Source organism: Falco punctatus (genome assembly GCF_963210335.1).
Source record: "Falco punctatus genome assembly, chromosome: Z".
Taxonomy (NCBI): domain Eukaryota; kingdom Metazoa; phylum Chordata; class Aves; order Falconiformes; family Falconidae; genus Falco; species Falco punctatus.
Window position 1 is genome coordinate 16,026,743 of NC_137586.1, and position 144,179 is coordinate 16,170,921.

The 144,179-nt window shown below is 40.1% G+C and overlaps 3 protein-coding genes across 3 annotated transcripts; 2 read left to right on the plus strand and 1 right to left on the minus strand.

The window, feature by feature from the left end:
• Nucleotides 1–9,655: 9,655 nt before the first annotated feature.
• Nucleotides 9,656–96,336, minus strand: OXCT1 (3-oxoacid CoA-transferase 1). The gene is made up of 17 exons (XM_080372194.1): nucleotides 95,496–96,336; nucleotides 92,537–92,645; nucleotides 91,057–91,147; nucleotides 78,759–78,894; nucleotides 76,099–76,248; nucleotides 74,039–74,145; nucleotides 69,629–69,689; nucleotides 50,092–50,199; nucleotides 47,326–47,437; nucleotides 46,749–46,843; nucleotides 46,023–46,071; nucleotides 44,410–44,482; nucleotides 43,563–43,638; nucleotides 26,179–26,268; nucleotides 22,157–22,237; nucleotides 20,123–20,224; nucleotides 9,656–13,378 (listed from the first exon to the last, which is right to left on the minus strand). Exons 1-17 carry the CDS (start codon nucleotides 95,586–95,588, stop codon nucleotides 13,343–13,345), a joined length of 1,569 nt encoding a protein of 522 aa, XP_080228320.1. The 5' UTR covers nucleotides 95,589–96,336; the 3' UTR covers nucleotides 9,656–13,342.
• A 12,769-nt stretch (nucleotides 96,337–109,105) lies between these two features.
• On the plus strand, nucleotides 109,106–113,162 carry RIMOC1 (RAB7A interacting MON1-CCZ1 complex subunit 1). Its single transcript, XM_080372195.1, has 6 exons — nucleotides 109,106–109,430; nucleotides 109,961–110,061; nucleotides 110,465–110,611; nucleotides 110,996–111,127; nucleotides 111,322–111,436; nucleotides 112,732–113,162. Exons 1-6 carry the CDS (start codon nucleotides 109,292–109,294, stop codon nucleotides 113,019–113,021), a joined length of 924 nt encoding a protein of 307 aa, XP_080228321.1. The 5' UTR covers nucleotides 109,106–109,291; the 3' UTR covers nucleotides 113,022–113,162.
• Nucleotides 113,163–113,276: 114 nt separating this feature from the next.
• FBXO4 (F-box protein 4) lies at nucleotides 113,277–121,221 on the plus strand. The gene is made up of 7 exons (XM_080372203.1): nucleotides 113,277–113,464; nucleotides 113,578–113,813; nucleotides 115,468–115,688; nucleotides 116,636–116,708; nucleotides 117,208–117,386; nucleotides 118,288–118,463; nucleotides 119,523–121,221. Exons 1-7 carry the CDS (start codon nucleotides 113,288–113,290, stop codon nucleotides 119,610–119,612), a joined length of 1,152 nt encoding a protein of 383 aa, XP_080228329.1. The 5' UTR covers nucleotides 113,277–113,287; the 3' UTR covers nucleotides 119,613–121,221.
• The last annotated feature ends 22,958 nt before the right edge of the window (nucleotides 121,222–144,179 follow it).

The window sequence follows — 144,179 nt, forward strand, 5'->3', positions numbered from 1 at the left end:
TCACTGCCCAAAATTAGGTGGTACAGCTTCAGCAGAGCTGAAGGCTTTTGGCTTTGATAAGTGTGTGTGTGTGTGGGGGGGGGGGGGGGGGGGGGCGAAATCAGGAATTTTTTACATTTCCTGTTGAGAGGTGTCTCGGTTTGCCAGACCAGAGCACTTCCCTCTTGTGTTATCTTGTGGTGGAGGAGGTCCCTTCTCTGCAAGAAATCCCGCTTTTCATGCTGGTCTTCCCTCTGGCCCTGCAATGCTCTATTGCAGCATGGTAAGACCCAAGAATTAGTCACGTAATATCCTCATCCTCTTCCAGGGTTACTTGAGGACTTCCATCATGAGCAGCCTGGGAAATTGTCTTGAACAACACTATCCTCTAAGTCCCTTTTGCCATAAGCATCAGATAAATGAGCCTGTTGTAGGGACATGGGTGAAAGCTGCACCATCCCTCATGGCTGCTCTCTTGGAGCAAGTTTACTCTTATCAAAAGAATGGCTGCATTGGAATAAACTGTTACTATGTCAGATTTACTGTCCCTGGGAGAGTTATTGTATAATTTATTATGGAAAGAGCATTTAATAGGGAGAATATACAGATGGTCAAACCTACTTTACACTCATTAACAGCTGAAGCTGCTCCAGAGAAGGGCAATGAAGCTGGTGAAGGGTCCAGAGCACAAGTCTTCTGAGGGCTGGTGGAGGGAACTGGGGGTGTTTAGCCTGGAGGCTGAAGGGAGACCTTATGTCTTGGTTTCAGCTGGGATAGTCAGTTTTCTTCTTGGTGCAGTGCTGTATTTTGGATTTGGTGGGAGAACGATAACACACTGATGTCTTTAGCTGTTGCTGGGTGATGTTTGCACTAAATCAAGGACTTTTCAGTTCCCTGGGTCCTGCCAGCCAGAGGGCTGGAGGGGCACGGGAAATTGGGAGGGACACAGCCAGGACAGGCGACCCAAAGTAGCCAAAGAGGTATTCCATACCATATGACGTCAGGCTTGGTATATTAACTGGGGGAAGGAGGAAGGTGGGAACATCTGGCATTATGGCATTTGTCTTCCCAAGTAACTGTTACATGTGACATAAAACCGTTACGGCTTCTCTGGGAATGGCCAAACACCTGCCTGCCCACGGAAGCTGTGAATGAATTCCTTGCTTTGCTTTGCTTGTGGGCGCAGCTTTTGCTTTACCTATTAAATTGTTCTTATCCCAACCCTCAAATTTTACACTCCTTTCCGATTTTCCTCCCCGAACCTCTGGGTGAGGGGCAGTGAGCGAGCGGCTGCGTGGTGCCGGGTTGCCGGCTGGGGTTAAACCATGACACCTAATCACTCTCTGTAACTACCTGACAGGAGGTTGTAGTGAGGTGGGGATCGGTCTCTTCTCCCAAGTAACAAGAGACAGGACAAGAAGAAATGGCCCCAAGCTGCACCAGGGGAGGTTTAGACTGGGTATTATGAAAAATTTCTTCAAAGGGTTGTCAAGCACTGGAACTGGCTGCCCAGGGAAATGGCTGAGTCACCATCCCTGGTGGTATTTTAAAAACATGCAGATGTAGGGCTTAGAGACATGGCTTAGTGGTGGACTTGGTAGCATTAGGTTAACGGTCGGGCTCGATGATCTTAAGTGTCTTTTCCAGCCCAAATGATTTATGATTCTAGGATTGTATGAAGCAAAGTTCAAGTGACAGGATGAACTTTCAATGATGCTGTCAGATGGGAGGTAAAAAAATTAGGTTTTCTGGTAACAGGAGAACTATTACTACCGGCCAAAATTTCCTTTGAAACAAGTTTCACAAGACTTTTTCCAGCCACAAGTATGGGCAATGAACAAACTGTTCTCCTGGCCTTGCACATACGTGAACCACTCCTCTCCAAAACTTTACCTGAATTTTAAAATGAGCTGGTTCTCCTGGATATTCTCACACATTTCTTTGTTTTTTAATGTATCAAGATTCTCTGGGGACAATTCCAGAGTCTGATTAAAAGCCAGAGCCCCGACCAAGTGTATACAGAGCATCTTCAGCACAAGTCTGGGGCCCCAGCAGGTCCCTGCCTGAAGGCTCAGCTACCCTAAGGGCAGCAGTGGCCTCAGGCTCACATCAGTGTCTCTGGCCCTGGCATCACACACATTCCCCATTTTGTAATCAGAAATAACTACTTCCACCTGTCCAAAAATAATCCGTGGGAAGTAATCCGCATCTCCACTACTGAAACCAGATCTTGCCCTGCCAGCACTTCACATGCTCTACTAGTGCTAGAATTGGCCAAAATCCTAATTGGCATTCTTTATACTCTTTGGTTATCTAAAAAGCTCTGAGACTCTGAAAGTTGAGCATTTGCCTGCTGCCTCACTGTTCCATCATTTTAAGTGGCTTCAGCAGCAAACTACAGCATTTTCAGGAACTATGGCTCATAATATGATATGCAGTCCCTTTTCCAGGACTGGTAACAAGACATTGACCTGGCCAAAGAGATTTTAAATTATCTTTAAACTGCATCATTTCTAGCCCCATGCCACTTAATATCACTGTAACATGTTTGACCATCATCTTCTCCCTCTTTATCTTGCACTTACACAGGTGCATGCATGCCAAGGATCCTGAGACTGTCTTGTTAGCATCTGTGAAAGAAAAGGTAAAAATATAATATCTCTCGTTCCAACAAAAAAAAAATTGAATTTCTCTTTTTTCCCCACACAGGAAAACGGTGAAAAACAAATACTGTGTTTTTACATGACTGAGAGGGAAGGAAAACTGGGGGAGGGGGGGAAATGGCATGGGAGAGCAACTCTGCCTGTGCTTTCTGGAGATGGTTCTCAGCTGCAGGGATTTTTTATATATTTTTTTTTATGTACCAGGGTTAGCAAATAACTCTGCAATCTTACTTTGAACCACTCAAATAGAAGTAAAAGCCCTCTGCTTTGAATAATACCTCTGCCACAGCTCCGTTTCATGCTCAAAGACATCCATTATTTTGTGATGCCATAAAAATAGCAATGGCAGCAAAAAGGCTGGTTCCCTGCCACCAAGACCCAGCCAGCGGCAGTGACAAAAACCTTGGGGCCCACACCACCCCAGCAAACCAGGCTTTGGAGAGGAATTAATACTCATTTTAGACCACCAATTTAATTCATCTAAGAGGCCATAGCAGATTTCATTCTCTGTGGTCCTGGGCTTTTGTGGCAGAAACCAGCTAAGAACTGATTTTTTCTTATGTCATTTCAGCCCATTTGGATATTACCCCTCTGTGGGTGAGGATATGCTGAGTGCACCATTTCCAGCCGTCTTTGCAGCCCCCCCATTGCTCACCGGGGTGATTGCACAGTGCCTGGGAACAGGGCACCAACCTCCTATTCCTGCCATAATACAGGTAACCGCATTCCCCAGCGGAGATGACGATGCTGACCTATTCAGCAAACCCAGTTACCTTTTTTTCATTTTCCACATTAAAGGTTCAATATAACTAGCGAGACTCAAGCTGTATCCAGTTTTATTGTTGAAAGCTTCACTGCAAATAGGGGTGGTGCAATTAGAGCTTGTTTCCTTCATCTGGCCCCCAGTTATTATGCAGATGAATGGCTGTTGCTGGCTTTGATTTGCCCAAGTCCTCTTAAACTGCAAAGCACTGTGTGAATGTATGAAGTTTTGAATGCTAAGCGGCAAGAAAGTTACGGGAAAGCCCTTCTTCTGCGCTCTTTCTTTACTAGATTTTTACAGAACTTCTCAAATTAAATATAGTTGTTAGATTGCATTATTATTAGATTATTTCTAGCTTTTAGTACAACCTGTCCCAGTACTTGAAAGCCATAGGCTTAAAACATTTACTGTGACTCAATGGTGAGATACAACACCTGGGAGCAGCAGTACTGGGATCCTTAGGCCACAATCTCACTGAATTGATACATATTTAGTAGTTAATGCTCAAATAGCTAAAACTGCACTGTGTAGTTTGTGGTAGTGGTAGTAAAACCACTGCCACACATGACTGCCCCAGCTGGAGCATCACGCTGTGCATAGGGTTCTCTTGTACTAAGAACTGGTCTCCCTTTGGGGTAAAACTGTCAACTACTGCCAAAACTTGTCATGCTATAAGAACTGTACTGCATATGACAGCTTTCAGATGTGCCCCATCCAAGCCAGGGTTCAGTACTCAGCATCTCATGGAAAAGATGAAAAATCTCTGCAAAATAGGCTGAAGCACCTTTTCACACAGCTGTGCACAGCGCTGATCAGACTTTGAGATGGGTATTAACAGCATGGGGCAACTGTGACACCAGTAGTGGCATTGCACAGCGTGTCCCAGCTCTCCCAACCCACTGTCAATTGCTCCGCCTTAAGGACCACTGTATGTCCTGCACACACTGCAAACAAATGCCCCGGCAGCTGGCAGGTCCTGTCTGGCCACGCTCTGCTGGAGCCAAAAAGCCCTCTCAGGTCAGGACACCTGTCGCCTGCCTTCCTCTGGCCTTTGCCTCGACACCCATGCTCCTAGAGGTCCACAAGCACGCACTTAAAACTGATCAGATTTGAAGGTATGCTTGAAGTAAACATGTGCTTGCAGACATCACCCAAAAGAGGATCCCACCCAAACCGACAGCCAGGAGCAGTGACCTGTGGTGGGTGGGTCACTGCCCCAGGGCCAGCAGTGCCGCGGCGGTGCAACGTCTGGGGCTGTTTGCCTGCGTGCTCCCCATCTGCTGCACCCAGCTTATGTTCGCTGCTCCCTGGTCTCTCTGCCCCTTTCAGCTCCACCATGAAAATAACCTGCCACACAATTAAAATCCCCATAGAAACCAGCTCTCAGGCTGATGCATTCTCAGCGGGATTGTTTTGCAAAGGGTCAGAGCTGGTTTGGTAGAGACATACAGCAGCGGTGATTTGGATAATTACCAACTATGGCCTCTCCCACTTCTGAAGTGAAGCTATCAGTGATTGTTACACTTTCTTGGTTTACTCTGTGATGATATATATATATATATATATAATACCTCTAGGTTTTTGTCCTTGCTAACATGCAGAGGTTTTTTTCACATTGGATGAGTTTTGCAGCTCCACACCCAAACTCATCTGTGATGTTTTCTTTTTAACTATTGCCCCAGACAATGACTTTCCTGCATGACTGAGGAAAAGTACTTTGGAAATTAAAAATGGGACTTTGCGAGGTGCTAGTTTATTTTATATTGGTCTGCAGCCTCTTCTCACTGCAGCAGTTAACGCGTCCTAAAAATGCTGAATTGCTCTTAATGAGAACATAGATATGCTGTTGCAGACTAATTTCACCATCCTTCAGTTTTATAGCTAGCAGATTTATGCCATTGACGTTTTTTTCTTTTCTTGCCTTTTTTTCCCCAGACAGTAGGTTGCCTGAAGAAAAGAAGAACCTGAAAATGTCAGTATTAATTGATACAGAGGAGAGAATCAGCAAATACCAGCCTGTAAGCCTGAAGAAGAAAGAATTATCAGCAACAGGATGAGAAGCATATCTTCATGGAACCAAGAGCTTCAGTAGCGGTTCTGCCACACAGGACAGTGACGTGTTTTTGTGCCGAGCCCTGCCATTTGGTCCGAAGAGCTCCTGAGCTATCCTCAGCCAGGGCAGACAGGTGTGTTGGTACAGACCTGCCCCCCACTGCTCTGCAAGCACCGCCCATATGACAAGCATCTAACACCTGAGAAGAGCCACATAGCCACATCCAAGCTTGATGTCTTCCTCCTTGCCCCAGAAGCATGCTCAGGGCTTAGGCTAGCCACCCCCTGGACCTTCAGTAAGGTGTGTCCACTCCACAGGAGGGCATAAATTTCATTTATCAAACACAGGCATCCATGTGATCTCCAAGTTGAGATGAAATGAAAAACAAAGAGAAGAACACACCACACCAAGTATCTTTTTTTTTTTTTTTCCTGGCAGGAGGTGCACGAGTAGTGGTGCATTAGAAACAGGCCAGCACACCCAATGTGCTGATGCTCAGCGGTAGCTCTCTAACGCCGCTCCCCAGCACCATCTCTGCCTGTGCCCTCAGTCACAGCCACATTTTGGCTGAGAGCAGCCAGAGCAAGCAATGCCCTCCAGCAGCCATCCAGCCGAGCACAGAACACCAGCTCTGCTCTTCTGGTCTCAGTTCTCCCACTGTCATCGCTTGGCAGACACACGGGGACACACTGCTACACTTCTGCCTGCTTCCCTTCACCCCAGAATGTGCCCAGACAAGCAGGAAAACTGAAATTTGAGCAGTCTTCCTTGGGCAAAGGGAGCTGCTCTTGGGTGCTAGAAGGAGGAAAGCACAAGTGATGGGTTTTATTGGAGCAAATGCAAGATGGAACTAGACCGAAATGAATGGCAAGCCAGAGTGCCTGATTATAGCTTTAAAGATTGTATTTTTAGGGATATGCATTGGACAAGACAGCTTTGCCTATTTAGCCATACACAGCTCTCTTTATTCTCAAACAGATCTAAGATAAAAATGTTAATTGCTCATAGAGCCAGATTTTCCAAAGGGGAATCACTGTTTCGCAGGATATAGGCATCAGATCCAGTTTATAGTCTACTCACTCACCGCCTAAACAGATGAGACTGAATTTGTCCTAGAATTAATGTATACTTTCTGTAGGTGATACCAATGTGCTTCTTCTGTGGCTTTTTTTTTTTTTTTTTTTTTTTTTTTTATGTAGGGTGACATGTAAGTTTGCTTTTCACGTTGCTTTTGGTCAGTTTATGCAGACTAATTCTTCTCTTGGCTGCAGGTTTTGTGCTACTTGTAACACGTTTCCCTGCATTTACAAAACATTTCAATTCCCTTTTCTACCTACGTATTACGTACTTTCCAGCTGAGAGAACAAAAAGCTATGTTCAGGAACTTACCCAAAAAATAAAAGCAATTTGCATAGTGCTGTAAAATCAATGGTTTAGGTTAGGTCGCTTTAGAGGTCTCCTGGACCGCAGCAGGATGCACTTCCAAGAGAACTTGATTAATTTGGGCAATCTAATCTTAAAAGGGAAAATCCCCCTCTGTACCCTTCTAAGGTGGCAGAGCACCACACTGCTTGACCTACCAGTTCCACAGGTGCCTTCACGTTTTTGCTCTGCACTTGCCCTGAAAAACACTGGGCTTAATGCAGGTAAGTGCCTACATGCAGGGAAAGAGAAAGGAGAGGAAGAGCGTTGCTTACAGTTTAAAGCCTGTATTAATAACATAAAAACCATTCTTCAAAAGAGAATTCAGGCCTTGCCGCTGCTGCGTGAATGACTCACGTGCTAGGTGTTCCCTGCTCCTTCTTCTCTATTCATAGCCTCAAAGCCCTTGCAGTCCTTTCTGCAAAGGAAGCCAGTTCCCCCCCGATCCTTGCTCTTACCCAGCTCACCCTGCAGTGTGCCAGGTTAGGAGCTTTCCTGGGATAAGCAACATGTGCTTTGAATCTTGCTGGACAGAGTCAGGAACGGAACCTTCACAAACGCTCCTCTTGCTGAATTAATACAGGGAAAGAAGCATCGCCACCATTTTTTTCAAATGAGCTGGGGCTGTGCCAGTCCTTCGTTGAAAAGTGCACAAACCTACACACTTGGTGAGACCCTGCAGCAGGTCAGGTGGATGGACACAATCTTGAGAATCTCACACAGGCACGGGTTTTTGAGACAAATGTGATGATTTCCACAGCACCAAAGGCAGCACTGCCAGTGCCTGAAAGCATTGCAGCAGCTCACTCTAAGCATCTGTCACAGCTTTATACAAACTTAACAGTTTTCCGCTGGATTGCAAGCTCAGGGGACAGCTTTAAGACCATGGAAATAGACGTTCTAGTTTTAGACTCTACTGGTCCCACAAATAATTAAGTAATGTTCTACTTGTTTTTGCAAGCCATTACATTAAAAAATATGACAAATAAAATCTAAGTACCACAGGAGGCAGATGGAGAACTCATTTTCCATGCTTTTTCTTTTTCTAAACAAATAAGTACATAAATATGTGAACCAGGCACAGCAAGTTTTCACAACACAAACACAATAAGCTACTTCCACCCTTGCTGGAGCCTCAAAATCTGATGTTACATAAATACATTCAGTAAAGGAATTTCCCCCCACCCCCAAGGTGTCCCCTGAAGCTGTTCCGTTAAAAACTGCACACGTGCTGCGGTGTCGATACGTCCAGAGCTAAGACACCTGGTCTGTAGCAGCAGATGGATATGGGCAGAAGAGGGGCTCAGAATACTGCAGTGCATCACAGAAACGATGGGATATTGTAAAATCAGTGTCGTGGTATAACCCCAGCCAGTAGCTAAGCCCCACACAGCCACTTGTTTGCCCCCCCTGCATTGGGATGGGGGAGAAAATCAGAAGCATAAAAGTGAGAGAACTCGTGGGTTGAAATAAAAACAGGTTAATAGGTAAAGCAAAAACTGCTCACACAAGCAGAGCAAAACAAGGAACTCATTCACTGCTTCCCATCGGCAGGCCGGTGTTCAGCCACCCCCGGGAAAGCGGGGCTCCGTCATGCCTAACGGTTACTTGGGAGGACGAGCGCCATTACTCTGAATGTCCCCCTTTTCCTTCTTCTCCCCCCAGCTTTATACGCTGGCCCTGACATCGTGCGGTCTGGAATACCCCCGTGGTCAGCTGGGGGCAGCTGTCGGGGCTGTGCCCCCTCCCAACCCCCTGTGCCCCCCCAGCCCCTCGCTGGTGGGGTGGGGTGAGAGGCAGAACAGGCCTTGGCTGGGTGTGAGCGCTGCGCAGCTGTAATGCAGACAGCCCCGCCTTACCAGCGCTGGTTCCAGCACAAATCCAAAACACAGCCCCATACCAGCTACCTACTATGAAGAAAATTAACTCTGTCCCAGCCAAAACCAGCACAATAGCCAACAACAGAAGATATACGAGATATGACAAAACTGCTGATATGCCTGTAACCAACTTTCTCCTGTTGTCAGAGGGAATCTTTACCTTCTACCATTGTATAAGTAAATTTTAGAGTTGCAAGACTGGTGTATTAGCTCAGTGATTTTGGCACTTACCTTGTACTCCCCTTCACAGGGGTGACAGAATGTTGGATTTTGACCAGGCATATAATTTACTGAAGTTTCGTTTCAGAGAAAATCATCAAGGTTTTTTTCCTGAGCCTAAACATTTTTCTGCACATTTATCAACCTGCTTTCCAAGGACACTGAAGATAAAATGATACTGTGACATATTTACTCATGACCTTATGGCATGGATGGAAGGATGACCCCAGTATCTACAGACAAGCATTTTCATCACTTTGCAATCATCTACTTGATCATTCACCAGGTGGTTAATGCAATTTGTTTTCATGTGTCATCTAGTACTATTTTCAGAATGCAGCCACACACTAACATGAATGATTAACATCTTAAATGCTGTAATTTCAAAAACAGTCTTAATCAAAAGGTAAAAACCAAGTAATTATGAAAATGAATGTGATAATTATGTTTGTGATTGACCCAACAGAGACATCAGTAAGAGAACATGGAGAATCCAGCTGTTAGCTGAGTTTTGAGCTTCATTATTTCCGTTTATCAAACCCCTCCACCTTCAGCCAAGACCTTGAGGTTTTTGCTTGTGCTGAGGTCTGACATGCTGGTGCAGACACAAGCTAATCTTTTACTGCTCCTAATGGCAGGACAGAACACCATGAAAAATGACAACAATAGAGGAAGCTCGAGATTTTTAATCTTTACTTTATTGATTCTTTTGCCAATACATAGAAGAACTTTGATGTTTAGTTTGCAGAGTTTACAGTACAACTACATATTCTATAATATTTCTTTTTTTTTTTTTGCTTTTTTTTCAGGGAAAAAAATCAATAAAATTGAAGTGCAGTAAGTCCAATGTGGTAATATAGTAGAATCATCACCTTCTTCAGGACAAAGGGTATCAACTGTCCTTGTCTTGTGAAGTGCTGTCAGCAGGCGGTGTCTCAATAAACCTTCATGCATACCATCACCCACCACAGAGGAACAAGAAGCTCTCACCCCTGTAACACGACCCTAGCAAATACTGCTTAGACTAAACTTTATCTATGAAAATACTTACGAGTGCTTTAATTTCTAATCTTACTTTACAAATCAATTAGAAAATGGAGCCACTGCTTTTAGCAATTAGCTTGTGCGGATACATGATGTCTTCATAACAATGCCAGTATTCTACTGCAATATATTGTTCAAAAGATAGAAAAATTCAAGTGTGACATACAGATATTTGCACCACTGTTTTTTTATGGAGACCGCTTGTTCTCCTTTCATCCCCAGTTTTCATCCCCAGCTTTCATCCCCAGCTTTCATCCCCAGTTTTCAGCACCATATTGGCTTTTGCTCTCTTGCATTAACACTGATACAAATAAGAGAAGACACAGAACTCAAATATCCAGCATATATGGCAGTCTTCAAGTACTCTTCCACACTCTTGATCAAGTCTGATCTCCAAGCTGAAGATAAAAGACAACCTGTTGCATGGACCTTAGCTGATTATTCCTCACAACATCCCCGTGAGGTATGAAGGAAAACATCCTCATTTTCCAGCAACAGGAGACAAGGCAGAAGCACAGATGAATTTTTTCAAGGCAGGAAGTGGAGAAATGGAAAAGCTGAAACTCAGGAGTTCGTGGCTCCTAATTCTTTGCTTCAGAAACCAAGGTGCGGAACTCCCAGACATCAGGTCATTAGTCTTTTCATAGCCATACATTAATAACAATGATGGTTTCTGTGCGTATGCCAGCAAAGCATAGTTCTATGGCAGAAGCAGCACACACCTGATCGCATGCACCCTCAGACGCTCCTCCAGTACTTTATATATGCCAATAAATGTTTGCTGTAATTAACTAATCAGTCCTACAATTAATGTACTATAGGTAATTGCAACAGGTCAACATTTCATTTATAGATTTCTTTAAGACTTCCACAGCTATTTAAAGATTTTTTTTTTCCTCTGGATAAGTTAATAGCAACTCCCTTTCCCTACTAAATAATAGTACTTATACTTCTTTAGAACCAGCATCCATTTTGGGTACTGTTTACAAGAGCTCTGAGTAGTGATGAGCAAGATACTTTCAGGGATCACATCCATGCTCTCAAACATGCTCCAAAACAAAAAGTTTCATACTGAGTGAAAATAGAGTCAGTTTTTGCTATACAGAGACTTTTAATCTGCAAAACCTCTGCGAGCAGAACTTCAGTCCACCTCTACAGCAGTAGAAATAGCCAAACTTTAACTAACTTGTTTGGAATGAGTGAATAACACAGGGAATACACCTAAACAGAGACAATAGGTTAAAACTAAAGCTTGATAAAATCTAACTTGTGCTAAACCTGTGCTAATATTCTGGACCACTCTGAGCAATGTTGTTTCAAGCCTTGCATGCAAATTACCTACCAACCACTCACGTCTGTATGTTTAATCAGGAAATTAGCACTGGTCTTTGTACAACACACTTTCTTCCCATGGGCTCAGCTTCAGGTCTTGCCTACACATTCAGGCTATACAACACCTTACCACCCATTAGCACCCATAAGTTCAAGTCATAAAACTTAGTATTGTGGGAGTACTTTTGTACCTGCATAAAGGTGCTTACAAAGGCATTTTGTTTATTCCTTTGTGGGAATAAGGATAACCTACTTGGTATTGAAAAGAGATTATCAAAGAATTGTTTAGAGTAAGTGCAACTAAACAAAATAAATCTCTCTAATAAAAACAGTTTTACTGCTATCAAGTCCATGGGTGGATCAAGACCAATTTTATAACTGTCCCATGAAAAGAGAAGCATTTCTTACTTTAGCATGGAAAAATGCAGTACAAAGGCTAGTACAGGAGCTAAATATTGTGGGATTTTCCTATCTGTTTCCCTAGAAATGTGTTACAGTGCTTCCACAACACACACTGACAATGACAGCCAATACCTCATCCACCTAGTACTAGAATGCCCTTCTACACCATATCCCAACACTGCTTATCACACACGATAGGCATATAATTATATATTTATTTGTGCGTATACAGTTTACATGTTTTTCAGTCACTTAATCTGCTCCTGTCCTGATATCAAACGTTATGTCAGGAACTATTTTAACTGAAGTGTTTTACATGTTACTATTTATATGAATGACAGAAACCATTACACTTTAAATGCAGATTTCCAGTCAGTTCATGCTCTGTATAATAAAGACCTACTGTGCTGATTTGGTATGTGAGATCCAATGCTGTCATATTACCCCCTTGCAAAATTAACAGTCATTTTGTAATTAATAACAGGGAAAGGAAGATCTTTCTCAAACAGCAGAACCAGTATGAAAGAATAAATTTTCATTTTGATTGTCTCATGGCATTCATTCTAGTTATCATGAGTTTGGCTTAGTTTTTGCCAATGCCTTGATTGGCAAGTCATGCAAACTTACTGCTTCCAGCTTTAATGAGCTGCGTTCCATTCAGAAGAAACTTCAAAGTGCCCACAACATTCTCTTCCCCTGTTTTCCTGTGTAACACTGGAAGGACAGACCTGACTCCAGGAACAATCTTAATTTGCCTTTGAGTGAGGGCTGGGGAGAAGGATTCTACCTGGAGAATAAGAGTGGTTCACATGGGACAATGTGTAGCCACCAGTTGTCTGCATGGGGATGGAGACTTTTCGATTTCCCTCCTTCATACTAGTCCCATTCTAGTTTGTAGGATTTAAATATAAGGGATCAGAGTTGGACATTGGGAGGTGTAGGCTTCTTAATGCCAGCTGACACACACCATGGAAATAGTAGATAGATACATTCAGGGCTAAGGACCCAGTTATTTCCACTGGTATATACAGTTCTGTCACAGACTCATTAAAAAGTTCAGGAAAAGGCAAGTAAGTCCATATTCCTGATGTCTCTCTACAACTCCAGAAAAAAACAGCCTCCACACCTTTACAGAAGAATGGACATGATAAGTGCTATAGTTCCAGAGCAATGGAGTGACTGGTAAGTTTAATGACATCACAAAAAGCAGAGGAAATCATAAGTTTTGCATGATCATTGTCTGATTCTCTGTAAAAAATGTAGTATTTGGCAGAGACAATACAAGGCATTTTTTTTACAATATTCATTAACATTTTAGTATAACATTATTCAAAATTTAGGGAATAAATTCACCTTTTCAATTTCAATTGGTAATGTAATGAAGTTAAAATACAACTTAGGCTGATAGTTAAACTCAGGCTGTGACTATCTTGAAACTACTTAAAGAGCCCTTACAAAAAAAAAAAAAAAAAGAAAAAAAAAGAAACAAGTAGTAAAATTGCAAACCAGACATTGATTTCTCTTCACTGAGCTCCCATTTGGAAACAAGCCTTCCGGCAAATTAAGCCCAGTCTGTATTTCACGTTTAAATCTGCCTCATTGGTATTAGTTTTGGCGAAACCTAGCAAAAAGGAGGGAAAAAGCACAACAGTTAGCATAGTGATATGGCAGCACAACCCACCTTTCATTTCCACCTCTATCAGCCATGTGCCACTGAAGACTAGAGACACTGTCTTTATTTAAGTTGACATATCTGAAGTATTTCAGAGATAAATTCTCCCGTAACTACATTTTCTGATGCAAGAATACAAGATATCCATGGCTCTAGTATCCAGCCTCTAAACTTCATTTATTTTGAACTGGGTTACTGATTTAGGAATGCAGATTAAACTTGGACAGCCGAACCTCTATTTGCCCCTGCTAACTGCATAGTCTTCTCAGATGGCTTCCAATGCCAGCAGAAACAAGAGCTGAACTCATGTGAAGCAGTTCCTCAATTATACAGCATACAGTAAGGCACATGAACATAGCTCAAAAATTTGCCGTGGCTTAGTTAATGCACTGGCCTGTAGATGGTCACAGCTTGTGTACAGCGGGCCTGCACTTGCTGTGAACAGCAACAGGAGAGAGAGCTGCACATGGGCAACAGCCTCAGCCACCACCTTCTAATCCACTTGCATACATGCATCAATACACCAAAGCAACAAAACAGTTTATATTCAATACATGATTGAATGGCCACTGCAGCATCAAAACAACCATGCCAAGGAATCTTAGACTGATTATTCCCCTTATTTGCTCAACAGCCAAGGTCATTCTGCATTTCCTCCCCACCCACCAGGAAATAGGATGCTGTCCGTCAATGCTAGGTCTGTGGAGAAGTAATCAATTGAGTTTTAGAACACACACATTAGTAGAAGATAAACAATCAAATGTATACACATACAATACACACACTGTACCTATAGTATATGTATACATGGGTTTGTTTGATGATGATATAGGTAAAATCAGAAGTATTGCATTATTTTTTTAGAATTTGCCTTCTTCCATTCACATTCATTTGATTTGTTTCATGATGATAGTTCAATACTTATAATTTTATCTTTTTTTAAAAAACAAACCTACCTTTTTCCATTCACATTCATGCGAGGATAAACTTATATATTCTATTGTTTTAATACCATAGTCATAAAAATGAATTAGTGATATTATAAAATATCCAGCAGACCAAAAGTAAAACACAGTAAGCCTAAATAGGAAACCAGATGAGGGAAGAAGGCATAAATGGGAACAATACAGAGAAGACTTAGAAGAGTAGCAATGGTTAACATTTGATTAAACCCCGGCTGCAGGTCTACACAAATACCTGGAGGAAAAGCTCCCCACAGAAGATCCAAGCCTCTTTAAATGTCTCCTGTTCCTAGCCCTATATAAATAGGTGCCCCAGGATGAAGATCAAAAGTAACTCATGTGATCTCACTTGTTCAGGCAGTTCCACAGATAATCTGGCTCCTAATTAATGTGTCCAACTGAAACATGACGTACTGCATTGAAACACCACATACTGCATTCCTTCTGCCTCCTTATCCCTTCTTTTTCACTTAACAGTACCGAGCAAGCTAACTTATGAAAAAGTGATAGAAAAGGGTCTTTCCAAGCATTAAAGCCTCTTTCTCCAGAAATACAGGGCTGTATTTCCTGGACCAGTTAGATTTCCACATTACCCTTCCTCCAGCCACCATATATCATACAACCTTATGAGAACAGCCAACAAGGAAAGCTTAGCTCATGAAGAATGTGTTTACTGTATCAAATGCTAACGAAAGGTTTTCAGTGGATGGAAACTGTTCATTGATTTTTCAAAGTTGTGTGTGAACTAGGATAATAAATAGATGTAATAGGTACAAGTGTAGAGGAGCTGGAGAAACTCCTTTAGTGCACCAGCATTCCTGGGCTAGCTCCAGAAATGTTTCAACATTTCTGACTCCAACTGCCTGTGTGCCTCACTTAATTTGGGCCCATATCTGCCTCACCCAGACATGGTTCCATTGAATTAAGGGAAAAAGCTGGAGGATGAAGATAGCACCATTAAAATCTGTATGCTGCTAATGCCAAAGCGATTATTGTTTTTCTGCTGACGCAGATTTTGATGCCATCAAAACTTCATTTTGCATCTGAATGAGCATATTACATTAAATGTAATGTCTGAACATCTGATGCTAACAGCTGTCATTTGTGTGTACCACTATCTGCTTCTGAAAGGGTCTGGCCCCCATGAGTGCTAAGTGCCATAATGCCTACTGAAGATAAAAGAGGTGGTAAGAGCCCAGCACCGCTCAGAACTGAACCCAAGTACAACTCTTTGCTCTAAATAAAATGTGATTAAATAAGCAGAAAAATGCTAATATAACAAAAGGGTTAGTTTGTGCGTGGAAAACAAGGAGTAATCAAGTTTAAAATGCAGAAAGCTCCCTGAGTCCAGTGCTTTAAATCCCAGTAGAGTCAGTCAATTTAGTAACACCCCGTGCTAAAAGCACAGCATTTGGTAAGGGCAGAATGTGATTAATGAAGACTATTCTACACTACACAGCTGCAGAGTTGCTACTTTCTTAAATACTGCCTAAGCAATACATTCTTAATATTGTTACACTTAACAGGAATAACAGCGTATCTTGGTACCTTCAAAATACTTTGCTAATGTTGAACAGGTAGGTGTACTGGGAGTTTGCCTGGGCAGTCATGTACGCAGCCTCTGAACTGGTAAAAGGACACATGGCCTCAGAGACCTCCTGCAATTCAAGCTTATTGAGCCTTTGATTTCCCACCCCAAACTAGTCTTTTCAGCTAAACAAACAGCTCTATTCTTATTTCATTATGTCTTTTTTTATAGCAAGCAGTTCTTTTAAGGCCTGATTCTGAATGATACTGAGTTGTAGTAACTTCTAATGACCTTATCAGGTGTGTAAAAGCAAGTCACTGTTCAGAAATGTAAAAAAAGTCCCTCAAACAAATAACAACAACAACAAAAAAGATGGACCAGTGTTAGCATATTTGTTAAAATAATAAAAGTTGCTTATCCCTTGTTAAGTCCTAATTATCTGAAAATGCAGATAAAAGCAAACCACAATTCCAACATCAGCTTTTGTACAAAATTGTTCCTGATGTGCCTTTTGCAGTGGCGTGAATGATCTGGAAAAACACAACATCCATCTAAGAATGGACTCGAACCTGCAAAAGCCTGTTTCCTCAAAGCAAAATGTAGTTCCAGAAAAGAAATCCATATCCTCTGTTATTTTGTACTCACTGGCTTGAACTTGGATAGTAAATTTCTTTTTAAACATACACTAGTCAATTGCTATTCAGCTACCTAACTTTTCCTTGGCAGATGCTTTTCTTAAACTCCAAGTTATCTTTTAAGATCATTTTGTAAGACAGCTTTTACATTAAGAAAAAAAAAAACAACCAGGGAGGATGGTGATTTTTTACCTAGACAAACTCACCCTGATTATTTTTATAATGGAATACATCTGTAAAAGTATGGTTCTCAGTTTGTTCTCTCATGGTCTCATCAATGGTATATGCCAGTACAAACCCAAGCAGATTACCTTCCAAGGTGATCTATATGCTAGGCTACAGCAATCTGATTTCAGCATGCAAGATAAGCCAACAGTTTGTCTTCACAGCACAGTAAAATCAAGCATGAATTGTTTATTTCTTATATGATGCCAGTCCATAATGAAGATAGTTGACTCTAAATCATATTTTCTTTAACATTTTGTGGTTGCAAATGTCCTTCAGATGTTTTTCCAAATAATTAAAAATGCTGTGAAAATGGGACTGTACAGCCAGATGTGTCTCAAAGAAAGCCATATCGGCTATAAAGTTCTCCTTTACAGAAAGGAGTTGCCTGCATGGGCAGAGACAGTTATCTATAAAGGAACAACCATCCTTTAAAATCTCACTTGTAATGAACCTAGAGAGATGTTTTATTTCAGAACATTCCATGCATCCACTGAAAAAAGCTGCTAGAAAAGGGTCAGTTTCTCAATTTCCATCAGTTCTGTTTCAAACTAGCGAAACATGATCCAAAAAACCTGCTTTTACTGTAGCAAAACAATATCGCTAAAGTTCCTGTCACCAATATAAACAGGAACAAGATGTCTCATTCAGTGAACATAAATAATCACAAGCACAACTGTTACATTTTCAAATAAGCCTGAGGCAGAGTCTTCAAATGTAGAAAAAAGGACCAAGGATGCTGCTTTCTGAACAAATGCCTATGGCAAGGCTCAAACCTCTATTTCCCAGACCACAAAACTAAGTGAAGGAGCTGTAGGTGTTTGCTGTATATGAAAATCGGGACATCAGGGGTCTAATATTACACAGCAGTGATCCAGTCTTGCTGTCACAGATGTCAACAGAAGCTTTGGTAAGGATTTCAATGAGGGGAGGACTGGGTCACTGTGGCCTGAAAATATTCTTTAGAAGAGTAAAAAAAAAAAAAAAGAGAATGGAATAGCTAGTGCTTTTCCATGCCACAGCTTTAACAAATCATTGTGGTTCATGCTTTCCATCTGCAGAGCCCTAGAGATTTCAGGCACTTTTATAACTACCAATCAGCAGGTCAGACTGACCCCCTCACATACCTTGGCTGAGGTACATGCTTTGCAAGCAACCATTGCTTTGCAAGTATTTATGCAAGCCACATGCTTTCAAGATAAGTATATGAAAGTGCATAAACAAAGCAGCATCTACATATTTCATGCCCACAGCTCCTTCAGTGCAGCTCATCATTTCATGCATGGCCAAGCACCCATACAAAGCAGACTGCGTGAGAGTTTGCCTTCAGGAGAACTAGGAAATGGTGCCTGTGAAGTGTCCCTTCCTGATCCCAGTCAGACAGATCCCAAGGACCTAGATGGTGGATTGTTGCAATACCTCTCATCAATTGCTGACTTCAGGCTATCCTAAAGATTCAAAATCTATACCACTGTAACATTGACAGGAAAGCACTAAGGGATGGTGGGTGTTGGTAATCCCTCCTTTGGCCCTAACAGACTTCCCCTGTGATATCCACCATGCTGCTGTGAAGTTTAACACCATAGCCCATAATTTTAAGCTTATCACTTCTTTCTCTGCATTCTTTCGTTGCTTCTGCTTTCATTGCCTTGAGCATAGGCTGCTGAATATTACTTTGGGTAACACACTCAGTTAAATATATATATATTAGTCACCTGAAGCAAAAAGAAACTGACTCTTTCCAAACAAGCAGATTTTGAACACCTAAGGACTGGTGTCTTCTCACAGCAAAAGTCCTTTACTGTAGTTTCAGTCTATTTAAATGCTATTTAAATAGTGCACCTTCAAATTAATCATTAAGTTAATCCCCAAATTAAATATGCAAGAACAGACCAAAGTGACTGACTGCAATAGATACAAACAACGTCATGTTTATGCTTTAATTTGGGATGCTAGCTGTTTGACAGGCTGACCAGCCAAAGATAAATTAGTCCTAACATTACCAAGTTTTAAAAAAATTATTTTACTGTTTCAAAAATCATGGTCAGAAACTGAATGAATAATTTCTTTTGCACACAGAATTGCTGAAAATGGAAGGTTGCTTTCACTATGAATTAAAAAATACTAATTTTCCATGTAACATTTTATGGAAGTCATTATTAAGAGAGCAAAGTGATTTTGTAGCAGTTTGCTGCACATTGCAGCTGCTGGTCAGGCATCTTTAACCAAACAATTTTTCTCAGATAAAAAAAAAAGTATTTTTAAAAGTGAACAGCACTTTATTTGAAATATTTAAAATTCCACAAGAAAAAGATATATTATCATATTTAGTTACCAGAAATGCTCTCTGATGGACACAGGAAATTAATGAAATTCCACAGACTTATTGCTCAGAAAGTTTTATTTATTGCCAATAGTATACTCAAAGCCTTAATAACAAACTCTTTCACATAACAACTGCCCTGCAGTCTTTCAGTTATGTGTCCTAGCCCTGCCATGAAACTCTGCAAGGAGAAAGAGTATTGCACCTCATTACCAAATATTCCCCAACTACTTTTACAGCACAACGTGTAAACTGTCATACTCACTGCCCTCACCAAAGGAGAGCTGACCTACCCCAGAAGACTTCACAATACAAAAGAAAAAAATTTGTAATATGCATGTAGAAGGCCAAGAAGAAACTATATGTTATTAACCACACAGATCCAATCAGTTACAAGTGTGCTACCCCTTTCTATTAATATGCCAGTTTCATGTTAGCGTTAAGTGAGACTTAAGAATGAATGAATGTGAAGGTCAAAAGGCAGCGTTTTTCTGGATTAATGCACAGCGTAAGTTTCATTTGTACAAGGCAAAGGGAGAGAAAAAGCAAAGATATCTACAGTAGAACATTTAGTTGATTGGCACTACTAACACAGAGTGGACACATACAGTCACCCCTTTTGAGAAGACTTACAACCCCACCTAAAGACAGCATGAAAATTTAGCAACAGAGAGTTAGCTAAACTAACTTATACAGTGGAGAAATACATATTCATCCACCTCTCAGATATGAATCTGCTCCCCTCTTCATCGCATCATAAAAGTTCCCTTTCCACATTGTCCTTTTAGTCATTTCTCCATCTCTTCTGTTTTTCCTAGCTTCAAATATTTCCAATGTAATCATACTGGATTAGCCCTCAATTATCTTCCTATTTTCATTGTAAATCCCACAGGTAATCTACTGAACCCTTACCTACACGGAGGAAACTTACCGTGTTTGCAAGTCTTCATGTGATGAGTATTTGTGGAGAATATTTGTTCTGACACCAGACTAACTATATTTGTTTGTAAAATGACTTACTGTGAAGTCACAGCCAGTGCTTTTCTTGATATCATCCACTGTTAGTCCTTCCCAGATTTCCACAAGGGTCAAACCCTTCTTCTTGTCCACATCAAACACAGCCTGCCAGGTTCAAAGAGCACACAATTAATTATTTATTATTGAAGCAGAAAACAAGGACCTAAGTAATAATATTGTAGAAAATGCAGTGCTGAGATAGGTAGAATTCCCTCAGTAACAAAAGATGCCATTACCAATTGGTTTCACTTTCCTAACTGACCAGTAAAAATTTCTGCCACGTTTATTTGTACCTGAAAGAACCTAAAATATGAGATGTGTTAGTTTTGTAGGGAAAACATGCAACTGTTTTGAAATGCATGAAATGAGGACCATGCCTCCTGCCCCCATCTGGTGAGAACTGCGAGGCCCAAAGGAAAGGGCTCTAGACATTCTTTGCTGCAAGACAATGCACACCAAGATATCATGAAGGAAAATAGGAAAAGACAACATCTCCATCATTCTTCTATTATTTCTTTTTTTATGGCAAAGAGCGGTTGATCACTTTCAACAGATTATAAGCTTCTCCAACAGCTATTGCACACCCAGTGCAAATTTTAGTCTTTTCAGGAGCTGAAAATGAAAGACAAGATTTCTTGTACTTTTAATAGAAAGCCTGAGAGGAAGTGGCTGAAGGAGCAAAAGCTGTTCTTTCTGATGTATTCATAAGATGTGCTTTCCACTTCCAAGGCCCACAAGCTTACCAAATAGAAACGTCTGTAAAACATTGTGCACTTTAATGGTGCACAGGTTGCATGCTAGTTGCCAGTGAAACAAAAGGTCTATAGTAATTTTCCTTAAGAAAACCAAATAAGGTCAGCAGCAAAAGACCAGCGAAGGTTGAACTTGAAAGGTAAGTGCAATCTTAAGCTCATTACAGAACCGTACTAAAATTCAGCTGTCCTCTGGGCATGTGAGACTGATTTAAGGGACTGAAAAATGATAGCTCGTCTTGCTGGGCATAAGGAACATACACATTAGGAAGCTAGTGTAGAAACAGAATTTGCAACACTATCAAACTACTGTTGTACATTTGTGTCATCTCCTAATAAAGCAACCAGATCTAACAAGTGGTGGCACTTAAGAGAAATTTCTGTTTGTTGTTTATTTTCTATCAGTCCTTGTTGACTCTCATTTTTTTGTTCCTTATGTTTTGTATGTGGTCAGTTAATAAAAACCTGGAAAACCTTCCACGCTTTCATTTATTTTCACTTACTTTGTGGAGAAAAAACCCTTTAGATTCCAGTAGCAACAGATTACCATGAAAAAGCAAATTCTACATCAGCACCTTTGATGCATTCTACTTGGTACGATAGGTGGCTCAAAGAGGTACTACTCTAAGCTCTTACAAATGTAAACACTGATAACAGAAGGAGTATGGTTACAGCAAAAATCTCAGATCACTTCTCCCTTGTTGAAAAGATCCACTAATGTATTTTGAGCAGCAGTGGTATTAGATATTCACATGGACTTGCACTGTAGAATAAATTGCTTGACAAATGGAATCAAGTAATGACAAAAAAATTAAAGCCCTGCCACAGCTACAGGTTGTGTTTCTCTGAAAAGGTGTGTAGTACACATCAAGGAAGATGCCAATTGTCTGACATACACGTGGCTACACAAGCTGTTGCTCTGCTGGAAAAAACTATCTGTGACTACAGCTGCATTTGAGGATTTGCATTGCACATGGCACATTTTCAGGAACACTATGGGAAAAATAAGGAGATACACACTTTGCATATTTCTCATGCATGGCATCTTTGTTCTGAATGTTTGAACTGTACGGTCCAGTACGCTAGATGTCAATGGTGAAAGCTTCAAAAGGAAAAATATGAGTGCCTAGACCGCTGGAACAACTCCAGGGGAATCCTTGCCTTCATTAGTAACAGATACCAAATATATTCTTCATTTTTACTAGACTTTTCTACTTTTACTGAGTGTCCCTTCTTAGGGATAGAAGAGAAAAATACTGACAAGGATTCAAGGAAAGTACTTTACCTTCTCTGTAATGATGCGGTTTACACATTGTTTCCCAGTAAGTGGTAAATTGCACTTTTCCAAGATTTTATGGACATTGCCCTGTGTTTAACAATATACAGACAAACATTAATTTTAAAAAATGACACAACTTATTCCAAATTCAAATATGTACATGAGAATCACAGCCACAGCCATTCAGTGTTATTGAAATATTCACTGTACTCAGACCACTCTTTGAATTCACTTCTTTCACAGATTACATCTCTGGCAATTTGGGACAGTTATTACTTAACTCCCACATATAAGGAGATGACTAATAAGAATTTCACTGTACCACTGAGTGCGCTCCTGAGTTTAGAAGCTCTGCATACTTCTGCTTAATAGTTTGTCTTTCCTGCTGCAATGTGGGGATAAGAGATACATGGGACCTCAATGACGACACATAAAGGACAAAAATTAGGAAAACACAATGCGGGCATGACATTTCTCTGTCTGATACTTCATCACAAACAGTAATGTGCAGGATCAGCCATACACACAGGCATCTCAAATCCCCAGGGCTTAAGCACATAGTCATGCTCTGAAAATAGTAAATCCAGTTTCTTTACCCACACTGAATTCCCATTCCCTCCACTGCTCCAGGAAAGCCCAAAAGCAGACTAGAGATGAGTGCAATATGCTCATCTTCAAGTGCTACACATAGTGCTCCATGTTTCAGTCACGTCTGAATCAAGTGCTTAAAACTAGTTTCCATTCTATTTTTCTGAATGGTGTAAACAACCTATTTCACAACATGGAACGATTACCAGCCATTAATTTACTATGTTTTGCAAAACATGTCAATGACGGTACGGTGTTAAGAACTTGACATTTATTTCTCTTAGGCAATATTTAGCAGATTAGGCACACATACACAGTGACTGTTCAGAGATTACATAACAACCTTACAGGCTATTGGTTTTCTTTACGGTTATAAAGAAAAAAGTAATTTAGCAAAAAATACATTAAGAAATATCATAATGAATTAAACCTAAGGTCAATTTGCCAAGTGTCTTACAGTGGTCCAAGCACATGGAGCAAAAATTGAGCCAATCTTCCACAGCTATGCCCTCCTGGTTCCTGACATGCTGTGATGTATAGATTTTCTGAGCTGCAGACTGCTTCTGCGCAATGCTGTTTAATTTTCACTGCTGAATTTAACCTCATAAAACAGTTTAGTCCCTTTCATATAGACTTAATTTTTTGAGCTCCTGCATCATCCTGCTGATCATGCACAACTTCATTACCTGGCTGTGAAAATTGTTTTGCATTGTTTTAAACATGCTAGTTGCTAATTTCAGTTGGCTACCCCTACTTCTTCTATAATGCCATTTGCATCCACTTTCTGCATGCCCTTATTATTTAATGTATTTCTACGTTACTCTTCCTCAACAGCATTTCTTAAGCTGAAGAGTATTCCACAGAACTCACTTCATGTTTTGTCATATTTCTTCTGTACCTTTTGGTTTGCATTACATGTAAAAAATTAAGTAATTAAAAAGTAAATAATGTAAGGCAGAGTGTATTTGGTTTTATTTGTACTATACTGCATAACAGAGTTTAAAAAGAGGAAAATTCTTCACGTATTTATTTAAGTGCCAAGACAGGTACTGGTTTCACCCTCGTAACTAAACGTAAAGTGTATTTTGTCCACACTGCAAGGACTCAGCCTACTGCTATGTTTAAAAACTCTAATGTGTACTGGAAGGGAAATGCACTTCTAAACTCTTAAAAAACTTATTTTCATGTTTAACAGGCTATTACTATAATACAAAAAAAATATTGAAAAGGATTAAAAGATTCTTCACAAGTATGACTCAGACAAAACTGACTGCAAGAACTACCTATTGCAGCAACTCCTGAACATCTGCATTGAATGTACTGCATATATCCCATGCCTTCCACTGCATTTCCATCCCTCAAATCTTGTCTGCTGTTGACTTACAGAATACTTTGGCATCTAATGATAGATTTCTTATTATTTATTTGGAGAACAAGATGACAAAAACATCCCTATACTAAAAAGCCAGCAGACACAACAAACTGCCACTGTACATGCAGACGTTTTTTTCACTCAGTAGCGCAATGGGCTTTGAGCCAGACAAAAGATTGCTCTTCTGATACATAGATACAGCTGCAGTAATTTTGTAAGAAAAACTTTGATGTAAAGAATTATAAAGCTGTGATTATAAAATAGGCTCTGTAAAAAGCAGCCACCCCAATAAAAGACTTCTGATTTTCAGAACTGGTCTCATGGGTGCTATATTTGCTTGTATATTTAGGAAAAAAAAAAAGAAAATAAACAAAGGGAAAACAAAAAAAAGATAGAATCTGAAAACTGTAACAGCAGCTTTTGATTTGCAAACATTGTATTTCCATATTTCATCATCTTCACTGTTGAGCAAACAAGAAGCAGCAGTATGAAGACCCCAGAACGAGGCTAGGTAAGAGGAAGGAGTGCCAAGAATCCACTTCATTTTAAAATAAGAATAAAGTGAAAAAGCATGCACATGGTTTAGTTTTGCAGTGCCTTTTCACAAAAGCAGAAGAAATAATTTATGAAAGCCTGCAATTGGCTCTCTAGAAGTGCACATCAGGCATTCCACGTACGTAGGAGCCCAAGTTATGTATACATATGCCAAAATAAGTAACTCTAAGCCTGGACTGTTTGTAACAGTGAACCTATCTGTGTTTCTGTCTTTTTCAGGTTTCAATACTCCTACCAACAAAAAACCAACATGCAAATAACTTCCAAAGACTGTAGTGAAAAAAGATTTTGGTAATTGTACTTTTAAGAGAAAAACTGGCATGAATAATTACAATGTGTGTGGACTCTGAGCCTTAATCAAATTCCACAGTAACTAGAAATTTAGCATAAATATTTATACAGATCACATTAATACCAGTACATGTCTGAGCAAATAGAGAATTACATATCCAGTTTTTGGGAGGCTGTGATAGGGATACAAGTCATATAGATGAATTTGCTTTTTACTTTCGTGTACTTATTTACATATATCTGAAAACTATTTGGTCAGACTCAGTCCTGTTACTGAAAATGTGCCCCTTGAGATCAGTTTAGTATAAATTGTAAAACTACTATACCTTTTAACAATTCTTTTTTTGTGAAAATTAATTCTTGGAATCACATTTAAAAAATACACAACTGTCATATTTAGCCTTCATATTTATGTATTTACTAGTTTACTATGCAAACTCCTTATGCTTGTTCTTATACATTCTGACAGTGATATTATCTTGAACAATATACATTAATTCTTATTGCAGACACACAACAAATTTGGACTAACAGAAATACAGAAATTAAACAAAAAGTTCCTTTTCAAATATTCAATACAGTTCCCTGAAAATAGAGATTTTCATCCTTCAGTACATTTTTCTCATAGTTTGGACAGTTCCATTTTAGTAGTTTCAAATGACAAGTTTCCTATGACCTTCTGGGGGAGCCTTTATATCTACAAAGCTTCCATCACAAAGAAGTCTCTAGATTAACCTCTATCACATAATGATGGAAGGCAGCTTGCATCTCATTATGCCAAAAAGATGTGTCCTATCAACCTGTCAGTACCAATTTGACTGGCAACTTCAAAGGTAAATACCTTTCCATCATAACAAGTATTTAACCGTGGGGAACTTAATTTTTCAAATTATTCTTAGGTGAAGAATAAAACCTCTGGGGTAGCACCTACTGTAGCTCTGGCAATTGCCACTCTCATTAAATTTGCATGAAGTAACTAAAAAATGTGTGCTGCTTTTAAACATTGAGTTAATATTTCATTTTTTTTTCCATGGTGACTGATTCACTTACTAGAGAAAAGGGACCATAGTAACTTAGCCCCCTTCTGGATCTCCATAATAACTAACAGCAAAACTGTCAAGTCCTCAAAGCAGCAGAATGAATGCAAGATGTCTTTTTTTTTTTTTTCTCTCTTTTGGTACAGCCCAAAGCACTTATTTAGAAAAAAGCGGCAGAGCCTTACCTTAGCTGAGTGCTCCATGGTAACAACCACTTTGGTCTGTGCACTGGATACCAGGTCCATGGCACCCCCCATTCCTTTCACCATCTTACCCTAAAATCAAATTTTTAATCAAAATTTTACATTTTTACTATTTGAAAAAATAAAAGAGAAAGATGCAGTATATTGGCTGCAATAGCAGCACATGATATTCACTTTTTCCTGCATGTAAAGCCCATCTATTTCACTGCCACCATATCCAAACACTAACAGAGCTTTACCACAGCAAAAACAGCTGTCTCATTCTAGGCTTTATATGACGCAAATAGGAGAAAAATGATGAGTAGAATAAAGATCCACTGCTGTGGCTGGTGTCCTGGGATGTAACTTAAATCTCAGTAATATCATTGGCTCAATGGAAGGCCCGACACGGAGGAGTGATGAATTTAGTTCCAATGGTCCTGGCATTAATAAAGCAGTGTTCATTCTCCTGTGGTAGAAATGTCGTTACTTCCTCAAAAGAAATCTTTGCATATGAAGTGTAGCAACAAGAGCATTCAAGCACTCTCCACCTGCCAGTTTGGAAAACCATGGCTCATATCAATGTATCAGCACAGATTTTTTTGTTCTATTCCGGATGTCTGTGGATTTCATTTCAGAACATGGGCAAATAAATGAATGGGGATCAGTATTCACTTCTGTTTGTCCCTCCAACCAAGCAATGCTTTCTGCCTCTGTGCCTCATTCTTATCTTAAAGAGTGTCAGAATTGCACCTGTTATCACAGCAGCTGTATCATGGCTTGGTGTTCAGCTACCTCTGTTTGTACTTTCCATAATGCTACAGCATTCAACCCCTGCCTGCTTCCACCATCTTAAACTGAATGCATCTGTTCTTGGAAGGTAAGAGGTCCAGACCTGACACACTTCTGATAGAAATCACTGTAAGTACAAAGTTCTATCAGTATAAGCAAAGCAGTCAGTTTTGGAAAACAAGCACTAGACCCAAGAAAACAAACAAGGCAATAACCTCGTATACCACTCCAGAGATGTTGAGGAAGGCAGAAAGGAGAATGGAACATCAAGACACCTGCATGATAGGGGACTTTAGTAGGAAACATGAGGCAAGGAATTTCACAGACTGAAAAAAATTAATTTCTATGTCAACTGTTTTCTATTTGCTCTCTTTTGACTGGTTATAATCTGTAATTACAATAAATTACCAACAGTAATACAGTGTAAGCTGTTTTATATATAAAATCTAAAAGCATATGGTTAAATGACCAGAAAACTTCCTAGTAAAAAGCTTTTCTCTTATGCTTCCTTTTAGTAGCTATGTGATTCACTACCTTGCTAGTATCAGCACCTAGGGTCCAGAATATAAAACATACGAAAGAGACTTGTCTCATTAAGCTGCCAGACCAGCAACTCATTGGTCTCTTGATAGTTATGGTCTCTTGATAGTAATGAAGGTATATACACACACACCCCAAAACTAATTGAGTTTTCTTACTGTTTGCACAGCAACGAACAAATCATATGTTCCTGTATCTATTATGAACAACCACTTTGGAATTTGTCTAGTCAGATCAGCATTGAATATTAATCACATTAATTAACAATACTACTAAATATTTATTTGCAAATACAAATCTGAAAGGGATGAGAAGGTTTTCCTCTGTCCTTAACTTTCTGGCACTGCTCAGATCATTCTCCATCCTATTTGGAAATACAGAGCTCTTACAGAGACTGCAGTGACTTCGCACCTGCCTGCCAGAGGCTCACTGACAAGATAATGTATAGTAGCTGAAGATGATGGATTATCTCCCCAGCAACTCCAAATTCATTTGCAGTGAGGATTATGCTATCAACACACCTGCCCTGACAATGCCATTAGTTCATTTTCCAGGCCTTTTAGTTATATTAACTAGTAAAGACCTATAACAACTAGGAAATATTTGAAGAAATAAGTGCCAATGAAGGACAATGACAACTCTACTGCTGGAGAAGCTGCCATGCAGGATTGAGAGAAAAGACTTCATCCCTTTGCGTATGCAGAAGCAGGGAAATGAAAGTTCAGTTGAAGAGGACTTAGAGACATTTAAATTGTTCTATCTGCTTCTTCTTTTTAGGCAAACATACTCATCACTGTCAGGTGCCTGGTAAAGCAAGTCAATCAAGCATTAACTCTAACTAGCCAAGTAATTACATGCTCTTATTCTGAGGAATAGCCAAAGCATAAGAGCATTACATCACTCTCAGTGCATCTACCAAACTCCCACAACTTACACTTTCCCCAACACCATCCTGTTCGAGGGGACACCTGCATCCTAAATTAGAATTAAAATGCTTGAGACTAAAAGGTGATTCCCAAAAGACATTTTGTTCCTTTTTGCCTAGGACAAGTATGTTCTGATATTTATAAACACTGTACATTTACAAGCAATTTCTGTTTCTTTAAAATTTTAATAGCATATTTAATTGTATCTGACATAAGTCAGAGTGGTTTATTTAAATATTTTCCATGTAATATCTACTCTGTCATTAAAATAAACATTTTCTCCACCTGAAGACCACTTGCAATGGCCAACTCTGTTGTAAAATCTCAAAAACACACTAGATTTGGTTTGTAGTGCCAGATACTAGCTGAAGTGGGAACTATTCAATTCACCTCAATAAAACGTTAACTTGTATTTATTTTGATTAAACAAGGCAAATTGCAGACAGTAAAACTGTTTGCATTTGGTTACTTGATAAGGTATTTAAGTGTAATGACCTGTAAAAAGCTCAACTGTTTTTAAAAAAAATCATGAAAAAATAAAAAGGAGGTGCTTCAAACAACCAACTGCTAAATTACGTTTACAGATTTCCTGGTCCTTCTTATCATGTTGGTAAGGTCCAGTGTTTGCATGCCCTCCCCCTCATTTATTTATTTAAGATTATTTTGGTTAGTTTCCAATTACATTGGTGCTGCTAGCTTAAGAAAACAGAGGAAAGACAGTTCAGTGGTAGAGAGCACTGGTAATTTGAAGCACTATTTTAAAGCACATTTTATCAGCAAGAGCTTGAAGTGAGAAGAAAAGTTTTTTGAACTGGCCATGCGCTCCCTGAGTGGTCCAATGTTGGCAATACTTATACAGAGGGTTAGGCAGAGGACAGACACAAGCTCAGTTTCTTCATAGCTTCTCAGTTGCCATAAAAGGTCCATATTGCAGGGAAGAATTCTGCTTTTCCCATAATTCTTCATCAGCAGTTCTTTCTAACTCAGTCCAAATAATCTTGGGATGCAAGAGGTGGAAATTAATGGATGTGATGGATTTGGTTTTTTTTTTTTTGTTAAGATACTCAGCTCTTCTGCTTCATCACAGCCATAAAGCCACACAAAATTAGCAAAATTTCTTATAATGCCTACTTATTGCAAAATACATTATTTTGTTACTATGATGATGGGGCATCTTTAAGAAAATATGAGGGAAGGGTACATATTTTCTCATCTGATGTCTTCATATCTGAGCATCATTTGAGTGATCAAAATACAATATTAAAGAGACTGAGAAAGCAGTTTAGCCTAACAGTAATTCCTAAACAGGATCCTAAACCTTCCTCTTGGTTTGGTCACTTGTGGCATCCAAGACAGCCTGTGGTATTCCAGCAGAAGCTTATGAGTACTCCAAGATGAGTGAGACAGTCAAGATGTTTTTCAAGAGAAGGTGAAGTCTTTCCACAATGGTATTGCAAGTTAGAAAGATGCTATGGCAAGCAGGAAGCAATTTAGAAGAAAATCCAAACAGACTAAAAAGACATGGCTGTCAGAGAAGAGAACTCGGCAGCCTTCAAACACTGTTAAGGTCTTGCACCCATGCTGGCATTTTACACCTTTCCTCTTCATTTCCAGGAGGAAGGACTCTCCTTCCGTAACTGAATTTTATAGCTACTCCCAACATCACAGGACAAAATGCATCTGAACTGATCTGGTTATGTTAAAAGAACATAATTTTTTTTGAGATAAATAGATATCACATCAACAGTACAGCAAAGCAGATGCTAAAAAAAAGCAGAAAGAGTGAAAACTTATAAGTGGTAAATGCAGAATGTGAAGGATTAGAATGCAGATGGAAATAAAAACTTGAATAATCCCATTTCAAATTGAATATCAAAGGACAGCCCAGGTGAAAATGTGTGCCTGTTTGAAAAGGAACTGAGCTACTTCCCTGTTGACAGTCCTTGCCCATATTGCCAACTGCCCTAATATGGTATTAAATCAAGAGAAATTTCAGATTAAATACTTTTTCCTTCTATTAAATAAAAGAAAAAACACATATGCCTAACACTATGCTCAAAGTTAGTAAAACTACTATTTCAAAAACTCTTACAGAAAATAATGAATGCTTCTAGTTTAAACTACAGTCTTCACGCAGGCTCCCCATGCAATCAGAATTTTCAGGCATCCCCTTGGAAGACCTTGAACAAGCTACCTAGGATGACAAGAGTAGAGGTTTTAAGAATGTCAGTATTGTCTCTGATGGCCACAGAAACAGATTAGGTGGCAGGTACAGAATCCATCACCAGTCTCAGCTTTCTTAGGAAAGGAAACTATTATATCAGGCCAGGGACAGCTACTAAAATTTAGAGTAACCGGAACAGTATGAACTCCACAGAGAAAAGCAGAAATGAAGGTAATGCAGTGGATGGATACAAGATACTTCTTTCACCACCATCAATATTGCTAACACTGCAGTTAAAAGAATGAACTTGGGACCACTGCAAAGCCGTCTGCTCTGTCCCTCTCTGCAGTGCTGCATATTCACTACTAACATACATCAGTCACACAGGTCTTCCTCTCTGTATAGGTACTGTCTGTCTTCACAGACATTCAGCTTCAGGAGCACATTCAGCTTCAAATGACATGCACAGCACAAGTAGGAGGTCATCAAGAGCCACATATAGCTATTTAACAAAAATATCCCATCACTTGTTGTGGGGTTAAATGTTGTTGGTTCACAGTTTTGGGGGAGTGCACATTAGCACAGACCTTAGCTTTGTACAAAAAGGATACTGACCAGAAGGTAGTATTAAAAAAATATGTACGCATAAATCTACTCTAAGTACATAAAATGTAGATGACAGTCCTTTGGCCATTGCTAAATCCTGCCCAATGTTTAAGGTACATTTACAGTTGTTTCTAAAATGAAAGCCACAACTCTTCCAGATTTCATTTTCAGTTTCTTCAGTGAGAAAGACTGAAGACTGTACCAAAAAAGGTGGATAAAGCTGAAGATTACAGTGTTCTGAAACACACTTCCTTGTGCTATTTTCCACTGATTTTATGTCCTTATATGGCACAATTACAGAATTATTGTAATTACACTGTCAACTATGACAGCTAGATTAGATTTTACTCTGAGAATATGACTGAATAAACATTACCATGAAATGCTGGGAAATCATTAATGGGATTTTTATCTCAGAGTTGATAATGCAACAACACAACAAAGAGTTAATACTGGCTAAATGCAACAAAGCTGAGCACGCCCTACATGCACAAAAGGGTGAAGATATGTTCAAAATAAAGATTTAGTTGTATGGCTAAGCCATACAGAAAATGACCTGATTTTCAAGAACACTAACAGATATCTCCTAACACACATGCACACATAATAAAAAGCAAAATTAAAAAGTATATTTGAAAAAATGGAATGTAAGTTCTTGAGTAACTGATACTTCTTGGCAAAATCTATTAATAACTCTTTCCTAAAATGTAGCATACACAAATATGTGCACTAACTATATTTCTAACTATATTTATATTTTCACTTTCTATAACCAGAAAATTAAGGCAGCATAAAATTGGTCAGATTTCATTCCTTAATTTTCTCATATAAAACTGATTTGAAGTAACTGTTGGCAATAGATTTGAGTGAATGAGTGAAATTCAAATGAATACATTGAGAAACTGCATCTCAGGAGCAACTCAAAACAGTCTGTAACATGCTTGCTTCAGTGAAATGGATTTGCTTTACAGTGATGAATGCCATTTCATTGTAATGGACAGTTTGGGACAGCCTTCCATTTACCTTTGCACACTATTTCCAAAACACAAAGGTTAGCATGTAATAATTAAATATTACTGCCAACATAATACTAGTCTCACTTGAAAGTGATGGTTCCATATCATAGTCACAATTATTACCACTAACCTACAGATCAGGAGACTTTTGACATATGCTTGTATTTTTGAGACAGGCAGAACTTCTTCAGCTGCTGTCATTATATAGATGCCTAAAGCAGAGCTGTCATCTCCCACATTGAAAATTTAGGAGAGTATCAATAAAATACAAACAGTGAGCTCTTACATCCCTTCCATGCAGCCTGAAGAGAAATAAACACAAACAAAACTGATAGAAAAAGCCCTCAAAAAGGTGGAAGAAATACAGCTAACCCAATACAGTCCCTTTCTCCTTTGAGGCTTCAAGACTCTTCCAATGGTGGTGACAACATGCTGCGACGGCTCTGCAGGCTTCCAGGCATGTGTTTATTGGGAAAGAAGCAGTAAGCTGATATACTGCTGTGGGCTTCATTCCAAGACACATGTCTGCAAAAACCTAGCATCTCATCATATTAAAATAATATCCCATTGAAATGTAGATCTTCAAAGAGACTTTAGGTAACTGCAGGTCCTGTCCTTCTCCTTTGTTCAGCTATTGTTGTATAAGCCCCACATGTCAGGCTTGAGAGATGAGCCCATGCAAACCTCATGAAGTTCAACAAGGCCAAGTGCAAGACCCTGCACCTGGGTCAGGGCAATCCCAAGCACAAATATAGGCTGGGCAGAGAATGGATTGGGAGCAGCCCTGAGCAGAAAGGCCTGAAGGTGTTGGTTAGTAAGAAGCTCAACATGACACAGCAATGTGCATTTGCAGCACAGAAAGCCAACTGTATCCTGGGCTGCATCAAAAAAAACATGGCCAGCAGGTCAAGGCAGGTGATTCTCCCCCTCTACTTGACTCTCATGAGACCCCACCTGGAGCACTGCATCCAGCTCTGGGGCCCCCAACACAAGGACACAGACCTGTTGGAGCAAGTCCAGAGGAGGACCATGAAGATGATCAGAGTCTGCCTGGAGCACCTGCCCATGAGAGATTTGGGGTTGTTCAGCCTGGAGAAGAGAAGGCTCCAGGGACACTTTATAGCAGCCTTCCAAACCTAACAGGGATCTACAGGAAAGCTGGAGAGGGGCTTTTTAGTAGGGCCTACAGTGACAGGACAAGGGGAAATGGCTTTAAACTGAAAGGAGGTAGATTTAAATTAGACATTAGGAAGAAATTCTTTACTGTGAGGGTGGTGAGGCCCAGAGAAGTTGTGGATGCCCCATCCCTGGCAGTGTTCAAGGCCAGGTTGGATGGGGCTTTGAGCAACCTGGTCTAGTGGAAGGTGGTTGGAAGCAAGTCTGGTGGAAGGAAGCAGGGAGGTTGGAACTAGATGACCTTTACAGGTCCCTTTGAACACAAACCATTCTATGATTCTGTGATTCTGTGTCCTAGACATCAGACAACTTGCCGTTACTATTAAGAGAAACACAGTCACTGAGCATATTAACCTGTGCATTTTCTGTTCATACACAATTTAGCTAACTTGTAGTGCTTAATTTCACAGGTAATAGTTAAAATGTTTCTCAAAATTTCTGGCATTGTTCTACAACTTGAAACAAAACAGTGACAGTTTGATGCACTCAGTGCAACAGAAATATTAGAAGAAAGTTAGTAGACAATGTGTTTGGATTCAAAATGAAAATAAGCCTTGTGCAAAGACACTACTACTCAAGCAAAGTGGCAAATAGCCTGCAACAGGGCTCCTTGGAGAAGACCTACAGTGTTCTCAGGCATTCAGGGATATGTGTCCTTTCTCTCATCATTAAAAATGGTAACTTCAAGTCAGAAAAGCTCTTGCTGTGGAGCTCTCTGCTCTCAGGTTTAGCACTACAAACAGTAATTAAAAACAAGAACAAAAAACCCTCCCACAGTCACACACTCAGCTGGCCTCTGACAGTTTACTTTCATTTATATGTTTCTACCAACGGCCATGCAGTTCACCTCATAGTGAAAGTGTTAAAAACCATGCAAAAGATGTACGTTGAAGCTCGGCAGAGAAACCACCAGTAATGTATAAAATTATACTCCTAGTGCTTTAGGTTATACTGACCTCTACAGATCATAAATTAAAATATTATTTTAAAAATTTGCATTGGGTTTCCTCATGTCTTCAGGTAATGCTTTTTGATAAGGCTTAGAATTTTTGTATAATTTTCTTTCAATTTATTTAATTATTAACACTTAAATCCTTTAGCTCTGGCTACTCCAACTCAGAGCATTAAAAATTAAGGCTGCTGCTTCTAAAATTCAGTGATTATTTATTTACATTTTCCAAAAACAATCCAGATCTATCTACGCAAACTGCATTACCCTGGACAATTTACATCACCCTCGTTCCCAGTCCCTTAACTGCATTACCTTAGCTACCAAAACATGAATTTTATACTCCAGCAGAAGAATATACAAGCTAATATTCTTGCTCAAAATTGTATTTTTTATATTATTTGTAGGGAATAGAGATGTTAATAATATCAGTCCCGGTATCATCCCTGAGGCTGCTGCTTCTTAAAAGAACTGCTAAGCATGAGGCTCTGAGCCTGGTGGTTTAGGAAATTGCCAGTTTCCTTGGCACCTTTGCATATAACTTGTCTGCCCTCGTGGACTTACACGTGACCAATTTACCTACGAGTCCTCAGTTGCCTTCTACGATGGGCACTATCCACCATTCCTCAATTTCTATCACTAGCCATATACACTATGCCACTAAAGTCTAAGGCAAAGATGTTGAGTACCTCAGCAGAATCATAGATTCGTTTAGGTTGGGAAAGAACTTTAAGATCACCAAGTCCAACCATAAACCTAACATTGCCAAGTCCATGACTAAACTGTGTCCTTAAGTGCCACATCTACACATCTTTTTAACACCCTCAGGGATGGTGACTCAACCACTTCCTTGGGCAGCTTGCTCCAATGTTTGATAACCCCTTCCATGAAGAGATTTTTCCTAATGTCCAGTCTCAACCTCCCCTGGCACAGCTTGAGGACATTTCCTCTTGCCCTACTGCTTGCTGCTTGAGAGAAGAGACTGACACGCATGTTGCTACAACCTCCTTTCAGGTAGAGAGCAGTAAGATCCCCTTTAAGCCTCCTCCTCTCCAGGCTGACCCCCCCAGTTCCCCCAGCCGCTCCCCACCAGCCTTGTGCCCCAGCCCCGGCACCAGCCCCCTGCCCGTCTCTGGACACGCTGCAGCCCCTCTGCGTCCCCCTGGCAGTGAGGGGCCCAACCTGAACACAGGAGTCGAGGGGCGGCCTCGCCAGTGCCCAGTGCAGGGGGACAGCACTGCCCTGGCCCTGCTGGCCACGCTGTTCCCGGCACCAGCCAGGATGCTGCTGGCCTCCTTGGCCACCTGGGCACACGGGGGGCTCATGCCCAGCCGGCTGCCGACCAGCCCCCCCAGGTCCTTTCCCCCCAGGCAGTTCCCAGCCCCCTGCCCCCAGCCCGCAGCGCTGCGGGGGCTGGTGTGACCCACGGGCAGGACCCGGCACTGAGCCTGGTTGAACCTCACACAACTGGCCTGGGCCCATCGCTCCAGCCTGCCCAGACCCCCCTGCAGAGCCTCCTGCCCTCCCGCAGATCAACGCTCCCCCCAGCTGGGGGTCACCTGCAGACTCACTGAGGGGACACTCCATCCCCTCGTACAGGTTGTCGGTAAAGCTATTAAACAGAACCGGCCCCAGCACGGAGCCCCGTGGAACACCACTGGTGACCCCTCGCCAGCTGGGTGTAACTCCATCCCCCACCACGCTCTGGGCTCGGCCAGCCAGCCAGCTTTATACCCGGCGCAGAGGGCACCTGGCCAGGCCACGAGCAGCCAGTGTCTCCAGGAGAATGCTGTGGGAGATGGCGTCAGGGGCTCTGCTAAGGCCCAGGCAGGCAACATCCACAGCCTTTCCCTCATCCACTAGGCGGGTCATCTTCTTGTAGGAGATCAGGTTTGTCCAGCAGGACCTGCCTTTCACAAACCCATGCTGGCTGGGCCTGATCCCCTGGCTGTCCTGCACATGCTGTGTGATGGCACTGAGGATGATCTGCTCCATGACCTTCCCCAGCACCGAGGTCAGGCTGGCAGGCCTGTAGTTCCCTGCAGTCTCCTTCCTGCCCTTCTTGTAGATGGGCATTACACTGGCTGACCTCCCGTCTTCTGGGACCTCCCCAGTTTGTCAGGAGTGCTGAGATATGATGGAGAGCGGCGTGGTGATCTCTTCTGTCAGATCTCTCAGTACCCTTAGGTGGATCCCATCCTGCCCCATAGACTGGTGCAGGTGTAAGCAGGGTAGAGATCAATAACTGTTCCCTCTTGGACTGTGGAGACGCCATTCTGCTCTTCCTCACCCCTGTCTTCCAGCTCCGGGGGCTGGTCTTACTGTTAAAGACTGAGGCAAAGGAGGCACTCAGTACCTCAACCTTTTCCTCTCCTTTGTCACCATGTTTCCCCCAACATCCAACAAAGGATGGTAGATTCTCCTTAGGCCTCCTCTTGTTGTTAATGGATTTATAGAAACATTTTTTATCACCTTTTACAGCAGTAGCCAGACTAAATTCTAGCTGGGCTTTGGCCCATCTAATTTGCTCCCTGCATAACATCGTGACATCCCTGTAGTCCTCCTGAGTATGTTACCCTCTCATTAATGATATGCTTCATAGTTATACTATTCACCTTTAGGAAGTTTCCACCTACTGAAAAGTGATATCACAGACATTTCATCCATTTTGCTCTTTCAGATTTACCAACTGCCAGCTGTAGGGCTCCTCCATTACTGGTCCAATGGTTCTTCAGCCATATCAGTTGTCACATTATTGGCTAGGGAATGTACAGAAATGCACGGTTAAAAGCCAGAGTTCCTGGTGTCACCAGGAGACATTTCAGAAGTTCTGGTGTTTTGTTTTGACCTATGTCCAGCCTCTGATCCATGTCACAATGGCAACAAGAGTCATGTAGCTTCTATTAGGAAGGCTGTAGAAAATAAACCAGTACTTCATAGTAAGATGTAGCCACCAGAAGAGCAGCAGAAACTGTTCCATGAAGTGCTTCTATTCTGAGGGTCTCAAAAAGTCACTGGTAGAAGAACTACAAACAAATCACATACAGGCAGGGAGATGCGCAGTCAATCCCACAACCTCTAAAATCCCAAGTGAGACAATCTAAACTGCCACTGCAACCAGGACTGCTACGACAGTGCATGCTCATGCTGCTGCTCTGTAGATGCAGTGAAGCTGCTGGCTGGCAGAAATTTCTGACAGTAACTTGCGAAACACAGACAGGTCAGCTACTGTGTCCCTCGCTCATGAAGCAAAATGCGGCTCCATCCAGTAGCTCCCAGCTGCCGTGGGCTCCCATCTGCTCTGGCCTCTCTGCCCTACTGCATGGCTGTCTCCTCAGCGTTTCCATCTCTCTTAGCTACCTTAGCTCTCTGTTCCCAGGGGTTACTCAGAAGTTTCCCACCTCCTCCTCCTCTCCCTTCACAGAAACCCTTTTGTTAGTTAGAGAAATACCAAAGGAAGGAAGACAAAAAGCCATTAAGTATTAGTGCTTAATGGAATAAAATTACCAGTAAACACCAGTGTTGAGGAAATAACTTCTGCCTAAATGAACAGCACCGTTTATTGCATGTGCTTAAAATAGTCTTATCCTCTTCTTACTTTACCCACAGGATTTTCCTCTCCATTAGAAAATAGCAGATAAGAGCAAAGGGCTGTAACTATTGCAATGAGCCTTCCTTAGCTCAGTTCCTAACAAGTGCACGTAAATACACATATGCATGACCTAGACCTCAAGTGTTATCGAGCTCTCATGGAACAGAACGGACAGCTTCAAAATGGTGCTTAGCCAAAACACAAAACTTAAGAGTTATTACTTGCCTCTGAAATAATGGTGAATACCATAATTCCAAGAACCCAAAAGCTACAGTGTATAAGAAATACTTAAATCAATCCCAAACACACAGCTACATTAAAAACATTACAATGAAATACAGCTTAAAGTTTCCCTACACTAGTTTTCAGCAAAGTCAATCTTTGTATCACCCTACACAAATCCTGTAACTAAAAAAATGTATCTTGCTCATAATTCAACTTAACTGACAATAACATATCATCTTACAACAAATCAACTGCAACAAATAAGATATTTGACAACAAATATCTTAAGGGTGGGTGTCAAGAGAACAGGGCCAGGCTCTTTTCAGTGGTGCCCAGTGACAGGACAAGGGCAACGGGCACAAACTGAGAACCAGGAAGTTCCACCTGAATATGAGGAGGAACTTCTCTACCTTGAGGATGACAGCACTGGACCAGGAGGTTGTGGAGTCTCTTTCTCTGGAGACATTCAAAACCCACCTGTATGTGATTCTGTGCAACCTACTGTAGGTGAACCTGCTTTAGCAGGTGATTGGACTAGATGATCTCCAGAGGTCCCTTCCAACCCCAACCATTCTGTGAGTCTGTGATCTTATTTACAAGAAAAATAGGAATTATACAGGAATTATTTACTACTTAAAAAAAGAAAAAGCAAACAAAAATTACATATCTATAGCCAAAACCAAGAAATAATTCGAAAAACAGAGGATGGTAGTTAATCCTTACAAAAAGTTCACAAAACATGGCCTTGGAGAAGGAGCAGACACCATAAATACTTCAAGCTAAGAAGTAACAACTTAAGCTCAAGAAGAACCAAATAGTTAATGACAGCAAACAGAAAATTATTTGAACTATGTGTGAACTATCCTAATTAGCATACTAAAAGATCCACCCTTGAGCCAAGAAAGCCCCCTACTAACAAAGTCCCCGCCTCCGCAGAACAGTGCTGTGAGAAAAAAAATAATGCTGTACTTTTAAAAGGAGATGAGGCCTGTAAGAACCAATCAAAATTGTTTACAATTAGTCATATTTCATTGTTCGAAGTCTATGTATACAATGTTTTGCTATGTGATGATAGGTGGGCTAGCTTCATGGGTTTACTGCCTAGCACCCATCTCTGAGCAGACATGCAATAAACCGTTCTGTGAGTGGATAGGCTCTTGCACACTGGGTGAAGAACCCAGATTTGGGGTAACAGGAAAATCTGAATGCCACATGCTGGTTAATCCTATTTTAAAAGTCTGTACTATAGAATAAAATAACACATCAATAAAGCAGATTAAGAATCACCTGACAAACATCTCAAAACAAAGTAACCAAAGGGAAATGACTGCTGAAATCAAGTATATTTACTCAGAAATACAAACTCACTGTAAAAGAAGTTTGCAGACAGCCAAAGGTTAATAAGCGTGGCAAATGACGATAGCAAAAAGACCCCTCATAGTGTAAGCTAGTAAAAAGGTACACCTCAAAGGTAACAAGACAAATAAAAGCTACCCAAAGTTGTATTTTGCACTTTCCTGTTTTGAAAACATACTTGTTACTCATGAATTTGGGGCAGAACAGAATGGAGAGACATCTTCATAAGCAAAATAAGCAATTTCAGATATGGAAAATAATGCCCTCGATTCGGATACAAAACTAACATCATCATCTTTTGAAGAAGATGAAGCACTGAAGGAAGGAATAAAAAAGTCTGCAGTTTTGAGAAAAACTTAGAATACAAGCTAAAGTTCAATGTTTCAAGAAATACATTTGTAAATGAATCTGTCTTATTAATGCAAAATACTGACTTTGTGTTTTGATAGTTCAGATCTTGAAAGACAAGCCACAAAAACCATCAGTAAATGAATTTCAACATCGTGATTGGAAAAATGAGTTTAAATTCTATATGGTAAATAGTATGATGAAAGAAAGTAAAAAGTGCACAAAGCTACTGGAAAGCAACTATTACTTAGTTTACCCTGAAAGCACTGTGAATGCTGTACTTTTTGATCAGTCTAAATCTAGGACAAAAGCTAAAGTGGAGTTTTCAGAAGAAGTTTAGACTGCTAAATGTTTTGCTTCAACACAGGTGTTACTAGCAAAAGTAATACTGATAGTCTCCACTTGTGACATACCTTTGGAAACTGGTGCTAACAGGAATCAAACAAGCTCTGGATAGTCAACTAAATATATTGGGAAAATATCTGTGGAAAATACCCTGATTTTGAAGTTTACCTGAATACAGCAAAAGTTGCATATTCACCGTTTTCTCTAAAGATAACAGTGCGTGTACTCTGAACACATACTTAATTTCTGATTTAATACTTGAACATCAAAACATACTTTGTTGTATGAAATATAAATACATGTAGTTTATAAGTTCAGAAAATGCTTGTTAAGCATGACCAAGTTTGTTAAACAGAAAAGACAAGCTATGAAAACCAACAAAAGTTGGCAGGAGAAAATGGCAATACATGTTGATTTTAGAAAATGGCAATACATGTTGATTTTAACTGCAAGATTGAATTTAAAATGTCCTGCAACTCTATTTACAAATATTAGAATGAATAAACCCCCAAATACTGCTTGCTAAAAAGCTTTGGAACATAGCAGGCAAGTCTTAGGAAAAGCCAAAGGGAACCGAGCTCAAAACAAAAACAGAACTGGAAATACAGCATAATGGGCTTTTTTTTTAAAAAAGCAAACAAAAAAAGTCACCCCATGTAAAATAAAACCAAGCAAGAAAAGAAGTGGCACATTGTTCCAGCTCATGATACTGCTTTTCAAGAATGAACGAACTCTCTAGTGAACAAATTTTAGATTCAGCACAGATGGAACTGCATGAAATTTTATATGCTGCATTACCAATATGGTCAGTTGAAATTACTGGGATTTTTTTGGCATTAAAATCTACCCACTGATGATTCAGCAGTGCCTTTTTTCAAACATTTCAGCTTAATAAGCTATCACTAGACCTGCTTTTTTGCTGGTTTACCAGGAATACTTTAGAGCAGGAGTCTTTATCTATTATTTGTTTGCTTAGGTATTTTGAAGTATACATCTCTTACCACTTCAATTTACAAAAGCAATGAAAAAGCAAACAAAGCAATTATTCCTACCTAAAATTCAGGCCACAGCCTTATATAGTGGCCACTTATATAAGCCACACTTACATAGTGACTTTCATTTTGCAAAAGTATAAAGAAAATGCCAGTCTAAGACAACCCAGATAAACAAAACCAGGATTTATCTGACAATCAAAATACATATGTATAGATTAAAATAATCTTGCACTGAGCCTATAAGAAAATTTCTAAATACTATTTACAAAAAAAATATTTGAGCTTATACTAACAATTTAATTTAAATATTTTTCTAATCTATCTTCAAAATTCTTACAGAAAATGTAATAATTCAGAATAATTTTTAAAAACCACTATGTAAGCAAGTAATTTCTACTTATATAAGACAACACAGCCACCACAAGTTAATGTGAAGAAAGTGCTTTCACAAAGCCAGAGCTACTTCATCCAGTAAAAGAGTAGTTCTTAGACAGATATGAAGGAAAAAATACCCCACTCAGCTTCTCAGTGTCATATATCTGCAGTACTGGACTGAAAATGTAGACTACCCACCATTTATTTACATGAAACATGTGGCAAAAATAGTTTACTAAAAAGTTCGAATTAGCTATTTAAAATACGTAATTTGAGTGACTTATCATACCTTTGACATACAGAGCAACAGATAAATCAGTGAACATCCATTTCAGTTACCCAAGGTTGTATCTCCTTGAAAATTTACACTATCATATTATTGCCTGGGCTCAAAGAGCAAACCTAGGGTTAAAAATGTAATTTGAATTATTCCTTGTATTTCAAAGTGTGTGTGGGTTCCTCTGCGGAGGCTGGTTTAATTATTTTGTGTTCTAGCGACACGTTCTTTTAACTCAAGACAAAAAAAAGAAATTGGAATCGGACAATGCAAAGCTAACCAGTATCACCTAATGTACATCATATTGGACTCCTATGGTATGTCTGACCATCGGATCACGTTTAAAACACAGAGTTCCAACAAAAGAAAAAACAGCAATAGGAAAGCACACATAGAATCCTAGAGAGATGTACTAACATCAGCCATTAATCTTCAGACTGTATTTTTCAGGATATTAATTGGATGACACTGCAAGCAGGAAAGAGTCTTGAAAAAGCTAGTACTTTTATCAGTGGAGTCTGAAAAGATCTAGCCAGCAGTAGCCTGTCCCAGTTCTGTGATGGTAAAACTGGGTTGTGCTGTGAGAACACCTAAGGAAGACTCTTCTTACGGATTTATCTCCTATGTGCCATACTCCAACCTAGCCATAACTCCTTCACATCCACCACAATCACACAGACACCTGGATTAGCCCTTGAGATAAATCCTTTCTCCCACATCTGCCTGTACAGACCCCCTGTCTTCATCCCCTCTCACTGAAAGCAGCTTGTGCTCCAGCCACTGCTCCACGACTTGAGCACTCACAGGCCTGCTGGAGAAGTCACACACACTTCTGGGCTCAACTAACACTTCTCCAAGATACAGGACATTCATTTTGGTTTCTTTCCTCCTCCACTCAGCTTTCAGTTTTCAAAGATTCTCCTGAGACCTTTAGCACTGCTCAGACAGAAATACGCCTCAATACCTTAAACGAGGATAAAAATAATTTCTAGAAATCTCTTATACAAACTGTATCAGAAAGTACCATATTGAAAGCTGTTGAAAATATCAACCTTGTAAACCATGTGAAAGATATGTACATTGTTCAATGTTAAAACATAAACTGTGTTCACAGAATGGCTTAATGTCATCAGCTGCTTAAATTACTTATATTTAAATTAATTTAAATTACTTATATTTAGCTTATTTTTCTACTTTTGAAACCTGTAGGACTATTCAAGTAAAGACAACAGTATGCTGCCTCCTAGATGTATGCAAAATGGCAATGCTGTGATTCTTTCACAGGACCACTGAGAAAAACAATACAGACTGTTTTTTAAGGTTTTATGATGAGCTACATGCTATTTTGAAGCTTTCTTCAAGTTCTTGCTCTAGGTACAACTACACAAGACTTGTCATCCTCAAGAAAAAGCATCAGCCCTCAGCAAAAAACCTGTGACATTTCCTTCCAAGAGGAAGGAAAAAGGCTTACATAAATCATGTTTAGCTTTTCACAGTGTTTAGCACAAGCATAATTTTAAGGGGTGACTCCTGATTGCTTGGTGCAAGTGGTACGCAAGGAAGCCTGTTAACCTTAAATACTCTATTTAATGTTTTAAGCTTCACAATCCCTCTGCTTCATCCAATTTCTCCTTTGCCTGACCCTCAGCTACATTTACATTATGCTAAATATAGTGTACTGACAGTAGCACAAATGCCTACTTACGGGAATCATCCAGTTGGCCAGGTCACCGTACTTGGACACCTGCATAGCTCCAAGCATTGTCAAATCAACATGACCTCTGGCAACAGAAAGTGTGTAATTAGTATATCATGTTCAAGTAACAGCCCACAAATCTTAACAAGCTTTTTTTCACATTCTTATTTCATCAATATAAAAACCGTGGCATAACACAGAGGTAGCAATCATTTTGTCACACATTTAGTTGGTTTTTTTCCCCCTCTAGATGTAGTACTGATGCAAATTTTTCTGCCTGACCACCAAGCCTCTAAAAATATTATTACTTTTGTCTGGTTTTGGTTAATTGCATGCACAGTCAATCAGCTCTGAACTCATACTTTTAAGTGCACTCTTTCACATATTTACATGCACTCATCATCTTTTCAGAGCCATTAGGATTTAGTGTTTGTTTGCATCCAACCTCCTTCCCGAAAAAACAAACAAGAAACAGGTGCAGACAGTGAATTTCCATTAGGGAGGTGGAATGAGGATCACAGTTGCAAGCTGAGCAAAAAGAATATACAGAGTGCAAGTACAGATTAGATACTTGGAAATGACCAAAAAGTAGTTGTTAAAATATAGTTGTAAATGTGTTTATATATGGCCAGGTGATGGTTGGCAGGAACATAACTACAGTATCTATTAGTTACACTGTTTTTCTATTTCCAATAGCTAGACCTAATCCTCTCTAAACCACCATCGATTAAATCCATGATCATTTTGCAGGTAGTTAAACGCTAACCACATTTCAAATAATTACTGATGACTTCAGTCACTGACTCAGTTTATTCTTTTCATGTTTCAAAAGATCACGGTTTGTGTTGTTACGTACCCTCTTATCATTGCAAATGATTCATCACTAGAGAAATAGGAAGAACCTGGAAGAACAGTGACTGTCTCCTTACCTGGAAAAAAGAAATAAGCTATAGTATGTATGTACTTTGTCTCTTTGACAAATGAAGTCACAGCTACTAACCAAGAAGTAATTTCTTTTTTATAAAATTCCTCTGGATTATGTAGAACTATGGATCTGATTACACTTAGTATGTCACATGTAAACCTAATCAATCATAATGAATTGTGAAGCACATCAGTACAGTTTTTAATAAGAGGATTGCCCACTCTTTGACCACCAGACAAGACATCAGTGACACTAAAGATGAAGAAATCTCTGTGGACTTCAGCTCTCTATTCACAGAGAAAGTGAGAGATAATTCTCTTTTGAAACAAAGAAAGACCATCTTCAGGAGACAGGGAGGTTGCAAACAAGAGCAAGCAGACCAGACTGAATGGTCTAAAGTGATAGCCATGTAGAATACAGAAAAATAAATGACAGATCTAATTTACTTCTGTTTTGTTGGAGTGCAGAAGAAAATGTACTTCTGTGTGTTGTACTGTTCTCTGCACAGTGGAATGCACAGGGAAGTGTCTTATTTTGATTCTGTCCAGAGTCCTCTCCTTTCCTTTCCTTTCCTGCCAGCACTTTGAATCAGTCTAAGCAGCAACCTTGTGTACAGAGAGACTCTGGAAAGGTTTTTATTATAAGAAATAAGTCAAAGGTGAAATTCTAAACCAAGCATGGGAAACTTGAGAGGAAAAAAACCCCAAAGACTTTAGCACCAGGATTGTGAAGAAAAAGTGTAACAACAAAGGGGAAGAAGAATGAGACAACATTATACAGATTCTAGAAAACAAGGAAAAAGACAATGAGATGAACTACAAGGGTGGGAAAAGGGAAGGAAACACTAGAAAAGTTAAAATAGAGACCCAAGTTACCTGCTTTAATTTACTGAGTTCACTTGGTGTCTATTATATGCCAAGACACTGTATGGAAATTAAATTTTGACACACAAAATAGTACAGGATTAAGGTCATACAAACGGTCTTGCAGTCAGATAACAAGAATTTACCATGCTAACATCCAGACTGGCTGAAACTACCTGAATTGTCTTACCCTATCAGGCACCCACCCAAGGCAGTGGGAGAGAGAACACAGCCTGCAAGCAGCAACAAGGAGCAAGAGCCCTTGGATAAAGTGAAAGCTAAGTAGAAAGATGCAGGCTGAGGACCACAAACCTAAATTGTCAAACACCATTTTCTAGAAGACACAAGGTGAAAAGTAGCAGGAAAACAAATTCATGTTTGCATATAGGCTTCACAAAACAACCTCATTTCTGAAAAGGAAGATTTGACTCTTTATTGCCTGACCTGCAAGAGAGTTTCCTTCAGTAGCTACTAAAATGCATCAAAGCATAAGCTCTCAAACCAGAATTCTAAACATCTCCATTGGTCAAAAACAACCTTCACTTAAAAGAAGACAAACACATTAATATTTGTAAGTAAATGAAACAAAAGTCTGGGACCAAATACTGAATCGAAAGAAAATTTTTAAATTAACAATGAATAATCATTTTCAGTAAGTTAAATTTATTTAAAAGATTTTACCTGCATTAATCAGGTCTGGATCTACTTCATTTTCAAGTGGATAAGGACCCTGACAACAACATAGACATATGTCAGTTTTATATTAAAATATCTTTTGAGATAAAATTAGTAACTGCTGTATTATTTCTAACGCTTTTTAGTGAAAACTGATCATCACAGACATGCATTTTTTTATCTGTAGCAGAACAACATCCCTGATGATACAAGCCACAATCTAAATCAACTAACATCAGGACAGATGAGCATACTCTTAGAGATTGTTAGAATTACTAAGCAATTACGAAGGGGGGGTTAGTCTGGTTTGGGGGTTGGGTTGGGTTTGGGTTTTCATTTTTTTGTTTTTAACCAAAGTGAAAAGACATTTTTCAGAAAAAAGTATGTTGGTGCAACTTCATAAAGCCATACAACAATGAAAATACTATTCACTTTAAGATGTATTTAAAATTGTGTTTGTGAAGATTTAGAAGGTTTGGTCTTGCGAACTACTGAAGTTTCTGACTCCTTCCAGCAAAACATGTACTTAAGAACACACTTGAGAAAGTAGCTCTGTATTTCTGAAACAAGCATTTCCTTAAAAACTTCCTTGTGCTACAAGGGGAATTTTATGATCATGCAATACGGCATACATTTCAATATGATTATAACCAAACTGGGGGTGGGAAGGGAGTAAAACCCAGTCACTGCAAGGTAAGTACACTTCAATAAGTGACCACAATACATTCTTACCAAACCCAGGACTCCATTTTCACTCTGTAAGTGAACAGTTATGTCTGGACTGATGAAGTTACTGGCCAGCAGTGGAATTCCAATACCCAGATTAGCTGAAAAGAACCAATTAAGGCACAAACCAGTACATAGCTACTGCAAATTAGTAAATTTAAAAAAGTTATCAATGTACTATGGTTAGAACTGTTCTCTTCACAAACACTTTCATCTTTAGTTAGATGGCTCATATTTGTGATGACTTATTTTGCCATTTGGACTGTCTAATTGCATTCTGTCTAATGCCTTACATGATAAAAAATCCACAGTGTAAGCAGGTTTCATTTCCAGCCTACGTAACTTTTTCAAGAAATTCTTCCAAAACATTCAACAGCTAACAAACTCTCCAGATATGTCTAAATAAAAATTCCAGGTACCCTATGTCCTAATATCCCATCTATATCAATAGTGTGTTAATAAAATGAGAGAACCCCAGGCTCCAGGAAAGACAATGAGTAATTGGTAATTGTCTTAAACAAACCAGCTGTGGTTGTTATTCTAGTAAGTCATCACTTTAATCTACAGCACAGCTGAAGGATACCATACATGCCATCCTCAAACTCTAAAGCAGCCCGTCTGATGATCCTCTCCCTCACATTGTCTCCTTGTTTTTGTTTGGCTTTTGAGTCTTCAGGCTTTCTAATTGATAAGCGCTGCAAAAGAAGAAGTAATCTTAAGTAAAGATTAGAATCCAGATTCTTGCTTCTCAAGACGCAAGAGCCTGATTTATGATTGCACTGATGTACTTGGTCTAAGAGTAACATTATCTACCCATCTTCTACAAAAAAGACATGACCTTTTATTGTATCAGTTCAAGCTTATCTGAGCCAATGGAGTCATCAAATAACTCCAATACTAGCCATAGAGCACGATGTTATTTCTTCGTATTACTAAGGCTGAGAGAGAGCACACAATACGTAGACAACTGGTTAAGAAGGCATCAAGCATTACTGAGATTCATTACCCCAGAGATACCTAAGATTTGTAAAATGTCAGCCTAAAATACAAATACTGCTCTCTTTCTGCATTCACTTAATTCAGCTGTGCTGTTCTAGATGTACATGCATGAGACAGACAAATGCCAGTCATCTAAAGACATTGGGAGTTAAGCAATTAAGTTTTCAAATATAAATCTGTATATACTTGCACAAATCTGCCTGGAATTGTTTCCTGATATTCCTGGCTTTACATTGATGCTTTCTAAATCACATCTAGGTGAAAATGGTATGACACTCAAGAAGTTTGTAAGACTTTTTCTGTAAATTACTGTTTACATTGATTATGCCCTTTGCACATCTCTCCCAAGTGTGTAAGACTGCTCTGGGCAACACCATGTCCTGCACCACTACACATCTTCACATCCTCTCCTACTTCAGGCCATAATGGACGCATCAGGCAAAACTACCCTCTGTTCCTCTTCATCACCACAGAAGAATTTTTGCAGTGTCTTTTTTCCCCCATGTTGGGAGTCACTATCCTTTTAGGCAGTCAGAAAGTCAGTAACAATCCTCTTGAGTTTTCCAGCAACAATCTTTTTATACCTTGGCTATTTTCCTTAGAATTGTTTCACTTGCTAGTTATGGAAAAGTAAGAACAATCACAGACAGTTTCTCTGCAGCGAAGAGAAGGCTGGATAGAAAATAGGGCTTGCACTAGAGGGACCACATTTGAGCCAAATTAGGCAGGAACTGCCATTTAGGGCCAGTAAGAATTATGACAGGCTACCTTCTCTTTATTCCTCATCTCTCCTCTTGCCACTTATCATACTCGAGGCTTTCATACGTATAGCCACTTTTCATATATAATCTTTTTACGGAAGAGTAAATAAATCTGCCATTTCCTTCCTATACCTCCATTTCCTTCCTATACCTCTATTAATGAGAGGCGTCACAGAGAATTACAAAATTACACAAACAAAACCAATCTGTTACAACTTTTCTGTGCAGTTTATACTATCTTTCCTTACCACCCCACCCCTCACCCCCTGCTTCTCACTTCCTTTTTTTCTTAAGCATATAAGGGGACAGTTGACTAGGTAGGTGTATTCACTTATGCAGTCAAGACAATCAGGTTGACAGTCATCTCTTCATCCACTGACAAACTGCAATAAGAACAGTAGTTTAATAAATGCAAACCAGATTTCTCTCAGGCAAGGTAATAAGCCTTTCTGTGAGATACTGCATCCATTCAGAAGAAGGAAACAGGCCATTAACTGCAGTCTAACACAACATGCCCAGAGAAAAGAAAAAAATAAAAAAGTCTGACACATCTGTTTCCAGTCAAATACTCAACAACATGCAATATGCTTTTGCAGAATGAACAGATGGAGGGGCGAGAAAAAAAAGCTTTTTAATGTTAACATTCATGAAAGAGTTTATGTAGAGAAAAGGCCTTGTATGACTTCCTAGGACTTTCTGACTTGATTTTAGTACTAAAAGTTTAATTATTACAATTTCTTTCTGCACTTCTTTTTTTCAAGACTCTTTTTTCCCTGTGCAATGTATCTCCCCCTTCACCAGCTCTTCTGATGACATTTCGAATAATTCCCACCTCCAGAGTATGGAGACACAGAATAAATACAGAATTTTCAATTGCACTTTAAGAACATTGTCATATCACCAAAATGAATACAAGGACATAGCTTGAGTGAGGCAAAGCCACAGAAGCAAAGAAGAGCAATTACATACTCACAATTTTCTTGAATGTTTTCAGTGATGGAGTATTATTGCTGCAATTTTTAATAGCTATTGCCATTTTTTATTCAGACCAGAAATACCACTGGGTAAAAACATTCCAGATTAAAGAAAAGGAAAGAAAGGTTCCAGGACCTTTGCAGTGTAATGTAATTCAATACATGACAGAAAAGGGGCTGAGATTGGCCCTATGTGCCCGTGTCAAAAGCTTTCCAGTAGAAAAGAAAGTATCTATTTGTCAAAGTCAGCTCTTAGTCTGACTGTTCCCCTTATTGTGTCTACAGAAGGTGAACTGAGAAGGAAAGAGAATGAAATAACATTTTCCATCAAATTTTCAACTGTGTTAAAACCATCCAGGACTTCAGGAAGTTGCTCTAAATCGTTCAAGGACCTATACCAGAAAGGCTGAGCTATAACAATGCCCAATCCGCAGGCCTCATCCTAACTACTATCTACCTAAGCTGGTCTAAGCTCCAGCATTTAGCAAAACGCTGACAGGTCTTTCTCACACTATTTTCTCAGTGCTAAGACTTGGTGGCTAGAACAAAAAATCCTGTAAATTCTAAAATACACCCCAAGCTGAAATACTTGTGACCAAGAGCTCAGCTACTTACTTCAATTCTCTTCTCAAACTTCTCTCCTTGTATCAGACGATCAACATAGATTTTGGGAACATGAATGTCTTCTGGGGCAAATGCTCCTATATCAACAATTTCTTCTACCTACAGAGAGAAAAGGGAAAGTGAAAATATTTAGAAAGAAATATTCAGTGAGATATTTTATTAACAACAAAGTCTCAAATATTAAATACACAATGGATCAAGTCCAGAAAACTAAGGAATGGAACAAAACAGACACACTCTTTACACCAGGCTATTTTAGATGCTTCCTCTTCTTCCATACATACATACAAGTTGGAAGTAGTTAACATTTTAAGAGTCCGATTTGTACAACTACCTTGAAGAAATCTATCACGTACAGTTACATCAGAGTTGTTTGTACCTATAAATAATTGCCATCCAAACAGAAGGAAACAATGTGCTGGTAATGAAATGTCAGAGTACAAAGCATAAGCGTGAATTTTAAGGAAACTAACCCAGAAGCTGGCTTGAATTTTCTCTATAGTGTGCTCAAAAATAAATCAAAACATTTGAACCATGATAATTGACTGCAAGAAAGATGTGAAGATCTAGAATTCTCTACAGCTCGTGAAACAGATTCAGCACAAAATGGCACTGATCCACACACAGAACATTTGAAACATCACCTATTTGGAGCACCACAGACAACAGGGTTTTCCTTCCTTTTATGTCTGAGTTCAGGGTGGTCTAGCTGAAGACCCTGCTGTGGCCAGATGCCTGCAGCACAGACCCTCAGACATGTCCAGTGACTTCCCTGACAAGTCTCTAGTGCAGAGAGCACATCTTACTCTGCCACAAAACAGACACTACTGTTAGGGCTGTACTTGCATCTGACCACAGAGAAAATGTATAATGTTAAAGCAACAGGTCAAAGAGAACATCTGAAACAACCTACTCAAAAAGAAATTAAGTAAATTTCCAAACTGCTTTATCACCAGAAACTAGTTAAACTTTCAGGGATGTCCAAAGTCTAAGAACCCCAAAAGAAGACCCAAGGTATGACATATCAGTAGGGGCACAGCATGTAGCAGCCACCACCAATGAAGCAAGATTAAAGAGATTAAAATTCAATTTGACATCCTACTGTTACTGCACAATGTGATCAATAATAAAGTCTAGAGTACATCCGCTAGACAATTACCTTCCTACTGTGTCTTGCAGTGTGACAATAAACAAACAAACAAATCCACCCTAAAAGCAGCAAAGAGAAAGGAAAGATTAACAAACCAAAGACCACGGGATCAGGTTCAGATAATCCCTAAAAAAAGCCCTGGGGTAAACAGACAGGAAGAGACAAGTTGTGAAATATATAAGTCCAAGGTGGTAAGGAAGAGGCAGTAACAGCCACAGTGAAACCAGCCTCAGTGTTCACGGACAGCAGAATCACACATCCAGAAAATCCTTATCCACAAGATAAGGAGAGACAGTCAAATCAGTATTTTAAAAGTTCAGACTACTGTATTCATGAAACAAGTGGTGCAATCACATCCATGCCCTGTCTCGCTTAAGTTTATTATTTAATACATCCATTTTAGAATACATAAAGAGACCACAGTCAAACACGGGGCAAAATGAAAAAAATCCTGAAGCACACAGACGAATCACACTGCACTCAATGCTGTAACTACTATCACAACATACTCAAAAGGGAAGAGGACGAGACAAAACTTTTCAATGAAGCCCAAGCAGAAATGATCGGCTACCAGCACAATTCCCAAATTCACCTTTTCTAATTAAATTAGTCTTCACTTTATGGGGTGGAAAATTAGGCCTAGGGAATACTAATTGCTACCGATTTGAACTTTCTCATTAAAGAACTACATTTACTTGCTGCAGGTATTATAGAATAAAAATCTTTGCTGGCACAATTCAACCAACTTCAACAGAATTATGCTGTCAGAAAACCCGACACACTATGTCTCCACACATAGAATACACAGAATAAATAATTTAACCAACAATAAACTGTTGGGGTTTGTTATTAGTCACCCCATTCCCTTAATTGGTTAGTATTTTGTGTCTTTGTAAACAGCAGTCAGCATGATTGCTTTTTTCTACAAGAACCACCAAAATAATTATTTATTATTTCAATGTATTATCCTCAATTAACATAACACAGATAAATTGTATTTTGTCCTACAGATTTCAAATGAGCCTAAGGGTCCCTGCAGACTGGAACTGTGGGTAGTCTGATGCTGGCTGAACACCAGGTGCCCACCAAAGCTGCTTTATCACTCCCCCTTCCTCAGCAGGGCAGGGGAGAGAAAACATAACAAAAAGCTTATGGGTCGAGAATAGGACTGGGAGAGATCACTCATCAACTACTGTCACGGACTCGATGTGGGGAAATTAGTTTCATTTATTACCATTCAAATTAGAGTAGGATAATGAGAACAAAAACCAAAACTTAAAAAAATGCCTTCCCCCCCACGGATCCCTTCTTCCCGGGCTCAACTTCACACCACATTTCTCTACCTCCTCCCCCCGAGAAGCACAGGAGGATGGGGAACAGGGGTTGCGGTCAGTTCATCACATGTTGTCTCTGCTGCGCCTTCCTCCTCACACTCTGCCCCTGCTCCAGCCTGGGGTCCCTCCCATGGGAGACAGATCTCCATGAGCTTCTCCAGCGTGAGTCCTTCCCACAGGCTGCTGCTCTTCATAAACTGCTCCAGCATGGGTCCCTTCCACGGTGTGCAGTCCTTCAGGAGCAGCCTGCTCCAGCATGGGTCTCTCATGGGGGTCACAAGGTCTGCCAGCAAACCTGTTCCACCACGGGCTCCTCTCCCCACAAGTCCTGCCAGAAGCCTTTCCCAGCACAGGCTGCCCATGTGGTCACAGCCTCCTTCACACACCTCCCTGCTTCGGTGTGGGCTCCTCCATGGGCTGCAGGTAGATATGTACTCCCCCTTAACCTCCACGGGCTGCTGGGGGACAGCCTGCCTCACCACGGGCTGCCGGAGAATCTGTGCTCTGGCACCCACAGCAGCTCCTCCTGCATTGACCTTGGTGCCTGCAGAGTTGTTATTCTCCTATACTGTCACTCCTCTCTTTTGCTGCAATTTGTTGCACTTTTCCTGTGTATCCCCCTTCCTAAATACGCTATCCCAGATGCACTACCATCACCACTGATGGGCCCTGGCCTGTGGTGGGTCCATCCTGGAGCCAGCTGGCATGGGCTCTATCAGGCATAGGGGAAACTTCTAGCAGCTTCTCACAGAAGCTGCCCCTGCAGTCCCTTGCTACCAAAACCTTGCCACACAAACAGAATACAAGCTTTGTGTTCACAGGCAGCCCCCCGCTATTCTTACTTATGTTCCGCAATTTCCATGTTCTACCATTATGTTGATAAGCATCAAGTGTAATTAAAATGAAATAATATTAAAATATCCGTGTAGCAATAAAATGGATTTTTGAGAAGGGATGAAAAATTTGCATGTAATGTCTGCACGAATACATACAATCTAATTCTGCAAGTGAAATTAATCAGCACGTTTATAAGAAAAAGAAAGAATTCACACAGGGGAAGTACAAATGTCATCCAATTGCTCCAACTCTCTCTCCCAACTCTGCTACAGGGAACTAGATGATACTCCAGCTGAGATACTGTAGATGAGCTGCCAGCAGCCTCCATCAGTATTGCCAACACTGATAACGCAGATGAAGGTGGGCCGGCAAGCGTGAAACTAGGAAATCTGATGACTAATCATCAACTTAACTTTCTGTGACCACTGCAAGACATAACCCAAGCATCTTTGTAGATAAGAACGATAATGCAAAAATAAATAGTTCCATAGCGGGGCATATTCACTTCCCTTTCAGGTTTCATATTCTTTTATCAGTCTTTTCTGTAACACATTCACAGCCTAAGCCTCAATGAGACATACAGGACAGCATTCATATTAATAATTAAAAGGATCTGTGCGAGTTTTCTTCCTGTTCTGCTCTCCATCTTCTCTATCCTTATGTTCTTTCTTCTCTCTACTTAGCTTGCCTCAGGCTTATTTTGTCATGTACAGAAGAATCTCGCTAAACATAAAAAATCATTGTATGACATCCCACCCAAGAGACTTAAAGTCTGGCAAAGCGTAAAGAGGGAACTAATCAGGGCAGACCACCTCCTGCACTTTTCTAAATTAGCAAATCAAAATATTCTGGTACCATTTAGATTGCCTTGATCACCTGTTCATTTTAAATCTTAACTTCATCAATGTGCTAGAAGATAGAAAACGTTTACATCTTTGCTACACAGGTAAAGCTAAAGAGTAACTTCAAGAGACCATATGGGCCAAGTTCCCTCTTCTAGGAAGGGTCTGATGCATGATTCAAGAAGTTCTTTCATTGTTTCAAGAGTTTCACAGTATTGGTTTTCCTCCTGGGTATAAATGTTCTTGCAAATCTTGTCTGCTGACAATGGGAGCAGAATGAATAAATTCAATCATTTCTGAATACTGGTTTATCTGCAAGATAAACCCAGAACACGAAAGCTGTTCTCTGCTATGATTCACAAGAGCCTTCTGCTGTTCCTTTTGGTATCAGCACTCATAGAATCAATGGTCATTTGTTTCACTTCCTTCTGTAATTTACATCTACTTTTCCCTTCTTAGTTTGATTTATTTTTGCTATTTTTGAAATTCAGCTCTCTTCTAGAGTTTTATCTCAGAATTTCTGAAGGCTTCCAGAGAGAGAAAGGGAACCTGGAAGGTTATAGACTTCCAGTAAGAAAGATAAAGTACTCTGGGTTTTGATCAAAAATTGGCAAGAACATTACAATGACAAAACTATTCCTGCCAAAACACTTGAAAGTAAAAAGGCCTTTCCTTTGAGTATGCACCTTGTAACCTTTTTCTGCAGCTTAATTAGGTCCCTTATGATATGTGTTTTCAGCTGTTTTAGTTTTAAATCTCAGTTTTCATAAAACTGCGCTATAACCAGAAATGACAATATAACTCCTTATTATGGGGAAAAAAATCCAAAATTTGCATGGGTGGGTGGGTGAGAGAGAAAAAAGGAGACTGGGGGGGAGAGAGAGAGAGCTTAACAAAACCTATGCATTTTTAAGTAGTTTTACACTGGCTTTATTAAATCTCTCTATCACTATCTTAATTATTCTAGTATACTTCAGTTCTTCAAACTGAAATGATAAAAATATCCAGCAGAACATAAGTAGAATAAAATATTAAAACTGGTCAACTGACCAAAACAACAGAAAAATGAAATAAAATCTAGCCCTTTAGATGCTCAAGACAAACTCATTAGTGTACTTCTACAGTTTACTACTGGAAGATTCAGGATATCACTGTAAAATTCATTGTAACATTTATAAAAACATAAAAAATTTAAAAAATTAAAAACCACAGTAAAGGCTATGAATAAAAATTGTGTCTTCACTCAAGATCACAGAAACTGTTATCAACCATTCCCCATCGTTAATGACAGACAATAAAAAAAAAGTCAGTCTTAATTTTAATTGTTTAGACCAAATTTTACAAAGAGCTTTGATACTGTAAAACAGTGGAATACACTCTGAAAACAGGTCATTGAAAATTAAGAAGACACCACTCAAACTTACTGGGCTATGGAAAAGAACAAAGTAGGTTAATATTTACTTAGTTCTGCCTGCATTCAGGGAGATGATACAGAGGGTTTTTTTACTCTAAAATCAGCCAGACTATGAAATTTCTACTCCTGCCAAACTCCTATTGTAATGAAAGGACAGTCAGTTGATAGTCACCCTGAAAAAGGGACATTTACAACTTTTAGAAGCTAACAGCTACCAAGTAGTCTCATAAAGGCACATCTTGGTCAGTAATTGTCACGTTATGCTCACATCAGACTTAGAAGCATACTGAGGGGCAGGGGAACAGTAAATGTCTGTAAAGTTCAGATTTATTAGAGTACCTTTAGTCTAATGAGATTAATCTGGTTCACATTAAAGGTCCATTTAGTCCAGTAACCCTTCTTCATGGCAAAGAACAAGAGCTTAAAAGAGCATGGTGCTTCTGCTTCTATTCTCCCAGCTTCTAGCAATGTGCAGTTTAAGGATGTCCTCAGTCAGAGGCTGGACATAGGCAACTTTGCTTCATAGCTTCTGATGGACCATGGACTTGTCTAATAGTTTTCTTGGAACCTAAAGACTATCATTGTATTTCTACAATTCAACTCATATGAAAAACATTTCTCTTTATCTCTTGTAATTTCACTGTGTGCTTCCTTCTCTTTACAACATAGGAACAGCACACAGCTGTTCTTTATTTGCCAGTTCCATAAGAATGAAAATCCTATGGACAGTGAGGTGTGTTGCCAGTACGTCATATCTGATCCTTAGGGAAGCAAAGCTGACATAAATCTCCTAGGTTTGTCTCCAGGTTTTCTGTCACATGGCTACAGATCCTCATAAATTAGGAGCCCCTGCTAGATTATACTCATTTCACCTTTGTTTTCTCTGTTCTAAATCTCCTCAATTACCTCCACTTCTGGTTGCCTCAGGCTTAATCTCTGCTCCCACATTTCTCTGCACTTGCTGCCTGTTTCCTCCAACTGAGGCTTTCCATTCCTCGCATTCAACATCTCCCTCCATGCTGTGCTGCTGACAGCAAAGAAGAAAAGACTGCACTAAATCACCTGCTTCAGGTACTCATGCATAGCAGTTCTGAGATAACAACTGCAAAAAAAAGAGGAAGCACACTTAACTACAAAAGCTATCTATATGTAAAGCTGTGTGCATACATGAAAGAATATGAAAAATTTAACCAGCCTCTGAAAAAGTTCTAGCATATACATAGATCTACACTTCAGAAATTTTGAAGCTAGTCTCATTTTAACACAGCCAGGATAGATGATATTCTTAAGTTCCAGGAACATGCTCAAAGTCAGAAGATATTGAAATTTATCAAAAGAATAAACCTAAAAAAATAACACTCTCAAACCAATGTATTTTCCATTTTTTTTTCTTCTTGTAACTGGTCAGTTCTACCCAAAATAAAAATTCACTTATGCAGACTCACTTAAATTACAATAGAAGGATTTTATAAAAAAGTAGCTACTTCAACAATAAATGCCTGCTATCAACTGTGCCTGTAAATATCTACTGTAAAAATGTTTTCTGCAATTATTAACTGAAGCATGCAGGGTCTTCCTCAAGATGTTTGCAAAGTAGATAATGAAGAAAAAAGCAAAGTCTGCTAACTATTACTGGTTACTGAAGTTACTCCATTAAATTGATGGAACTGCTTGTTCGATGATTTGCACAAGTAGATCTATATAATTCTGTATGCGTCAAGAAGCAGAAATGATAACATGATAGCTATTTTCTTGCATCCTTAATTAATTTCCATTTTACACTATTTTTCTACTGTAAAATTACCTGAATTAAAAGCATGAGAGATTAAGATCCAGCAATCTACCAGTCCCAGTATTACCAACAAACCCAGCCTCCTGCTGCAGGCAAACCTAAGGAGTGATCCCTTCCTAAAGCCTTCTTAAAACTGGTTGTTTTGATGTAAGTCATCAACGAAGTCATGCTGGTTGTGACCATGTTTTGTGACTTGTGCTTTCTTCATAAAATGAGGGATTACAAAGTGCTCAGTTGTTATTTTTTACACTCAACTGGACGATAGTAGTGACAACAAAAATGGAAACATTATAATTAAAAGGTAAGAGCATAATTAAGTATCCAATTTGTATTCAGTACCTAAGTTCTTAAAAAATGAAACTTAACCATCCACATGCAATACATATAAAATTGCCTTCTCAGATCTGGAAAAGGCAATTTTGGAAAATGTTTTTTATTACATTATGAAATTATATTTCAATCAAATAATTAAAATAATAGGAAAGTAGTCAGAAGAAAACAAACAAAACCCTCACAATCTGGGAACATAATCTTCATTTGTTAAGAGGTGCTAGTGGCAGAAGAACCTGCTTAACCTGTAAAGCGTAGCTCTGCTGAATAAGGTAACTAGCCACATCCCAAATCCTTCCACTTCAGAACAGAACAGCTGCTACCAATATTAACTCTACTGAAATTATATATTTAACATTTTTGCCATCAAAACATTGCTTCAAATACATTATTCCTGTACTTCATTGCTTTTTTTCAAAATACATTTGATTGAAAGATTTTTAACTGATTAGAAGGTGTAAATAAATAACTGGCATTTTTTATTAAAATTACTCACATATTACCAGGAATTATTGAAACCTAAAAAAAAAAAATCTATCAGCTTTATTCTCAAAAAAAAATTTTATTTTCTTACTCATATCAGAGAAATGACAAATAAAAAGACACTGGAAGAGATCTCATCTCCTACACATTCAAAGAAATGTAACTTAAAGGTCAGGAGATAAATTTAAGCTTTACTTTCAAAAATGAGCAAAGAGGAATTTTAAGTACTGAAGGGAGAGGTAGAAAAGTAAAGAAAAATAATTAATTTAAAAAACAAAAACAATCAGCAATTTAATTGCACCATTCTTCGTATTTTCCAGACTATGTAAATCCAATTAATCCACCCTCAAATTCAAGGAATACCTCTAAGGATCAGGCCAGAGAATGGTAAGCCAGAGACATACAGGAAGGTCATTAGGGTAAAACAATACATTAGCAGCTATTTTGTAACAAATTATGTTGCTGGTTCTCTCTGGTAAGAAAAAGAAACCCTGCATGTATGTCAATGAAGGCAACAAAAAGACACATCATCTCAAAATGACACTTTATGTGCACACATGTACTAGTTACCCTCCTTATTCAGATGTTCATTATAGACAGTAGTAGTTTACAAACATTTCTGAAAACTACTTTAGGTGCTACCAGTTTATTTCTCAATGAGGGATCAGTGTGGTCCATCTCACTTTCAAAACCATAGGTGATATCCCAAAACTCCCAAATATTCAAGATTAATAAAACTTTTTCACATATTAAGGAAGAAGGTAGTCAGAGTATTTTTCAAGGGAAGGACTGGAAGAAAGAACAACTGATGGTAGTATGTCATTCAGCTTAGACACTTTCAAAAGATGAATCAGAAACCACAAGAATGTCGGTATCAAGATACTGTAAGTTACAAACTTTAAGAAAATACAAAACTTTATTACATTTAATCATTATCTTCCTCAAAGCTACTTGGAAAGGAGAGCACTAGACATATATGGAAATAAAAAGCAAGAATGAAGTGCTTCACAGAACCAAAAATATTATTTGATATTGAAGCTGTCAGAAACATGTTCAATCAGTCCTTCACGCCATAAAAATAAGTTTTTGCTTACCATAGCCTAGCGAGAAAATTCTAATTTCTTTCCCTCTAGACCTCTAATCTCCTGATCATACCAAGTTTTCTATTCTGTCTCTGTATTTATTATCAGCAGGAATGAACACTGAAGTACATCAAGCCAATATCAATTGGCTTAAAATTCCCAAGAGAACACTTACACAACTTATTTGAACAGTTGTTTTATAAACTGTTTGGGGTTTTAACCATTTCCTCCCCACTCCCCTCAAAATAGAGATCATGAATGATATGTTTCTTTGCCATCTCTGATTCTTCTGAATTGCTGAAAGAAAAATTCAGCATTCTCAGAAACCTTCACATTCATTTAGCAATTTTTGTTCTTATGTCTCAAAGTCTAGATGATGTCTTGAGATGGGTGGTTGGGTTGCCAACATCATATAACTAATCTGGTTCTCTGCTTTCCCATAAGCCTCCTGGTAGATGTCTAGATTGGGTACATTTGGTTGGCATATATTTAACCGTGCTGGAATCCATCACAAACAGCAATTCATTTCTACTTGCATGACGGCTCAATTTAGTGCCTTAAATCTAGAGTTTCTTAAAATCCCAAATTAGTTCTAATTTTGAAGGAATGAAACACATCTACCACCACATTTCTGTAAAATCTAAGACTAAAAGCATGTAAAAATAACTTTTCTCAATGTATGAACACCAGGAGAAACTGAGTACACACATACCTCATGAAAATTAAGGGATAGTCTACTTCAGTGTGCATGGTGGGGTCAGGAGTCTTTTCTAATTGCTGCTGGCAAAGGCAAACACAAAGCGCCTGCCTTACAGGAGGTAACTAAACACCACAGGATCAAGAATGTGCTGCTGTCCAAGCTCGAAAGCCTGCTTCTCAGCTGGTCTCATCCCAAGACATTACAAAAGCTACGAGGCTTTCCAAAATGAACAATTAAAAAAAGAAAAACCCAAACAGAAATACTGAACAGCATAAAGCAACAGAAATGAAGGTGCATAAGAACTCACCTAATTCACTCAAAAGAACAAGGTAGAACTGTGAGACATCAGTATAACTTCCATCAGCCTGAAATTCAAATAGGCAAAAATTCTGGCATAAAAATGCAAGTGTCTATTTTGAAGGTACTGGGGGAAAAAATTGAACCTAAAACTGATTTTATTGAGAAGTTTAGTTTACTCAAACTAATTGTTAGGTGTGTTTGCACCTTCCTTTGCAGCTCTTGATGCTCAGTGTTTGAGAAATTCAGCATTTTGAGAGCTTGGGGGGCACAAATCTCCTTACCACACTGCTTACACTGCCAGCTGGCTACATACCTCCCCCGTTTTGATCAGGAATACAGCCCAGCTCCCCTCTTTTCTTTTCCCTGCTTACTTTAACATAAAATGCCAAATATAATATAATACATTTGACCTATTCCAAAGGTTAACAACAAAAAGAGACATGTGCCTGTTTTTCTAAAATAAAAAAACCCAACTGTTTAAAATCACATTACTTATTTTAAGATCTGTTTAGCTATTGCTTTCTCCAGCTTAATCACAAGTGGCAAACAAAGGCACTTTTTATTTAAGTCATGGGCATATCAATGGGAGTGCATTTCCGCACACTGGACTTTATGACTGCAAATTTTCTATAAAGCAATTTAACACAGTTTTGGAAAAAAACTGAATACCAAGTGACTTTCAAATGTACACCAGGGCGCTATTTGGGACACAGAAAAATAAAATTAATCTGCAGTCCTCATCCATTCTTCTACTGTCTTCTGCAGCCTGAAAAATCAGCACGATTTGAAGTCAAGACAGTCTTGGTATCTTAGTCCTACTTAAATCCTCACATTCTTCACTGAGTAATTCTGTTCTATAGCATTTGCAGGGAAGAATATTGCAGGAGAAGACTAAAACCTGAGTTACTCATTCACACAATTACTCCAAAATTCTCACTGTTGCAAGTTACAAGGCTGCAGCTTTCCAAATCTCAATATTTTGACCACCTGAAAAAATGCATCTGCTCACATCAGTAGGCAATTACTCACATTGTAAACTATTTGTAAGATTTTCAATTTGAATGTCAAATCTTTCTTCTTTTGTACTGGAAATCTCCATCACAGATGTTAATAGCACAGAAAACAAATTATTGCTTTCAGATACATAAATAAAAGTATGTATGTATATAAATTCCTTGACTCATGTCTAAAACTCTCTGCACAATCTTTTCAGTTCTATAATCATGTATGATTTAAAAAGCAAAGACTGATAAATCACTGACTGATTAATGCATCTTACATACAAAGCAGGGCATAAGAATTGTCATTAATTTATCATACATGCACAGAAAAGTTAAATATGTAGTATTTTAAATCCTATTAATTTTCAATTTCTCATGATATAGGACACGAGTACTGTTAATTAAATATACTTCAAATGCACACTACATCTGGCTTTCTACAAATTATTATGAAAAAAAAAAATTATCTTCAGGAGCAAAAAGAGGCTTTCCATCGGTTTCCCCAGCACACTGACTTCCTGGCAATCTGCAGTATCTACTGATCAGCCATGGACTTGCTTTAGTTTGTTCTTTTTGAATGTCATATTTATTCTTAACATATGTGACAAGAATAAAAGGATTTTTTTTTCACTAAGGATTGTATTTACATCTGCAGTGAACTTCCAAAGCTGAAAGCTGAGAAAGCTTATGATACTCATTCAATAAAGTATCAATTTAGAAAGGAATAAAATATAGAAGACAGATAAAAAAAAAAAAAAAAACCCAAGTTCAAATCTTGTAGCACAATCTTGTGTGTAGATAAAACCATCTGAACAGCAGTCAGCAAAAATTTGATCTGCTATGAATTGTAACCACTTAATGTTCACTAATCCAGCTAATTCTCAAGTGCTAAGTCCAAATCCACATAATTAGGTTATATATAAAATAAAAGCAACTGTAGGAAAAAAACAAACCAAAACACCACCCCTGGTAGATAAATTAACTATTAAAGAAGTTTATTCCCATGATAATCAGAAGCATGTTAAGTAAATGTAAGAACTACTACTTTATGAACTCCCTTCTAGCTCTGCCTATTCCAGGGCTTCTCAAATCATAAGGTGGTTTGCATAACAGCTGTAAAAATGCTTTGGTTTTCTGTTCTTTTAATAAACACATGCACACACAGAGCAAGGAATCAAATACAAGGAAGGGAAATAAAAACCACAAAAGAGCATTCAGGCATCTGAGGGTAGGCTTCATTTTGGCAAACTAAAATTACTGTGGCAATGGTGTGCAAACATGTCTAGGAGCTGGTTTTCCAAATCGGTAGTAGTAGCCCCTGGATTTCAATTCCAATCTTTCTCTCACTTGTTCCTCAGCCTTCTATGACTGGCATCATAACAGCCACCAAACTGCCTTTTATCATTGCTGGATTCTGAAGCAGAAAAGGCATTAAACACTTTAGCCTTTTTTGTACTCTGCATTGGTAGTTTTACTTTCCTCATTGAGCAGTGAAGTATCAACGTTCTTTGTCTCCTGGCCCACTATGTATGTACTCTTAGAAAGATTTCTTGCTACTTTCAAGCTTTATTTTATACTGGGCTGCAGATTTCTGAGTTTGCTCCTACGTGCTTAAGCTTTTCTTGTTTGTTTGGGGTTTGTAATGCTTAGCATCAGACATCTGATCTTGGTATCACTTTCTGTTGTTTTTATTTTCTGTGTTTGGCATTGCAATGGTTGTGATCACGGTCAAGCTCCTACTGTTTATCCAATGCTTTCTCCATGCCAGAGAAGCTCTCAACATAGTATTTCCCTAACTTAATTTCTTCCTAGCTATACCTCCCAGAAACCTTCATATACCAAGTCTTGAAGCTCACAAAATCAGTCTTCCTAAGAAGCATTCCTAATAATTTGATATTTTCCCTTCTATGCTTTCTAAGGACCACAAGCTTGCATTTCATAGTTACTCTCCCACAAGCATTCACTCAAATGTTCCATCTAATGTTCCTTTGGGAAAGGATACTGTAATGTCTATACACTATAAATGAGTTATCTAAATTCTAATCCACAAGCATTTCTGATTGAGGATTTAGCCAAAACCTAGACATGCAAATCCAGTCATGCAGTCAAAAGCCCTGACTAGCCACCTAGATGTTTTAGATGCAAAGACCTCCATACTTACACTAATTATATATATTTTTGTATCTCAGGTATATATTTCTTATGTATTATATTAATATATTATGGCAACTTGAATTCTACTGTCACTTGTGCCAGAAGCTGCTGGTAAGGTGACAGGACTAAGCAGCTTAAATGTCCACCCTGTGCCAAATGGGATTTTCAAACAAAACACTCCCCAGCTGCAGATGCCTGGGACACCCCCTCAGCAATCATCCCCTTAAGTGCACACAGAGTCATCACTGAGCAATTAAACAATATTGAAAAAGGCTATAGCAACAGAACAACTCAGTGGTTACAGCACTTGCACATTGGACCTCAATTCTGTATCCTTTCTGGCCTCAAATCCTGATCTGTGGTTTCCCAAAAACACAGACTTTGGTCTGCGCTCACCCCAAATCCAGAACTCCTTCCTGTAGCAGGGTTCAGTTTCGAGTTTCATGGCTGAGGGATCCAGGTAAGGGAAAAGGTTCTTTAAGATTCTTCTCCTACTTTAAAATAGTACTTACAGGCTTTATTAGTGTAAACTGTCACTGTGCAAAAACCTTGAAGAATTCATCAGAACAAAGCTAAGCATCTGAGGAAGGTTTTGGTGTCATTAAAGCACTTGCGGGAATACACAGCAAGAAAAAGGTGCATTTTCCAGTTTCGTCAATAAAACACAATGCCATGATTTAGCACAGATAACGGGAAACAAAACAGCTTATTTCAGTCTGCTTCTGTCCCTTAGTGCAGCGCAGTTCATTGTACCTGAGATAATGGCACTCACTGACGTGGCTGTGTTGTTACCAGGCAACCAGAGATAAAATGCAGGGTTTAATGATTTTTATTTAATGCATTTTTATGAGGAAGTACACTTTTTTTTTTCCTCCTCTGATATTATTTGAGGTGGAAATGCTGTTTACACAGGGAGATATATTTAGCCATCCTCTGCAGTCTGGGACAAGAAAATTATTCAAACTGGATATTCAAACCACCAGTCAATAAATATTTCTAAACATATTACTATTACCAATACCCAACACTTATATGATGGCTGAGATCTCAAACCACTTCACCAGGGCCAAGTATTCAGTAGGTTTCACAGCAAAGAATAACTATGGCAAGAAAACAGACAACAGCTTAGGGATGTTTGCAGCGGTTATGGATGTTTATGTATTCCTCTGTGGCAGAGAGCAAGAACCCAAGCCTGTATCACCCTTCATCTCTCCCGTGCTGTGATGACACCCACCCCCACCGAGGTTACAACATGTTTTTTTCCTTTGGCTTTGGTTTGCCTCGAGAAAGAGGCTTCATCACCAAAAGCTGGGCCTCCTGGTGGGGTTCCTGGTGGGGCTCACAGGAACCTCTGCAGGAAGATGCACATCTTAGGAAGCATTCTAACACCACAGGCCTCGCCGTAGCAGTCTGGGCACACATCCAGGTGGCCTCCTGGCCGTAACTCTGAGCTGCTACACATTTCGTTTCCCACCACGCAATTCGAAGGGTCTGTCGAGCAGCCTGCCAGCAGTGCCACCTGCTGAACTCAGCAAACATGTCCCTCATTCAACAGTGCTGGAAATGTTACCATGTATGTAAAACCACACAACCCCTCAAGTTCCTTCACGTGCCAAGCCATTCCCCTGCACCTTTACAAGGGCTAGTGCTCGTATATAACTTGTGACCACCGAGCTCCTCTTAGATCAGTTGATTTCCTAATTTTCCCATCTCTGCAACAGGAGCAGAAGAGTGTTTATAGATCTGAAAATCAACTGAAAGCCTCAGGCTCAGGTCCAAACAAAGCTACAGCTCTGACTATGTACTTAACTCCTCACTTCATCTTGCAGAACTTGCAGAAGCAGATGAACAGAGAACTTTAAAATGCTACACTGTAGAAAAACTAAAAAACAATTAAACTCCTGTATCATTTTGCTTTCTTGTATCAATAAAGCCAAACTAACTAATGCTGCCAATACTGGATTATTTAACGTTTTTCTCTGCAAATGTTACCTTACAAGTAACAGGAATCATGATTCAGTTGAAAATTTCTTTTTGACCCTTAATACTGATCATCTTTACATTAAAGTATAAATTCCACTGGACTAAGCACAGTTGGATCTTTACAGACCATTTTTACATCTTTACAGATCTGTGCGTCATCACACATCCTTATTATCAAGAATGTTAACAGGTTCTACTACCTATCTCTTACATAAACAGAAGAAATGCATGTAACAGTTCAAAATAGTTGTGCAGGTCAGCAAACACCACTTGCATTTCATTAGGAGTTTACAATCAATGTATTTCTGATCCCAAAGAGGGTACTGAATGATACCTCTGACCATTTGCCTCATCAAAATAAACATGGCTGAAGGTCAGGTACTTCAATCTGAAGTTTGTTCTAGGGGAATTTTAAAAACCAATGTAACTCCACTGTGTGCCAGAGCTAACTGGTAATGGTACAGCCTGACTTCTACCTCCTCCTTCAGAAGCCTCTCTAATGCACAGCCAGCCTTGCTCCTCACAACACAGGAGAGTTTTTAAGCAAGCAGTAGCTATCAGTTTGCAAGGTGTCCGGGGGGTGGGGGGGGGGGGTGGGTGGGCGGGGTGTCTCTACGTTTATCCTCCACATCCAGAATTCTGCCAAGTTATTCCACCTCATGAGTTGTTACAAAAATTGCCTGTCCATACTTCAGCTAAGAATGTAAAATGTCACACTGATGTAAACTAGAGAACAGCAGCTTTAATACATTAAAGAGAAAAAAGAAAAAAAAAAAAGTGTCCTTTACTGTGTATGCATGTCAGGAGATTTCACAGCACCCCAGGTTAACTTAGAAGGACAGGTTAACAAATGCAGCTGATTACCAGTGCACTTCCCCACTTTCACCAAATTCACAGACACCTTGAGATTGGATTTCCAGCAGTTTATATTTCCCTTGGTATGGATCTTACTATGCCAAGTGCCATTACGTATTTTTATCAACAACCAAAAACTAAAATAAATCTGAGGAAAGAATGGTGAAATAATAACATCCTAAGAAAAAAGCGGCACTTGCCAGATACAACAGATAAACCAGGTCTATTCAAACATAACAAGTTTCCTAACAAAACACAGGGTTAGATATCTGTGATCAAGATATACCTGCCATAATTACAGAATGCACGTTGGAAAACACTGAATATACTTTCCTTGAAGTATGCCAGAAACGGATCAACAAGATTTAAGCAGTTAATGCTGTATGACCCCCCATATAATGGTCAGCAAAGAGTACAAGTATGCAAACAAGGAAGCAGGAGGACCAAAGACTAACTCTAACTCTTCATGTGACATTAGTGGTGGCAGTGTTAGTGTTGAACAACACTCCAGTTAGTCACATTTTTAAAGTGTCAGTAAAAAGAGAGAGGAGATGGACATAAAAAGGAGAGGAGAGCTGAAGAAAACTGTTTACAGCTAGAATCACTAAGACTTCAATCTGTTCATCATATCAATAGCACTGAAGAGTCACTCATTGGGAAGGAAATACCAGCTTCAGAAAGGTTTTAATCTACCAGAAGAGAGTAAAAGCACTGGATAGAACCTAAAGCCAAACTAATTACAGTAAAAAACCATATTTATACCAGTAAGGGTGATTAACCACCAGAACAAGAGAAAACTGAAGGATGGGGTTTCCATCTCTTGTTTGCATCAAGGCAGGATAACTTTCTGATTAAATCTATCTATCCAAATTCAAGTTATTCTGTTATTGAATGTACTTACCGAGCTTAACAGTGACATAAGTGAGCGGCCTAGTACCCATTCTTCTAACATAAAAGTTTAATAAATGAAGCTCTGTTCCTAAAAAAAGATTGCTTCTAAAAGACTGGATAAAACTAGATGCACACAAATAAGAAAAAAAAAGGAAATAAAAACCTCATCAGAGTAGCTACAAGGAAAACCAGTTCTTTTTCTCTGTATTTATAGCATTCATTTTGAAGGAAAAATTTCAGCAACCCAAAAATCAGAAACAGAGGAATATGCGTCTGATTTTTCCTAGTTACCTGCCTCAGCTTGGTGCTTTGTGCTAGACAAGCAAATGGCAGCAGCCTAAGCCTGGCTGCATAACAGGTACAAAGCTACACATTCAAAATCAGGATGGGAACACCAGATTGAGAAACTACAGTCCTTCAAATCCTAATTAATCAATGCATGACCCTGAAGGCAGGTCTGACCTGTAGCTAGTTTGATGGAAAGGAACAGAGATGGCTTCAAATCTCTGCTTCTAGGACTGTCTGCTTAAGCTGAATGGTCAGTGGGTGAAAAACTGAAACAGAGCTGGGAACAGATACCAGAATTCAGAAATCCCTGCTGCCAGGACAAACGTTTTTCTTCTCCCTGTAAGTGGGTTTGAGAATTTCACCCTTCAACCTTGAACAGTGCTAAGGAGTCACGCAAAACTTTTCAGTTGCCTCAGGTTCCCTAGTGATTAGCTCTAGAGAGCTGCAGTCTGATAATGGTCAGTACTGAGGATGTACTAGATGCCATATTGAGATATCTCCTTCCGATTCCCTGAGTTTGAACTCTTTAAATCCAAACACAACATTCTGAATTCCACTTTGGAAGAAAGACACTTAAAAGTTAAGCCAATCAGGCATTGCATTTGGCTCAAAATATTTATCTGTCCTAGATCTCTGGTTCTGCCTTTTCACCCATTAATTTGTTCATAAAAAATAGATTTTCAAAGTAATATTAATGTGACATCTAGCAAAAAAGCTTGTCAGCTTTTAAATGGTATTGAAAATGCAACAAGACTCATGGTGGACACAGTTCTAAGCAGAGCTACTGAAGACTGTTAAGTGGAATTATAGCAAGAAGGATGTCACATAATTGCTGCTCACTGACAAGAAAATTCTACCCTATCACATGTGGATAGAAGAGCAGAAAGAGAGAAAGAGATGGAATGTAGGTGGAAGGCTTTGATCTACTTAAATTCCCTAAATGCCAGACTGAATAAAGTATGAAGGGCAAGTAACTAGAAGGAAAGAGAATGATGAAAGATTCCTTATTTCATTTTTAAAGAGAAAAATATTTAAAACTTTTCTTGAAAACCAACTCTGAAAATTTATGTACTAGTGCTGAATTGTCACTGTAAGTCATATGACAAATTCTAAGGTATTTTTTGCCATAGTTCTGTAAAACAAAAAGAAATAACTCAAGTTCCCAAATGTATTATCCAGGGATGTTTATAGAACAAATATATTTTCCAGCTAAGATTTTACAAAAAAAACCCCAAACAACCACCAAACAAAATAAAACAAAAACCCTGAAGAAATACAAGCCTCTACCATTTAGAATTTACTAGAAATAGTATAGAAGGGTTTGTCTTGATATTACTGTCAAACTTTATTTAGCTTTTATCAGGCATATTAAAAAAAAAACAACTTACCAGAGAGTGATGAAAAAAAATCTAACAGAGCAGCCTGTCTTTTAGATATTGCTATGCCTTAGCAACTCTCCAGTCACCAATATATTTCCAGAGTAGGCTGCTCCACACTTTTAAACATTACCGTTTTAGACAACAAGGAAAAAGGACAAAAACAGTGGAAGAAACTTCTACATCATCTAGTCCTCCTCTTTCTCAAGGCATAACTAAATGTCTGTATCCATTCTGGACTGGCATTTACATAATTAATTATATTTTAGAGACTGCAACTATGATGGCTCCATGATTTGCCCAATCTGTGTTACTATGTACTTATCCTTATTTTCAGGAAGTTTTGCATAAGGTCTTAGGTGAACCTTCTCAAGCACAGCCTAAGCCTACTATTTCTTCTTTCATATACATATTGTTTTAATTAACAAATTTGAAGGCTGTTGTCATGTTTCCCTTCAAAGCCTGATCACAGCAAATATGAAGTCCTGGCCAGGATCAGATGAACAGTAATCAACTGAGGAACCATGGTGAACTAATCACTAAAACACAGTATAGTGTTAGGAGTAGGTAATCCAAGGAGACAGGCTAGATCACAGCCTCTAGTATGAAATCCCCTAGTGAGTCAAGAAAAGGAGAACCCTGTCCCTGGAATACCATGTAAAACAAAGGGGTATGTTGACCACAGGTACAGGGCTTGTTATGTTTCAATTCCATACCTCTACCACAGTTGTCTTGGCAGCTTTGCACATAGGTTGGTTGAAGTTTCTTGCAGTTTTCCTGCAAAAGAAAATCAGTAAGTACTAAAAGCTGTAATAGTACGAAGAAAGACTTTTCAGAGATAAGCTACTGTATACACTGTATCTCTGTAATACAAACATCACAAATCTTTTCACCGAATAGCTATAGCACTAATAAAAAAGTAGGAGGGAGAAGAAAGTATTATGGAATTGTGTAAGATGCATATGAAATCAAATCGTTTTGCGCTACATTAGAAAATATTTACAACAGCTCTTTTGACTTTTAATCAGCACATTCTTTAACTGAAAGTGGATATGCTACTGATACCTTCATTTATTAGAACAAAGAGCAGCAGCAAGCTGGGCTTTGTCCAATGTACCTTCCCATTATTTCACTGCACGAATGAAATTAATCTCCACAGGGAGCAAGCACAGGGCCTAACAACCTCTCAAGTCCCACACAGACCTTCATAATTCAGACAAAGATTTGGGATAGCACTTTGCACAGTAGTAAATTTAATCCAATTCACTTGATTTAAAAAAGCGATGCCAGTTTTGGCACTCACTGCAAGACTCTGGCATTGATTCTAAGTATTCCCATGCAGTATTTCTGTAACAAGGAAGAAGAACCTTCAGGGAATAAAAGTAACATGTAACATTTTTAACTGTGCTGGGACCTGCAGCAAGGTCCCAATAGGCACACGGGAAAACAAGTGACCTGGGTAAGCCCCTTTCTGTATTTTTCAGAAAGCAAACAAAACTGTGTGGCACAACATTTAAGAAAAAATATGTATATTTTATTGGGGTTCCACTAATAGCTTCTCAGCATTTTTCTCTTTTTAAAAGTAGAATTCTTGATTTTTTTTTTTCATCAAAATGCACGAAACTAGAGTTTAAAACAAGTGAAAACCCCCTTTCGCCTTCTGCAAAAGCATTTTTTTTCTGACCATCCTTATTTCCCAACACCTAACCCTTTCTCTCTCCTGTGATTACCTTACCCAGCGCAATAGCCATGCTGAACTTCGGGATGCTGCTGCCACCTCATGGCTTTGGGGAGGCAGGGACTTGAAATGACCAAATCCTGGCACTACCGTGCAGTTTTAACAGGATTTCTAATGCAGAGACCTACAGAATCAAAGCTATACCCTAAGACACGTATCTTGGGGAAATCGTGTTTTATTGGTAATACACAGCAGCTTTGAAGCCGCTAATGGAGGCTACAGAAGGGACAATATCTTTCGTCTGTGTGTACCCTCTGTGGCTGTGTATACACAAAAGGGTGTAAGAAGAGGAAACCATCTGGGGAAAAAAAAAAAAAGATACTTGAATTTATATTCTTCTCTTAGTGCATGAATACAATAGTAGCTAGCACTGATTTAGGCAGGACTATCTTAAACCAGGTGGAGTAGAAAATGAGAAGAAAAAGAGCACTACAAAAGCTGAATCAAAACAGCAAGGGAATGGACCCAAATGGGAGAAGGCAGATACGGAAACAAAGAATTCAGTATTCCATCCCAAGCCACTATTTTCTGAGCCAAAGACTTGCTCAAGATCATAGTGGCTGGTCTGCCAGTAAATGAAACTGATACAAGCTATTTTTACATAGAAGAAAAAGCTACAAGAAAACATTTCAATGTCAAATTAAGAAGAGTTAACGGGATTGATTCTGACCCTATTTACAAAAGCTTGTGCAATTCAGAATGTTAGTAAAGTTGTTTCAGAAGCAGCAGCCTTTTACAAGATCAAAGGTCTTATTTCTAAAGAATCACCTGGAAGAAGAAAAAACAGAAACACCGTTTTCTAACACAGAAAAATGCTGAAGTTTTTGGGGTATAAAATCCAGAAACTAACTAGCCAAGTTGGCCTTTTCATTTTAAGACAGCTTTCTGGACATCCAGACTCGGCAACATCTAAAAAAATCCATTGTTTCAGTGATGGATTCCTAAGCTGACCCAAAGGCATGAAAATGGCTTTTCTCCTAAAGGCAAAAAATAGCAAACTAGCTCATAGTAGACTAAACCAAAGAATGACATCCACTGCATACCTAATGGTGCAGATATGAGGGGACATCTCAAATATTAACTGAATTTACGTACTGCAGAACCACTTGAAGCATGAAGAAATAACCTGATGACTGTGACAGCAGGGGCCCTGACTCAGGTTATTCCTTCAACATCTCTGTTCCTTTGTCAAGAGCGTACTTTCATCAGCACCAAACTACACCTCTGCTTGTAAAGTGGAACTATATGCTTGTAAAGTGGAAGTATTTAGTGGGCTAGAACAACTCCAAAGCAGAATGGTACCACATGGAAAGGGACGGGACCCAAAGAAGGGAGAACATCCACAAAAGCAATAGCACTGCCTGCTGTTGTCCCTAATGAGCAAAGCTCCAAGGGACGTTAAGACCTGGAGACCCACTGTTCTGCTATGTAGAACTTGTACCTGCACCAGACTAACAAAGCAAAATGCCCATATACACATCCTTTCAGCTAGCACAGGAACAAGGTGGGATTATTTCATTGTTTGAGGGGGTCTTGGATTATTTGTCTTTGTAATGGCACACCGTACCTAACAATTATTATCTGCTGGGCCAGACACAGCAGAATAGTCCACTCAGCATAAAGATGCCTAGAAGGAAAGCAGCCACAGCATACTGTATAGAACAAAAGAGCTAGGGGACATGAGGTATCACGTAGAAAACCCTGTTTAAAAAATTGCTTTCTCAAGGAGCTTATGCCATTCCAAATCCCCAAGAAAACAGCATAATGTCATGTATGAGACTAGACAAGAAAACTCACACTGCCCTATGGTCCAAATAAGTCTACCTGAAGTACATTAGATTTTAAAAAGACTCTTAAGCTTGAGGGTGATTAATAGTTTGCAGACACTTACTCCATTCCTATTGGCTCCAGAGATACCAGCGAAAGCAGTGGCAGATGTGAGCAAACAGCACCTATGTCTATCTAGGTATAACTCGGCAAACACAAACAGAAGTCACATAATAAAGTATGGATGGGTCCCACTGGCAGTGAATACACAGTATGTAGCACAATGTCAAAAATACATTTTCCTTTTCATCCTGTAGATCACAAACATTGCTGTAATATTCTAATCTATTACAATTTCCTCCTCTTTTGACTCCCACAGGCTACGAGATGCACCTATGTCCCTCTGTTCTAGGCCATCAGGTAATCATCCGAGAGCAGAATGGGTCACTGCTTATTATGAGCAAATTCTTTTAAGCTAGCAATAGTCTACATGGAATAAGACACTGGATGATGATGATTCCATCTTTGATCAGTTACACTTGAAAGGAGCCAAGATTTTTAGGTCTCCACTCCACATGGCAGTAGTATCTGCTATCAACTGTATTGTGTGAAAGTGGGAGACTTGAAGACTTCTGAAAGGATGAGGAGGGAGAGGGAAGGTCATAGAGACCAACAGGACATAAACGGGGGGGGGGGCGGGGCGGGAAGGGAGAACGCAACTAGTGTGTTCCTGTGGAGAATGAAAGAATTTTTCAGAGATGAGTATATATATCAGTAGATAGATATGGGGTAAAAGCACAGACAGTAGAGGCTCAAGATCAAACAAAGAGAAGCCCAAAGGGGAAGACTGTTTCCTGTATTCCATGTCCCAGAGCCTAAGGAAAGCAGATCAGCAGCCATAAAATTCATGTACATGCACACAAGGTAGTTCAATTTTTAATTAGAAACCACCTTGTCTTGCCAGTGGCCAAACCAGGCTATCAAGAGTTTGGTAAAATAAAAAAGTCTTTCTTAATTTTCATGCAATTTGATTTAATATTACACCTTAAACATACTCAAACCTCTCCTAATTCAGTTCAGGACAAACCAGAGCACAAATACAGCAACACCCAAACTTTTCACTACTTAAATTGCTATGATGCCTTTCCTCACACCACTGAGATCAAAGTGACTTTAAAACACACTTTTCTGGGGACAGAATCAAGTTTTTCCATTACTGACTGGCCAGGAGACTGACTCAGCTCCCTTCTCTTCACATGAGACTGCACTTTTTGCTTCAGCCTTCAATTGCACAAAGAAAAGGACGCAAACTAACATGAAAATTGAAACAAACAGAATGTCACTACATTTCTTCACAGTCATCACACTGCCTTTGGTCTGCTATGTCTCATTTTTGACTATTAATGTTTTACTTCACAGTTACGTTTGAATTCTCAAAAGTCATTAGAAAAAGTAATTATATTTTGTTTTTTATAGCAGTATAATTTGACAGTAGGGAAAGGCAATATGAAAGAAAGTGAAATCAGTAAAACATTTTTTTGACATCACAAGGAGACAGGATTCTCCTCTTTCATTATCTAAATAATTAAAGAATCTTTTCCCACTGGTAAACAAGTCATACCTGAAAATTATGTTTCCTGCACGATCAGCCTTCCAGGCCTTCACAAGAGCAAAATCTCCTGTAATTGACTTCTCCAGAATAAAGTGACGACCATCAAACTCTCGCACCTAGAGAGAATAGTTTAGTCTTCTTTTTGTACTGCAAAAAAAGTTTTATCTGAAAAACCATAGCCCAGCCATATAATAACAGAGAAACACAGAAAGGCTGTAAACCCCAGTTTTACTGTAGTGTCTCTGTTCAGTGACACAGAACAAGAATCAGATCCATATACCTGCTGCTCCATCTACTGGAATTAGACATGCCTCTTCCTGCGTATCTACCACCTAACCAAAAGCAGAACTGTTGTAAAAACTTATAATCACTGCCCACCACCAGAAACCCCAAATCTAAAATGAAGTGGATTTGAGACAGAGTACTCGAATCACATCTTCTGCCAGGCTGAATTTAATTTGATTTTACCTGCATTTATAATCAATATCTAAAATGGTACTGTGCCTGAAGCCAAACAGCTTCTGACAAACAGCTAGGATTTTAATTCTACATAGAAACATTAAACAGCATTTCTCTTAACAATGTAGAAGATTAGAATATACACAAATACTACTTGAGAACTATTTAAACTTTCTGAGAGGGTTAGAAAGTATGACAAGTGTGTCAGAAGTCACTTTCTTGGTACTATAAAAGATCTGAGCTTTTATAAAATTACACTTGCATTCAAAAAGGGTTTGGGGAATGGATTTGATCAAAATATGCTAGTCGTGTTCTTAGCCCCCCAGAAGACTGAGGAAACTAAGAGCAACTTTTCCACAAATATTAAAAGTAGAATAAAAATTTTAACAGTATTATAAGCTATTTAATAAAGAAAACATTCCTTCAAACAGGAACACATCATGGAGACATATTCAGTAAGAAAATCAAGGAAAAAGGGATTAGGTTAAGGATTACATACTGAAAATAGCCATGTATAAAATACATGAAAATGGCGGGGGGGGGGGGGGGGGGGGGGGCGTGCGGCGGGAAATTACCTTTACCCCAGAGGTGTTCTTGAAGAAGAATTTAAAGCAGTTTGCAGCTTAACTGAAACATACAGCATTAGCCCCATCCATTTCTTCCAAATTATGGCACTGAGGAATCTCTTTCCTTCTCCAAATTCTACAGCCAATTTCAGTATGAAACCCTTCTTTCTCTCTTGGAAGCCACACTCTTTAATTCTTTGCAATTTCAAATACCCAGACTAAATTGCATCTCAACTGTTGGTAAATGCATTTCCTGTGAGTCTGTCAACTGAGCTCTTCCCTATTTAATAGGAAAACGTTCCATCTCTTCTAATGCTAAAACTTCACATACAGCTGCAGGGCTGCTTCCTCCATACCACAGTATTTAAAGAGCACCTGCCACACTAATAGGAGGTTGTTCTTAATCCATACTGTGCACTACATTGGCCTGGTACAAGACTTTTTTGAATACACAGCACACCTCATCAAAGAACTGTCAAGCAGAGTAACTCAGGAAGGCAATTTTTCACTTGGACCAGTTCTTGATGCTAAGTCACCCTAAAGCTGTAAAAACTTTTCTAACACATCAGAGAGGAGAGAAGTAAGCAGTGGGAGCAAAACTAACATGTCTGGTACCACAGACATCCTATTAATTCAATATACTGTCACAGCACTCTCCAAACTAGCCGGCTGCAACAAGGTCTTTTACCATCACATACCAGCATACTCTTCATACCAGTCCCTCTGCTGCCTTCTCCTTGCCTCTCCTCATCCAGGGCGTGTGTTCTCTCTCTTCTCTCTGCTTCTTCCTTGTCTCTTCATTGGCTGCCCAACCCCTTAACAGAACCAGCCACAGCTGCACCTTATCTACATCGGCCAACTCACAGCCCCTGAAGCCAGCCCACAGCTGTATATTATCAATGATAATTAACCCAGCTTTATTCTTCTACAATATACAAAGGGTAAACTTGGCCAGGAGGTGCTGAAACTACTGTTTATGTTGAAATCTGTAAGAAATTCAGTTTTCAAAGCAGAAGGCTTCCTAATAACAAACTGATACCTTACCTCTCTTGGTTGGCTGGCAATGGCAATGGTGCCATCAGTGTTGTATTTGATAGGCGCTCCCCCTTCCTGCACCAGTGTCCCATAGCCAGTACTGGTGTAAAATGCTGGGATTCCTGCTCCTCCAGCTCTAATACGTTCAGCAAGTGTACCCTATGGGAAAACATATTTAAGAACTAGTCATTTGGGAATATCAAATTAAACTTTGATGAACAGCTTGCATGAACTCATTTTTATATCCTGTCATTTGGAGCTTTTCCTTCTGAACTCAGCAGACCATCATATCTATTTCTTCCTCCCATTCTAGCTCTCCTTTGTGGGACTGGTACTCAGTATAGCAAGAATGCTTCACACATGGCCATAAATTGCTCAAGAGCACACCATCACGTAACTCCCAAGCCCCAGCACATTGTTGTGCCGCCTCTCCTTCAGCTTGTTGCCCAATTCATTACTCTGGGAAGAGTAGAGTTCTTTTCCTGTCTTCCACCTGGCTACATATGCTAGAAGCTTTTATATATATATACATAAGCTTTTATAACGGTCCTATGTATTCATGTTTCATTCTCCAACATCTTAAGAAAAACTTCATACCATACTCCAAGTTGAAACAGCCATGCATAGCATATCAAGAAAGGAGGAGGGAGTCCAGTGATCTGGGTTGCCCATGCCAAGAATACCAAGAAGCTGACATTACAGCTTTTCTACTCTACTGACCACGCCATCTGCAGTCTGCTCTGTGTCCAGCTGTACAAAGGGTATTAACAGTCCAAATTCCCCACCAGCCTTAATTATGGACTTACGGCCAAAGACACATCTGCCTGCTTTTCATTAGTGTCCTTCCCAAATCTGTTTTATATTTTTCTGGATTCAAAGCAAGACAAGATTTTCAAAGTCAATTATTTAGCTTGACAGCCTCCAAAACATAGGTTGCATTCTTCCCAGTTACTCTGAAACAGTTACTTCTGGTAGGTTGGCAAAATGGTGGCAAAAGGCAGATGGAAACCATGCAATGATACAAAGTCCTGTGTTCCAAACAGCCCTAGCATTTCAAGATCTCATCACCATGACCTCTCCCTGACACAACATTTTGCCTAAACTTATGCCAAACTTGAAGTGCATTATCCAAAAGGCTATATTATGTTGACACAAATATTTCAAATCCCTGCATCTCCTAGCAAGTCATTAATTCACCTTACTGTTTACCGTTTCACACTGTAGACCCAGTATTTTCATGGTGGATCTATACAGCTAGTCTGTGCAGTCTACATAGCCAACTACTTGTTTAAGGAGTTCCGGGTCTTCTAGACGAAAGCACTGAACATTAAGTACAAAGAAGGAAAAAACAAATTTAAGATTTGCAGCTTTTGAAACATGAGGTGTCATAAGCGCCTGGTTATTTCTATGTTGGCCGGCTGGGTTTAAAAGGAGCTTTTCTGCCCATCTCTGGGCTTCTAAGAGACATTCCCATGACATGGAGCCCAGGACTCTTTTCTCCATAAAATCTTAAGACTCGTGCTTTTGCTAGAAATTTAAATTAATAGGTGTTTAAAGCACAAAGGTCATGTGTCACCTTTGGAAATGCCACACACTAACATGCTGTAGGTTTTAAAGCTGGAGCAGTAATTTCACAAAACTAGATCTCAATAGAATGTCACCGATACTCACGATTTTAGGATCTCATTGCATTCAGGCTGTATTATTGACAGTGATAAAATAATTAAAAGTATGGTGTGAAAAAGTTAAGTTGTATATACTGGCTCATAACACTATGCAGAGACTAGTTTAATTAGGATTTAATGAGCAAGCCCAAAAGAGTTGTCCTGTTGTAAGTGGCAATCTTCTAATGTGATTCCCACCCACTAGATGGCACACTGCACATGCACAGCCCTAACAGCACATGCCAGTAATTCCGCAAGTCCCTGACTTTTTTCCCCTTACATGGGCCACAGTAGTGAGCATACTTCATGTGTCTTTCCACAATCTACCAAAAATTAAACACTGTAGAATAAAATATACATATCTGTGTGCATATACGTATGTCTATACAGATATACAGATGTACACTTGATATTAATACTTCATCTGGAGCAGGGGAAGTGTGACGAGGAAGGAGCAGCAGACGAGGAAGGAGCAGCAGATGTAACAGCAGAGACAATGGCAGAGACAAGGCGTGACGAACTGACCACAATCCCCACTCCCCGTCCCGCTGTGGTGCTGAGGCAAAGAACATGGGGAGTAAAGTTAAACCTGGGAAGAACGGAGGGGTGTGGGGAAGTATTTTTTTTTAAGATTTAGTTTTATTGCTCATTATTCTACTCTGATTTGATTGGTAATAAACTCATTTTCCAAGTCGAGTCTGTTTTGCCCATGACGGTAGTCGGTGAGTGATCTGTCCCTGTCCTTACCTTGACCCAGAAGCCTTTGGTTATATCCCCTCTCCCCTGCCCTGCTGAGGATGGGAGTGAGAGAGCAGCTTGGTGGGCACCTGGTGTCCAGACAGGGTCAACCCACCACAGATTACAAGTGCCATCTCTCTTTACAGCACATCTGCACACAGGCAAAACATTGGGATTGCAAAATCATTTTTGAAGAGCACTTACACATTATTCTGCTCAGTATTTTCGATGAAAAGAAATAACCAGCCTCCCAGAGATGCTCCTTACCTGAGGTGTAAGCTCAACTTCAAGCTCACCAGATAAATACTGGCGTTCAAATTCAGCATTCTCTCCAACATATGATGACACCATGCGTTTTATCTGCTTAGTCTGAAGCAGAAGACCAAGTCCAAAATTGTCAACACTGTGTAGAAAAAGCCAGACAATACTCAGCATTTATAACAGTTTTGTTGTATTCAAAGCATTTGATTAACCTTAATGACTTAACAAGATAGAACAAAGTTATATTTCCCCACTTTAGACATAAGGAATTGGGAGACAAAAATCAAATTCCAGCTTTAAAGCGTGAAAACATCAAAGCTACAAGTAAAATTTACAAGTCCAGTGCTCAGACTCATCTCCTCCAAGGCACTGAATACATCCCAAATTCCCTTTGAAAAACATTTCACATGTAACAGATACAAATACCAGCTTAAAAAGTAATTACTTTTTTTTTTATCATATTTGCTCTTTAAAAAGCCTTACTAAAGTCTCACATGGCACAACCTGGCTTTGCGTGAACACAGACTTATTTTTTATTTAAACTCTTGCTCCCCAGGAAAAAGGTAAGGGATTGTTTAGCAGCTCAAGGAGAAAGGCATACTCATATTTATGGAGTTAGTTTGCATATAAGGTAAGAGAATATTTGGATTTAACTTTTCTTATTACAGTAAAAAATTCAGTTCTTAGTAATTGTCTACTCCAGCAAAAGATTTACTGCAGTCAAGATTTTCTTGTCTGTGTCATAATATCAGCTTAAACTGAATGCCAAAGCTAATATACATTTCTCTTGTGCCAGTGCTTCCACATTCTGATATCCTAAAGACATTACTGTCTATTAGTCTTTAGCATTTTTGCAATGTTTTTCACCCTGTATTGTCTACTGATAAGAACATATTTCAAGAGTTCCTGTGACCAAAGGGCTCTGTTAAAAAAAAAGCTATTTCAATTTGAAAAAAACATAAGGCTAAAAAATAAAAATGGCAATAAATATAGATGTTATTACAAAGGCATGTTTCTTTCTCATTTCCAACACATTATGGAGGATGTTGGCAGACTGGTACATGTACGCGAAGCTTCTCCACATGTATGTTGGTGTCTGCAACATATCAGTGGAGAACTCAGATCTTCCACTCCCAGTACAGGAAAGATGCCATGATACAGAAGCACCTCACAAAAAGTGATGTGTATCTGCCACTAGTCACCTCAATTCAGTATGACTTAATCTACACAATGGCTTGAGACTTCAGGATAAGGAATACTGAAAAATAGTAAAAGAATACTTTAAGAAATTACACCCAGTATTCAGCACGCTGTAATTAACATACCCATGTGCTTACAATATATGCATCCTATTGAAAACACCACCCCTGAAGAAGAGCTCCAAAAAGGTTGTTTGTAGTTTCAAATTCTATTAATTGCTTTAATGAAATACATCTCCTTCTTATACAAATCTCACCCTTCTGGTATTTTTACACCACCATGACTACAACGTTGCTTCCTTCTCCAGGTACTGTCAGAAATTAACTATCTTTCCACTAATGACCAGATGGAGAAAGGAATGCATCAGACTGCTTTCCCTCTATTCTCCCTCCTTATACCTTACCCAAATTACCAGTAAGTATATCCCCTAATCCTGGCTTTATAAGATACAGTGATGCGGGAAAAAAATAATGTAAAGGGGACCTGTATAAGTACTGTAATACAAATCTATACTCCTCATACAAAAAAAAAAATCTCAAAACCTATCTTTCTCAAAAAAGGCAAAAAAACCACCCCAACTTAAAAATCAAGATACAATGCTGAGTGAGCTGAGAGGTATTTGTTTTGCGCAATAAATCAGTGTAGATCAGAAGAAAGAATTCACTGAGCTACAACTAAACCTCAATTAATGTGTGTTAGTACTCCACGACTTCAGGATCCATGTCAGACATCTCAGCTGTGACCTCGTAGCATCCTTTCAAAATGCCAGATTCAAAAATTTTACTATTATATAGTATTAATTTTCAAATATAAAAGTGGTAATGATGAACCCATTTTTACAACAGTACCCCTGTCCTCTTGCCTGCCCGCACCAACACCCCAGAGCATGTGCTGCAGTGCTGCATGTGAAGGGAAAGGGGCTGAGCAGAGCAGTACCAGCACCAGCTCTTTACCTTCTACCACAACACTCACAACAGCTGCAAGGACAGATGTGCAGTCACAAATACTTCTCAACTGCATGCATAATGAGGACTATTTTAAGGTTAGGACTATTCTAAGAAGATACACACTTCTATGCATACTCAGGCATTCTGCAAACTGCATGACAGGAAGTGAAACAAGCTTCTCTGACCTGGTTCTCTGAATTTGTTCTATGTTCTCTAGCTGTAAAGAACTTGGTGTATTATAAAAGCTTGCTCCACTCTCCAACTCTGACCTATTAAAAAAAAATCTAACTGATGCAATGTTAGTGTTGCAGTGCCAAAGCCTTGAAAATGAGTGCTGCATGAAAACAACCCATATTCCTAACTCCCCACAGAAAAAAAATCCAGCAGTGTAAAACTAAAAGAAATGGGAATAGAGTAGAAAGAAGAGTCTTGTGGGCAAAGAAATGGATTTTTAAAAAATGAATAAAAATATATATGCCTGAATTTCCTGTATAGGATTACTCAAAGCAGGATAATCCCTCTCACAAGAAAGCCATCGAACTGTAATCTCTCATTATAAATGGTAGCAAGGAAATGTAACAGACCAGCCAATATCTGAAGGCAGTTTACTGGGTTTGTAACTAGAGTACTGTGTACCAAAAGTACAGAAGTTGAAAAAACTTGTATGGTGCCTTGTAGTGCAAGAACAACCAGGGGCAGTTTGAACTGCATTCAGATTTCCAGCTAAAATAACCCTTTTTCTATCCACACACATCAGTTTTCATCTCCCACCAAAAACTCATTTTGAGCACTTCAGCCTATTTTACATTTCCTATGTTTTTTTCTTATATTTGAATGTCCTAAGCAGCATTTCACACAGCTGTGAAAATGCTGCTTTCACTCCTGTTCTCCCTACCCTTTGCAGGTTTAGGGAAATTACTTTCAATATAACATTCTTCATGGTTATTGTTAGTTATTTGTTCTCCCTTTCCAATTTTGTAGCTTTCTTGGTTGTGTTGTTTTAGTGCAAAAGTTTCCTTGAACTTTTCAGCTTAAATTATGTTTATGCTGAAAATGTTACCCCTAAAATATCTGTCTTGTGGGCAATGCCCTTCCTATCATATAGCAACGACAAAAAGATACTTTACTGGGTTCATGGAAAGAATATATCTTGTATATCTATTTTAAAAGCTGGATTCCATCCTTAAAAGATTTAAACAAGGTAAGTGCAATAAAAATGTGTTGTCCTAGATAGGAAAGAAAAAGGTGTGGTGGAAGTCGATGTAGTTGTTATGTGTGTTGTCAGAAGAGTGAAAGTACACCTTAGTGCTAGACACAGAATTCGTTCTTTTGCCCTCAAAATTGTTAAAAGACTTCTACAAGTTTCATCATTCTGTATTAGCATGAAATCTGAATTAACAGATACAGGAAAAGAGATCTAACTTGGTACTCCTCAAGAACATAGATTACCCAAATTCCCCATTCTACTGATGCAGACAAGAAAAATTAAGGAGGTCTGCTTGTTTAGCAATACATTCCTTCCTGTTGTTTTGTCCCTCTCAGACTTACAAAACCTTTCTGTGAAAAGTTTGTGTCTGCCCTTTTTAATTAAAAAAAAATAATATCAGCCAAAGATGACTCCCAGGCAGATCTAGCCAACATATCTCAAGTATACTGGAAGTAGTCAAAGGCAACAGGTTGATGTTGTGCTCCAGATAAACGGTAATTTGCAGCTCTAGGAGCTTCCTCTTTGGTGGCTCAAGCAAAACATTCTACAGCACACAGGGATGAAGAGATTACCGAAGTCTCCAAGCTGATAAAAGCTTCAAACACCAACAAGCCCTGCACAGCCTGATGAAGTAAGGAACAGAAATTTGCATTCTTATGCAGAAAAAAAGGAGACTTGGAACGTCACACTACTCTGGCAAGACACATAATATGGCTTTTGAGAGTTTTTTGAGTAAAAGGAGATAATTACACTCTGCTCTATCTCTGCCTTTGTCAAGATGTTTATAGGTATTTAAGAAAAGCGAGGGTGGTCAGGATAGACTGGCTGCCCTTACTGGGAACACTGGAAGCTGATGGTGAGCTGTGTTGACTAGCATGAGAGATTCATTCCATATCTCTTAAAAAGAAGTCTTCCTCTATACTTGTTGTTCAAAGATTCTCCAGGACCTGCACTGCATATTTCTGGGACATCCCACCAAGACCAGAAGTCACTGGTTATGAAAGATTAAGATTAATATTTGAGTTTTGGAGAATTAAAACACATTGGCCAAAGAAGAGCTAACATGACGTCCTAGCCAATCTTTCTCCCCTTGTAATTTGGGGATTGGAAGGATGGGAGGCTAACTACATCACCCCTGAAGGCTATGGACTGAGAAAGAAAAGCATGTAGTAAGAACTCTGGAGTAAGGCTCCACCTCAAGCAGAAGGCAGAGTCTTCTGCAACTTGCTGTTGCTGCAAAGAAGCACATTTATAGTTGGTGCTACTGCTAGATAATGTGTCTTGTAAAGACACTTGCCAGTTTCTGCAGATACATGAGCAGTCTCCCTAGGCATTCAGCAGGTCTGAGTGTTGCACAACTACACATGAAACTTGTAACAGATGGACCTGTTCCAGAGCTAGAAGTCTTCCTGGCAAGAGGTTAGGAGTGGAGAGGGAAACAATTTCCTCTATCTTTCTCCACTTAAAAGAGGCTTCATCTCATCAACTTTTCAGTCCCCAAAAGGACCTGCCCCAAGTTACATGTAGTTATGTCTCCTGATAGGCCCACACTTTGTAGGGATGTCCAGATATGCTCCCCAACTAAAAGGAATGCATCAATCACTACCTTTTTGGCATGTCTTAGTAACACAGCCTTAAGCTTCTGGGGTCACAAGGATGCCTGACTATGGCATGAAAATTTACCAACATGAAAGAAGGTATGTGGCTGAAGACACCATCTGAGTCCTTAGTGATGTACATTCATAAGTCCGCAAACATAATCATAGAGTATAATTCTAGCAGCACCAAAAAATGATCCTTTATAGCCTTTGTGCAGAAAATAAGTAGATGCCTAATAGATGGTGTTTGCCAGAAGACACCAAACAAAAGTGCAGGCACAAACAAGGGTAAAATAAATATGGATAATCACCCATATAACAGTTCTTGATGACTCATCTTCCCCAGTCTTCTAGCTGGCTCTTAACAGTGAGACTATGTCCCACAATAATCCCCCATGTGTTACACTGGAAGATTACTAAGGAGCGAGCTCAGATGAAATTCTGTCTTTCCTCCTTTTCTGTCCTCCACTTCCAGCAGGATACATGGAATGAGGGCAAGATGAGGAATGGGAGTCAACCGATGAAGAGAAAAACAGATTCAGCTCATAGGAAGGCAAATAAGACAGAGGTATAATGTTTATTTGACCTATTAATGCTTGAGACACTGTCTTTGGCCACCTTTTCTCTTTCCTTTTTCCTAGGGTATTTTCTTATCTGTCCTAATGGTAACTGCTTAATGGAAAGCAGAAAAGAGACAGAAGCTCTATGAGGGAAGGTGACTGAGAAAAAAGGAGGAAAAGTATAGGGTGCTCACATATGTTAAGGCAGTCCTGGTCAGGAGAAGGAAGAGGTAGGACAGAAAACAGGGCAGTGGGTCACAGCCCCCAGAAATCACAGAAAGGTGCTGTCTCACCACCTTTTCACCCCACGGCAAAGGACGAAAGAAACTGCACTGAGTCTCCCCGAGCTCAGCAGCCTGAGACTTCTTCCACTTTGAGAGGAGAAAGAAAGAATACAAGGAAGCCCACAGCTGCCAGGAATCACAAAGCCCTACGTGCAGGTTGGCATGACTGAGCCTTAAACTGCCTCTGCTCCTTCTCTGCAGTGTTTGCACTGCACTCTTCTCCCTCTGCTGCTAAAGCCTTCTTGGGCAACCCTGTCCTCCCTGCTCCAATAACTTCATCTCAAAAAACTTCAGCCTCACAGCAAAATGGCAGTATTCTATCGCTGTCATTCTCCTCCAGAAACAATGCTCCACTCCTGTAAGAATGAAGGTGCAATCATATAGGCCAAGCCCATCAAAAAGTTGCAAAGGCAGATAGTTTTTGAAAAGGACAAGTGCTGTACATTGCATGGTTACATCAGTAGCAAGGTCTCCTCTTTCCACATTCCTATTTGCTATGAAATGGCATATTGTGGGGGTTTTAGAACAAATAAAACAATCCTATTCAGAACTTTTATAATTTACCATATTTTTCCTTCACAGTGAAGTTATACGGTATAGACTTCATCTGATAAATCATGAATGTGTCATACTCCAAAAGTCTCCTGGCTGAAAGCTAGGTTTAGCTTTTACTGTCACTTTTCTAAAACCAAGTTGACACAGTTCCTCGACCATGCAGAGTTCTATACTTATTTTGTCTTTCTTTGTAATTACAACCACGAAGTTATCACTACACCTGATTTCTCAGTAGTTCCATGTAGTGCATAGTTTAGTACAATTTGCCCTGCCAAAATCCCAAATAACCTCCAACTAAAATTAGCAAGATGATCTGGTCAGATTTTCAGGGATTTGCAGTTCACACAGTGTCACCAATTTAACAGCTGTAATAAGGCATGTGATTTTTTACTAAGATTTTTTTACTAAGAATGGAGATGAGTAAACTGCTTCAATTAATCAACTTAACACTGAAAATGTCTTATATACCTTGCCTCATTATTTTGGCGGCTTGCCACGCATGGGATTTTACCTAATTCCGCTCTTCTCTCTCCCCCAAGAGAAATGAGTCATTGGTGACCTTGTATTTTACTTCTGAAAGTACATTTCATTTGGGATGTTTAAACAATTCCTTATGCATATACAAAAACGACACACAATGTAAGCTATTCTGAGCATTACCCTGATCACAACTCTGTGTAATACATGCTTTCTTCCCAGTCCCTTGTGAACTTCTTCAGTTACATTTTAGCTCTCAATCAAGGGATTGTCAAATTCATGCCATTAAAACCACTTGGCACCTTATAATATGTGAATAAACTTCTCACTTTTCCGCAAATTTGGCATGCAACTTCCACCTGACAGTAGCTTTTATATAAGAAATATAAATATATAAAGCACATAACATATATGTATATATGAAAGTAATAAGGGCGGAATTAAGCCATAGGAGTTACATATGCAAGAAAAACAGGGAGTCTGTGGCAAAAATGGCAGACCCATTCTGGTTTTAACCGAAAGATACAATTCAGAGCAATAACTGAAAAATGAGATAACCTTAAACTTTATCGTATATAACATTTATCAATCCTGCCTTAAATTCAAAGTATTTAGTTGTTAAGAACACAAGAATATCTTTTGTGCTTTAAAACATGGGGTGCAGTAAGTTTACCTTTGCATCTGATGCCATAGAGTAGCACCTTACGTGCAGACTTGGCAACTGCAAATAGCCCATTAGGAAAACCAGGATATTACTTTCAACAGAACTAAGTAACAGTGCACTCATGTATCATGACCAACAGTTCAAATGTTTATCTCGAAGCTATTTTCTCCTTACTAAAGTGTAACATTCTAACATCAAAGAACTTCAAAAAGAGCACAGAGACTAAAAGTTCAAAAAGCTGGTAATGCCTTTTAAGCAGTCGGTCTGAATCTATGATAATCTGACAGTATGCTGTCAATCTCTGTTTAGATGATCACTCAGGTGATTAGTAATTAAGGTATTAACTGTCACTGCTCAGTTTTTACTGTAAGCGAAACCCTACTGTTCAAGACTATCGCATTCAAAAAAACTGCATATTTAAGTCTCAAAAGCAGACAAAGCCCAGACGGAAGTAGCTTATTTGATACAAGTCAAACCACATGCACAGCTACCACAAGTAATGGACTTCATTTTTAGCAAGCATAAATTCAGCCTATTGAGGTGGCAAGAGATAGAATGAAAATGTTGATCTCGGGTGTTATTATAGCCAAAATCAGTTATCCATTTCATTACCCAAAATTAATTAAAAATAGTAAGTTGGTGCCCATTTCTTAACCTTTCATTTTAAATATTTGGCTATGCTGACAACAACATAGTTTTTGTTGCAACACAGATCTTGAAACCATATCTGACAGCCTGCGTTAGGGAAGTCTTACCATAAGCTAACCTGAAACATCCAAGTCTACTGTAATTTGAAATCAGTAAGCAATAAGATACCACAAAGTCACAAGCAGATGAAAAAACAGCCATGCAGAGATACTGTATACTAATCACAACTATGTTGAGAATTTACTGAATCAAGGTTTAAAATAAGGACCTCCTGATGTATATGGAACAAACCAAATATAAACAATGAGGCACCAAAAATTTAATAAAATGGATTTTAGTAGCTTAATGAGAAAGAATCCTCTAAATATAAAGGGCTTATAATAACATAGTCTAAAGGACGCATTTGAAATACAAACAACACAAAAATAAGTTACAAGGGAAGGTGTCAGAGGTTGTATTTTAGCAGCACATCCTCCCACCATGGTATCTTTCACTTATCTCCCTGGTTCACAAGCTCCAGTTACCCCTGCAGCAAGTAATGCAAATACCAGAGATACTGGATATTTGTACTGCTTCCCTTTCAAACACTTTGCCTTGTTTGGCTTGGCAAAAGAGTAACTACTCTTAAAGGTGCCGTTTCACTAGCTAGGACACAGTACGTGCAGTAGCATAATGCACAGCGACAGTAAATTTAGCAGGATGATGTTTCTAACCAGGGTGCCTAAGAGCACCCCAGACGCTAATGTACAACCTGTCCTTGGCAAGCCCTGCAAAGGTCAAAACAAGGACTTAACCTGCCAGCAACTACATGATTTGAACAAGGATTTGCAGAAGGAATCTCCTCCGTATTACACTGCAGAACAGAAAAGTGCTGTGTGAACTTGTGAACATCCTACTCCTTTAAAGCTGTTTCTTGACACTGCCAAGCATTTCTAGGCTTTGCTGAACCTTCTTGCCAGCTAAAAGAGAGTTGGGAAGAGGGCTTCAGGACTTCCTAATTACTGCTTCCTCCTAGATATAAGTGAAGCACTGTCTCCACTGCTGCTATTTTAGTTATAAACAGATAGCTCTGTAACACATTTTGTGGTTCACGTGTACTGAAAGACATGTGACTTAATCCATGTGGCTGCACTGTTCTCCCGAGTAGGCTGGCTGCCTAAGTACTTGGCTCCTTCCCTGCACCAATTTTACAGGTTGCCTGCTAACCCACTGCAGGATGAGAAAACCTAACCACAACCAATTACCTCCTGTTCGCTGGAAGAGCTGGAGAAAACAGCTGCAGTCAGGAAGATGAAACACAGCAGGTCATTGATTGCAACACAAACACTGCAGCAGCACCAAAGCAAAACACACCGAATCCTGAGGCATCTTGGAAAGCGGCAAATTACTCAACCCACAAAGTACCTGACATGTCAAGATTACAGAAACAATTCACCTTTTTGCTGCAGGGTATAGGATTGCTGTGCTACTTTAGTTTTAAAATCCATTTCTTAGTATTGCAATACTTGATAGTATCACAATACTTTTTGCATGGTATTAGAAGATGCTTAAATGGTAACAATCACTGTAATGAGTTTGTTAATGACAACATCTGTACTTCAGTCTAGCTCCTTACACCCTACCAAACTATAGCAGCTACATTCCATGTAATAGTAATACAATAAATAAAATCAAAATATGAGATTATATTATTAATTTCATTTCAAAGTAATTATACTGTTCAACATGAGAGCAAAAGCAGGATTTTGCAAACCAGATTTTATGAAAAGCCTAGATGCCCTTGGGCATTTTCAAATCATCACACTGTTCTGTGAGAAGCTTACTGGACTTCCATGAATGTTCATGGAAAATTAGTTTCAATAAAAAAGAATTAAATTTTGCTTTCCTGCCAGAAACCAAATGTTTCATATCCAAAGAATTTTCAGGGAAGTTGGCAATATTTCAAGCAAAATTAACTCTTAACCTGTAACACCACCAACTACATGTAGAATACAATACAAAATGTTATCTCCTCCATTCTGTTCCACAATGCTGCTCTCTTCACTCTTCCTCACATTCAAACCCTCACCTCCCTCCCAGGAACATTTGTACAATCTCTCTACATATATGTGTGTCATTCAGAAATAAGAGTATGAGGAAAGTAAATGATCTCTAAGTGATTGGTCTCTCCATTCAAAATTATTTCTGTCTTTTTCTCTCTCCTTTTTATTATCCAGCAGAAATTGTTTCCCACAAGAGTCTAAGGAGCTTGCGTTTGACTGCGTATGTCAAATACAAATAAAAATCATATCTGTTATCCAATGAATGGGCAATGGCAAGCATGAAGCACTGAAAAAAAATGAAGGTCAACATACTGTGAACTTCAGTCTCGGAAGCCTTATATATACATATATATATACATACATATGTAAACGAAACCTGTGTGTTTTTAGTAGCATTTTGGTTTTAACTTACACTAAATACAGCCGGGTTAAAAACAAAACAGACTGGGTAGCAAATATATGGACAAAGTATATGGGAGCTGTAATGATGCAGCTGAAAACAGCACAAAGCATTATTAGGTAAATCCCATTTAATTCACTTCTTTGGCAAGGCTGAAGGAATTGAAGCAGCAAGGTTTGACATCTATTTTCATTTTGTATGAAGAACAAAGTTCTTTATACACAATCAACCTTCCTGACTCACACAAACTTCTGTCTCTTTTATTCTAATGTAGGTACAGAAGAAAAGTCTGCTAGTGACTGTCCCCTCTGCCCCGCACAGCTCTCGTTCTGAAACTGGATAAAGGTTGAGCTTCTGCAGGACAGATGGGAGACTTCCAACCTATGGAAAGGGCTCATAATTGTAAATGTTAATGATGTTCTGTGAAAACAATACAAAATTCTCATTATTATTTCACGACAAATACAGCATTCAAAAGTAAAAAATCACAGAAAATGTGCTAACACAGATACTATCATGTGCTGAAAGTAAGCAACATTATCTAAAAAAAACCCACAAACAAACAAAAAAGAACAAACTGGAAAGAATGCTCACGCTATCTTCCTTAAAAACTGGGCTGTATAACCTCAGTACATCTAGCTATGAGAGGACTCCTCTTTCACATGACAGTAGAGTTGAGAATAAGCTCCCTAATCAAAGAAGATTTGCTAAAGTAAAATGCCACAAGGAGACATCAGTCTTCCAATATTCTTTAAATCTACATGAACTAGATTACACTGGAATTATTATGTTGCTGAAGGTGACATTTAATAGGATAAGTCACAAGGTTAGGGCCACTTGTAGATGCTAGTCATCCAACAACACTACAAGGAACAGAACACCAGTCTTATTGACCAGGCTACCTTCAAATACAAGTTATTATATCCTGCATGTAAGTATTTTTATTTAATGTCATTTCTATTTTATCAATGCACTTCTATTTTATCAATTCAATTTTTATCAATGCACAACAGAAATGGCTGTGGTTATTCCTCTATATGATGATCGTTAGGTATTGTGGAGTCTACTGCAATTAATAGCTTGTGTAAAAATTAGCCCTAATGAGAAGTTGAGAAATTATATAATATTATAATACTAATTATAATAATTATAATAATGAAAGAATTATCCTCACTGCCAACCCCACATGAATTTCTTAATGGGTAAACACTTTAAAAAGTAAATAAAAAATTTCAAGACCCATTAAAAAGGCTCTCCATTCTTTCATCATAAAAATTCTCCACTGTTGTGTGATCTGGGGTTTGGGGTTTTTTTTCCAACTAACAGAATTACAGCAAGATGGTCAGAAAGCACCAAACTGCAGTTAAAAAAAAAAATAAAAATCCCTATTTTAAACTTCACACACATGCAATAAAATCACTGATACTACATTTAAAGCATCTAACTCAGAATTTTCAGTTACAGTCAACCAGTTAAATATATATAAATATGCATAACTGCAACTGTTTACAACAGTGACAACTACTCCCGGACAAAGCTGAGTATATGTAGAGTACCATACTTTCTGGGCTTATTCCAAAAATTAGACTTTCAAACAAAGCTGTGTGGTTAATATGAAAACTCTTACTATGAAAAGTAAGACTTTTTCATATATATCAGCCTTTTCACATGAACAGAGTATTTAGTCCATACTTATTAAACCACTAACATATAAATACCTACCCTGCATTATTACTGACTGCTGTTATTTCCTTCACCCCAGTCTTCAGTAAACCCCCAATGAGGTTTTCAGGAATCCCACACAATCCAAAACCTACATAAAATAAAAGAAAATTTAATATGTAACAAGTGTTTGAAAGAACATAGATTAATCAGAAGTCTGAGAACATGCAATGTTTAATCAAAAATCTTTTCTGAGTAGAACAAGCTCCTTAGCTGACTAAATAAACCAACACTTCTGGAAGGAGATGTACCCTAGTACTGGAACCTCCCAGTCACTAGATGCTTCCCAGTTTGAATGAAAGCCACTTAGCCATCAGGGGTCTGTTCACACACAAATGGCCTTTGGAGAAGAGCTCCAGGACCTTGGCTCTACTGATGGGTGTCCTAATCACTGTGCTCCTTATTCCTCCTTCTACCACACTAACTTTCAGTTTCTTGCTGCTCACAACAATGTCAAACAGGAGAAGCAAGTTCTCCCATACAGCCTAGCCCATAATAAGATGATAAAAATCTGGGAATCTTAATGCTCTCGGGAAGATGTGTAACTAGAAGCCCGGTAACCCAGATCTCCACCGAGGCTGAGGTGCCTCACACTCCTACATATTATGCAAGAACTCAGTATGCCTAAGATGAAATACCATGCCACATTCAAGGCAGCTAAGTCTCAGGCCAGGCTCTAACTGTACAACTACTACTGTTTCCTTCCCAGCCACTTAGCTTCAGACATTTTGTTCCACCAAAAAAAAAATAAAAAATACAATCATTCTTCCTAGAAGGTATTTTACCTCATTATACATATCCAGTGAGGTTTCCCATGCTTTACATTACATTCCTTACTTCTTCATTACAAAAATCACTCACAACATACTAAATAGAGGCATAACTTTTCTTTCAGTAGATTCAATGACATGAAATTGTGAAAATCATCTTGAATATTCAAAAGCTTGAGTCACAGTGAAAGCCAGTATGACACAACTTCTTAACTTCTGGAAACACTACTATAACTCTTTAGTGTAACATAGATAAGTATTACCTACACTTCCTACAGCCAGAAACAGATTAGGCGATTTGTTCAAGGTCACAGAGACCCAGTGACTAGGCAGGTAACAGAATACAAAGAATGCTGCAATCAGAATAATCCATCACATTTTACTTCTTCACCATCCGAAATATCAGTGCTAACTTGAAAAAGACCAAGTGGATTTTCTGCATTCAAACTGTCACAAGTAAGTCTAACACTTCACTAGTGGGGAGAAAATACTCATTATTTTTCTGAGGCTTTTTTCCTGCCCTAGAAACAAACCGGGATTTTCTCCCTGAAGGAGTCTGCCCCTCATTAGCAGGGTAGGAAATCACTTATTTAATATACCCACACAAGCATATGGATTCACTAATTAATATTAAAAGCAACACAGTAAAATGATAAGAAGTATCTCATTAATAGAATGTGATTGCATCCATAAAGAATTTAAATATTTACCACCAACAAGTATAGTTGCCCCATTGGGTATATCTTTTACAGCTTCAACAGGATCAGTGTAAAATTTGCTGTTGTGATGAGAGCTGGTAGAAAAATAGCATCCAGAAATCTGGAACAACATTAAAAGAAACAAATGAATGAATAAAAAGCATTACACAGTAACTTTATAATGAAGACCAACCCTCTGGCTAGATAAGGGGGGAAATATATATATAAAAAAATAATCGCTAATGTAAACACTAAACATTGCTGGTGAGGGAATGGTTCAAATCTCCAAAACAAAGACTCTGTTGTCTGTCTATCCCCCACATCACCCATATTTTATGACATTCATATGTATTAAGAAGGCTCTAGGCTTTATATGAGTTGCATCAATTTGACAATATCCAAACAGTTTTTAAATTTCTGAATTCTATCCTAAACTGTTGACAAATTGTGACTTACTGTGAACAGATTCAGAAATGCAATTCCTCAGCATGAGTTAGAGCAACCCAAAGGCTGCTACTTGTAGCTTCAAAGGTATCCAGACAGTAAACATAACCAGAAATTACTGAAGCAGAGAGCCAAAACCACCACAGAATTTGACTGGAGGCCAAGGAACAACATGAAGTACAGCACTATGCTGGCAGTACAGTAAGGACGGGCTCCCTTGAATGGAGTGAACATTCCCCCAGATTCCTAACGCAGTCTTAGAGTCCTTCGTGTTGTTGAAGAACAGCCCAGAATCAGGGAGCCTCCACCAAACAGATGAAATAGGGAGGGCAAGAGGGTAATCAATACAGTTCCCACACTCAAAATGAAATATCACAGTGCAAAGTCATTACACAGTAACCATCATAACTCATCTATTATATTCTTAGGTCACAGTTACCTTTTTTTTGTTTGTTTATTTTTTCCCCTTCTTGAAGTATTTCCCACTAATACTACCATGCAATAATAGTAATCAAGTACTGTCAATGCACCAGGAGCAACTGACATTTAAGTCATGACATGGACACAGTCTCCATAAATTGACAGGATTTGGAAGTCAAAATACTACCTATGGTGTTTCCATTTCTAATTTCGTAACAGAAGTGAGAAATTTTAAACTGGGAAAGAGGGAGAAGAATGAATAAATAAATAATAAATAAGTTAATCTACACATGTTTTAAAGACAATAGCCTAATTCTTCCCTAAAAAAAGTTGCCTTTTTTTTTTTTTTTTTTTTTTTGCCTTTATTGCCTTTTACTACCAGGGCAATAATTTTTAGCTCACTCTCAAGATAACACAAACTGCCTTCTTTATGTAATTAAGGCTGCAAGAGTTTATACTGAATATTAAGAAAAACTTTCTGAATGAAGACTTATCTCCTTCCCAATGGGAACATGATATTCCCCTGCTTTGATGGGCTCAAAAAAAAAGAAAAAAAAAAAATCAGTACCTGGATCATAAGGAACAGTGAGTGCCAGGTGAGAACAGGTAAAAGACCCTTCCCCATGCTCAATTATACCACAACCGTTTCTTCCAGAAACATTTTTTCATCATTATAGTAAGACTGCCAAGAGTGTCCCTTCTGGGCACACTTGGTAGGCAAGCAACAAAATGACTACAAAGTGCTGGCAGGCTTGGGAGCCCTCGTACAACAGGGCTGGCAAGCAGGCATGAGGGCCAGGGCCAGAGAGAAGCCAGGCCACTGCCATGTCCCTGTACCCACACACAGGGAAATAAATATTTTAGAGACCACACAGTGCCTTTTCTTTAATCTCCCCGACTACCTGCAACAGTGGGGAACAACAGAGCAGCAGGTACATACACACGCATTCCCAGGTTGGATGCCTCTGATGGGGGGTATCTGCCCTTCTACACCAAATACATTCTTCTCAGTCCCTTTCCCACCCACTCTGCCTTTCGAGCCATGGGCTTTCAGGGAGCAGAGGTGCCAGGGATCACCCACACTCCTCTGCACACCGGGGCAGCAAGCTAAGACCTCAGGAGCTGGCAGCCCAGGCTTAAGAGAGAAGGAACAGGAGGACAGCTAGCTCCTAGGATAATCATCAAAATTGAAGTAAATCTTACAGAAGAGCAAAATGCAACTTAACATAACAAAGACTAAAAAAGCTATGATTATTTGTCCATAAGGACACCAGAAAGAGTAAACGTGGGCATGAACAGGAGAGCAGATGAGCTGTTTCAACTAAAACAAGAAAAGCCACAGAAGCAATTCTGGCTGAAGAGATGAAAAATTAAGTTAGCTCTGGTTACACGTGGGCTGGAAACCCACTGGATCAACCACGTTTGGCAGAAGCTTCACCCCACGAAGAGCAAAGCAAGCGAGCCAGCTGCACAGCCAACACACGTCTGCCGACAGCCCTACAGGGAGCTGTGCTCACTACCCCGGCCCTCCCTGCGACACCTGCAGCCCCCCCCCCGGGCAGGCCGACGCGGTGACACCAAGATGGAAATACACCGTAACACACCGCAACCGCGCTGCGACTTCAAACGCGTGGGAAATAAAACAGCCCACCACATTACACCCCACAGCCAAACCTCCAGGCCGGTCCCCCAGGCTCACGGCATCCCGACCCGCCGCCGGGGCCGGGCCTACCCCGGGGCCACGCTCTGCCTTCCTCCCGCCGCCCGCCTTCCGCAGCGCCCGCGGGCCTCCGGCGGGCCGAAGCCCTCCCGTTCGCAGAAGACAAAGCCCATCGCTTGCCGCGGGGGCCACAACACCCTCCCGGGGCTGCGGGCCCCGCGCGCCTCGCCCCCCCGCCGGACGCGTCCACCCCCAGCGGCGGCGGCCCCTCCGCGGCCGGTACCCAGCCAAGGTCACCGCCGCAGGGGCGGGCGGCGGCGGCGGCGAAGGCCCGGCGGGCAGGGGGCCGCGGAGGGGGCGCGGCCCGCCGGCGGGGCCCGGCCGCTACAGGGGCAGCGCGGGCGAGCGGCGGCCCGGCGCTCCGGCTGCCCCCGCCCCTCGCCCTACCTGAGCCCCGGCGCCCCGCGCCCGCGCGGCGGGACGGAGGATCCGGAGGCTCCGGAGGCTGAGCGGCGGCAGGAGGAATTTGTACGCCGCCATCTTCGCGCTGCGCGGCTCCCGAGGAGGGCGGCGGCGGGGCGGCGGGCCGGGCCGAGGCGGTGGCTGCCGCTGTCCAACGCCGGGCGCGGGAAGCGGGAGCGGGCGGGACGGCGGGGCGCGCGGGCGGGGGGCGGGCGAGGGGCTCGGCCCCGACGGCCACTGACGTCGGTCGCGGCCGAGGCGGGGCCGCCGGAGGGACGAGGGGCCGCCCACTGAGGGGAGCCGGCCCGCTCCCCGCCACCGGCGGCGCCCCCCGGGCGGCGGCCCAGGCCGGGCGGCGGGAGAGCTGTCCAGCCGCCCCGCGGCTGCCGAGCGCAGGGAGACCGGCCCGGGCGCTGTCCCACGGCGGCAGGGCCGGGCCGGGGGAGCCGCCCGCGCTCCCGGAGGCTCGGGGGGGCAGAAGCAGCCCGTGCTCCAGCCCTCTGACAGCCCTTTTGCTCTTAGGAGCCCTCAGGCCCACGGGCAACAGGCGTGGGCAAACCCGCCGCTGCTGCGGTCACTTCAGCTGTAAAGGGCGGGGGGTCCCTGCGTTCCTCCTGACGCTCCACTGCTTCCACAGACGGACAACTCCGATGCACCATCACAGACAGGCATCTCCCCGTGAAGTCAAGGTGGCTTGAACACAATCCTGTCCTATCCTTACAATCCTGTCCTTTGTGACCAAGGACTAACAGCACGGGAGCTACAGGAAGGACGGGGGCTTTGAGTGGGGAAGTTTCCAGTGTGCAGCCCTCGGGGTGAGCCCGCTCTGGTAAGCACATGTTCCCTGCAGGGTGCTTGGATGCCATGTTTGGGTGGGAAAATGTTACTGGAATAGATGTATACTTGTTTAAGCAGCCACGTGATGTGAACTGCTGGCATTGCTGCTGCTGCTGCTACAAGGAAAATTCAAAACATGCCTCTGCTGTTACTTACACTTTCTAAAAATACCCCAAATGATCAGTGCATGCCCTAACGATGCCCAATGGAACAGAAGGATTCACAGAAAAATGTGATAAGCTGTTTACATGCAGGAAATGAGAAATTCCCCTCATGCACATGACAGAAGGTCACACTTGCAAGTCCTGCTGCTCCTCGTCTTGCTTCCAGGCTGTCTCCAGGGCAGCTGCTGGCCTCACTGTATGTAGCCATTGTGGTATGAATACACAGCAGGATAATTTACAACGAGGAAGCTACGGTTTTAAGAGCATGCTGCCAGTCTCCAAAGCATTTGTGCACACTCAATTTTATTCAGAGCGCTGGTCTGTGGCCCCTGCCATGCTACCCTTTTTTGCATTTTAAAAGCTGGTGGGACCTCCTGCTGTTACAGTTCACATAACAGACAAACCTTGCAGACGCCAGTGAAGCATGGTGGAGACACCGCTGGTGTCAGGAAGGTTTCAGGTTTGGGTTCCCCCCTCCCCCCCCACAGGTATTCACCGTATTTGGCTAGAGAGTTAAGTGTGGGGCATTTCCAGGTGTAAAAAGCTACAAATGACAGGGGCTTAGTGAGGTGAAAAAGTAACAGCACAGCTTGTAGTCTTCCAGGGCTAGGCATCAGCAGAAAAGTTTTACCTTTTTTTCAGTTCCATTTGAATTTGGCATGAAAATTCGGTTATTGAGGCATGAAAATCACATATGGAGCCAGAATAAAAGGGAAAGCTCATTAAACTTTGCAGCAGCTGTAACACACACAGAACACCTAAACTTACCTCCAACATGTTAATAGGCCCCAGTTTTGAAATGAGTGGTTGGTGCTTAAAATACTGAAGTATTTTTCATCTTAATCATTTAAGACCACTTGAAACTCATCTTTGGATAAAGTAGAATTAACCTGATTCCCTTGATATGGGATGGAAAGCCAAAGAAAGTTGAAAGATTATTGCATAGCATCTACATCTTCCTGCAAGAATGGAGTACTACAGGGAAAACAAATAAAGGAAGGATATAAAACTTACAAAGCAGACCTAAAGGCATTAGATAACTAGAAATATATTCCAGCTGAGAACATAAAGATAAGTACAAGCTCCTGTGGTATACATTCAATGATTTTAAGATCAACTCAAAGTGTTTACAGGAAATGTGTTTACCTAGGGAAAGGCAAAAGGGCTGCCACCTGCATCACCAATGGTTACACTAGTAAGCTATGTGAACTTCAATATTCAACTTATTAACAAGGTTCCTGTGAAAGGAAGGTCATTACAAAGAAAAACAGGTATTTACAGGTCTAGTGAAAACTATTATCTTAGAAATCAGCAGGGATTTGGCAAACAAAAGTAAATATAAATACCAAAGGCAAAATTAAATTGGAAAACAACAACCAAAAAAGCCAACAGAAAGTCATCTTCTAGATAGTTATGGAAATGTAAAGCAGATGAGAGAACAATAGAGCCAAGATTTTTAGAGGAAACAACCTGTGGAGCTGTTGAGGAATCCCTTTGCTGACTAACCCTGGCAACATATTCTCTTCACAGTCCTAAGCTTAAAATCAAAGGGGATATCAAAATATGAAAGCAACCTGAAGCTACATAATAAGGAAGAATCAACAACCCTTTGACAAGAATGGTTCTTTATCCTTGAAGGACCTCTTCAGCAGGCAATAGAAAGTCCACAAATATTTTTGTTACAATGAGTATCATAGCAGAACACAGGAGCTCACCTAATTAAGAAAATAAAAAAAAAAAAAACAAAACTTAATTGGTTAAGGAGGTTGATATCATGGGAAAAAAAATCTCAGGGGATTTTGTTTGTCTCATGCTAGTCCAGTAACATCTCATTTTTTAGGCAGAATGCCCTGCTTTCATAAAAACAATACAAAAGTTTCTTTATCATGTCAGACTATCGTATCATTATTACAAGCAACCTTGAAGAACTTAGTAGAAGTCACTGAATATTTTATACTTGGTCAAAAATGGAAAATTCAAGTTACCACAGTAAGTTACTTACTAACCTTGACAGCACTGAGAAACAGCCACTGAAATACCAGCAGTTAAGTCAATTGTTGAGTGGTTGCTTCAGTTCGGTACTACTAAAAATAGAAAACTATAAACTTTCTGACCACTGTAACTGCTGCACCTCAATTTGAAACCACAGTACTTACAAGGTATAATTATACAATACTTAAAACTAAGGTGTCATTTTTGTTTAAATAGAACCACAAAGTCTGTTACTCACATGATCCTTGGCACTTCTATTCATGTTCATATATTGCATGTATAGTAACTGTCATCAACACTGTCTAAATTAGTTTAGTGTAATAACCTTCAACAGTGACAGTCTGCACGTCTACTAGTTCTGGAGAAAGGATAAGTGAGTTATCATTCCTTTACAGCAGGACAGAGGGAAAAACAAAATACCTATTCAGCAAGTATTTGCAGATACCAGCTACACAAGTTCCTTATGTTTGTGTCTCGCTATTTATAGAGGCTGGTTTAAATTCTTATTCAGAAAAACCTACTAATCTCCTGCTCCTCCTTTTTGCCAGGATTCTTTTGCTGCAAGAACGTGATAGAACAGGGAAGTCTTCTACCCTCCACCCCCCACCCCCATCCAAGCTGAAAGAACTGGGTTATTTTACACTCCACACTGATAGTGTTGTAAAAGAGTAAAAGTAAACATAACAAAAGGGGCTATAGAAACAATAAACAGGAATCCTGAGCAGCTGTCACACATTGCAAGTCAGTTCATGTTTGGTAGCACTACTGTAACAGGTTTTTCCAGGTTCTGTAATGCAACGTTACATTAATAAGCTGCACAGGGTACTTTCAAACAAACCTCACAGCAACAGAATGTACTTTACACTCAGAACCGGGGAGGACTTTGCAAAACTACTAGCAAAGAAATCTTTTTTTCTTGTATTTGATACACAACTTACAAAAACAAATATAGAGCCTTAAGATGATAATGCAGAACTTTGTTTGCAGACATTGTACACAGTAAATGGATCACACCCACCCACCCCTACCTCACTGCAGCTAGTGCTGCACAGCAGGACTACCAGGCAGCCACCAGAGCTGGAAATAAAGAAAAGCAACACCCACCTGGTGCACAAGTTTTGCCTGTAACTGGTTTCCTCTTTGAAACTTGGACTTTGCCATCCATTTCAGGGGTGTGGAGCTTTATTGGCAAGCACCACTTCTTGGCTACAAGAGTCTAACATGCAAACTCACGCATGCAATTCAAGTCCTTTTAATTATTTTATCATCCACAGCAGCCAGTTCCCTGTGTGCACTACAAAACCAAGTGCAAATCTATTCTCATCTGAATTGTTTTGCCAAATTCTTCTAGTCCATCCAGCTGCTGGAGGAACAGCTGTCTGGACTTCAGAACAGCTTCCCTCCTACAGTGGGCAGCTCATCAGTGGCTTGGTTAATATTCTCAGTGGTCCAAAACTTACATATCTAATAGGAAAAGCAGACAGTCATTTCCTGTGACATTTCATTTCTCAGTCACAATGAAATGAACAGAATTAGTAAGGAAGGTAACTTGACTTTCACATGGGATATATAGCAAAATCTGACTCTGTTGTTAAATTTTTTATAAGGTGATTTAAAATGAATGCCTACCATTCATTCCATCTTTTTAAAAGGCCTCTTAGAATCAGTTAGTCTTAGAATATTGGGTTTCCTTCAGCTGTCTCCTGGGTTTTGTCAGGTATATTTTTCTGATTTTAAACCCAGTTCTACAAATGCACACTCAAATGGAGCTTGGAAGCCTGCTAAGCCTAAGCAGCCGGTTCCCTGCATTTACAAGCACACAGCTGCATGTTGCAAAGCTCTTGGCCTCTTGCTCTCAATTTCACCAGCTCCAAACATCTAATCAAAGATCCAGATGGTTTGTTTCAGGGGCCAGTTTGAAGCCATACCCTAACAGTTCACTGAAGACTTCCATACTCTGCTTTTGGGGTTCTGCAGAATTTCAGGAAACACAGTAATTTCAGATTGCCATCACTACCATGAAACATCCCAGCTATAAACTGGACTACACCGAGCGCACTGGTGACACCCTCCTGAACTCTCAAACAGAAAGGACTTCAAGGTGTTTTACGACTTGTCTTCACCCAGCGTCAGTGCCTGTCCTCACTTTAAGACTAGCAGGCCCCAATGAGGCGTTATTTCTGCAGGAAGTCTGGCATAGCGTAAATACCCATGGTAATCAGACAGGCTGGGTTGAAACTAATTACTATAGGAACCACAGAAAGATTCTCAGACTCCCATATAATTTTAAACCACCTTTAGAATGGCTAGATTATTTATCCGAGTGATAAACACGATGAAGGTTGTAATTCATTTAAACTGTTAATAAATTCAAGCAAGCTCTTCCAGAATTTTACTTAGCTTCTAAGTTATCCACAACAGGAAGCATAAAATCTGTCAACAATCTTGGATTTGCTGTTTACCTCACAGGGTAAAACCTTGATTATCACCACCATGGTTTGCTACTCCAGCAGTTGTGCACCATAGGAGAGGAACTGCCTGTGACAAGAATAGTTCTTCAAAATCAGTATACTTACATTTATTTTCTTATGTCTTTGAAAGATAGGGTATTTGGTTGAACGTATATGTTCAAGAGGGTACTCTTGGCAGTCACACTCCCAGGTAGCAGACTTCCAGCAAGCCAACCAGAACACTGCAGACACCTCACATCCTACTCCACACAATATACAAGAAATGTGAGCTTCTTGCCCTAGCAAGGACAGCACATGCACTTGCATGGTTGAACATTCAGCTGTAGTACAGGAAAAGGGGTGGGAAGTCTTTTAACACAGATGAGCTTCCCAGTCATGTTCATCTGAAAGATAAAATTACATGAGCACAACTTGAAAGGCATCATCATAAAGAGTAGGAAGAATCATAGAATCATAGAAGAAGGGGCAAGAGAGCAGAGCAGCTGTTTAAACTAGTACTCTTCCAAGTGAAACACTTGCCAAACTAAGGCATGACACCTCTGTCTTGCATTCTCAAGTACTTGTTGCTTCTTATCCATCCCATGATCCCTTCAGGAATGTGCGGTTTATTTCTTGAGCGAAACCCCAGAAGAACTGGAAAAGCTTTAATGCTAAGTGCTACATAGATTACTACAATATCCCGATTGGTAGAATTAATTTTGCTATGATCTAAGGGAATTACCTGCATAAAACCTCTTATAGTGGCACAAAACCTCACTAAAAGCCAGGTGAAAGTTCTCTGAGGGTTTGTTACACACTGCAGTTTCAGAAGCTAGTTACAGTCTCAGCTCACAGCCATCCAGATCAGCTTGATGATCTAACTGCAGACTAGGTCTGTGGAAAAAATGGGCAGCATTCAGTCAGGTAAGTGAGCTGACGTCTCACACCAAACCATCACATGACTCTAGGATTAATACAATTAAAAATGGGAACATGCAGTTAAGGTCATGAGTCTGGTAACTTGTTTGACCAAATGACATTACTTCTGCATTAGCCACAAGTCAACTGTAATAGTTGTACCCTAATAGTACATACCTAATAGTAATACCCTAAATTACATACACATCTGTAACAGCTGGAGGCTAGGGTGAAGATGGCTGTAACTAAGTTATCCCAGACAGACACATACAGCAGCCCACAAATTAGATGTTGCAGGCACAAGCATTCTTCTGGATGAAGGTGTCCACAGGTTTCCTCGCCTGTTGCAAGCAAACTGTTTCATGTTCTTTTTTAAAAGAAACTAGTTCAGCTCTCCCTTAAACTGCAAGAAGCAGTTTCTATTTGTCAGTCTCTAATGCTCCCTTATTCTAGGGAGGTCACTTTTCAAGAGAGAAGTTCCAACAGAAAGATCAGTGCATGCCACTTCTACTACTCAAAAATCAAACTGCTAAATCATTTCATATATTCAGAACCTATTTAAATGCAAAACTAGTACCATGTTGTGCCAGTTGCAGGTTACCACATTATAAGAAAGCAGCTGGTTTATATTTTCTTAGGGCACCACCTGAACTATACACAGAGTAGAAAGCAGGTAGAACAAACAACAGTCATGCAAGGTTAGGCAAACAAAAATGTGACACATCTACAATGTCTGCTAATACTTGGCACTCACATGTCTCTCCAGAACCAATGTATTTTGCATCTATTGAAACAAAGATAAAATCACATTACAGTTCATCCTTATACTCTGATTTCACCTCTGGCATCAACAGTAGAAATATCAAATGCTCTGACTAGGTGTCATAGTTTAACGCTAGCTGGTAATGAAGTGCCACGCAGCTCACATAATGCTGGTAATTAAGTGCTCACTCACTGCCCCATCACCCAGAAGCATGGGGGAGGAGAATCAGAGAGGAATGTAAAGTTTGAGGATTGGGATAAAAAGTTTAACAACTGAGACAAAATAAAACCAAAAGCAAAATAAAAATAATAAGAACAGTTGTCATGAAAAGGAGGGAGAAGGGGAGAGGAATGAAATCCAAAGGAAGAGAGGACAGAAAACAAGGGATGCACAACACAGCTGCTCACCACCCACTGACCGATACCCAGCCAGCCCCTGAGCAACGATCAGCTGGCCTCAGAACCCAACGCCACCCCCTCAGTTTATATACCAAGCATGATGCCCCATGGTATGGAATACCTCTTTGGCTAGTTCAGGTCAGCTCTGCTAGCTGTATACCCTCCCAGTTTCTGGTGCCCCTCCAGTCTTGTCACTGGCAGAGCCTGAGAAACTGAAAACTCCTTGACTTAGTGTAAACATTACTAAAATTACTAACATTATTAAAAGCATTGGTGTGCTATCTACATTGTTCTCACATCAGACCCAAAACACAGCATTGCACCAGCTACTAAGAAGAAAACTAACTCTTTCCCATCTGAAACCAGGACACCAGGTGGGCCACAAAACAGACTGGGAAGCTGGCCCATCCATTCAGTTCACCTCTTCGCTCACTAAATCTCATCAGCTGATGCAAAATGAAACAAGATGGACCTGAAGCAAACTTCAAACATTTTGAGCAAACTTCTATTAGTCAAATCCACAGAAGACAGATATGACTAAATGTCATTAATACAAATAAGTAAAAAGAGCAAGTACAGCAAGTATCTTGGATTAATTTTTATTAAGTGCTCCTTAGTTACTAGAGGTACCCCATAACAACAAATCCTCATCTCTAAGACATTTAAATCACCACAATGCCCACCACACGCACAGAAATTCTGATAAAATCCTGAATTCACGCTAACACTTCATAAAATGGAATCTGTCCCTAATTTCTGTAGTTTTGTTTTTGTACGCTATCAGTTTGTAATTTTCTCAAACAAAAAAACAACAAAAAGAAGTTGCTTCTCATCCTTACTAGCAAAAATGTACCATTACTACTTAATATTTTGCAAATATATCCCTAATTTAAGTAATTTAGCAAAGAAAAATACATTTGTGAAATCTATTGTACAGCTGAATAAGCCTATCTTATCTTTCCTAAGTCAACTCACATCTGTTCAGTTATAATTACTGCATTAAATTCAAAGACAGCTGCCTAACACTTAAAATACCTGTAAAAATTTATGAGGATCACACATTATTCATGCTTGCAAAATAAGGGCATAAATTTATTCCTGAAATCATAGTAATTCAGTGTCGTTCTAAGATGCTGTACAAACAGTACTATAATTTCTTGCAGATTCTGCAGGCCTTGAAGCATGCTGCTATAAACTCAAATTAGCCATGTACATCTGTATTAATATCCGTTATGTCTTCCCTGTTCATTTCAAAGACAAATTTTGACCACAGACTCTACCTGTTAGGAATCTGCTAGATAAGGCATAATGTCTGACATCTTTTGAGTCTTGTTTGAGCAGGTCTAATTTAGTCTTTCCATCTTTCTCTTTCCATTCAATTTTTCCATTACTAACTACTTCCACCTCCACACATACTCTTTTTTTCCTGTTTTGTTTTTTTTTTTAAGCTTCTTTTTTAAACATTAAGATCCAGTTCATAACCAAAGGAAGCTGTAAGTAACCCAGTAATCATCACTAGGCTTAGTGACCTCTGGTCAGAGGACCAATTTGCTGAAAGGAAAGCCTCTTTTCTTCCTTCTTTCTTTCTAGAGATCAAAACAGCACACAGTTGGAATGCTGAGGGGTGCCTTCATCGCAGCCTACACCTTCCTCACCAGGGACAGCAGAAAGAAAGCTGCTGATTTCCCCTCTCTGGTGACTAGCAACAGGACATGAGGAAATGGAATGAAGCTGTCAGGGGAAGTTCAGGTTGAACATTAGGGAAAGGTTCTTCACTCAGAGGGTGATCAGTCACTGGAACCAGCTCCCAGGGAAATGGTCAGGACACCAAGGCCATCAGAGTTCAAGGAGCACCCAGAAAAGGGTCTTAGTCATATGGTTCATTTTCAGGTAGCCCTGTGAGGAGGGAGTTGGACTCAATGATCCTGATTGGTCCCTTCCAACTTGAGATTTTCTGTGATTCTATGAACATACAGAGTTCACTTGAACCCAACAAATTTCTCTCTTGGCTGTTTTCTCCAAGAATTAGTAGCAGTTCACTATCACCCCATTTAGGTGCCATAGTTCAAGAAAATTTGCAGGACCTGCACAACTTAAAAGCTCTTGAAGCTGCTAATAATGATAGAAGCATATCAATCATTGCTGTGCAAAGCTCCTTTCTCTAGACAATTCTGTATTTTCAATTAAAGCTAAAAACATTTTCCTAGTTTGAATAATACTAAATATACAGAGGAACAACACCCTTGTGTTTCAGTATTGTTTCTTTAACTTTCAGAAATATAAGATACCACAGAACTTCTCAAGAAAGGTAGGTTATTTATATCCAAGACATGAGTTGTTCTAATATGTTCAATGTTTTCAGGTATTCAGAGATGTCAGGCTAGCCCAGTTTCAGTTATGTACATCAGGATGATTATTAAGTGGATACCACATAGGTACAACTAGTCTGTCCTCTAGCAGCATGCATATTTACCCACACAGATCTCAGGACGAAAAGTGTATGTAGTCTGGAAGAAAAGAATCAGCAGAATTTACTGTACATCTTTTACATTCACACCATATACACATACATGCACATACACACAGAGACATATTTATTTATAAACCCAAAATAACAGGAGAACAGTTGTGGCAATGCCGTATTCTTGGCTCTGAAGGAGAAAATCATAACAGCTTTCCATCTTCTATCAAATACAACTGTTTACACACCACACTTTTCCTGTTGTGCTTCCACCAATTTAGGAACACAGCCTGTCTCTGAACAGCCAACACCTTGTGACTTCCCTTATTAGCAACAGTAGCCTTAAAAAGACAAAATGCTAGGTACTGAAAGCTCAGAAATCCCACGCAAATCCCTTCACCTGAGATCATTTTAGCATACTGTAACTATTCCCTAAAGTAACTCTATGGAATGAAGTGGGGTTTTGTTTCAACAAAATTTATGTTAAGTGTCACCCAGCAAAAGTGTTTCTTGTTTAACATAGAAAATTTTCAGAAAAATACTGAATGCAACTATATCTTTGTATAAAAAAAAATATCTGATAATTGAAATGTTAAGGTTTTCTAGCCCTGAAAAGAAGTGAGAGGTAGCAAACCCCAAACCAGGCCATTCTCTTTCAAATATCTGGCAGGGATTTTATCTAAATAGGTTGTATTGGGTCTGGCTGAGCCCCACAGCAGACCCCCCAGTGCCGTGCTTGCATTGGGAGCCAGAAAGGCGGTGATAACACACCGCTGTTTTGGCTACTGCTGAGCAGCGCTGGCACAGCACCCAGGCTGCCTGCCCGACCTCCCCCTGCCCCTCTCACCAGTAGGCTGGGGGTGGGCAAGGTCTTGGGAGGGGACACAGCCAGGACAGCTGACCCAAAGTGACCAAGGGGATATTCCGTCCCATATGGCATCCGCTCAGATATAAAAGCCAAGAGAAAGAAGGAGGAGGTGGGTATATTTGTTATTTACAACATTTGTTTTCCAAAGCAAACTGCTACATGTACCAAAGCCCTGCTTCTCATGAAGTGGACAAACATTGCCTGCTTGATGGGAAGTAGAAAATGACATATTCTGCTGTTGCTTCGTTGAACTGCTTTTATCTTGATGCACAAGTGTTTTTTCCATCATATTTTCTCCCTGCCCTGCTCTGCTGAAGAGGGGAGCAACAGAACAGCTTGGTGGGCACCTGGCATCCAGCCAAGGTCAAGCCACCACACAGGTTCTAAGCAAAAATAAAGTATAAGGCAGACTGAGGTCACCGTTCTCTCAAATAATGAGGACAGCCAGCCTTTCAGCACTCTTCAGGCAAAAGCACTTTGCATGGTGCAGGAAGAAGATGAACACAGTAGCTCCATAAACTACAAAATGCAGCTTTGGGCGTTTAGTGCCTCAGGGAATACACCTTGTGGAAGGGATGGACACAGGCTGTTCAGAGGCCACTCCAGCCAGGAGCAAGGCAGAGCCCATGGGCAGGCAAGCCCTTGCCCGCTGCTGCAAGGAGGCAGCACCGCACCCTGGTGCAGCCCAGCTTCTGTGCCAGGTTCTGCAGTCCCTCAGGTGTTTGCCCAGAAGTCCTGTCACCCCTGTTCCTTGCAGGCCAGTTCCCAACAGGGAGTATGTAGGGTGTAAGATAAGAAAAACACTTGAAAGCCACAAGATATGTCTTCTGCTCCCTCACACATTTCATGGTAAAATCAGGGTGCATGTGGGGGGAAATAAATAAATAAACAAACTCACTAAAATCTTCCAGGTCCTCTTTTCCTCACAGAAGTGGTCATCATCCCTTTTTAAAACTTTTGTAGCAGCTTCTATTTTACCAGCTTGGTATTAACAGAAACACACCTCTTCCATCTCTGCCACTGATGAGAAAGGTCAAAACCAGATTTCACAGTATATATGAAGACAGTGTGGATAATAATTTCTGGAAAAAAGTCATTGCATACACATCTAGCTTTTCAAAACAGATACAACTAAAGCAAGCTACAGCAGTGCCTGAAGCACAAGAAGAATAAAAGATACCACTGCCTTTATCAAATGAGTCAGCACACAACCATTTTGGGGTTTTGTTTTGTTTTGGGTTTTCTTTTTCTTTTTTTATTATTTTTTTACAAGAGATCCTGAAAACTGAATGACATCTCCTTCACTATTAAGGGCTGACCCACCTGCCCACTTTACTAGTTATGAAGAAAGCAACTAAGAAAGCAACACAGAATCATAGCTGTGTATTGAAGCCGAGAAGTAAAGGCAGGACAAAACAAGCAAAGGAACTTATCAACAGGAAGGCATTCTTCAGTCCCAAAACTGACAATATGAGAAGTGTTGTATTTAGCTTAAAACATGAAGCACCACCTCCTCTCTCTCTCCCAGGTATGATATGGTTAACTACCATAATACATTTGGTATTGTTAACACAGCTGTTCCTTAGATGAAAAATTGTATCTGGCTATGGACTATGCAGGAAAAAAGAACAATATATATACAACCAAAACCCTAGGAGATTTCTTCTAGAAATAAAACCACTTCTGTAAGCAAACACAATTTTGCCTTTTAGGTTTTACGTTTTTATTTAATCTGTTTGGCAACCCTTTCACATGACAACACAGGGAGCAGCAAAAACATCTATGTCTGTAAGCGGACAGCATTTCTCTACCTGAAGTACCTCAGTAAATGGCAACATGGCAACTTTTCTTTTTTTTTTTTTTTTAAAAAAAATGTACTTCGGTAGAATACAGACACTAACAGAATGAACACTTGAAAAGGGGAAAATGTCTTTAGTCATTTATTCCTTTAAAATATTCAAGCTAACGAAGTCCAGACGTGTGAACTCATGACACGTTACTTCAATGGACACTGAGATATTAGCTTTTTCCAGGCAGGTAAAGAGATGGAGAAAACTAAAGAAGCAATATAGAGGAATACAGAATTCTTGTAACTACACAACACAAAATATTTGACGATTTACTGTGGGGTAGTAGCAAGACTGTTAAAAATAAAACTTACTGCTTTCTCTTCATCACATGGAAGCTATTTAGCGATTCTGAAGGTCATGAAGGGTGCTATTTAAAGCTGGACAAAAACTTGGAGCAAAAGTCTCACACCTCTTAACCAAGCGTATGCAGTTTCAAGGTTTTAACTGCACTTTCACAGTTGTGCCTCTACATGTTAAGTGATCTGATACTAAAATCTAACTAAAAGACCACCAATAAATATGTATTTATTGATATAAAATATGGGGTTCGTCTTGAAAAGCCTTGCTGCCTTCCAGTATTGGTTTCCATTCGCTTGTGGGCAAGACCTGTACAGCAGAGAGGCTGGAGGGCATCGTATGATGGGGGCAACACAGGGACACGCCAAGGACTCTCCCTGGGGACCCTGGCAGACCTGCGGAAGCCATAGACGCCGGCTACACAACAGCTTTAATCCCTCAGAAAAACTAAACCGAAGTTTCACCGCCTGTCCGCTCGCCTGGGGCAGCACCGGGGGGGCTCAGGTGCCGGGGGCGCTGAGGTGCCGCGGGCCCCTCGCTGCCTCGGTCCGCAGGCACAGCCCGGCCGGCAGGTGGCGGCAGCGGCGCCACCAGGGACCCGCCCCGCCCCGCGCGCCCCGCCCCGCGCGCCCCGCCGGCAGCCGGCCGCCCCCCGGCCCGCCCCGGCCAGGCGCGGTCCCGCAGCGCCCACCGCCCTGTCGCTGCTGCGCCTGCGCGCCGCTCGGCCCAGCGCCCTGCGCCGGGGGCCGGCCCGCACTCACGGCTGCCCCGTCGCTGGCGGCGATGGCGGCGGCGGGGGACGCTGCGGCGGGGGACGCTGCGGCGGGGGACGCGGTGCCCGGGGGCCCGGAGCCCGCGCTGCGGCTGCGGCTGGCGGCGCTGGGCCGGCGGCTGGCGGCGCGCGGCCGAGCGGGCGGCGACGGTGAGAGGCCGTGGGAGGGAGGGGACGGGGCTGGGCTCAGCCCGGCGCTGCGGCGGGCCCGCTCCGCCCTCTGCCGCCGCCGGGCTGAGCCGCGTCCCGCCGCGCTGCGGAGCGGGCCCGGGGCCGCGGGGTCGCTGCCGAGGGCCTTGCTTCGCCCTGCCCCGGAGGGAGCCCCGCCTCGGAGCGGCGCCGCCGCCGGCCCGGGCCTCCCGCGGGCTCCTTGCGGGGCCGGGCGGCCGGGGCCCGCAGCCCGAGCCCGCGCGTTAGCGGGTGGTGCCGCTGCCGTGGGTGTCTGCCAGGGGCGTGTGCGGGGCGGGCTTTGGAGCAGCAGCCCGTGGCCGTGGGTGCCCCCGGTTCGCCGTGAGAGGTGCGGTGTAAGGACGGTGGGCCTGGGTAAATGCCGCGTTATTCAGCTCCTGTTGTAGGTGCCGACAGGTGGATAAAACGAGACGGAGTGGGGAGGGAGAGCGCGCCAGGCTCGGGTGGGTGGTGCTTTTCCATGCTGAGGAAGCCTTGTGTTTTCCCTTCAGATACCTTCTTAGCAAAGGGCTCTGCGACTCTGGGCAAGCTGGAGGACCTCTGTAACGAAGGGAGAGAACGTCCTTCCATGCTTTTGCAGCTCTATACACAGGTAGTACATTTAAAGTGTTGAAGAACTCGCTTCCAAGAATCTGTGCCAGACTGAGGGTACGGGAGAGGGTTGGCTGTAGGAAGGAGGATGTAACGGAAAGGTATCTGTTACCTGATGTGTGCAGTGAGCATCTGCAGGCAGCTGCGGCTTGTCTGGATTAGAAGATGACTTGGGATGGACAATGATTATTCTGGTACTGTAAAGACAGAAACGGTTTTGAGTTCGCATTCACTGTCAACAATCTTACAATACTTTGGCTTGCAGCTTTTGTAAACTAAATGTTAAAAATGACTGTAAAATTGTTCAGTTTTATAAACCGTAACAAGTTTGTGTGTTACTGCACACCACCATCTGATTGTTTTGCTGGTAGCATTTTTACGTATTGTGTATCTTGTTTTCGTAGGCTGTCTTAGATATTACGTATTTTGAGGAAAACCAGCTTGTGGATGAAGATTTTCCAGAGGAATCTTCCTTGCAAAAAGTTAAAGAACTTATTTGTATTCTCTCAGAACCAGAAGACCTAGTGTGGGAATACAACGTAAATGAAGAAGTGAGTGCTAATGTTATTCAGCCAGAGAATTAATTATTCACTATTTTAAAATAAAAAAAATCTGTGATAGTACTAGTCGTATTTTTGATGGGCAAGATTTAAGATCTGAAAAAAATTCCAGTCTTATTTGTATTTAAATAGTGATTCTTGAAAATATTTTTTCAAAGAACTTGTGTGCTCAGAATTTTTCATGCTACCATTTCATGATTCCATGTGCTTTTGGCAGTTTAAATCCAAACTATTAGGCTTGTGTCTGTGACTTGCTGTTAAGTACAGTCTCTAAAGTTAGAGACTTGCTGTAACGCTGTTTGCATTTGTGTGTGTTTGAGTAGTTCCATTTTTCGTTTACATTTGGGTTAGCCCAGTTGTTGGCTTTTATTTCAGCCCATCAGCATCCTTGGTGCAGAGCTGTTAGAATGTCTTTACTGGAGAAAAGGAGCCCTGCTTTACATGTATTGTCATACAGCAAAAGAAAGGCATGAATGGCTACGAGAAAACATTGCCATATTTAAAAAGGTAAAAGAAATTTGAAAGTTCTATGAGTGTGTGAATGCAGTTTTAAAGTTTGACTCCTTTTAATTTGAAAAATATGACTTCTCCCCTCACCTTTTTTAAATAGGGTTTTGGGAGATTCATATCAAGAAGTATTTCTGGCTATCATTTAAATTAATCAGAACTTATTTTTTTTGTTGTTTTTTAACTGTACTCAGTGTCTTAATGATGGAGTTCATTACTTGGTGAAGATGCTTAGCTTTAGATGCCCTCTTCAGCTAAATGAAGATGTCTCACTTCAAGATAAAGACACAGCTAGATTACTCGGTGAAGGTAAAAAAAAAAAGCCGAAACTCCAAAAACCCCACAACCCGCTCTTCCTAATAACTGCTGCACTTTATGAAATGCTTTATTGCATATTTTTGTCGTTGGACTTCATTTGCGTTTAAAAACTGTCACTTTTTAGAACATCAGCAACAGGGTGGGACAGATGAGTAGTCAGCAGTGTCTTCCTCTCCCCCCCGCTCCCCCCCTTCTGTTTGGTTCATGGATTTCAAGAGATGGCAGTGCTCATTTCCTCTGTTTTTTTTTGACTGCGCAGGAGGAAAGTGAGCTGTGGCAATGGGTATTTTATGCATGTGTGTTTTACAACCATCCAATTGTCAATTGACAAATGTTGAAAGCACAAATACGACTACAGAGAGTGCTTACCTGTTCCTGTGTTGGTATTCCTATTTAGGTCTAGGAGAACACAGATACGAACACAGAATTACTGACTTCACACAGGCAGAAAATACATGTAGAGTTGGTTAGATGTGGCAAACTTTTATTCTGTCTCCACTTCATGTAGCTTTATGTAAGTTGCATTACTACAGTATATTTACATGAGGATCTGAGGCTGCGTCAGTGTCGTGCAGGTAGGGTGATGCAGCAGAAGGAGATTTGTAAGATTAAACACCTGTGCTGTGGACAGGATGTCCACGTTGTACGCAAAACTAGCTCTACTCTGCCTGTGGGGGGATGGAGCACTTTGCTTGATTTCAGCTGACAGTGTGGCATTGCTCCAATTCAGCTCCACAATACAAAGCCAAGTTCAGTAACTGATTTGTAGATTTATTTGCAGGGATATTTTTTTTTTTTTGGTGACTGTGAACACGTCTGTGGCTTTCCATTCGAATACTGAAGCTGCTGCTGGTTAACCTGAGTTAATATGCTGCTTAAACAGCGTCTTCTTATAGGCTTAAATTGTGGGAGGCACAGAAGTATCCTAAAATAAATGTGTGTAATTATGCCTGTGCTTAATGGATTGTAAAGAAATACTGAAATTTTCTAAGATAAACAGGCAAACACGTTGTCAGAGTAATACTTATATGGCAGTCTTAAAGATTTTAGTGTTACGGAGGTACAAAATGGAGAGGCTAATGAGCAAGGCCTTGATCCACATTCTCTTTGGGGCACTGTTAGTCCTCTGGTTAAAATTTTAGGTTTTTGGTGTACCTGTTTAATAGCTTTATACTGCCTGTTTGGATTTTTTCCAGTGTTGCTAAAAAAAAAATACTTGAATTTAACAAGCTGTGTACTTGCTTGTAACAGAGCAATAAAGCACTTGATGTAAATTATTTTTGCAGGTATATTTAGTGACACTCACTTACTGGCGATGATGTACAGTGGAGAAATGTGCTACTGGGGACTACAACACTGTGGAGAAGGGTTGCAGGAAGCCCTTGAGACAATAGATTCCGTCTCTAACAGGGACCTGGGCTGCACATCACAGAGCGAGTTGCTGTGTTTCCGAGAAACAGGCAAAAAGATGTTAACGAAGTATGTGGCTGTATGTGAGGGACCTTTAAAAGGCCAAGGCTGGAACACAACAATTGCAAAGCAAATGTTGCAGTACTTTGCCAAATCCCACAACTAAAATACACTCCTTTGGCTGTGCTGGAGGAAAGCGGGTGTCCGAGGAGAGCATGCTTAGAGGGAGGCAGTCTCTGCTGCAGTGTCTGACCGTTCTTACCCAAATGTATACTTCCGTGGCATTAAAAACGTGCATTGAAAGAACTCCTGGAACAGCGGTCCGAAGTCTCAGCCGGTGTTTCCAATGAAGTGGCGCAGGCGGATCGCTGCCTGTCTCCGCCCCAGCGCCGGCGCACTAGGTCTGGGGGGGCGGTGGCAGGGCTCGGTGCCATGGCGGCTGGCGGAGCGGAGGAGCGGGGAGGTTTGGAAGCCGCTGTGCGGGGTGGTTTGCGTGTCCTCCGGGAGCGATGGATGCGGGGGACCCGCGAACGCGGCGGTACCGCCGCGTTCGCGGGTCCCCCGCATCCATCGCTCCCGGAGGAGGTGAGCGCCCTGCAGATGCTGCCGGTGAGTGGGATGAGGGGGAGGGCGGGGGAGGGTCGGGGAGCCTGGCATCCCGCCTCTGGCATCGCCACTGACCCAGTTGCTGGGTTCTTAAACCGCTGCTTGTCGGTTTTCAGATAAACGTGCAGCTGAACATCATGTCCTTCCTCTCGCCCCATGATTTGTGCCATTTGGGAAGCACGAGTCGTTACTGGAGGGCGGCTGTGCGAGACCCATTGTTGTGGAGGTATTTTCTTCTGAGGGATCTCCCCTTTTGGACATCTGTTGATTGGAAATCGCTCCCAGATGTGGAGATTTTTAATAAAGCTTTTTCAGAGGTCAGCGATAAAGCACTGTATGATTACATGGCAGTGTAAGTATCTCGGTATTCTTTTACATAACTTCCAGTCTTTCTACAGCAGTATTACTCAGCCCACAGGCATGTCCTATATTACAGTGGTAAAGCTGTGCTGTAAGCCACCACTTAAATTTCGATGTGTCTGGAAACCGTTGTTTATTTTGGAGATACGTTTTCCTGGGTTTGGACAGTTTCGTCAGCTCTTTCAGTTTGGAATTCAACAAGAATGTAAAATGTAAAAAAAGTCAAAGCTAATGTTACAGAAATATTTAAGCCTTTTGTGTAACTGCATGTCTAATATGCCACAGAAATACAGCAATCTCAGAAGCTGTGCTTACTGTTACCTTGATAAAAATGTGTTTTTCATGCTCAGTGCAATGACAGTGATTTCTTATTTTAATAAAAGTACTATGTCTTCAGAGTGCAGCAGATGGAATGAATCTGTTTTTTTCATCTTACCTGGAAGACCTAGGAAAAAAGTTTCTGTTTTGCAAGTGCACAGACTAACAAGCAGTATTGCTTTAGCATGGGTTGTCAAAGACCATAAGACAGAGACTGTGGTTTCAGCTGGCGTGGTTGAAAAGCGTGGCAACACACATAATGTGTTTTATGACTGAGAAAAAATCTTAAGACAGGCAGATCATTTAAGACAGGCAGATAATTTTGTGTTGCTTTTTTTTTTTTTAAACTTCATTCAATTCTCTGAATTAATTTGCAGATTTTTTTTTTTAATTTGCAGTTAAATTTTCCAAAGGTGGTTTCATGAAACTTGTTTCATGATAGGTTTACTAACTTCTGCCATCTTTGTGACCTTCATCCCCACTTTACAGATGGGAAAGACACACCCAGAATTTGAGTATCTACTGATTTTGGACATTGGACTTAAGTCTCTTTAGGCCTGAATACTTCAGAACATCACCTGTTTTAAACCACTTGTCACTGGTCTCCATCATGTCTGTGAGCACTTACTGGTTTTGCTGATCTCTTGGTTTGGGTGTAGAGGAGCACATATTTAATGTTTCCTTGAAATGTTTTGTCCAGCAGTCACCTACCATGACAACAGAAGCAAAAACTGAAGTCGCTTCTCTAGGATGTCTTTCACTTCTATGACTTAATTCTTTCCCTTTATTACCAAAGTCTTTTCAAAGCCTTCCAGCTTTTGCATCAAATGAACACATAAGCTGGCAGGTAACACCTGCTTCCTTTTACACCATGCATTCTCTGTGCCTGCAGTGGAAACTGTCCTTTTCAGGTGGTTACATGTTTCAATAAACACAAAAGTGATCTAATTAAAGTTTGAAATACACTTAATTTTTTTTTTTTTTTCTGTTGTATGTGACTCATCAGCTTTGATGTTATTTTACCAATACTGCATGTTTGGCGAGGGTGAGAAAATTTGTAATTTTATTTTACTTTATTTTTTAAAGTAAACTAAAAGATCCATAGATAAGTGTACTAAGGTCTAAAAGGTCAGTATTTAGACTTTGAAGGGACTGATGCCTTTACCTGCTTTGTACTGGTGCTTGAAACCATCAATTTGGTTTGACCTGTGCTCGAGTTGTACTGGTAACAAAGTGTGACAACTGTGGGACCTAGATCAATTTATGTTGTTTGATTGATACCTCTTTTGTATTTTGTTTTAATTTCTAGTTGCGTCTATTTTACACAGATATAAAAAAAGCTGTCCTCAGAGTAGAAGAAGTCTGAAATCAAACCGTCCCCGGTATGGGGCTGTGACTTCCTTTTTGCAATCACTGGTCACCCAAGCAGAACCTCGCTTTGCTATGTTTGGGCCAGGTTTGGAAGAGCTGGACGACTCTTTAGTGCAAAACATGATGACGTGCCCAGAAATTCTGCTAGTAGCTGGACTTCCACAAAGACAAATTCATGGTAATCCTGGTTTTGGTTTTTTTGCTTTTTTATTTCATAAACAGGTACAATGCAAAAGACATCGGGGGAGAAGAGGGGTGCTTTTTTCTCCTCTTAAACTCAGTAGCATAATGGTTAAAAAAACCCCACACTTTCTCCTTTTCTATTCATCAGAAGGATAAATGCAGTGAACATTTGGAATAAAATTATAGCTGGAATGGTTTTATGATTAGATTTGCACAATGTCAGATGGACCATTTTGCTCCTTGTGCTTACGTTTTGATATGAAATTACATGTCATGCCTGCTGTTGTGATGGGTAAGTGCAGGCAGAACTTTCTCTAGATAGTGCTTGCAGTAAATGGTTAAAAAACACACTTTTTTTATACAGAAAGTCAAGACTGACCCTATGTATGATTCAGTCTTGTGGTGTCAAGTGGTGTAAATTTAATTTAGGATAGTTATAGGAACAGATGAAGGATTTTTTTCAATGTTTAAAAACGTAGTTTGGGACATCTGTAATTTCACTTCAGTCCAAACCAGAGACAAAAATTTATTACTTTTTAACTGATGTTTATTTCAGCACAGCAGAACTGCAATAAGGGAATTGTATTTATAGAAAATATGATTTCTTAGTGTTACTTTTTTTCTCTTATGTTCTTTTTGATGCAGCTTGTCATAGAGACTAGAGCCTTTCTGTGCCAATTTATGCTAATAAATGGAAGTCTAGCTCCTCTCTGATACACGTTATTCTAGGTTCAAGTCTACGTATCAGAAACATGGAAGCATGTCCCTGTTATCTTTTTAATACTGTTGAAATTACTTTAATTAATAGCTTGTTCAATTAGAGCATGTATAAAACTTCTTTGTAAAACGGAAAATATGCTACCTCTAATAGCAATGGGGTACTTAGTTGTATTCAGTTACCAAATAGTTGTAATCTCATATATTCTTTTTTTTTCTCCGTAGGAATTGGGTCAGGAGTCAGTTTTCAGTTCAATAATCAAAAATTCAATATTTTGACATTGTATTCAACCACTAGGTAAGATTTGTTCTCCACAAAAAAAAAAAAAAGTACAGTTTCTTGGTTATTGCATGCTTTTCCTCATGTTTTTGTCATGTGATTTTTATGTGGGCATTCACATGCATGGATATCTCATAAACCGAAGCTTCAGGTGCATATCTTTTTCTTTCTTTCTCCAACTGCTGAATTTTCACGTGGAAGTAATAAACCTTTTCCAAACCTTATACATAGCAAATGTGTACGACAAATACGTAACAGGTGTTTCTGTTCCTCTTGATACCTTGTTTGATTCCCTTTTGAAACTCATCCTGGGGTGTATTTTCAGTATGCGTCTTGCAGATTGCTAACCATCTGTATATGTACACTAGAAAAAGGGGGAGTTGGAGGCGTTGGGGAGAAATGGAAATGTTTTGCTGGCTCAACCCATTTTTCTGTCCCTTTCCTGTACTGCCTAGACTCAAAATTGCTTTTTTGTAATCAATTAACCTGATTACTGAAACATTGAAATATCTTTCAGTGTGGAAAGGAGGAGAGCAAGGGCAGAGCAAGCTGTTGCTGTGAATAAGATGTTCTACCAAGAGAACAGCATAGTAGGGAATCAGCAAGCCGTGCACTACAGTGTAATAGCTCAAGTGAAAAATGTGTGCGAAGTAGTTGATGGATTCATTTATGTTGCTAATGCAGAAGCCCATAAAAGTAAGGCATTTCTCTTGTTTCTCTTGATTTTATTTCTTCGTATTCTGCGAATGATTGAAATGTCATAAAAGGTTGCAAAGAATATACAGTACATCAAAATTTATGTTCTTATTCTTACAAAATCTGCTTCATTGGTGCTGTTTCTGTGTGGTTTATCCAGTTGAAGAGGTCCCCTATCCTAGGCAGTCTCCCTCATCTCCCTGTGAGGGGTTATGGCCCTTTCTTTTGTTTATGGAGGATGCTGATGTGGTTGGTGTCTAAGCTCCATGTGGGAAATTACCTGAATTAAGAACAAAGCTGAAAAAAAAAGCCCTGAGCATGGGTAGGAGAGGCGGCCTGAAATGCATTGGTAGTGGTGTGATAGCCTGGAAGCAGAGCCTTCACCAGGAAAATTGCAGTAAAAGATGTGATTAGTCCAAATCAGGATAGTCCTGTAAGAGGATAATCCAAACACCTATTGTGGTAATTGTCTTTACATTGATCAACTTTAAATGGAGGGAAAGGGCTAGCTCTGAAAAGAAGGAAATGTTAACAGGAATATTAAGGAATATACTAAGGAGAAAAGTCTCTGTTCAAGTAGAGGAGGGCTGCTGACCATACAGTGTGTATTTGTTAATGGCTTGTTGCAGTTTTGATGTCTGTGAGGTACTTGTAAAACATTCTCATGTTAAGGACTGGAGTAGGCTGCAATAGAATCTATGGAGATCTTTAAATGATGTCTAAGTGTGACATGAATTAGGATGATCCAGCCTTGTGATAACTAGATAATTTGTCCTTATCCCTTCTAGCCCCCTGTTTCCTCACCTCTGAAATTGTAAATATTTGAAAAGTCAAAAAAAACCCCAGTAACTCCTTGAGATTTGATATACTTGATACTCATATATTAAAAATTGTTTCTTAGAGAATGATCGTCAAGAGGAACTGGCTCGTATTCTGGCAATGATTGATCCCGCCCTTGGGCCTCCGAACAGACCTCTGCTAGTGTTGTCTTGTGTCTCTCACACTGGTGTGAAAAGAATTCCCTGTGTTTATATGGCACATCAGTTGCAACTAAATCTGCTATGTCAGCCCTGGATGGTACTTGGTTTTAAACCTTTTATTTTCTGTTTCTCTGTGGCTTAAATTTAGGTTAGGCTTATGGTAGTTCCTGAACTGTACCTAGCTAAGCAAGTGTGCAGCTTTCAGTACTGGTATGTGAACTCTCCACTTAAGTGAAGGATTTAGTTTCTTTGGTCCACTTAAGATGAAGCATTAGCCTATCTGAACATAGGAGAGCTAAGTAGCTTGCCCAGAAACTTCAGATGGAGCCAGAATGTAAGAGAGGACAAAATGCTGGTCTTGAAGGGAGTAAGAAAGCCTCAGTTAATTTCAGTCTAAATTTCCTGAGTCACAGCCCAGGGCCTTGGACACAAGGTACATTTTTCTGTCATTTTCAGGAGACCGTTAATTGTCTTGTTAATACTTCACTTGACGTGATGTATTGAGTTTTTGACAAATCACTTTTTTACCTAGCACATGAGGTCCAGAGCCTGTTCTTTTATGCTTGTCAAGCACAGTATACATCAGTATGGCTCAGCCGCACATAACTAATTTTTGGTGACACTGTGTAGCCAAAGAATAGTACTTAATCAGAAAAACCAAAATCCTGATTTAATTCCTTTGTTTTCACAGGGAGGATGTTTACAGGCTTTTTAAAAATATACCATTTTAGTAGCCACTTTATAATACCTCACAAAATCTAAGAATTAATAACATGCATTAAATTCTAAAGCTAGCAGTATTTTTGCTTTAAGAGTTATGAGAAGAATTGTCAAGTAGATTTTATCTGTAAAGTAAGTATACTGTTCCAGAATAGCTGATGAAATGATTGAGTTTAAATTCATCTTGATACCAAGAACGCAAGGCTTTCCTAATGGCTCTTGTAATTAATTTTGTAAAAGGTAGTTTTTTCTTTTTGTACCTTACTCTTAAGAAACCTTTTTTTGTCTAAGGGACCTTTAAAATAGTGATTAAAATTTAGATTTGCTATGGGTGTTTCTGACTTTAAGGATAGACATGGAGTGATGTTAAAGTGCTCTTAGATGCTGTTATCTGTTATCTCTAATACATCAGCTTTCTTTTTTTTTATTTTTACAGGTGCAGGACACTGTAGCTGCAACTTTAGCTGGATTGCTAAATGGAATTGAGTGGCTCCTGGAAGAAGCAAGTTGTAAAAATGCACAGTAGTGGAACTGTGCATTATTTTCCTGTATAGAGACTGGTGTTTTGCAGTTCAGATGAAGTGAGAATCTTTTCCTGACAGTGTTGTCAGAAAGGAGATCTAAAAGTCAGACCTGCATATATTTCACTACATGTACTTCGATAATTAATCTTCTTCCAACTGTAGTCCTGAAATAGAAGTACAAGTAGGATTGCCTGGATTGCAGCAGCTGAAGAAGTTATTTTGGGGAGCAATCTGGGTGTTTTAATTTTTTTCTTTCTTTAAAGCTGGGGCCTTGAGGGTGCAATCTTTTCTAATTATATCTGATAATCTGTTTTCTGTAAATACACCTAACACTAGGTTCATTCACCAGCGTGGCCATATGGCGCACATCAGACATTTAGTAAACATATTCAGTGGAGATCTTGACAGCGATGGTTCCCAACCAAAGAAAATACACCGTATGTAGTATAGTAGCAAGTTGACAAGAAGACAGTATCTCTTTCAAAATAGTAAATTCCTCTGTATTTTTTCCAGAAGCAATGCTTGGACAAGAAATAGCACCTGTGGGAGAATTGTTGACCCAGACCAAAATTCTTAGAAGGCAACAAACTACCATGTGTGAATTGGTTGTTTCTTGTTTGTGATCTTGTTTATTAACTGACCACAGAAGACTTCAGCATCTTCTGCATTCTGTTGCAGTGAAATTATTCACTTGAACTGGACATACCTCTGATGTCATGAATAAATATTAAATAGAATTGTTAGTACTTCAGGACATTTATGGAATCCAGAAGACCTATCAGTTACTCAAATAGTTGTGGCCCTATGCAGATGTGAAGTATACTTGCCTTGAAATTTTCTACACAGTTGCACATATTTTTTATAAAAAGGGAAATTACATTTTACAGCTGGAATTGCATTTTCCATATTGATGCCATTTGAGATAGTCCTTGTCTTCCACCTTTTTAATATTTTTTTAATTATGGATGAATGTTCAGAAACTCCTTGGATTTCTTGCCTATGCATGTATTTGTTTTGTTCAGGTGTTTTTTTTTTTTGTTTTTTCCTTTCTGTTTCTTCATGGAATTACAACTTTTTTTTGGTACCTAGATATATCGCTACATAGTGTACATTCGTCTGTAATTGCCCTCAAATATGTGTGTGGTGCTCAACCCAGCTGTGTTGGGAATATTGAGAAGTTTTTTAAGGAACCAGAACAGACACAGGAAGTGTTACGTGGGTTTTTTTTTTTAATCTCCATGCACAATTAACTCAGCTTTCTAGGTGTTTTTATACACCTTCTAATCAGGACATACAGATTTTCAAGGAAGAATCCATGGGAAGCTGTCCTATGAGAATTCTGTGTTTTATCCTTTTCTTAATAGGATATGTGTGCTTTGGCCTTTAAAATAGAGAAGACACTAAAGATTTATGAGAATTTTGGGAAAATTCCACACTTTGTGACTGGATGTATGTGACTTTCCTGCATGCCATAATTCCGTGATGTTCTATCTGTAGAGGGCTGAATGCAGAAACCTGTTGCTATGTTAGCTACTACAAAGACTTTTTTTCAATGCAAGATCTTTGTTCTGCTTTCTTCTTAAGGAATAAATTATTTTTTACAGAACGATATTGACAGTCTTTCTGTGTGTGTTGAGCCTCCCTCCCGTGTGTGTGCACACGCATGCACACATACGTCTGCAGTCATGCTGTCATAACAGATAAATCATCATTGTCATTAGTCATTAACAATGTTATTGTATGTTATCTAATTAACAGATACTAATTCACTGTCATTAAAAGGTCAAGATAATGTAGGGAATATAATTTTTCTTAACCTAAAGAACATCACTTATATTAATTTAAAAATAGGATAACTTAGAGAATTAAGAACGACAAGCTTTAAGGATGCAGCCTAGGAAAAAAGCAGTGGGAATTACAAGTCTGTGCAGTTCCAGAGCTCTGGCATCATAGGAATTGCAGAGCTAGTGGTGGAGTAGCTTGAATGATTCAGTACTGCTTTGGAGCAGCAGGGAAGATGAACATGTGTGCTGTGCAGAGGAACACCTTAGATGCACAGAGGTGTGCTGTGGAAGACATGACCAGCCTGTTGAGAATTCATAGGCCAAATAGCTGCAGAGGTGCACTGTGGATTTCATTTAGCATTACCTTTTAAATTTCACCTAAAACACGTCTTACTATTTATATTTCTGAGTCTGCTGAGTTTAGGTGGTAAGTCAGTTAAGCTCGGGACTTAAATTGTTACAAATCCAAAATTGGAATGTCACTAAAATATATTGTAAAACTCCTTAATATAAACCCCTCGAAACAAAATTACTTTGTTTTGTATTTATCACAGTAAATGCAACTGATGGGTTTGTGAGAAATAAAACCATGAGGGTCTGTATCCCAGAGATCTTGCTGTGCTTGGGATAAAGGGTTCTAACAGTGCTAGAAAGAAAATCACTTTCCTGCCCACTGAGGCAGGATGTTTATCTAAATAACGGTCAAAAAAGAAAAGTAAGAGGTTAAAATAACAAAACGTGATTTATAAGAAAACTCAATTACTGAGGCTTTGCCTGAGCAGAAAATGTCTGTGGGGTTGCTAATTTTCAAGTCTTTGAAACTTCGAATAACAAAAATGCCTGCTGCCAGCCCCAGAGCAGTACGTGAGGGTACCTGGCAAGCTCGCAGGACAGAGGCAGCAGCTCACTGAGAGCCGCTGTAACTTGCTCGGTGTCTCGCAGGTCCTAGTGGAGTGCCCGTGGGTGGCCGTGGAGGCTCCAAGCAGGAGGGCAGTGGGGACACTATGCTTGCCTGCAGCTGCAGAGGGGAATTGTGGCTCTCTGTGTCCCACTGGATGGCACTGCTGAACCACATCAGCCGCTGATGCTGTCCAGGAAGCACACCTACAACGGCCAACATTGATTCAGGCAGTCAGTTTTACTCCCCACTCAGATATGGCAGCAAGCAGATAGAGAAAACCCCGTGAGAAAATCAACATGTTTTTTAACGGCTTATGGACAGGCGATATGCTGCCTCTTCTTTTAATCTGGTGGGTATCAAATACCAATTTGTGTGGTAGGATGAGTATAGCAGCTGAAGAGAATAGCTGGAGTTGCTGTCAGGAGGGTGTATGGAAGTAATCACTAGTATCATCGCAAGGTGGTTGATGCTTTAGTCTGTGATTTAGTTTGTCTTTTGTGCCATTTTAACACTAGTGGATTTGGATAAATTATTTTCCTTATGTACAGTAATAAATAAATAATATTCTTAGGCCAGTTACAGGAGGTGATATTAATAGGTAGTCCAGGCAGGCTGGACATTAATCAAGAAGGAAGTCTTAAAGGCACAGGAACAGGCCATCCCCATGTGCCAAAAGATGAGCTGGTGGGAGAGAAGACCAGCCTGGCTGAGCAGAGAGCTTTGGCTGGAACTCAGGGGGAAAGCAGAGTTTTCCACCTTTGGAAGAAGGGGCAGGCAACCCTGGAGGGCTATAGCGGTGTCGTGAGGTTACGCAGGGGGAAGGTGGAGAGGAGAAAGCCCAGCTAGAACTCAGGCTGGCCACTGCTGTAAAAGATGACAAAAAACGCTTTTACTATCATGTTAGAAACAGAAGGAGGGCCAAGGATAATCTGCATCCTTCATTGGATGCGGGGGGGAGCACTGCCACACAGGATGAGGAGAAGGCTGAGGTGCTTAATGCTTTCTTGCCTCAGTCCTTAACAGCAAGCCCAGCTTCCCTCTGGGTACTGAGCCCCCTGAGCTGGAAGACAGGGTGAGGAGGAGCAGAATGAAGTCCCCACAGTCCAGGGGGAAACGGTCAGTGACCTGCTGCTCCACGGAGACACGCACAGTCTGTGGGGCTGGACGGGATCCACCCGAGGGCACTGAGGGAGCTGGTGGAGGAGCTCGCCACTGCTCACCGTCATGTCTCAACAGTGCTGGTTAACTGGGGAGGCTCCAGAAGACAGGAGGTCAGCCAGCATGATTCCCACCTACAAGAAGGGCAGGAAGGAGGATCCAGGCAGCTACAGGCCTGCCAGCCTGACCTCGGTGCCAGGGACGGTTATGGAGCAGATCATCCTGGGTGCCATCACACAGCACGTGCAGGACAGGCAGGGGATCAGGCCCAGCCAGGATGGGGTTATGAAAGGCAGGTCCTGCTTGATGAACCTCATTGCCTTCTATGACAAGATGACGCCTGCCTAGTGGATGAGGGAAAGGCTGTGGATGTTGCCTGCCTGGGCCTTTGTAAAGCCTTTGACACCATCTCCCACAGCATTCTCCTGGAGACACTGGCTGCTCGTGGCTTGGGTGGGTGTGCTCTGTGCTGGGTAAAAGGCTGCTTAGATGGCCAAGCCTAAACGATTGTGGTGAATGGAGTTAAATCTGGTTAGTGACTGGTCACCAGTGGTGTTCCCCAGGGCTCAGTACTGGGGCTGGCTCTCTTTAATATCTTTATGAGTTATCTGGATGAGGACATCAAGTGCACCCTCACTAAGTTGGCAGATGACACCAAGTTCGGGGGGACTGTTGAGCTGCTGGAGGGTAGGAAGTCTCTGCAGACGGATCTGGACAGGCTGGACCAATGGGCCAAGGCAAATTGCATGAGGTTCAACAAGGAGAAGTGCCAGGTCCTGCACTTGGGTCACAACAGCCCTATGCAATGCTACAGGCTGGGGGAAAGCTGCCTGGCAGAAAAGGACCTGGGGCTGCTGGTTGATGGTTGAGCTATCATGATGCCTGATTAGACAGAGCAAATGAGAAAACTGTTGATCTGGATGGAGGGGTATATATAAGAACCAGTGATATTAGATTATCTCCCATGCCAGCTTACTTCCTCTCCAGCTTTTCATTCGCTATGTCTACTGTTCCCAGCAGAGATGTCACAGCTCGTCCAGGGTCAGGCAAAAGCCCTGTTTATTTGTGTTGTGTAACTGCTTGCAGGTACCCGTCTGGGCATTAGTGGCCAAGGTCCCTGAGTAAGTGCTTCAGCCTTTTAACCATAGTAGGGGGTCTGTGCTGGGTTCTCTCTGGTTTGTGTCTCACATGTTGCAGGCTTAAAACTGGATACCCTGCTCCAGATTCAGAGCCACAAGCCCTGGGCAGAGAGGAATAAACCCTTGTCCTCAATGTAATCCCGTATGTGGTTAGCCTTTGTCACTGCATGGGCACCTTGCTGAATCCAGGTTCACTGTTCCACCAGGAGCTCAGGTCCCTTTTTCAGAGCTGCTCCCAAACCAGTCAGTCCCTGACCAACACTAATGTACACGGTGTTCCCTCCCAGATGCAGGACTTTGCATTTGCCTTTGCTCAACTTCCATAGGTTTTTGAAGCACCTGTTGGCCCACCAAATGCACACTTGCAGTGTTTCTGGCTGTCCTTGCACAAAAAGCCTAGTATCTCTGGGAACACTGGCCCTGCACATGACAGCATGCGGAATCAATCACCTGGTGGGAGACAAAAGAGTCATTCAATTTTCTCCTGAAGGCTAAAATCAATCAAGCCATGTGTTCCATCAAAAATGTTGAACAATACTAGTTTTCAAGCCTCAAAATAAATTGCTCCATAGCTTGGCAAACTGATGGGAGAAAAGACCTATGAGTATGAAAGACAGATATTATACCAAAAGTACATTTCACCAAGCCCTGAAAAGTGCTGCATTCTGAAATGATCCTGGTGATCACACAGAAATACCTACTGTTTTCATTAAATTATTTAATACTACTCTCTTCAAAGCAATAACAGTAAAATAAACTCCTCTGTTCTCAGGAATGATGATCAAGGAACTGAGATAGGTAGAGAGTGACTGAGAGACTGATGGCTGTGTTTCTTAATCGATAGTGTTCTTTTGTTAAAGGGATATCATTTTGGTGTAGCATTTTTCAAATCTTCTCCACAGACTTGAATTATGAAGGCAATGCCACAGCCTGATGTCAGGGGAGATGTTCCACAAATGTGAACATATATAATGGCTACTCTCCAAGAACAAAATTAAGCCTTTTTCTCTACTTTGAATCAAAGCCAGTTTGTCTTTTCTGAAAGTTTTTTATACAAGTTTTCCTAAACACATGAATCTAGAAACAACAGTTGCTTAGAACTCTCCTGTAAAACTGATAGTATTCACAGCCAATTAGCTTTGAAATTCAGCTGGCTTCATCTTGAATTTTGTGGAGATTAAAACCAATGTCCATGCCTTTAATTCATATGAAAGCAATAGTTTAAATTTGACATTCGTGTGTGCTATACATTAAAATCTGTGGGATTATTTATTTTAAATTTTGTGATAAAATTGAATCACAAGAATTTAAGTAAAAGAGTTACCTATGAATTCTTTTTTAAGAATATGACCTTTATTTATCCGATGTCCAACCTTGCACAGTATAGCATAAGGATGCATTGATACAGCTGCACATTATGCTTCCTTTAAAAAGCACAAGCCATTTGCAAAAAAACAAATGCAAATTATGAGTTTAACTAACAAAAATATTGGAAGAATCTTATGTTTTCCAGAATTAGACTCCAATTTTGTAAGAACATAAATTAGAGAACACAGAGAAAAGAATCTAATTACCTATTTAATATAAACAAAAGGGGCAACTTGAAATATAATCAACTTGTGGTTGAATTGTGCACTTGAATTCAAGCATCCTTCAGTCTTTTGTTGTAAAGAATTGCTGCTGAGACTTTATCAATATCCTTGCTTTCAGCTGATGGACTTGAACTGCTGCTTTTGAACTCACTGAAATAGAAAAAACTTCTACTAAGTATTTATGTTTCTAACTTGCTTTTCACCACAGGAAATGAGCTGGTGTACTGACACACAATGAGACATTTTTCCCTTAGCAGTTCTCCAATCACTTGTTCCAGTCACAAGTAGCCAGTAATTTGGAAATGAACTGAAAATTAAGTAAGTTAAAAGAAGTATTGGTGTAAAGGTTTTCAGAAGTGTCTTGGTATGCCTGAGTGAAACAGTCTGAGGGGCCTATCCTAAAAAAAAGTATTGAAAACTGCTGCCACAGTAACAAAGATTCATGGTAGGCTACCAAAATCACCAATAACGGAAAATTCTGACTGACATCCCAAACCCCAATATTGGAATTTCCACAGTACCCATTGTGGGTGTCCCTAGTTCCATCTGAGTCAGCCTCTCAAGTCTCATACGTTAAGCACGAAGCTCACTGTCAGCTCCTGCCTTTCTTTTCCCCAGGGGTACATTCCATGAGTCTCTGGTCTGTAAGCAGCACAACACAGCGGTTTCCTTCCTGCTCTGTTATTCTGTGCACCAAATTAATTTTGTTGGCCTGTCCTGTGATTTGCCGAGCAGATGATTCTGAAATCAGGCGTGGAAGAAAATGCAGAACTGTGCTTCAACTGGAGTCTGTGGCCCATGTGACGTTCTGCACTCAGAGGTGCAGCTGTATGCTGTGAACCCTCTCCTAATCTTAATCACATCCCAGATGTATAAATTTATGCCGTATTTGAGCATATAGAATTGCATACACTGGGAAAAAGGAAGGTCTTTGAATATTTGAGCCACATCCACAGAATTTCAATAGTTATGGCACAATATGAGATGAAATTCCTGAAGTCTGATTCTGTATTCCTAGTGAAAATGCTGCTTGGATATTTCTGTTCACTTATATGTTGCTAGTTTGATTTCTTTTTGTGCACATCAAAGTGCAATGGAGATATTTGGATACTGAAATATCAGTGTTGTCACACCATTCCCTGCAATGGCAGAAACTTCAGGTTTCTCCTGAGAGGTGCTCGCAACATACCCAGAGATTGTCAGGTTGCATATTCATCTGAGTGCATGCAGAAGTTGGCATGACAGCTAGGACACCAGTCCTCAGAATAGGTACCTTTTTCCTGATGCCTCTGTGAAATTCTAAACAGGCTGTCTACATTTGAAATTTGTCTCCAATTGGAAAGTGAATTCAGAAAAAAACTTGCTGTTCTTGAACAGCTGCATGTAGGACCACTGTTATTCAAAAATAAAGGGAACCTTGTTCATTCATAGTGGGATAATAGGACATACTTCTGTCCTGGAAAGAAAGCATCAGCGCACTGGATTTATACACAAGGATAAAATGTCATAAACCAGTTCCAGAGTAACTTCACAGAAGGTAAGCCTTAAATGACAATGTCCTGTAAGATAAACGAATATTGCATTTCCAAAATGCAAATGCAGTGACTTTAACCTTTGAATTCAGTCTTTCTATTTCCTCCTGGAACATTGTTTGCCACACTGATCACAAGGGGTCTGTGAAACACACATCCTGGCCTCATTAAGCTATGGGCCATGCTTGCACTGTATTTGTATTGCAGCACATTTCAAAGAGAGGCACCACAGTGCTGTCTGCACCTTAACAGCCCTGTATGGTTGCTTAATGTCAAGAAAGTCCATTGTGAGTTGTACGTTTGTGGATCCAGGTCCAGAAGGCACAGCTCATACAGTCCATCCAGGGTGACAGCAAGCCAGAAGGAGAAATGTGCACTTCTCTCCTCTGAGGTGCCCGTGCACTGAACCCCACCTAAAACATAAAACTTAGTCCCAGTCACAGTGAGCTGGAACCACCTCCTAAATAGAGCATGGATATAGCCTGAAATATTCACTGAAATCAAACTCCTGCTGGCTCAAGTTAAGACAATTGGGACCCTCTAACTCACTGCTGTAGATCAAGATCGCTAAATAGCCCCCTCTGTTATTTATCACAAAGAACTCTAAAGGTAAGTTTTAATCATGCAACTATATAAGGGTATTTAAGTAGGGTGTTGTTGAGATTATCTAAAGTTCCAGGGTCCCTATACAGACAGAGAGAGAGAGGTGCGTATCCCCAGAGATCATTTTGGAGATCTCATGTTACTTGACCACGTTGCAACATCACTGCTCCTAAAGAATTTGGTTTATGATATGTAATGCTTTTTTGTTTTATCTCTTTGATACAGCCTGAAAGTCTTGGATAAAAACAGTGATGGACTCTCTCCCAGCTAATACTCTGCTTTTGTCTGGATACTGGCAGTATTGTGTCTTGCTCCTTGTTATCAATCATACACAGAGGTCACAGTGCTGTTCCCTCTGGGAAATTACTCCATTGTTTGCAGAATAATAAGAGCTTCCTGTACAGATTGTTTATTTTAAATATTAGGACATCAGAGTACTATTTCTGCCATAAGTGTAACAGGGTCAGTGCTATTACTCCTTTAATATGCTTAATATGCTCTAGAACCTGACTACATATTCAGATCCTTCAAGTGCCACATATGTGGCAAGGGTCATCAGTCAACAGCACTCACATGCCTGAAATTTAGCATGTGAGTCTTTGCAAAATTAGTGTCTTGCTTTTTCTTTAGAAATTCTGAAGGATAGAATCATAAAGTCATACAATCATTGAGGCTGGAAAAGACCTTTGAGATCATCAGGTTCAACCATTAACCCAGGACTGCCAAGTCCACCACTAAACCATGTCACTAAACACTACATCTAAGCGTTTCTTAAACACCTCCAGGGACAGTGATTCCACCACCTCCCTGGGCAGCCTGTTCCAATGCTTAATCACCCTTTCAGGGAAGAAATTTTTCCCAGTATCTAATCTAAGCCTCACCTGGCACAACTTGAGGACATTTCCTCTTGTTCTGTCTCTTGTTATCTGGAAGAAGAGACCACCCCCCCCCCGCCTGCAACCTCCTGTCAGGTAGTTGTAGAGAGCAGTAAGATCCCCTCTGAGTCTCCTCTCCAGGCTAAGCAACCCCAGTTCCTTCAGCTGCTCCTCAGAAGGCTTGAGCTCCAGACTCTTCACCAGCCTCGTTGTCCTTCTCTGGACATACTCTAGCACCACTACGTCCCTCTTGAATGAGGGACCCAAAACTGAAGAGATCATTTGAGGTGTGGCCTCACCAGTGCCCAGTACAGGGGAACAATCACTTCCCTTGTCCTGCTGGCCACACTGTTTCAAGTATAATAATCTATTAAATTTGTTTCAAAATCAGTTGAAGTATTCTAATTAAACTGGGTTTGAAGCTCTAGGTTTATTTGATTGGATGGATGTCTTGGGTGATTTCATTGTCAGAAGCTGAGGACTGCAATTTAGTTAGTCTTGTGCTTGCCAGTTCCCCTCTGTATAGAGCAAGAATCACCGTTTACTTACTTTGGCATTGCTGCAGTGATTTTCCCTCATTTAGCAACATGCTACAAGCCTATGGTTCAGTTGGTTACTGGCATAACTTAAACAGTCTACAGTGTAATGAAGAAACTCTCTAACCAGGAGAGGCTAGAACTCGGTTTCATAATTAAACAAAAGTGAATTAACAGTATAATTTTCTGTCAACAAAAGAGACACCAATCAATATCAGTGAGAGAAAACACCTCTCTCACTGAAGTCACTACTTTACTTTGATACAAGTGACAAATGCATTTTTATTGATCTGTGCATGGACCCCTTTTCTAGAAGACCCCATCATTCTCCTCTTCCTTTCTTTCAACCTTGCTTGCAAAGGCTTTGACCAGAATGGACGGAGGTGCATCTCCTTATGTTCTCCATATCTTCAGCATATGTACCATTCCAATACTCAACGTCCATGCATTGCACTTGACCTGAAAACTCCTCTGACCTTCTGTTTTCTCCCTGCCCTCCCAGTCCCAGGGAGAATTTTGGTTCTCCATTCTGATTCTCACATCTCCATGCAGAGTCTAGCAGACTTTTCAATGCCGAGATGGGTGGAAACGAGCAAGGCTTAACATGCCAGTCCCCTACCCCTCTCTCTCCTTTCTCAGATATCCTGGTTGTTTCCCAGTTCTAACAGTTGCATTTTAGCTTGAGCTCTCACTTTCTACCATTACCTTCTCAAAATTGTACTTTCCCTAAACTTTCCACTTTCCAGTCTTCTTTTCCTTTTCTGGCTGCTCACCACATCTCTGTCTGTTTCTTCAGTAGTATCTCTTAGTCATTTATAGAAGGTCATCAGAGTGGCCTTAGTGGGGTCAGTCCATCATCTTTAGCAGATAGATATATTAATGTGACAGTATGTATATATATATATTTGTGTAGATATATCTACAGTGACTGGACTTGAAATGTACTTTCCTAGTCCCTAGCAATTTGTTTTTCAGCCATTCTGAAGCAGTCATGATATCTTTACATTTATTAACACTCATAATTTCTCCTCCTTGCCTTTTTTTTTTTTATGTGTCTATCTCCTTTCTTTTTACATGTTTTTGAAGCCAAGCTTATCTATCATCTCTCTATCTAGGTGAATCATAGTATTGCTTTATCAAAGTCTCTAGATCAAGATTGTGTTTCACTTCCTGCAGCACCTATTGTTCTCAGCCAGAGACATGGGAGCAATTTGTGCAAATTACTGTTCAAACAGAAAGCAGAAAGACAGATCTTACTCCAGTGCACTCACCATTTAAGATGAGAAACAGAGGTGGATAAAAGCAAGAGGGACGTTTTGGACAGGATGAGAGTGAATGAGTCTGCACGGTGATACAGGCATCACAGTAAAAGTTTTACAGATCTTTTTCTTTATAGACACACTTCCTTTCTGATATTGCTTTAGGTAAACAGTTATCTTCCCTGTGTTTAAGGATTGTTCATCTGCTTGTTATCCTCACAGTAGCTTCTTTCTCTTGTCTGCAAAATCAGATTGCATAAGCTTTCACTGCCGCTTATCTCATTTTATTATGAGGAATCAAAGAATCTTTTCCCTGTGCACATCACTAAATTAGGGGGAGCAAAAAGGAGCTGGAAAACTTATCACCTAAAAAAATAATCTTGCTTAGGTTTGATAACTGAAGAATATCTTCATAAATGTTCCATCTGAAGGGCTTTTTTTGCAAATTCTAAGTCTCACTCTTCTGATGATCATCAGTTTTACACACTACATGAGGAGGGCCTTTTCATGTACTGCCCTTGAAAAGAGCTTGTGGGTTTCTGGGCCATGCAACAGTCTGCTGGATAGTAGGAAATAATATAAACTGAAGCTGAAACCTGAAGTGAAAACTTGAGCTGGAGGCTGGACGAGAAACTGGATGGTCTAGACATGTTTTTCTGTAGTGTTGCTCTCAGACCCACTGAATTCTTAGAATACAAAGACAAACAAAATCAGACATATTTCAATGCATGTCTTAGCAGATTGTTCTCTCTCAGCTCAGAACTGACTCTCAAAAAAATATCAGACTGACAGTATCACACTGTCTGTTTGCTCCATAGGTAAAAATCAGAAAATAAATTCTAATTTCCAGAAAAATCTGTGAGCTATTTTTAACAATTGTACCAAATGCCCTATTTTCATATGAAAATATGCAACTTGAGCTCTTTCTTGAATGCAAGAAAAATAACTTTTTACTGTTAAAAATAGCTGTGATACTCATGAAAACCACTTACTGAAGAAAGTTACAGATTTCTTCTTGTAAGCAAGCACACATGGATTTGTCCTTTTGATTTTTTTTCCGTTTATTTTGTTAAATCCAGAAAAAGACTGAATAAGTGGTTTTGGTTTTGGTCATTTTCCCCAAAGCTAACCAAACAGGAAGAGGGTGCAGAAAATCTTGAGAAATAGATTTTAGATACGTAGTAACATTTTCTCTGTTGTCTGCAGGCATTGTGATGGAGAGAATATGTATTTTCAAAACAATGTATGGAAAATGGAGTATCGAAATCCTGGGGTAATCTGTAATAGCAGACAGCACATCTCAAAGTGATGTTGAACAGCCAGACATCCACAGGCTTGGAGTCCTATCTTTCTAACAGAATTCTACACAAAATCCTCAATATTTCTCTCTTTATGACAATGAGGGAGAATATCACTACTACCTAATCAGATCTTTGTCTGCTGCAGAAATGTTAATGGATGTCCTTGTCACTGAGAAAAGAGCAGAAAGCACAGAACCAAACAGCTGCTGCTGTGGTGACACAAAAGTATGTTGCAAAGGGAATACTAATAAGCCTGAACAGTACACACTGGAGAAGACTTTGTAATTCACAGTGTACCATAAAAACTGGCCCCAGTACTTGAAAGGGATCTTTAATAGTATGATAAGAGGTAATTCAATACTGGCTTTGCAGTGTTCATACCAATTATCTTCTTTCATTTACCTGGAACTTAAAAAGAAACTTAAACAATTTAAAATTGGTGGTTTTGTTAATACATGTACAAACAGCAAAGAATGCAGCAATGCTGGGAAAATGTTGCCTTTTTTTCACCCAAGTACAGTTGCTCTTTTGTGGCTAGTGGCAGAATTTACTATAAAAGTAGTTTTAAGTACTTTATGAATGCTTACTATTGCATGTTGATTACTGATGGTTTAAGCTAAAAGTTGCACCCATTCCACCAGACCAATGAGCATTATTGGAGCCTAGAATTAGCTTTGAGTTAAACTTATTACATAGTTCCAAACAAATAAAGAGAAAAAGGCTTTTTCTCTTTTTAACTCCCATACAGGCAGATATGTTGGGCAGTGTGTTAATTCCAACTGCTATAATACTGTTTAAGCAATTTTGGAAGGATACAAATAAGATGAACTGGAAGGGGCAGAATAATTTAGTCAATTTTTTCATGAAGGAGGCAGAACTAAAGGAATATCCTACGTCCACAGGATGTTTGTTTGATGGATTGATTGCTTGTTTGTTTGTTTTGGATGTCACTATTCTGTTATTTTGTTCTTAGCTTTCAGGTGTGGAGGTGCCTTGCAGCATTGTTAATGGGAAAGGCAATGCATACATCCATCAGGCAAGAACCTGGTGGCGTTCTGTCCTCTCAAGAGCACCCTCCTTTTTTATGTCTTTGGGTCCATAAAGAAACTCATTACCTGAATGTTAGAAGTCAATGCATCAAGAATTGTTGTTACTGGTTTCATGTGTATCATTAAATATTTCTTTACAGATTTCATATGTAGCTTCATCCATTCTAACCGCCACTGACATGCCTGTGTGCCTCCGTAACTAAGAAGCTGCGATGGATGACTGTGAAATCTAGTCACTCAAGACTACTACTCAGTGTTTCGGTCCTGAGTCTTAACTAAATAACACCTGCTGTAAATTCAGCACACTATATGGGAACACTGCAACAACAACAACCTGTAATTTAATAGCAATGTTGTATAGAGGCTACTTGACTGCAGACAATGCTGTAAATTCCATTCACACATGAGCTTCCTGAAGGACACATATACCAAACAAAAGTATTAATCTGAACAATATAAACTCAACAAATAATCATCTCAATCTATTCCTGACAGTCTTCATTGCCAGTAGGATGAAAAAGGAAAGGATTAAATGGAAAACATGGGGTTTAGCTTTAAAGTAGGTGAGACATGAGTCTGTTTCTGTTTCTTCTGTGGACTGGGTGTATTTCTTCCTGTGAGGTCTATGCTATGTAAGAAACAGCAGCACCATTGATAGAACTGCCACTTCCTTGCTTGCATTTCTTTAGCTACAGCCTAATAAATTGGAATACTGTGTTATGTAAATTGTAAAGCAATTGTTTTTCCATCCTGGACATTTCTTTCTTTCTTTTTTTCTTTCTTTCTTTTTTTTTTTTTTTCATTTGGCAAATACTATTCTCTGAATTCTGTTCATCATTGAGACTAACAAAATGGCTTTAAAATAAACTATGCCTAAAAACCAAGTAAAAAATAAAAACTTTCTCTAATCATGCTTATCTGACAGAATGACATATTTCTCTAAACAAAACATAGTATTCACAGGGAGTGTTGCAAACAATTGAAAAACCTGAACACACACATTAAATAGGGTATTTCAGGTGTGACACCACCATACATGGGACAAACAGCAGCTTTAAGTTCTTTAAAATAGTGATACTAGGCAACACTGAGAAGGCAGGGAAATACTTTCCAAGAGAAAGGGCTAAATGGGACCGAAGAACAAGAGTTTGGAACTCAGAATTTGAGACCTTTTTTGTATGTACTGGAGAGGCTTGCAAGGAGGAGAACAATGTCTCTGGTTCATCAGTTTTGTGTTTATGACCTGTGTCCTGAAATAAGAAACCACATTGTTGACCCTCAACGTTCTTCAAGGACTTTACCCCAGCACTCCAGCTTTACAGCAATAAAGTAGCTTAAGGTAGGCCAGCTCTCTGCAAGGCTAAGCCACTGCAAAAGGAATGAAAACTCATGGCACCAAAGAGAGAATAATAGACAGAAATCCTGATTTTGCTACTCAGTGGGAAGGCTGCCTTGAGCTCTCTTTCTTGCTCAGAAAGCTCTTCCCAGAGCTCATTTGTTCATTGGCTCTTAAATGGGAAACACACACATGGTTCTTCCAGAGATCAGAAACCATGTTCTCTGCTTATTTACCTTACCAGACAAAAAAGTAAGTCGGTCACGGGGTTCTTTCATTGCTGGCTGTGTATTGGTGCTTCCCTGCCTTCAGTCTGATGAGGAAACACGCTCACAGGCACTGTCATGCCAAGCTGAAGGGACCTTGATCCTGAATCTCCTGTTTCCTTTGCAAGTCTTTTACCACTAAGCTACTTTGGAAAGGTCCTGTCAACCTCCTCTTTAATGTTTTTCTATTTGAACAGGGTATGATCTTACGGCACGTAAGAGGGCTTGTAGGGAAAGTATTTCTGAATTGCAACAGAATTTAGACATCGTGGACTTCGGGCAATTTTGACAATTAGGTAATGTTTGACAGTGGTTAAACCGTTTTGCACCTCTCGGAACGTCCCAGCTGTGATACCTGAGCATGGTCTAAGTTCGCTCGTGGTAGCGTAGAATCTGTAGATGAGCAAGATGAGCAATGAATTGAACCCACACTGATGAGTTCAGTGGTAGTTTTAAATTTTCAGTTGAAATTCGGGTAGCTCATTGAAAGCTGGAGACAATATGTCAAGTAAAACTACGAATGACAAATTGGACTCCCTTCCTGTAAAGAAAGTATGTATCAACCCATAATTAATCTCTTCTTAGGTGCAAGAGATAGAAACAGACACAATAAAATTTGTATTACAAGTTTTCATATTATTCAAAATCCTGACACCAGCTGCTGTTCAAATTACTGAAAAGACATCTTTGTCAGTTCAGAGATAGGGAGATTAGTGTTATGAGTCCAATTCTCTGCTGTCAGCAATGATTGTTTTCCCTCAGCAGCATCATCCTAAACTAAAGCATCCAAAAAAAGCAATTTTCTAACCACACTAATTAAACTTCAGAACCTGATTTTGTGTCCTCATCTGTGCTGCTACCTTAGCCAAAAGGGGAAATGCTATACTATGTAAATGACAGAAGAAAGCACATTGAATTGGAAGAGGACCCCAAACCTTCTTCTGCACCGGAGTCCCTGTAAGAGACAGCCCAGAGCAGGAGCTGGAGCTGGCTCTGGGGGAGAGACGGACATGGGCGAGCTGCTCAGTGATGCCTATTTATCAGTTCAAAGGCAATAAATAGTTTTGTGTCATTCAGCCAACATTTACTGGCTGAACCAAGTTAAACAAACCCCCAAAACAACAATTAAAAAATAACAACAAAACCTGTAAGTTCCCCACTTGCAAAAGAAAAAAACCCCACCAACCTAGCACACTTACTGTGCTTTGCTAGGCCTATGGCTTCTCTGCCTGAGGGACTTGGGAAATGACTGTATCATCCTTATTTGACCTGCATGTTAGGCTACGATGCTTGATGAGTGAGAAAAATGCAAATACAGAGCAGAAAAAAGGTAATAAATTCCTTTTGGCCTATCTATAGTGATGATGTACAGAAGCTCAAGGACTGATGGCCCCACTCCCATTTACACCATAGGTCTTTGGCCATTCCTCTGGCACTGTAATAGCATTACGCCGGGTAGAAATGATATGACTTTATGCCTGTTTACAATAGGCCTTTTAATTTGGCCTACAGAAGACAGCTGCCTCCTGGGTCCCCCTGCGAGAGCCCTGGGCCTGTGCCACCCCCAGGGACCCTGCGGCCCCAGCCCACCACGTTCGGTTTGCCTCAGTGAGCCGCGGGCTGGCTTTGGTGCCTCACCGCAGCCTCCCCTCGAGAGCTGCAGACCCTCAGGCCACACTCAAAAGACAACAAGTGCTGTGTTTTGGTGGTGAAGGTCCCAGCTGGCTGCTGGGAGTGTTTCATCAGGCATGTTCACACACAGCTGGTGGGCAGGTGCCAGACCCGGCCACCCTGTGAGGCAGCTCTCAGCAGTGACAAGGCTGACAACCGCTGAGCCCTCCGGGGCTCACACAGGGCGCAGGTGCCTTCAGGAAGGCAAAGTACTGCCTGGCTTTGTTGAGTGTCAGAGCAATGCAGCTGGAGAGCAGAGGAGTCTGGTTTTTATCTGTTTTGTCTCCTCCTGACCCACCTCTCTGCTTGCCTCCAGGTGGCACCTGAGGAGGGGGTGGTGGAGGTGGAAAGGGAGGGAGGCAGATCTCAGCTTTTTGTACCAACAAGTAATAAGAAAATTGAAAGATTCAGCTGTACCATTTGATCTCCTCAGCAGTGAGGTTCATGCAAGACTCACCTCTGGTGGTATTGCTCTTTATGGCAGTAGAGGCTGTGGAGCTGTTTATTGCACACAAAACTAAACCAAGTTGATATAATTTGGAAAAATGATGGTATGGGCTCTTCTTTGTCAGCAGTGTGCCCTTGCAGTGAAGAAGGCTACCTGTATGCTGGGTGTCAGTGCAAGGTAGGAGCATGCTGGCTGAAGGGAACAATGTGTTCCCCCTGTGCCACATTTGGGAGGCCACTTCTGGAGCACCACATGTGGTTTGGGGACACTGGTCCCACAGGTGATGATGAATTAGGGAACAGCAAAATCCCATTCAGTGGACTAAGAGACAGTCAGAGACTGAATTTCTAGAGCCCTTGTAATTTATTTTAGTAACACAGAAGATCATGGACCCCTCAGGGGAGAAGGTTTAATATGATCACATCATAGATCTTTTGCTAACTGCAATACTTAAAGCCATAATTTTACTTGCAAGATAGTTCTCAAGGCTGCTCTGTATTTACCTGGTATAAAGTAAAAGGAGAAGGCCAATAATAAATTCTCACTATAAAGTTGTGAGAATTCACACCAGCCTCTCAAATCATCCAGAACCAATGTTTCCTTCTTCTCACAGTGAGAATTTTATGCCAGGATGTGCACCCCCCATCCTAGCCAAGTGTTTCTGTCACATCACTTACATTCTCTTAAATCAATCATGAAGGTCTACAGGACGGAGACCTTAAGGGGTAAGACCAGTGCCACTTCTCTGCTGGTGTACCTGTCAGACCATATGGATACCAGCAAGTCAGAGGGCTCCCATGAAGTTCTCACATCCAACACAAGTGTGTGACATTAGGCAACAGAAATCAGCTGACAACTAGCGTGGGAGCAGTTTGGCCCCAGATACGCTGCTTTCTGACGAAAGCAAATATGTTCAGAATTTGGCGTAGACTGGGTGGGTAGTGATGCCTTCTCAGGTTGGATGAGGCGTTGTCACGTGTGCTAGCAAATAAAGTTTATTAGTTCACTAGTCTCTCCTTATCATTTAGCTTCGGCATACTGGTGTCTCAGAGTTTGTTACCCAGTGCGCAAAGAGCCAATCTCACACACAGAGCTGAGATATTATTTATTGCAAGTCTGCATAGAGATGAGTGCTAGCTCGTAAATCCACAAAGCTACCACACCTCTTAACACATAGTAAACACTTTATCTGGTTTGAACAATTGTTTATGATTATGTTGAGTCACACTTAATTGTCATTGGTTCTTACAGGTCTTGTCTCTATTTAAAAGTATAGGTGTTGGTTTTTTTTTCACCAGCCATGTTCTGTGGGGAGGGGGCTTTGTTAGTAGGGGGCTTTATTTGTTTGGGGGTCGATCTTTTAGTATGCTAATTAGCATAGTTCACACATAGTTCAAGTAATTTTCAGTTTGGTCTCATTAACCGTTTGGGTCTCCTTGAGCTTCTCTTGTTATGCCCCTGCTTGACATATTTATGGTATCTATTCCTTCTCCCAAAGCCATGTTTTGTTAACTGTTTGTAACATCCTCTGTTTTTTCAGATTCTTTGGTTTTTTTGTTATAGAGTTTTACATATTTTGTCTAAATTTCAATTTAAATAACAGAATGGCCTTCTATTACCCACATATCTGCAAACCAGTCAACTACAATAGCACTGACTGAATGTGTGATGGGTATCAAATACTGGACTAAGACTTTTGCTGTATGAGCTAATGAGGATGTATTAGCAGGATTACATATGCTTAAAAGTATCTCTGTACAACAGTTTCACATAAAAGTGTTTCCTCAACCAAGGAAAGTTGTAGTGTCTTAGGGTGCAATGTAATACAATCATTGTTGTAACAACTGAGAAATCAATGGTACTGTTTCTTTCACAGAAACCGGGTATAACATTTCCTCTGGTATTTGTGTCATTGCAGATGGAATTATTCTTATATGCCCAGAAATGTGGTTTTCACTATCTGAACTGATATAGATGGTGATATAAACCCTTAATTTAATCAAATTGTATACATATACTAATATACTCTCTAAGTTATCTACTGTTTGTGCTTAACATTCCTATTTGGACATCTATGTACATATGTCAATGTGACTGCTTGTTATTTTGGGTACCAGCATAATTTAATGGCTTTTTTTTCAGTTATCAGATATTTTTTTTCAAGGAAGACAAGATGTTTAACACTGCAATGCCTACATTTACTGATAATGTAACAGGATGTTGAAAGCATAATTGGTGGGTTGCCTCAGAAACCTACATCTCTAAATGGCATTACTAGGAAAATTTGACTTCTAAAATTCAGTATTATCATCTAGGGGGGAAAAAAAGTTTATGAAATTATGAAGGGAACAAAGTAATAACACCTCCATGGCCAGACTTTTCATTTGTATTCCTGGCTCTAAGAGATTAATTACTTCAAAACCCCAGCTGTGACAAACAATAGTTTATTAGTACCAAAGGACTTGTGACATTTCTACCAGGTAGGTAACTTAGGTTTGGGTTTTGTTCCTCACCCTCTAATCAAAGGAATCTATTCTCTCTGGACACATTTATTTTATATTGTAGCCCCAGGTGAATGTTCAGTCTGTGTTACAGCCCTGCTTCCCTTATATCCTCTCCTTGAGCATTGAAATCTGAAAGTAATCCACTCTACGCTTGACCTCTCATTGTCAGTGAGAACACAAGGTAGCTAGCTAATACCTTTGGAAAATTTCAGGCTCATTTTAGCAAATGCATACGAAATGGTCTATCTCTATGAAATAGTTGGTTTTTTTTTTCCCCTAGTGCTTTTCAAATTACAAATCACTGAAAAATATTGGGACTGCATTGCACTGATATAATTGAATTTCTTCAAAGCCTGCTAGAGATTGCTACAATTAGTGGTGGTGAGGGTGTTGTGCTTATTACTTTTGAGTGTTTTTGAGAAAGAATATTTACAACACAGGAAGTAAATTCTTCAGTGTCTTCACACATTTATTGTCTTTCACAAACAGAAGCAGAGGGAGACTTTGCTCACAGATATGCCACTGCACCTAACTTCTGATCCAATGGAAATCTTGCAAATGTAAGACAGTTCCACTTCCATGGTCTATTCAATAAACTAAGTATTTATGTCAAAATTATTTTAATTATTTAAATATTATTAAGCGTGCATGTGACTGTAGGCATATCGGAGGCACATACACTAAACTGCCAGTGTTAGCTTTCATTATACATAGCATACCCTCAGAAATAACTCAAAATTATAACTCAAAAAACCCACATAAAAAAAAGCAGAGAAGACCTGAAGGGAAATACTTTAAGACAATAAAAAATGTTCAATGAAATTCATTGAGCGAATGTATCTTGTTTTTCAAGACTGGATAAACAATGAAAGGATTAGCAAAAAAGCCCCAAACTGGCAGAAATATATGTAAAAGAGAAAGCTAAAGTATTACTAGAGCTAACATTGTATGGTAAATATGTTTAGAAGATAAATGCAAGATAGATTATATTGGTTTTTTCATATTTTATGGATTATTCGTCAACATCAATAGAAGACCTAATGCAGTGAGATCTGCAGTTTAATTGCTGGCCAAGAAGGAGATTCCAGTTTTATAAAGCTTGAGAATATCAGAACTTTATATAAAAGTTTATTCTCTATTTGCAGTTTGAATGTGTAAAGAGAGAAGTATTTGCCTTTGTTTTCATAAGAGGAATTCAGTAGAAATTTAAGCAGAAGAGTTGGAAACAAAATAGCAATTTAATTCACTAACATCTGCAGTCCTTGGTCTCAGTGGCATGGGCTTACATGTGTTTAATCAACCAAGACTTCATCACTTCAGTACTTTAGAACCCTCTCTATGTCCATTTCACATTTAGAAGCACTTTTACAAAGCTGTAATAAATGTACTCAGATGCTCATTTTGTCTCTTTCTTCAGAGGTTTACTGCTGATCACATTGAAGCCAATACCTTTATTCTTACTTTGGAAGTCTAGCTCACAATATTCAGCAACCTCTGTTTTGATATACCATGCTTTACATAGTAGAACATCTAATGCAAATGAGATCCTGTATATTCTATGTAATAAATACTTTGCCTAAATATTCTTAATCCGATATGTTGAATCCCTGCCAGACTTCTAGGAGGCCCTGCTGAACAGTATCTTTTCCCTCCATGATGAATTTGCTGTTATCTTTTTTTTTTTTAAAACACTTTAGAATGTTAACAGCCATATGAACTATGGAGCTTGCTACTACAAGAAATTTATATGACAGTTAATATAACGCTGCCAAAAGAAATTAATATTCATACATGAATATATTAACCAGTATATTCTTGCTTCAAAGAAGTGAATATATATAGGAAGAATAATTTACCTAGGGTAATCATAACTGCAGACACATGTCAGAACTATGAAGCTCCCTATTTCTGAGTTTAAACCAGTCTGAGAGATTAGAATGAGATTCATGCAGGTTATATTGCTTTCCTAGTTTGAAATTCTTGCAGTCTTTTGGAATGTTAGCTCTTTTCTGCCAATATAGGCAGGAAAACAGATCATATGTTTGGATCAGTTCCTAAATGGCAAATTCAAAATGCAAAAAACATCTTTCTTCCTTTAAGATAATGGGAAATTACCTTGAAGTTTATGTAGATTTATCTGGGGCAGACAATTTCATCAAATCAGCCCTTTTAAGTTTTATGTATTTAAGGCAGTAATACCAGTACCCAAGATACTTAACTTAGAATCAGATCACAAATTTCTCCGTTGTTTCATGGCCACTGCTTTAACAGCAGTACAGACATACTCAGGTACCTGGACCCAGATTCATAACCAGGGTCATAAAGAATATAAGTATAAGTAAATAGTTTTAAAGGAAGTTTCCCTCAAACCACTTCTAATAAAACAGTTGAAACAGCAAATTCGCCAGTGAAGAAGATACTTGAAGGTGAGAACAAACTTGGATGCCTTATGCTTTGAATTAATGTCATTAAAGGAAAGGTTAATACTATGATTATTGTCATTTTCTTACCCTTTCTTATTATTGTTTTTATTTGTGTCCTGGCTGGAGTCTGGAATTGCCCCATCTTTCTGTTCCTCTTGAAGATGAAAGATTATTTGGCTCTTTTTTGAAATTAAATGCTTCCATTTAGAAGTAGAAAATGCTTCAAACAGCTCCCTTTTTTGTTTCAGGTTACAGGAACCCCTTTATTTTTATTGGTGTTGCTCTGAGGCAGATCAGGTAATTCTCTAGAAAAAGAAACAAGGAAGGAAGATTTTACTATGCAGTATCTGCCTTCAAACTCCTCTCCTCAGTGAACTTTAAAAAGTACTGATTTGAGGATCAATCAGCATGCTTATTGCTCTTCTCTGACTCATTCTGTCTTTTCAGAATGCTTTGGAAAACAAAGTATAAATTCTTGAAGAAGCCTGTGTGGTCTTGAACTGCAATTAGATGCAGTTAAGGGAACAGAAGGAGTACTCTGCTGTCATGTTAAAAGGATAGGTACTTACTTTTTGTTTGAAATCTCTTTGAATAATTCAAAGCATTTCAGTTGCAGATCAGATGCTATAATTCAGATGAGATGATGCATTGTCTATTTTTTCATTTCAATGACGTTGCAGTTGCTCTGCTTATTATGAATACAGCAGGTTTTATGCTGCTTTTCAGTACCTGGTGTGGTTTTCCCCCCTTACCTGATAATATTAAAGCAATCCAGGTTGGCTAATGCACTTGCAGTAGCAGTAGGCTTCCTAACCTTATGCCAAGGAACACTACAATGTTCTACACAGGCAGCAAAAATGTCATATTGAACTGACCGATAACTTTTGGCAGGATGGCTGCAGTCAGTACTGGATAGGAGCAAAACCCTATTTACCCAGCCTGACAACAAGCAGAACAGCGCATTTGACTTAAGTCTGAGAATCTTGGGTGACCTGCTTTGGAAAATCAAATTAAATGCTCTCTTCCTCTCTGTCTTCTCCTAATGTCTCATCTACTATGGCTTCAAGACTTCGCCTCTTCAAAAGACTGCAGTTCTGCAAGATGCTGAGCAATCTAGTGTACTTCCCTAATCTTGCAGAATGCTTGAGGTTCAGTGCCTTGTCTTCAACAGGGTTCTGTGTTGAAAACAGCCTCTCAGGAGGCTAAAACTTTAGTTGTGTTTTTAAATGGTAGGTTAGCTTGCAGTGCTCTGAATACGGTGAGAAGGAGCCCAAGCCTTTATTTGTGCTTGGTGTTGTGATGCTATCCAGCTCACTGCCTAATTAGGCAATGGAATTGTTGTTTTATTTGTTGTTTTCAGAAAATTACAGTGACCTGCAATGATTTTCAGATTTTCTTCAGTTACAGAATGCACTTGCCTAACTCAGCCACAGTAAGAAGCAGCCCACTGTAGTGAGATGCCATTCAATTTACACTTCAGCTCAGAGGAATCTTTTCATTCCTGTTACCTGAATGCAGTTTTGCAGGCCTTGACAGAAAACAGGCTGTTCTGATGTGGCATATTTATTTCATAAAATAGGAAGTTACAGTGGTTTTATACACATTTTTCTATATTGGTCTTATGGAAGAGCACTTCAGAAGCTTCGTTTGGTTACATTTCTTTTTAATGTGGATTATTTGCCAAGAAACAAAGAGTGTGAAGGACTAGGAGGTGAGACTACTAAAACGAGCTTGTTGTCTAGGTACTTGTATTTTCAAGCTAATAAAGAGATGTCATAGTAAACTCCTGAGTAAAGCCCTAGGAGCTGCCCTGCAGCTGCTTTTTCTGTCAGTTTACTCAGGTCTATGACTTCTTAGGTCAAGACACTCACATTAACTTCACCTGCAGTGGCACCTTCACAAATGTTTCTATGAATTTCCTTCACTGACTTTACCTTAAAACTTCTCTAAGCTTAAAAGCTAAAGGAAGAGTTTTGGCTAGGCAGATGCTACCAGCTGGGTTGTACAATTCTACAAGAAAGATCTACATTTTCAGGAATCACAAAATCATTTAGATTGGAAAAGGTCTTTGAGATCATCAGGTCCAATCATTAACATAACACTGCCAAATTCACCACTAAACCATGTGCCTAAAGTGACACATCTACATGTATTTTAAATACCACCAGGGATGGTGACTCAGCAGCCTCCCT

Excerpts from the sequence above, each read along its gene's own strand:
- FBXO4 (XM_080372203.1), top strand. The coding sequence starts at position 113,288 with ATGGCGGCTGGCGGAGCGGAGGAGCGGGGAGGTTTGGAAGCCGCTGTG. Across the intron at positions 113,814-115,467 it reads CTGTATGATTACATGGCAGT|ATATAAAAAAAGCTGTCCTC; the intron begins GTAAGTATCTCG and ends TATTTTACACAG. Across the intron at positions 116,709-117,207 it reads ACATTGTATTCAACCACTAG|TGTGGAAAGGAGGAGAGCAA; the intron begins GTAAGATTTGTT and ends AATATCTTTCAG.
- RIMOC1 (XM_080372195.1), top strand. The coding sequence starts at position 109,292 with ATGGCGGCGGCGGGGGACGCTGCGGCGGGGGACGCTGCGGCGGGGGAC. Across the intron at positions 109,431-109,960 it reads CGGCCGAGCGGGCGGCGACG|ATACCTTCTTAGCAAAGGGC; the intron begins GTGAGAGGCCGT and ends TTTTCCCTTCAG. Across the intron at positions 110,612-110,995 it reads AATACAACGTAAATGAAGAA|CCCATCAGCATCCTTGGTGC; the intron begins GTGAGTGCTAAT and ends CTTTTATTTCAG.
- OXCT1 (XM_080372194.1), bottom strand. The coding sequence starts at position 95,588 with ATGGCGGCGTACAAATTCCTCCTGCCGCCGCTCAGCCTCCGGAGCCTC. Across the intron at positions 47,438-50,091 it reads AGTTTGAGAAGAGAATTGAA|CGCTTATCAATTAGAAAGCC; the intron begins GTAAGTAGCTGA and ends CTTCTTTTGCAG. Across the intron at positions 46,844-47,325 it reads GTTTGAGGATGGCATGTATG|CTAATCTGGGTATTGGAATT; the intron begins GTATCCTTCAGC and ends GGTTCTTTTCAG.